Source organism: Bos mutus, chromosome 2 (genome assembly GCF_027580195.1).
Source record: "Bos mutus isolate GX-2022 chromosome 2, NWIPB_WYAK_1.1, whole genome shotgun sequence".
Classification (NCBI taxonomy): Eukaryota; Metazoa; Chordata; class Mammalia; order Artiodactyla; family Bovidae; genus Bos; species Bos mutus.
In genome coordinates, this window is record NC_091618.1 from 83,844,708 (window position 1) to 83,986,914 (window position 142,207).

The following is a 142,207-nucleotide window of genomic DNA, read 5'->3' on the forward strand; positions in this document are numbered from 1 at the left end:
TGGAGGTCTTTTGGCTCTTCTTTGTGTATATTTTTTGTATTTTTTCAGAAGTTGCAGTATGATTCTGTGTTTGATAATCTGGTGCAATAGGCATTGTTGTGGTGAGAATCTTGCCCATGATGGAAAGTAATGAGACCACATTTGTTCCTTTTTCACTTTTCATTTGGAAGATGTAAATGCAGGTGGTGTCTTGCTTCTTGGGTATTTTTCTCTCTGGCTCTGTTTCTTGAAGTAGTTATATAAGATTTGCATGTCAAATTTTCAATTTTATTCAAAGATTCTTCAGGCACATAACAGACACATATCTTGTCTTCCTGGAGTTTATTTTTGTTTAGGGAAGGACCCAACTGATAAGAAATGTAACACAGGTGTACCTGTGGCGGATTCATTTCAATATTTGGCAAAACTAATACAATATTGTAAAGTTTAAAAATAAAATAAAATTAAAAAAAAAGAAAACAAAAAAAATACATTAATGGATTAAATACTCAAATTTCTTAATTTTTTTTTTTTAATCTTAGATTGTGCATGGTGCTAACTCCTTGTTTGAGGAGAGAGAAACATCTCTCCATTTTCTGATTGCGTACATTTTTCCTTGCTTACTAATGTTTTTAATATATATTTTTCTTGTAATTTTTTTCTTTTCCTCAAAATTTGCTGTATGTATTTTCTCTTTACTTTTTAATATCTTCTCTGACACATACCATATAGTTACTTCCTGAACCATGAGCTCCTCACTTTTATTCAATACAGCTTTGTATCTACACATCATTGTAATTAAGGGAAAGAGATTTACGAATTCCAAATAGGGAAAGGAGTACGTCAAGGCTGTATATTGTCACCCTGCTTATTTAACTTATATACAGAGTACATCATGAGAAATGCTGGGCTGGATGAAGCACAAGCTCAAGTCAAGATTGTCAGGAGAAATATCAATAACCTCAGATATGCACAGGACACCACCCTTATGGCAGAAAGTGAAGAAGAACTAAAGAGCCTCTTGCTGAAAGTGAAAGAGGAGAGTGAAAAAGTCGGCTTAAAGCTCAACATTCAGAAAACTAGATCATGGCATCCAGTCCCATCACTTCATGGCAAATAGATGGGAAAACAGTGGAAACGGTGAGAGACTTTATTGTTTTGAGCTCCAAAATCACTGCAGATGGTGACTGCAGCCATGAAATTAAAAGACGCTTATTCCTTGGAAGGAAAGTTATGACCAACCTAGACTGCATATTAAAAAGCAGAGACATTACTTCACCAAAAAAGATCCATCTTGTCAAGGCTATGGTTTTTCCAGTAGTCATGTATGGATGTGAGAGCTGGACTCTAAAGAAAGCTGAGCACTGAAGAATTGATGCTTTTGAACTGTGGTGTTGGAGAAGACTCTTGAGAGTCCCTTGGACAGCAAGGAGATCCAACCAGTCCATCCTAAAGGAGATCAGACCTGAGTGGTCATTGGAAGGACTGATGCTGAAGCTGAAACTGCAATACTTTGGCCACCTGATGCGAAGAGCTGACTCATTTGAAAAGACCCTGATGCTGGGAAAGATTGAGGGCAGGAGGAGAAGGGGATGACAGAGGATGAGCTGGTTGGATGACATCACTGACTTGATGGACAGGAGTTTGAGTAAGCTGCGGGAGTTGGTGATGGACAGGGAGGCCTGGTGTGCTGCAGTCCATGGGGTCACAAAGAGCCGGACACGACTGAGTGACTGAACTGAACTGAACTATGTCATGGTAGGGCTTTTCAGGTGGCACAGTGGTAAAGAATCCACCTGCCAGTTCAGGGGACACGAGAGACATGAGTTAAATTCCTGGGTTTGGAGAATTCCCTGGAAAAGGAAATTGCAACCCACTCCAGTATACTTGCCTTGGAAGTCTCATGGACAGAAGAGCCTGTCAAGCTACAGACCATGGGGACACAGAATTGTACACAGCTGAGCATGCATGTACTATATCATGGCAAAACAAGGATCAGTTGGATTGGGCTGTCTAACAAAAATCTTTGAAGTCTTAGTGGCTTAAATAACAGTTTTATTCTCACTCACCATGTAGTCCACCACAGACACACAGAGGGGTTCTGGTCATTGTAGTTACTCAGGAACCCACATTGATGGAGCCACTGCCATCTTGAACATTTCTAGGCTAAACACAAGAAGAAGGAGAGGGCTCTCAGAGGTAGAGAAGTAGAAATTAAGCATTACATCCTATAAGTGAGACATCACATATTCATAAGATATCGGGCAGAACTAGAACTAGTCATATGTTTCTCTATAACCAATGGGGAGGAAGAAGTATAATCCTATCTTATGCCTAAAAGAGGTTGGATTGGAACTACAAGTACTATAGCAGGAAGCTTACCGGGCTACCTTTGATCTTAGCTTATGAGTGACAGATGGAGGGACAGGGAGGTTTGGCTTTGTTCAGCTGTTGTGAAGATGACTGGCATCTGACAATGTCTACACATAGCCAGTTAAGTTACATGGTACCATGGACTGTTTAATTTGGACTTCAAGTTCTTGGCCCCATTCTAGCTCAGTTTCAAGAGTAAACACAGGATGATGTAATGATGACAAGGCTTTGGAGCTAGAATCACGGATTTGAATCCTCAAATCTGTCTTATACTGTTAATATCTTCTTTGGAGAGTTATTTAACTCTCTGAATATTAGTTACTTCATCTCCAAAGTAAGGATGACTGCAACAATAGTACACAGGTTTATTATTCACACCTGTACCAACCTGGCTGAGATGTAAGCTCTATGATTGATTTTAAGCTAAAAGTCATTTCCATCCTAATGAACATCCAATATATGAAACATTTTTATAACTGGCATTGTTTTCAACTGTATGGTATAATTTTGTAACTTTTCCTGGGATTAAGACAACCATCACAGACTTGTATCTGTTGGTACTTCTCTGAGGGTCGTGAGGTTGGCATCTGTAGTGTCAGTTTTCATAATTCTCTCTACAATCATCCATCCATCCAATTAGTAAATATTTATCGAGTACTACTAATTCATGCCAAGGAATGAAACTTTCCTTTAAAGTTTCCTCTTATTGTTATTTTATTTTCTAACAGCAGAGGTTTTAACTTCAGTATTGATAATGATAATTGAAGACATATAGTTCCATTACAGTAGGACCTTTCTGATAACCAGTGTCATATTATATGATAGCACATTCTTGTTCACAGAATAATAATGTATTTGGAACAGTTTCTTAGGTGAACTAAACTGAGCCAGCAGAGTACATCATGAGAAATGCCAGCCAGGATGAAACACAAGCTGGAATCAAGATTGCCGGGAGAAATATCAATAACCTCAGATATGCAGATGCCATGACCCGGTCCCATCACTTCATGGCAAATAGATAGGGAAACAGTGGCTGACTTTATTTTTTTGGGCTCCAAAATCACTGCAGATGGTGACTGCAGCCATGAAATTAAAAGATGCTTACTCCTTGGAAGGAAAATTATGACCAACCTAGACTGCATACTAAAAAGCAGAGACATTACTTTACCAAAAAAGGTCCGTCTTGTCAAGGCTACGGTTTTTCCAGTAGTCATGTATGGATGTGAGAATTGGACTCTAAAGAAAGCTGAGCACCGAAGAATTGATGTCTTTGAAGTGTGGTATTGGAGAAGACTCTTGAGAGTCCCTTGGACAGCAAGGAGATCCAACCAGCCCATCCTAAAGGAGATCAGACCTAAGTGTTCATTGGAAGGACTGATGCTGAAGCTGAAACTGCAATACTTTGGCCACCTGATGCGAAGAGCTGACTCATTTGAAAAGACCCTAATGCTGGGAAAGATTGAAGGCAGGAGGAGAAGGGGACGACAGAGGATGAGCTGGTTGGATGGCATCACCAACTCAATGGAGATGAGTTTGAGTAGACTCCAGGAGTTGGTGATGGACAGGGAGGCCTGGTGTGCTGCAGTCCATGGGGTCATGAAGAGTCGGATATGACTGAATGACTGAACTGAACTGAAACTGAACAGAAAGCTAGCAAACATTCTAGCAAAGATGAAGTACTTATGATGCTAGTACCCCAGCTGACATCACCTGTAGAGAGAGGGTCTGAGCTGTTTAGCCCCATCACTAAATTTTTGGTGCTAAGTGTAGCTAAATGCCATTTCAAGAGATTAAACTTGAGGAATTTTAGGAATGTATGTTTCCTTTTATTCTAAATATTTGTGGATGGTTTGGTACAAATACAAAAAAAATTCTCTGCTGTATTTATTTATGATACTTCTCTGTTGGGAAACAATAATCTTTCTGCTTCTTAATCTAAATCGAACTGCAGTATACCAATAAAGCAAGTCACAACATACAAAGTAAATTTTCTCTGTATAAATAATTAACTCTTTAAGATTTATTGGCCTTTCTCTATTTCCCCCTTTCTCTGAGTGGTGTAATCCAAATAAAATGTTGCATTTATTCTCATCTGATAAAATATTCATAACAGAAACCACTACCTTTGAATTTGGATTAAGAAACTATGAAGACAACATGGTTATGAATACTTTGAGTACTACCTAAAGCCTATTAGCTGAAACCAACCATCTGTAGGAAATCATCTTTATTTTACCTTAATTTTTGATCCTTGGTTCTTGTTAAAACTTTCATTAACTTTGAACTACTACATAGTGATTTTGAAACAAAGAAAAGTGAGTTATCAATTGTATTTTCATCACGTATATGCTATGATTAGTGAACTAGGTCTTGGCTAGAAAATATTCTTGGATGACATGTGTGCTTTGGAAACAAAGAGGGCAATCAGGGAAGGATTCCCTCTGTCCCAGATGAGCAGTTTTTGCTGCTGTAGAAGTGAGATTTAGAATTGTGATTTTGATCTTTTATGGTAACTTGTTGCTCTGTGCCATGTGGAAAGGAAATGTATCTGTATCAGTCCTCGGTAAACTTGCTGTCATGTCCCTTAGTTTTTCATATGTCCTAGACAGTAGCTATGGCTTGGTTTTGTCTTTCATTTAGACTAGAGGATTTCAGCAAGACTAAAGGAATTCTGGCACTCAGCTAGGACTCTGAATTTACTGTGAGATGGGTTCTAGCATGAATATTCTAAAAACCCCAAATCCACAATGATGCACAGTATTGTCCTTAGAAGAGGTAGATCTGTGATACTCCTTTTACCTTAAGAAAATATTTAATCTGGATTATCAAATAAGCAATTTCTTGATGCTTTCTGGAATGTCACTTGAGAGTAGACAAATTAATCTTTGTGCCTTGGCTGGTTTTATAATAAATTCATCAGTTCAACCATGAAAACACCTTAGCCTCTGAGGAAAAGCCTCAGAGAAATCAGCCAACATCATCTGGTTTAGGAGTATCCAAATACCAGTGAAGGATCACTTACTTCCGTTTGGTGATAACATTTTCACTGGGTTGGGTCACACATAGGTTTTAGTGTAAGGCCGACAAATTATTTTTCTTGAGAATTTCATTTCCTTGAGATCATGCCCTTATTTTTTTAATGTAACAATGTGTTTTCTTTCATAAAAGAATGATGAGAATTAAAGGTAGAAAAATAAAGATTTAGCAATGTAGGTTTCTTAATTTTTGCTTAAAATAGGGTAGTTTTTAAAGTTTAAAAGTCTGGGAACCAGTGAACTGGACAACTTGAGACCTACAAGGGGCCTCTTTGTTCTAAATACAGTCAGACTACTCTCTTCTGATATTGGGGGTCGGCTGTCTTGGTGAGGTTTCATGTCATCACCTATCCTAACCTAGCCTAGCCAAACGGTACTAGATGGGCTAGAGTTCATATTTAGTGTTTTTAAAAAGCCAAGTTAAATTTGACTAGAACAGCAAGCCCGAAGAGGATCTGAACGGACAGGAACTGACATGGCCTTTGCAGTTGAAGTGTCAGCATTTGACTGCCTTGTTACGGAGTTAGACACATTTTAGTGTTAGTGTCAGGGTTTTGTGTAATTCTTATTTTATGACTGGATGAATCTGAGGTTTTCAAGATAATTTTCCTCCTGATATTAAAAAGTGACTGAGTATTATTGGATGTTGTTTCATTCTACTTAAATGATTGCACTCAGTGGTTAGACTTACTAAACCAACTCTAGAGAAAGATGTAAAACTCTATACATATGTATTTATTTTACATTTTTAATCATATGTCTAATGGGCTTCCCTGGTGGCTCAGATGGCAAAGAATCTTCAGGAGACCAGGTTTAATCCCTGGGTAGGGAAGGTCCCTGGGAGAAGGGAATAGCTACCCACTGGAATAGCTACTCTATGGACAGAGAAGCCTGGCAGGCTATAGTCCATGGGGTCACAAGGAGCTGGACACGACTGAACAGCTAACAAATTCAGTGAGGGAATTTTAGGAAATTTAGAGACAAGTGAGTAAGAAAATGAAAAAGCATTTACACTCTTATTCCCCAGAAATGACAGCTGTTAACATTTTGTTGTGCACCCTTTTGGTCTTTGTTCATATATTTATTAACTCAGGATCATATAGTATGTAACATTTTGCAATCTGTTTGATGGCAATGGCAACCGACTCCAGTACTCTTGCCTGGAAAATCCCATGGACAGAGGAGCCTGATAGGCTGCAGTCCATGGGGTCACAAAGAGTCGGACATGACTGAGCAACTTCACTTTCATGCATTGGAGAAGGAAATGGCAACCCACTCCAGTGTTCTTGCCTGGAGAATCCCAGAGACGGGGGAGTCTGGTGGGAGGCCATCTATGGGGTCACACAGAGTTGAACACGACTGAAGCGACTTAGCAGCAGCAGCAGCAGCAGCAGCAGCAGCAGTTCCAATATACAGAAACTATTTCATTTATAATTTACCAGTCTTCAGCAACTTGACTTTTAATGGCTATATAATATTCTATTTTATAATCTCATCTTGTTGGGTATTTAGTTTGTTTCCAATGTTTCTGACTCAGAGATAGTGGAACTTCCTGTATTGATATTGATTTTTATGTTTTTTTAGAATGACTTCCAAGAAGTAGAATTACTGGGTTAAACACTATAAATATTTTTAAGATCTGAATAGAGATTTAAAAATTTTATGAGAGGGGATAATAAAAATCAGGTTCTGTTTTGAGACATATAAGTCACAATACAGGGTTAAATGTCTAGCTGGCGAACATTTACATTGTCTACAGGAGATTCCAGGAGTTTGAGAAAGGCATAATGTAAGAAAGAATATAGAACTGAATTGTAATATCAGTGTGACAAAATAGGAATGTGGGAGACCAGAAAAATATTGACTAGCTGGTCTGGCGATCAGGTTGGAGAACGTTGACATAGTTGGTCACACTTGGTAGTAATATATATTTTAATGGGATTGAGAACTACACCAGAATCAATACTCCAACAAAGTGGACACAGGATACTAGTTAGTTATTGATTACCTAACATTAAGCTTATATATACTTAAGAATTTTTTTTTTTTTTTATCTGCCAACTTTGGTATTTCACACAAAATATAAACTACAGGTTTGTGGTATTGATGGTGGGGGCAGACAGTAACTCTGAGTTTAGTTGATAAAGAAGATTTTATTCAAAAGTTAACTGAAGATAAAAGTGGATGTCAGATGTGAAGTTTCATGTAATTTATATCTAATTCTGTTGTTTGATTTTAACGTGTAGGTTTTCTACCTACACCTTAACGGGTGAGATGCGGTAAGAGTACCCCATGCTGACTACGTATTACTCCATCCACTGCTCAGGGTGCAATCTGATCACACCTCGGGCTTTCTGAGCTGTAACCATGGCTTTCAATTAAATTACTAGACTGCCGTAAATCTGATTTGGGGCTGAATTTTATGTGCTAAAATACTAAACCACTAGTTACCAATCCCTAATGAAAATTCATCAAATAATCAAAGGGCAGTGCAAATACTTATATTTAACTAAAAGTAGAGAGAAATTAAGTAGAAATATATCTTTATGAGAAAATATGTAGAAACATAGCTCAAAAATTCACTCTGTTGTATTCAATCAACAAAGGGTAAAAATTATCATGTGTTTATTTTAAACACCTTTATTTGGGATATGTTTAAACTCCACAACTAAATATATAGCTTAACTGACTCACATTCCCATCAAATAGCATCTCCTCTTAAAGGTTTCCTGGAGCAAAAGAAATAAATAGCCACTCATTTCTCTATTCAGCCACAAGACCTCATGCATAATACTATCAGCTTTTCTCTTCTGGTTACTTGTTTCCAGGTGTTGCCTTCCAATTAGTCTGTGGACTTGGTGAGATCTGGCTCTAAGTCTGTTATCTCTGACTTTCAAGGTCCTGGTACAAATAGATACTAGGAACTTGCTTATTGAATCCATGTTACATACAGAGTTTGGCAATTTAGTAAACTACAAAAATTCAAATGCACTTGAATTACAAAAATATCCTGTGGTTAGCTATTCTTTCATTTCTTATCTATTCACAAAGATGGCAGGTATAATACTCCTCAAAATTTCAATAGCGTTCACTATAGTTTGCAGGTCCATGTCTAGGAATGAGGGAAGGAAAATGAATAGTACCATTAATAAATATTTATTGGAACCTTTCCATGGTACAGTACACTTCACTATTCCCTTAAGATACAAAAGTAAGAGGAATGTCCTTCAGGAATGAAACATGTAAAAGAAAAAAGTGTAGCATTTCTCAAATTGTGTTAAGGGCTTGCCCTATTTTATCCAACAGCCACAATAGTACCATCATATTTCTTCCAGGGTTTGGGGGCACAAAAAGACAGAGCCTGGGGATATCAAAGTCTTACTACCTTGTTCCAGAAGTGATACATGTCATAGTCACTAACAGCTCATTGGCCAAAAGTAGTCACATGGCTTCAACCAGACCGCAAAGAGAATAGTACATCTATGCATGTGGCAAAGAAGGACAAGTCTTGGAATTGGTTCAAAGACTAAAATTGAAAAAAATATTTTTTAATAAATTGAAAGTTAATTATAAAAGTAATAAATACTCATGTTAGAAAAGTAAAACAGTATGAAGGAATATAAAGTGATCAATGAAATCCTTCCCCTAATTCAATTGTCCTAGATATAGCCACTTTTAACAGTTTTGTGCACCATTTTGGAAATTTTAACTTATACATATATACATATACATTTTACTTTTTTTTTTTTTGTATGTTTATAAGCCATACTGTGGGCTTCCCTGGTGGCTCAGCAGTGAAGAATCCATCTGCCAATGCAGGAGACACAAGTTCGATCCCTAGGTCGGGAAGATCTCCTGGCAAAGGAAATGGCAACCCGCTCCAGTATTCTTGCCTGGAAAACTCCATGGACAGAGGAGCCTGGTGGGCTACAGTCAGTGGGACTGCAATGAGTCAGACATAACTTAGCAACTAAACAACAACAAAGCCATACTATAGATGATACCAAAAGACGATTATACCATAGATCATTGATAATTTGTGTGGAGAATTTTTTATTGAGATATTCTATTATGAGCACTTTTCTCTTTGAGCATATATGATTCTCTTTTTTTCTATTTTTACATCTAATGGTAGGATTTTCCATTTTTAAACCTTAAGTCATATGGAATATTTGTTTTAATGTTGACTGTAAGATGAGCTGTAATTAGAGGAGAAGATAGATGATGATATTTGATATTGGTCAAGTTTATTCTATGACCCAGGCTCTGTGATAAGCACTTGACAGATGACATGACCCTTATGGCAGAAAGTGAAGAAGAACTAAAGAGCCTCTTGATGAAAGTGAAAGAGGAGAGTGAAAAAGTTGGCTTAAAGCTAAACATTCAGAAAACTAAGATCATGGCATCCAGTCCCATCACTTCATGGCAAATAGATGGGGAAACAGTGAAAACAGTGAAAGACTTTATTTGTTGGGGGGGGGGGGGCTCCAAAATCACTGCAGATGGTTACTGAAGGCTTGAAATTAAAAGATGCTTGCTCCTTGGGAGAAAGTTATAACCAACCTAGACAGCTTATTAAAAAGCAGAGACATTACCTTGCCAACAAAGGTCTGTCTAGTCAAAGCTATGGTTTTTCCAGTAGTCATGTATGGATGTGAGAGTTGGACTGTGAAGATAGCTGAGCGCCGAAGAATTGATGCTTTTGAACTGTGGTGTTGGAGAAGATTCTTGAGAGTCCCTTGGACAGCAAGGAGATCCAACCAGTCCATCCTAAAGGAAATCAGTCCTGAATATTCATTGGAAGGACTGATGCTAAAGCTGAAACTCAACATCAGTTTGGCCACCTGATGCGAAGAACTGACTCATTTGAAAAGACCCTGATGCTGGGAAAGATTGAAGGCAGGAGGAGAAGGGGACAACAGAGGATGAGATGGTTGGATGGCATCAGTGACTCAATGAACACGAGTTTGAGTCAACTCTGGGAGTTGGTGATGGACAGGGAGGCCTGATGTGCTGCAGTCCATGAGGTTGCAAAGAGTCGGACACAATTGAGTGACTGAACTGAACTGATTCCTTTTAATCCTCACAACTTTAGGAGGGATGAAGTAGGTGTTATTATAAGCATTTCACAGTGAAGGAAACTGAGGCATAGTGAGGTTAAGAGACTTGTTTCAAATCACATAGCAAGGCAGTGACAGAACCACACTATGACTCAATTCTTCCTGGATCCAGAGCTTGTATCGTAACCCTGGGATAGAGTATCTCTTCAGGATATGAGACTTTAAATCTTGAGGTATATTTCAGAATTACTTTCTGAAATTTTAACACCATATTAAAGTCCCAGCAGTAGTGAAGAGTGCCTCTTTCCCACCCCTTCATCAACCCTGAGTTGGTTTAAACTTTTGCCATTTTGACATGTAACTACTCAGTTGGTTTGTGAGGACCTCCAGGACTGTGAGTCGAAACATAGAAACAAGAAAGATGCTAGACACTTCTTGGAAATGATACATTTTTTTGCAAGAATCTTTTGCATTCATACTGTCTGAAAGGATGGATTTGACAAGATGATTAACTGTGCATTTGCTACTCATTTGAAGCAAAGTTCATTTCCAATGTCAGCATCAATCCAACCCTCAACATTCATAGTTATGTTTTTGTTTGGAAGATTTAGGGCATGGAAGGAGAGGAAGCATTTTCTTGGTTTCTAAAGGATATTGATTATGAGAGCAGATATTAAAGGTAGTGGGTTGCACTGTGCTATGACTTGGTATTGAAAGTCATGTTATAGAGGTATCACCATGTTCTTTAGCTGTGTGTGTGTGTGTGTGTGTGTGTGTGTGTGTGTGTGTAGCGGGGGAGGGTTATGGAGGAAGGAAGATTCTAGAGAAGACCATGGAAAAAGTCCAAATCTGAGCACAACGTTTTATACAGAAATTATTTATTAAGCACCTACTACTATATGCCAGATCCTATGCTAAGCATGAGAAATACGAGAACCAAAAGACCGACTGTTCTTAGCCTCATAAAGTGTATAGTTTTCAGAAGAGATAAAAAAATTAAACTATACAACCAAATATCAGCTGAGTCAAGGGACCAATTAGTATATAAAACCATAAGAACTTATGAATAGTAAGGAAGGTTCTCCATGAGGAACTGATGTTTGAGTTAAAATCTGAATGATGATGAGTCATTAAACATTTTTCTTTTGAGAAAAGTTGATGGCAGATCAGATAGTGCTGGTAGCCTTATTATCATTGTCTGGCAAGAGACAATGGTGGCTGAGGTAGAGATGTTGTTTATTTGTGAGGATGGGAAGGAGACATGTTCAAGAAATATTGAATAGAGAAAGTCAGTATATCAATAGCTTATTGATAACTTTGAAATGAACGTAGGGGAAAGAGCATTGTCAAAAATGAATCCAGCTTCCTGGCTTGAATGCTTGGTGTATCTTTCTTAGCTATGGGAGTCACTGGAATAGGACTAAGTTTGGGGCCAGTGGTTTTGGACAGATGAGTTTAGTTTTGGACAGATGGAATTCTCAGTGCCTTTAAGACATCTTAAAGACAGGAATCTTATATTTCTTATTCACTGTTGTATCCGTGAAAGTGAAATTCGATTAGTCGTGTCCAATTCTTTGTGACCCCATGGACTATACAGTTCATGGAATTCTCCAGGCCAGAATACTGGAGCGGGTAGCCTTTCCCTTCTCCAGGGGATCTTCCCAACCTAGGGATCAAACCCAGGTCTCCTTCATTGCAGGTGGATTCTTTACCAATGAGCTATCAGGGACAGTTTATCTGTAGTGCTTAGAATATTATCCTGCATTTTGATAGGTACCAAGTAAATATCTTTTTGAGTAATTTTATGAAGACATATTTTTGATTATTTAAGTAATTTTACCTTTTTTAAAGGCATATTAATATTTTATTCATATAGGTTGTACACAATTCTTAGTGGCTCCTTTTTCATAATGCTTTATCTGTTTGTTGCCACAGATAACATCGAAATCAACAGGATTCACCCTCCTCATGATATTCTGTAGTCCGTTATTTTTTTCTATAAAAGAGCGTTATTTACTTTTTAAATTAATGTAAACTGCTACTCCATTTCATTCTCAGATTTTTCTAGTGGGTTTTTAGTCAATTTTCTAGGTTTTTTAATTATAAATTGCATTATTTGAAAATAAAGTAATTTTGCCTCTTTCAGTTCAGTTCAGTTCAGTCGCTCAGTCGTGTCTGACTCTTTGCGACCCCATGAATCGCAGCAGGCCAGGTCTCCCTGTCCATCACCAACTCCCTGAGTTCATTCAGTTCACGTCCATCGAGTCAGTGATGCCATCCAGCCATCTCATTCTCTGTTGTCCCCTTCTCCTCCTGCCCCCAATCCCTCCCAGCATCAGAGTCTTTTCCAATGAGTCAACTCTTCACATGAGGTGGCCAAAGTACTGGAGTTTCAGCTTTAGCATCATTCCTTCCAAAGAACACCCAGGGCTGATCTCCTTCAGAATGGACTGGTTGGATCTCCTTGCAGTCCAAGGGACTCTCAGGAATCTTCTCCAACACCACAGTTCAAAAACATCAATTCTTTGGCTCAGCTTTCTTCACAGTCTAACTCTCACATCTATACATGACCACTGGAAAAACTGTAGCCTTGACTAGACGGACCTTTGTTGGCAAAGTAATGTCTCTGCTTTTGAATATGCTATCTAGGTTGGTCATAACTTTCCTTCCAAGGAGTAAGCGTCTTTTAATTTCATGGCTACAGTCACCATCTGCAGTGATTTTGGAGCCCCAAAAAATAAAGTCTGACACTGTTTCCACTGTTTCCTCATCTATTTCCCATGAAGTGATGGGACCAGATGCCATGATCTTCGTTTTCTGAATGTTGAGCCTTAAGCCAACTTTTTCAGTCTCCTCTTTTACTTTCATCAAGAGGCTCTTTAGTTCCTCTTTACTTTCTGCCATAAGGGTGGTGTCATCTGCATATCTGAGGTTATTGATATTTCTCCTGGCAATCTTGATTCCAGCTTGTGCTTCTTCCAGCCCAGCGTTTCTCATGATGTACTCTGCATATAAGTTAAATAAGCAGGGTGACAATATACAGCCTTGATGTACTCCTTTTCCTATTTGGAATCAGTCTGTTGTTCCATGTCCAGTTCTAACTGTTGCTTCCTGACCTGTATACAGATTTCTCAAGAGACAGGTCAGGTGGTCTGGTATTCCCATCTCTTTCAGAATTTTCAGTTTATTGTGATCCACACAGTCAAAGGCTTTAAAGGCATAGTCAATAAAGCAGAAGTAGATGCTTTTCTGTAACTCTCTTGCTTTTTCAGTGATCCAGCGGATGTTGGCAATTTGATCTCTGGTTCCTCTGCCTTTTCTAAAACCAGCTTGAACATCAGGAAGTTCACGGTTCACATATTGCTGAAGCCTGGCTTGGAGAATTTTGAGCATTACTTTACTAGCGTGTGAGATGAATACAATTGTGCGGTAGTTTGAGCATTCTTTGGCATTGCCTTTCTTTGGGATTGGAATGAAAACACCTTTTCCAGTCCTGTGGCCACTGCTGAGTTTTCACACAGCAGTGTGAAATTTCTCACAAATTTCTCACAAATTTGCTGGCATATTGAGTGCAGCACTTTCATAGCATCATCTCTCAGGATTTGAAATAGCTCAACTGGAATTCCATGACCTCCACTAGCTTTGTTCGTAGTGATGCTTTCCAAGGCCCACTTGACTTCATATTCTAGGATGTCTGGCTCTAGGTGAGTGATCACACCATCATGATTATCTTGGTTGTGAAGATCTTTTTTGCAGAGTTCTTCTGTGTATTCTTGCCACCTCTTCTTAATATCTTCTGCTTCTGTTAGGTCCATACCATTTCTGTCCTTTATCGAGCCCATCTTTGCATGAAATGTTCCCTTGGTATCTCTAATTTTCTTGAAGAGATCCCTAGTCTTTCCCATTCTGTTGTTTTCCTCTATTTCTTTGCATTGATCAGTGAGGAAGGCTTTCTTATCTCTTCTTGCTGTTTGTTGGAACTCTGCATTCAGATGCTTATATCTTTGCCTATTTATTGCTTTTTAAAAATATCAATACCTTTAAACATGTATTAACTCATTTATTCCTTCTCATGATCTAAGTTCAAAAATTCTGATAAGCTCCTTCTCCTAAATTAGCCATTTTGTTATATTTTATTTGTTATTGGATTCTTCTAAAAAAGACAAGTTTTAAAACATTGTGTCTCTCAACATTTACAGTTGTGATACCTTTTAAGAAAGACCAAACATAAATGATAAGACTATAAATCCTGTAAGTGAAGCCAATGCCTGGAGGCATATTCATTCATCAATCCTTACTTGAATACCTGGTACATCCTGGGAACAATCCCACGTTCTCTAGTTTTTAACTACTGTAGTAAAAAAATAAAAGTAAAAGTCCCTGCCATGATAGAACTTATATTCTAGTGAGGGTTACTGATAATGATTAGGACAAATAGGGAGAACGTATTTTTTTAGATAGTGAAAGGTGCCAAGGATAAAGCTACAGTAAAGGAGGAAAATATAAGGTGTCGTGGAGGCATTGTGAAATTTTAAATAGAATGACTAGGGAAGGTCTCACTAAAAAGATCCAGTTTAGATAAGAAGAAAATGAGGGGCACATAATCTAGCCATATGAGGAGGTGGAATGCCAGGCGAGAGGGCACATTTAATGGGATGGCGGGACAGTCAGTGTCTGGTTCATTCTAGAAACAGTGCTGTGGCCAGTATGCTTGAAGCAGAGAGATGGGGGAGTCATCAGAGAGTTAAGAGGGGTAGTGGATATGGGAGGTGGAGTGGAGGCAGATAATACAGGGCCTTGTAGATCATAGCTAGGACTTTGGCTTTTCCTCTGAGTAATACAAAAAGTCAGAGGTGGGCTCAGATGGAAAGAATGAGAATGTGGCTTATGGTTAAGAGGGTCACTCTTCCTGCTGTGTTAAGAATGGACTGCTGGTGGGAGAGGAGATCTATTAAGACCTATTTCAACAATTCACACAAGAGGTAATGGTGGCTTGGGCCAAGGTGGTAGCAGTGGAGGTCGTGAGAAGTGGTTGAATTATGGACATATTTTGAAAGTGTAATCAATCGGATTTCCCAACTGACTTGATATGGAGTTTGAGACACACAGAGAAGTTGATGGTGCACCAAGGTCCTGGTTTGAATAACTAAGGATGAAATGCCCTTAACTGAGAAAGGTAGACAAGGTGAGGATTGATATTTTTATTTGGGAGGGATTTGGTTAATAGGAGCTCCATAGTGTTATTTAAGCAGTAGGATTTTAAGGATAGGCAGAAGGGTCTTATAGGGGTTTACCATTGAATTTCTTCTTCAGTTCTAACCCTTAAGGTTCCAACCATGGCAATCTACTGATGAGTGGGTGGCCTTCAGGCAATATCAGGCTGAAGAAAAGTAGGGAGAGAGGAAATAAGGCGAATTTCACACTGAGTATGAGAAAGGGAAGAGAACCTAACTGCTTGCTCCTGTGTTAAGAAATTTAACTACGTGTGCTTACCATGTAGTGTTTGCTACTAAGCACAAATTATGCAAATTACAAAATGCATTATTAGTCATAGACATACTCTTTAAAAAGACAAAGATTTATATGCCATTTGATTTATTTAACAAATACTTGCCAAGCATCTTATCTGCACCAGTTTCTGTGCCAGGATTTGGGGCTACAGAGAAGTATAAGATACTCTGAAGTAATGCTCAACCCGGAGGGCAGATATACATAAATAAACAATGAGAAGTATTATTACAGAGGATAGTTCCAATCTATGAGATAAAAGAACAGGGGATGATGAATTGTCAGGTGAGCTAGGCTCTGTATTTCTCCTTTGCTAATTAATTCTGGGATTCTGTTCTATTGGTATTCTTATTTTTCTTTATGAATCAGAAGTTTAACTATGAAAAGAGGTTTCAGGGTAATATATCATACGACTCTTTGTTGCCTGAGCTGCATTTCCTTCAGGACTTGCAAAATCTTGGGTCATGGGATTCCAACCTAGGATTAAAAAAAAAAGTCCAAAGTTTCTGTTCCTTGTTTGTAATTCTCCTAAACACGATTATCTAACTTCTTCTCCAAGTGCCATGACAAAGCAAAGTTTTTACAATAGGCTTACCTATGTGCAGCTTTAATGCATTGTTCATGGTCTTTATAACCAGGTGCTTGAAAAGAAGCAAGACTAGTGATATTCAGGAGTGAGAAGCTCAACTAGCATTATTGATCGTGGAGAATTGAAGATATCTGTATATGTTGTAATTTTGTTGTTCATTCCTTTGAAAGGGCTCTGTGAACACCATCATTCACTCCATGGAATAAGTGCTTATTTTTATAGAAATTTCCTTTTCTGTTTTTGGTGTATACACGTAATCCAGTGAGATTCAGTAGACATGACCGTTGGTAGTTGTAGGATGGTTACAACCTTCTCAGCTTCTGTAATAAGATATTACTTGAAAGAGACCATCCAGCTTTCTACCTTTAAATTTATACAGGTGTAGTGATAGCTTTGAATTTACAAAAAACAATGTGTGCAGTTGTCTTATGAGCCTAAGATGGTCTCACCTTTGAATTGTTTTCTTTTCAGAGTCTTTATTTCTATAGCCAAAGGACAGAGAAAATAAGGAAAAAATGGGGAAAATAAAATGATTAAGGGATTTGTTTATTTATCTGTATGACAATTGTTTTTTAAATGTCCAATGCACATGGGAATCATTTTGCCTGGTTAATTTGTGAGGACCAAGGATTGGGTTTATGCCTGGAGCAGGTTAGGAGGAGACTTCAGCCCACTGTGTGTTTAGGGAAGTGTGACTTTGCTTCAGTTCTCCACCACCCTTATGGAGCCCACACCCCTGCAACTACCAAGAATTATAGAAGTAGTGGCTTAATCTTCTTCCTATCCAAAGTCCTCTTCCCACCATATCCTCCTCAGGCAGCTAGTCTATAAGTTCTGCTATACTTTCTACTCAATCTACCTACCTTGGCCAGAATCACCTACTTAAGATAGTTTGTGATTACTTCTAATGAAATCATTTTGCACTGACAATACCTAAGCTTCTAGAAACATGAATAGGGCAGGAAAGTGCTAGATCAAGAAATCAGGTATTTAAAAATATGTAATAATATTCTTTTTTTCTGATTACTAGTGAACCTAGGGTATATTATAAACTAAACTGAGTCATGTTGCCCCTGGATTGTTTTTACAATAAATTTAATTTAAAATCTTCTACTTTTTATTTCCAATTTTAAATCTTAGGTGTATTCAGGGATGTATTCAGTATAGTTCAATAAACAATTATTAAGCCCTACTAGTGTCAGATACTGTGCTAAATGCTGAGTAACAAACATGACGGAGGCATGATACTGGCTCTTTAGGAGGTCATGCCCTGGTAGAGAACATTAATGTGTAATAAAACAAGAATCACAAAAGTCCCTATGCTTTAGACATCTACTTTGTGCCAGGCAGAGATATTTTTCATCCATTTAATCCTCACAACATGTATGCAAAGGATGTATTTATTTTCCATGTGTAACAGATGAGAAAACTGAGCTTCAGTGAGCTCTAGTCACTTGTTTCAGGTGACAGTAAATGGTAACTTACGGTTTAATATCTGAATTCACATTACATGACCTGTGTTCTTACAATTATGACACATTATTCTCTGGGATGAGAAAATCCACACTTTTAGAGCAATATGAAATGAGTTGATGTGCTCTCATTAATTAGCTCTCATTAATGTGCTGTCATTAATTAGAAATAAAATTTCTACAGAGTATTTTTATTGCATTTTGTTGTTTTAAGAGGAAAAAACAGAAATTAATTTGAATTGCTTCATTTTCTAGAGAAACTAAGATGTGAAGGTGAAATACTTAGCAAGCATGTAAGATTTACAGGGAAATCATATTCATCCACTACATTTAATTCCGTGGTATTTGCCACTGTTCAAAATGCTTTGTACCTCCTTTCTGAATGCATTTTAGGATTTATTTTTATTCCTCTTAAAGAGTTTATTTACTGATAAAAATAATTTTTATCAAAAATGAAGGCTTGAGCATTTTGTCAGTAGACCTGATTCTAGATAAACTTTGGATAATTGCAGAAACCAAATGCCCCTTTTTTTAAAGAGGACAGTTTTCCGCATTTGAAATTCAAAACAATATGAAAGAGGTTTTGATGGCAATTCCACAGTCATTTCTTAAGCAATCAATAGAATCCAAGTATTGGATTGTGTAGTTTTCCAAGGTTATTACTTGAAAGTGGACAATACTTACATATTGCTATGAGCTGTTATATTTTTAGTGAATGATTACTTTATAGTTTCATATCATCCAGGTAGATTCACAGCAATGAAGTGAAAAGTTAAAGAGTCCTACTTAACATGTGAATGTGCTTCCTTTACCTTCACCTCTCCCGGTCCTTTTCCATGAAGAGAACAGCCAGTCAGGACTTTGCAAGAGATCAAAATTTAGTAAGAAAGAAACAGGGAGGCAGCAAGAGCATGAACAGGAGAGGGAAAGAGAGAGAAATCATCAAAATGAGGAAGTGATTCCTCTAGTTATCAGAAACAGGAGCACAGTAACAATAGCTGAAATTCACCTCCCCATGGGGGAATGAATCATCAAAATAACCAGTGGAAAACAAGGTTGTGCAACCTTGACCAGCGTGTGTCACCGGCTGGTGGAATTTTTAGAAAGGCAGCAGTTTGGGTTCATCACTGCGGTTCATGATTGCACACACCTGTTTGGGGTATGGATTTTGCAACCCCCCAAAAAGGGGAAACTGAACTCACTGCTCCTCCCGAGCTGTGCAAAAAAGCAGAAAACCACAGCTGCTCGAGCAGTTAACAGATATCAGTAAAATACCCATGTTACATAATTAAGGATAACGTTCTTGAAGCATATGGGCCGGAGGTATTATACTCTCATTAAAACTTTAGGTAGGAAACAATTTAGCATATTCTCAGACATTTCTAGGATTGGATTCTATAATAAATGTTTGTAATTAGCCATGCTCTAAACATTTTATTAAATAATACATGAAGAAAATGGTTGATGAAATATAGACAGCTCTGCATTTTGTGTACAATGACATGGAGGCATCAAGAAAAGACATAAAAGATTTCTTCTCATTGGCTTGATAACTAGTCACTCTGGGCAGCTTAAGTAAGACTGGGTGAGGTTTCATTTGTCAGAGCAGCCTGTCTGTAATCTTAAAAAAGTAGGAATTAATGGCTCTTTTTTTTTTTTTCTTTTAAAATACATTATTTGTAGCCCAGTCTTCTTTGAATTGCTGGTCTTGAATAAAAAGAAGTGCTTCTGACCAGAGCAATGCAAAAATCTCCTGTACTTTATTCTAGCAAACAGAGATTGACTTGGTGGGAGATAATAGGGCTGGACAGAGCCAAAAAAAGAAAACCAAAAAAAAAAAAAACACCCTAAATCAACATTTGAAAACTTATACCTTGGCCAGCAGGTGCTAATATTTATAAGTTGGAGAGGAATAAGGGAGGGGAGTCTCCTGAGAATCACTAAGGCAGGTGTTGGGTCCCTGGGGAAGTGGTAGGAAACATGCCCTTGAGATGATATTTGTAGCAGGAAAGAGATTCTTTCAGTTCTGCAGTCCTGTTTGATATTCAAGCCAGGTGATTAATGGTGTCAACAATTCTTATCTAACTGGAAAAGTGTGTGATCTATGGAAATGAACTTAGAGGATCCTGGGAAGTCCTCAAGGGAAGAATGGCAACTTTCTGAAGTCATTAAGATCAGCTAGGTGTTTTGTTTTCTAATGCACACAAATAAGAAATCTGGTAACAGAATAAATATGAAATTTGGAGTGCCTTCTAGAACATACATGGTGAAACTAGGCAAGGTTGACATTGGTTTTACTAATTTGTCTGCTTAGTAGGTAAATGGGGTTGCCAGTCTGGCAGTTTGCACTGGCAATAAATCACCACTAGACATTTTATTTTAAAATTGGCACTGGCTTGAGGGAGGTAAAGGATTGTCAATTTGCTTTTATTTGAGGCCAGGCACAATCATAACAAACATAGGCCACCTGGAAACTTCAGCCCACATGCAGAAGTGTGGCTCATGTCTCTATGGCTATATATTTTGTTATGTTTGGAGAGTGGAGGGGTAAATCAGAGACTCAAGATCCTGACCAGAAAGATCCTGGCAGACTGGCACAGCCTGGAGACGTACCTTTTGGAAATCAGTTTGGTTCTAGAATGATGATGTAGGAAGGATAGAATAGATTTGATGTTGGACAGAAAATTTGGTGGTTTCCTCTTTTATTGGTGGTGGTGATTAGTGGGGACCAGCAGGGCGCATGCAGAGCAGACAACTAGTACATTCCAAAAATCACTCCATTATTAAGGAAGTGGGTTGTTCCCTATTTTTTCAGCCTTATCTTGCTTGGAAGTTCGCTTTTAAATTTGGTAGTGAATGGAGTAACAGTGTTGAGAAAAAAATATCCTGAATGAGAGCTCATGCAACCTCTATTCTCACGTGAGCAATGATAGATGTTCTTTCTATGAAAATTGCTGTAATTAAAAGACAACCAAGTGGAGAGGAGAAAAAGGTTACACTGGACCCTTGTAAACTACTCTAATGGAAATGGTGGAGGTGAATTCTCTTCCTTTCATTTGTTTCCTGATTCCCCAAATATTCATCAGGGCTTCAAAGCATCCCTGAACAAATTTTTTGATTTAAGTATATTTAAGGATTTGGCTAATACAAAAGTTAGTGTGTCAGGACAATTATATTAAAAATAAGCTGATTTACAAATTACTAGTCTTTCTTCTCTGTTTACATATGATATTTATCAGTCTTAACTGTGATGTATATTTTGTACCATGCACATTGTTAGAAAGGATCTGGTTAAGATAGAGATGTATTGACTTAACTTGGTCTCATGAATAATTCCATTTGTTTATTTGCTGGATATATCCAGTTTGCTGTTGATGCTGTAAATATTTGAATTGGATTCAACTTGTCCATCAGAGACTTTCCGCTGTCTCTCTTGGACATCATATATGTAATTTGATGACACTATCTCCTGGAAAGTACGAAAAATGTATACTTTGGTTTCTGCTTGGTAAAGTCATTCAAAGTGATACAAAATGTCAAGAGCAAAGAAGATAACCACTCCAATGATGTGAGGAAGCAATTGACAGTTTTCTTGGTATTTGGAACATGGGAGTACTTAGAGATTTGTGGCATTAATTACACATAAACAACTGAAGTATCAGATATCTGACCTGATAGGATTTTTCTTTGTTTCAAAGTATATAATATTAGACCCTTTACTAAATATTTACAAAAGTTCTGTTGTAAATGCAATGGGATCTGTGTTCCTTAGACCGCAATGTCTTACAAGCTGCCTGTTAATAAATGACAACATTCATAAAATGAAAAAGAAAAAGAAGAAAAATGAGAAATCCCCCAAAGCAGTCACTTTTATAAAAAGTCCCACATTTCTGCCAGTATTCAATGCCTGCATTAAATGTCACGCCAGTAAATCTTTGCTCAAATAGATCAAGATGCAGCAAATATAAGACCAAGTGTAGAAGGCTAAGTATATAAATACAATACTAAGAAATAAAGTGTCAACATTCCTTGGGTACCCTTCAAAATGATGCAGGTAATTAGCAGGTGTTTATATTTTTCGTTTTGACTTGCCCACAGGTATTCGTTTAACAGTATGTTTTGGAGACAGTCATGTAAAGATTTTCATTTTGGCAAGTGTCTCTAACATTTGTTTGGATTTAATATACACGTTAATTCAGAATGAAATATTCTGAACTAGATTTTTCTCATACATGAGGGCCCTAAAAACCTAATATGTGATTATTTACAGCATCCTGGATTTTCCAGCTATGCTGTTAATTTCAGAGCAGTTAAGCTTGTAGTCTTTACCTTAATTTTTTTCTCCTCCTGCTTGAGAGTTATTATGGGACATAAATCGTTTGTGTATATTTTGTGTGAAGATGGTATTAACTCACTTTGGGGAAATTGTAGTTCTAATCCTATTTTCATTATTTTGTTTTTAAAAACTTCCTTTCTTCATTCATCCTGAAGTTTTGAAGTGGGTAACATAGTTTTAAAAAATTAAGATATAAAGATATATTAGAGGTGAAAATAATTCAGCAAAAAATTATATATATTACATATATGTTAAAAGATATTCTCCATGAAAATAAAATGCCATTAACGTTCATTGAGTTCTCTAAACATAAAAGGGCACATGTGTGCACATGCATTTTCTCACTTGCTCATTCAATAACTAGCAAAAATAGTCTCTGCAGGAAAGAGCTGCAAGACTGGTGCCAGGTTCCCCAACATACCCAAGGATTTCTTTATTTAGAACCTCCCATGTGCTATTTTTTTAAATCTTTGGAATCTCAGGGATTTTCCCATCCCGCTACATGCTTGAGACGTTTCAGAGCATGGTAACCCCCTCCTGGAATCCTCTAACTCTTCTGTTTTATTTTTAAACTGTGGGCTGTATTAGTGTACAGGGAAGCGACAGTTCCTATGACAAAGGATAAGATTCCCAGTGTATATAGCAATACCTCTGAAGATCACTGTTGGGTAGAGAAGCAAATGCCATGAGTCATTAAGTCTTCTCTTAAGGGGCCCTTGAAAATCATGAGATTTTAAGTCTAGAGTTTTGGGGGAGGAGCCATGCATGGCAGTATCTACAGGACACTCGGTGTAATCCTTGAATGTTTATTAAGCAACAGTTGATCTGTGCCAAAAGCCTGAGATGTGATATATGTCTAGTCTTTTTGTTTTCAAATTTTATTAGGTATGGTGGACCTGAATTTTGGTAATGCATTTGCTTTCAACGCAAGTATGGAAAATTGGCTGTTTTGAGACCAGACTGTGAAAATCTCTGAAACAATTATTTTAGTATTGTCCCTTTGCATTATATGGGTGAAACTATTATATATATTTAAAAAGCATGTCATATTTGCATATGATGTTTCTGATATGAACACACGACCTCTTTTACAATAAAGCACAATGTGCAACTGCAGAAAACGCCTTTTCACTTATGAACGTCTGAGTCTGAGATTCACACAAACCACACTTTTGTTTGACTCCAAAATGTGGGTGCCAAATGAATCTACTGCACTAGGCTTATGAACACTACTGCAACTGTGCAGCTACTATTTCTCTACTGGGAGAATTGTTTCGGCAGATAAACCATCTGGCTTGAAACACAGCCCTCTTTGAAAATATTCCCCATTATGTTAGCTCTGAAACAATGTGTACAACTATGCTCCAGTGGAGGACATGTTAACAGAAATTCAATGTCAAACAATATCTGCTCTGTAATCTTTTGCTAAATGTAAAAAAGAGGTAATCAAAATGCAAGATTTTAATTCTTTAAAAAGTTGTTGTGAATGTGACATAAGATGAAGAAAATTCAGGAAAATATTTAATAAGGAACTATAATAGAGTGTTTAACATAGTGACTTTTTTCTTTAGGATCACCCACGGAAAATGAGACTTCTTGTGTTATAAGCATATGAAGATGGCATATTAATGCTTTGTGTTCATTCATTTTCTTTTTATTATTTTTCTGTTTTTACTATTTTCAAATATGAATTCATTATATATGGTGGGTAAATTGTCAGAAGCCAGTATTTATAGCTAGATATCCTGAGCTGTACTAGGGTGACTCAAATGTGACTTATCAGTCAGGAAAGCTATGGAAAAACTAAACAGATAATATTGGGTAGGGAAAATTAGTATGCAGTGGTAATAGGTAATATCTATAACCAGCTAGAGGAAGTTTGATGGAAGTTTTAAGAATCCAAGCCAACCGTGTTCCTGTTATGGAAGAAAGCTAAAGGGAAACAAGAAATTTTTAAAAGTGTATTATAGGTTCAATAATATTTAGGGTAGTATTTAAAAAGAAGGCTCGCGTGAAGTCATGAGAAAGTTTTAAAAAGTTAAACCATCTGAGTTTATGAGATCAGATAAATCTACAGTGGGTGTGTCTGGACCATTGGTGGGGGTGATTGCAGGAGCAGTCAGCATATGATTGAAATGAAGTGGGATTGAGCTACGTCCTAAGAATTACTACAATGTATGTGGAATGAGAGAAAGTGTTAGGGAACAGAGCTTACTGGTCAACTGATGGGAAAAATTGATGTCATATGATGATGATAATTCCTATAAGGTTATAAATAATGGTACCTTAGTAGGAAACATTGACTTTCCTCCCATTTCAGTACAAAATTCCCTTGTGCATTAAAGATATTTAGTTAGAATTATTTTAATTAAATGGATTGTAGCTCTGGTTACTTTGTCCTTCATCTAGCTTCTTCCTCCTTACACTGGCTTTAGCTATGCAAACAACTATGTCTCAACAGAAGTCTCAACTTTCAACTGAAAAAGAACCAGGCTGCTTATTTTTTCCTAGTAATTCTAAGAGGAGAAAACTAAAATCCATAGAGCCTAAGTTACTTTTTCTTCCTTATTTTATAATTGCATTGTACTGGATAACTAGGAACTTGTATTAATTAAAGGCTTCCTTACACATGCTCTTCTTCCAAGGTAATTTCTGAGCAAGGGTTTTCAATAAAGAGGTCTGGTGAAGCCACATGAATTGACCAAAGGACCCAGGAGGATCCTCAAGGATGCTGTTGGGCTGTTCTTAATAGGAAAACAGAGGTCTGTCTCTAAGTGGGAGGAAGTCTCTTTTGATGGTGCAGATGGTATTTTCTCACAGTCATCTTAGAAAATCTTAAACTACTACATGGGAGCCAATATCAGTGATCTACTGAGAACCAAGCTGAGGGAAATTTTTGGTCAAGTCTGATTCTACCATTGTTTCCTTGGTGAAGAGAAGGAATACGTAAGTTCCCTCTGTGAGCTGGGGAATATACTATCCAGTCCTGAAAGCAGTGGGATTTTCTCAGTCCATTCAGGGCCATTAGCTGAAGCAGGCACTCTATTAAATTATATTGTGTCTATGTTTATGACTAGAAGTGAACTCTGGATTATGTCTCTAACAGGAAAAGAACAATCAGCAAATTAATGTATTGGACTTCTATGAAGTCTTCTTTGGTAAAAGTTAATTATCACTCTAATACTATAAGGTCTGTAGGCCTGGGGAGAGCACTTAACACAGGAGCTTCTGTTTGCATTTTCCCAGTTTTTTTTCCCCTCATGAGAGACGAAGTCATATTGTCAGATGGTAAGGATGAACCTTCATTGGAGAGAAACTGAGGCAGTGTTAAACATTAACAGGTCACTTGGAGGGAGGAGGGTCTTTAATATTTCTTGGGCAGTTTTATAGATTATCTGTAGTGTCTGTGTATGTCTCCATGTGCTTGTATGTATAGTAAATTGTCAAGGGTCTGACAAATTTTAAAAGTTCCCCAGAGACATTTAGATATAGATATGAGATGCATTTTTAAAAGATAAAATTTAAGTAATTTTCATTGGAAAACAGAATATGACTAAAGATTAACAGAATTTGGGAGATAATTATTTGAGGGTATGTATATGAAATTGGACTTCTCTCTATTCTTGGTTAGCATTTTCAGTGGAGAATTTAAGAATTGAGAAGACAATTAATCCAAATGATCACAGTCCCCAGAATGGGATTCTGAGGAAATCTGAGAAATTCTTGTCCCCACGAGGCTCTATAAGGGCACAATGGTAAATGATGCTGCTGCTGCTAAGTCGCTTCAGTTGTGTCTGACTCTGTGTGACCCCATAGTCGGCAGCCCACCAGTCTCCCCCGTCCCTGGGATTCTCCAGGCAAGAACACTGGAGTGGGTTGCCATTTCCTTCTCCAATGCATGAAAGTGAAAAGTGAAAGTGAAGTTGCTCAGTCGTGTCCGACTCTCAGTGACCCCATGGACTGCAGCCCACCGGGCTCCTTCCTCCATCCATGGGATTTTCCAGGTGAGAGTACTGGAGTGGGGTGCCATTTCCTTCTCCAATGCATGAAAGTGAAAAGTGAAAGTGAAGTCGCTCAGTCTTGTCCGACTCTCAGCGACCCCATGGACTGCAGCCCACCAGGCTCCTTCCTCCATCCATGGGATTTTCCAGGTGAGAGTACTGGAGTGGGGTGCCATTGCCTTCTCCAATGCATGAAAATGAGAAGTGAAAGTGAAGTCGCTCAGTCATGTCCGACTCTCAGTGACCCCATGGACCTCAGCCTACCAGGCTCCTCCATCCATGGGGTTTTCCAGGTGAGAGTACTGGAGTGGGGTGCCATTGCCTTCTCTGATGGTGAATGATTTACCTCTTTGCTGCCATTTACAGTTTTTCAGGTAAACTGTGTCTTCAGGCCCTTCTAAACTTGACAAAGAAATTCAATGCAACAGTTCCAGGTACTTTATCTCCTTGTCCTAGGTGCAGAAACACAGCCCAGAACTTCAAAGCAGTCTTTATAATTTAATGGTCATCACCGTTTACTCCAGAGAATGAAGTAATAGTTGCGATTAAAAACAAACAAGAAGTGAAAACCAGCCCACTGACTGCACTGAGGTGGGCAAGTAGCCGTGCTCAGGGCAGGTAAAGTAGATTAATAACAGGCCACTCCTTAGAAGGTTTAAGCTCTTACTGTCAGAGGGTAATAATTAATGATCAAATGTTAATGGAGATACTAGGCTGTTGATGTCATTAATTCAGCTCAGTGGAGCCAGTTCTGCCCAGGACCTGCCACAGCTGTCACTGCATTTGCTTAATTATTCCAGTGCCTTCAGGCTCTTTTTCTTTCTTTACCCTCCCCCACCCCCACTAACTATAGGACATTATGTTTTCACTGATGCAGAATTATGAAGAGCATCCTGCTCCCTGGGCAGTGCCAACCCCAAAATATGTGAACACCCAAAGGCAACAAAGGAGACCCTAACTTTTTACTTAGATGAAAAGATGGAAAATGTTGAAGAAAGACCATCTTTAAATAGCCCGATTGTGCTGACATAATTTTATGGTTCTCTAAGGATTTGGATGTCGAAAGTGAACTCTGAGCTGAGTAAAATGTCAAAGTGCTCACCCTCTCCCACAATCAAACAAAGAGAATATAGAAAAAGTGGCGCAAGAGTGTTGGTAAAACATAATGCCGTACAATCATTCTTCCAAGAGGGAACCAGAAAGTTAACTTTGCTGGGCAAATTGAGGCAAGGAAAAACACGGTGAGGGAAATGCCACTGTGATTAAAATTCAGTTGTAGGAGTATATGAATTTGCCTGCTGTGCTTACAGAAACTTTTTGTATTTCTTTAGCTTTGTGTCTCTTTCATCTATTGCATTGCCTTAAATTTAAGGAAAAGCATTCTTTGTAAATATTGTTTGGGTCTTTCTCCCACTGGCCTGTTCTAATAATCACCACATTTTTCACTTTACTGTTTCCTAATTGGAATGGGGTGTTAATTTGGACTTTAAAAGACCCCACCTTACAAAATGTGTAATTGAGAAAAGCTAGTGCCTTGGCTTCTAGATATACTCTCCAGTTGAGATGGTGCTATGATACCAGACTAGGCCAATGTGTCTTATGCCTCAATGCTGGAATTCTGCTGGACTCTTCTCCCCACTGAAGCACTTTAAAAATGTGAGGCTCTACAATTTCAAATTTTTCTCTTGGCTGCACATGGTGATTTAAAATAATTGAAGCTCTTCAAATTTTTATATGCCCTCAAATTTAGAAGTGAACAGTTTTGCATGTGCAGTATAGTATGATTTAAAGTTTTTAGAGTCCCTCCAATTTACCGTTAAGAGTCTCAACTTGTGAGTGATAGGGGAGCCTGGGCTTTAACAGTTCACAGTGGTTTAAAATGATCACTATATTCAGATGATATAGAGGTGAATAGAATTCTGGGCACTTGTGTACATTTTTTAACTCATTGTTGAATTGACTTGTTTTTTTAGATTCAAAAGATATTAGGCCACCAGAAGAAGCATTTAAATAAACCACTGAAAATTTACCATAACACAATTTTACTTTCGTTGCCATGAGTCCACACTGATGACCTGAATATAATCATCATAAAGCCAAATGGCTAAATTTGGCATAGAAAAGAACTTATTTTTTTCCTAGCTCCCACACAAAAAAAATATATTCAGTAAAAACACCTGATACACCATGGTGACAACACATAGATTCCACAGTCTATCTTTAAAAATCATTCTGCTCTTTTTTAAACAACAGGGGCTTTTTGAACTATTGTATAAATTGCTACTTTTTTTTTTTAAATCTAAAGTGCATTAAATTGAGTTTTCATTACAATGCAATAATACTTATTTTTTATATTTTATTAAAATGTAGTTGATTTACAATGTTGTATTAATTTTTGCTTGTAGAAACTAACATAGCATTGTAAAGCAATTATATTCCAATAAAATAAAATAATTTCTACTGTACAGGAAAGTGACTCAGTTATATATATATTCTTTTTTCATATTCTTTTCCATTATGGTTTATCACAGGGTATTGAATATAGTTCCCTGTGCTATACAGTAGGGCCTCATTGTTTATCCATTCTGTATATTACTAGTTTGTTACTTCTAATAGATGGTCAATTTTGTTTTTTATTTAAATATCTCAAATAAAGTGTTTTTATTAAAGATTAATTTAGATATTCATATTATATTATCTCTAAGATAAAATATATGCATTCATTTTTAAACCCATTTGTTTGAATATTTGGATGGTGAACCAAATGCAAAGACACATAATTATGAAACACACAAAATGGAATCTTCAGATGGCTTGCTTGTCCACTTGATGGTCATTAAGCATTCCTTAGATCTTTTACCAAAGGATATTCTCTAAATGGGAACATTTAAACTTTTGTTGAATGCCCTGATGCCAAGATTCTAAGATGTAGGGTAGATTTATGGTTTAAAAGTTAATAATATATAAGAAGAAATCTAGTCATTAAGAAGTCAGCTAAAATTCTTAACATATTTTATTTGTACCTTTGAAAGCCACATGGATGCTCTTTTACTTGATTTAAATGAAAGTGACAAAGGTGAAATTCCAGCATATTTCTTAGTCACTTCTCTTCCTCAGCAAATGTTTTCCTTTTGATAAAAATTAGGATAAGTTGATTATGAATTTGATTTTTTAATGAAAACTTAGAGTTGGTGTTTGAAAGATCCTGAAAACTTCCTAATCTTATAAGCTAGCTTTATAAATCCCTATATTTTTATTACAGCAGAAATTTAACAGGATTAGAAATAGAAAATTCTAATAATAGTTAATATGTTGTATTTGGAATTTCTGTAACTCTTGGGATTTAGGTCCTGAACTATGTAAAGTCTTACATTTGGTATAGTAGTCAACTTTTGCCCTCAAATTTATTATTAGTTTCTAAAGTTTGAAAAATTTTCTTCTGTTTGTATATTTTTAGTCCCCACAGTTAGAGTGCTTGACTGAGCAACTGAGCGCGCGCGCGCGCACACACACACACACACACACACACACACACGCACACAGGTTACGGTGCTCTTTGGTTTTTAGATAGGCAGACAAAAGCTAAGGAAGTGTGTTCAATTATTTGTGGCTGTGCTAAATTAAAAATGTTTCAGTGGACTAGAGTTATGCTATTAAAGAATTGAATTAAACCTTATTTAGGTCATAGGTAAAGTGAGCAAAATTATATCAAATTAGCCTATGCTGAGCATGTATGAATGCCTAGAGATTGCCTAGTCCTAAAGCATAGCTAGGGCTTCCTTGGTGGCTCAGACCGTAAAGAACCTGCTGTAATGTGGGAGACCGGGGTTTAATCCCTGGGTCGGGATGATTCCCCTGAAGCATGAACCACCCACTCCAATATCTTGCCTGGGAGATCCCATGGACAGAGGAGCCTGGTCGAAAAGAGAGCCTGGGGTTGAAAAGAGTCAGATACGACTGAGTGACTAACACACAAAAAGCATAGCTATGCCAAAATAAAATTATTGCTTTTAGCTATACCAGTTTTGGAGTCTTTAGGAACTGGAAAGTTTATTTAGAAAAACTAAAAAGTGCTATTTGCACATAGACTCTCAATCTTTCAGTAAAACAGTTCAAATAAACATCTGATATGTACTGATACACCTTTTAAAATAAAGAGTGCTGTTATTCCATGTTTTAGTATTGTTTGCAGGGACAGCTGGTATTGTTTTGGAAACAGTAAGGATATTAGTTACCATTTAAAAAATAATTCAGAATATATAACACCTGGACTTGAGAGATTCGAAAGGAAATTTCTCAGGTTAAAACTCACTGACCTTTTCAATTACTTTGCATTTTTAGAGAAAGGTCAATTTAGTAAATACTTTCCTATTACATATAAAATCCTAGGAGAAAAAAAAGGATAATTTAAGAAATATAGCCATAAAAACCTGAAGAATGACATAAAGAATATGTATTTGCTTCATAGGTGTAATAGAACTTTTAAAGAAACTCTAAGGGAAATTATCAATAAATTTGACCTCATAAAATGAAAATAAAATATATTTCTATACATCAAAAATATGAGAATTGGGAATACAAACCACAAATAATGAACATTTCTACAGGTATCACAGATTAGAAAATATCTGCAATATAAAAACATTTCACCCAAATTTATGGAAAAAAAAATCTTCCATAGATATATAGGAAAGGGTAAAAAACAGTGAAAATAAATTATAAGTGGTTAACAAATTTATGAAAATGAAATGTGATGAAATAGATTATATTTAATATCAAATATAATAATAGGTTGAAAATAATACAGTTATAAAATTTCCTAATTCTGTACTGCAAACATAAAAGAAAAAGCCAATAATTCATTTAACAAATGCTTTTGAGTATCTACAAGGTACTAAAGCAGGTCTAGAGATACAGTGATGAATAAGACTTTGACAGTCCTCTCTGGAGAGGCTTGCAATCTTCAGTGGATTGAAAGTGAAAGTGAAAGTGAAGTTGCTCAGTTGTGTCCAACTCTTTGAGACCCCATGGACTGTAGCCTATCAGGCTCCTCCATCCATGGGATTTCCCAGGCAAGAGTACTGGAGTGGGCTGCCATTTCCTTCTCCAGGGGATCTTCCCAACCCAGGGATCGAACCCAGGTCTCCTGCATTGCAGACAGATGCTTTGCTATCTGAGCCACCAGGGAAGCCCTATGAGTGGATTTTAGGAATTAAATAGGCACATATAGGGTGGTGTGACAATCACTTTGCTGTCTAAAGAGCATGGACTTGGGAAACCAGAGAAAGCCTCTCAAGGGAGTGAAGTTGAGGCTCAAAAGTATAATGTCATTCTCCTTGCTTTGCTTTTTCTCAAAATCGTCATTCAAATCCTTCAGCAAACCTCTGATTTCTACTGTCAAAATACACTGAGATCTGACTACCCTCCTCCTTTTGTATCACTCTAGACCAAACTTCCTTCACCCGTTTCCTGAAATATTGTAATAGCTTCCCAATTGCTCTCCCTACTTCCACTCTTCTACATTGTGTTCTGTTTTCCTCCTGGTACTTCCAACCTGCACTACCCACACAACCCTGCAGAGTCTCACATATCATTTAGAGTAAGACCTAAAGCCCCTAAGGCATGCAGGCTTGGCTCAAATGGTGAAGCGTCTGTCTACAATGCGGAGACCTGTGTTCGATTCCTGGGTTGGGAAGATCCCCTGGAGAAGGAAATGGCAACCCACTCCAGTACTCTTGCCTAGAAAATCCCATGGACGGAGGAGCTTGGTGCAGGCTACTGTCCATGGGGTCGCAAAGGGTTGGTCATGACTGAGCGACTTCACTTTCTTTCTTTAAAGCCCCTAAGACCTTTTCATGATTTTCTCTTGGAGTCTGTCTGATCTTAACTCCTTTATCTTCCACTTTGCTGCCTGATTGTCAGCCCTTCCTTTCTTCTTTTCCACAAATATACTAAGTGTTCCATCAGCTCATGAGCTTTGCACTTATTGTTCTAGACATGTTTTCCTTTCAAATAAAAGTACAACTTTGCTTGCTTTCTCACTTCATTCAGAGTTCCACCCAAGAATCATATTATGAAGAATACTTCCTTGACCTCCTATTTAAGATGGCAGCCTCTACCTCATCTAGGCCTTTACCTTACTTAACTTCTCATCATTTATCACTTCTTGATATATTTCTTTTTTTATTGTTGGTGTCCTTATCAGAATGTAAGATTATTGACATCTTGGACTATATCAGTCAAGGCTCAAACAAAGAAGAAAAACATGTAGAACAGTATCTAGTTGTCTATCACCTATTTATACTTTCTGAGGCAGATTCTTTGCCATCTAAGCCACCAGGGAAGCCAGACTAACACCTGTCTATCTATCTCAAGGAATTGTGTCAGGTGATTGTGAGAGCTGTTTAAGAAAGTTTGAAATCCGTAATGCAGATCTTCATGAGGAAAAGATCATGGTCAGCATGAAACCCACAAGTCACAGTCACTTGCTGCCTATAGGAAGAAATATTTTGTTTTCTCTCAAGATTTATTGAGGTATAATTGACAAATAGTGTGTATATTTAAGATATATAGCATCATGATTTTCTATATCTATACAATATGAAATGGTAACTAGAGTCAGGGTAATTAATACATTCATCACTTCACCTAGTTACCATTTTTTTGTGTTGTGTGTGGTGAGAATACTTAAGATTTACTCTTTCAGCAAATTTCGAGTATCTAGTATATAGCACAGTTTTATTAACTATAGTCACCACTCTGTACATTAGGTCCCCAGAATCTTATAACTGAAAGTTAAATACCCTTTGATCAACACCTCCTCATTTCTTTCACTCAAGCCTTTGGCAAGTACCATTCTATTCTCTGCTACTGTGACTTTGTTAGATTCCATTTATAAGTGATCTTATACAATATTTGTCTTTGTGTGTCTGGCTTATTTCACTTAGCATAATGTCCTCTAGTTTCATCCATGTTGTCACAAATGGCAGGGCAAAGGACCAGAACGGACATTTTTTAAAAAAAAGACACAAATGGTCAACAGTTATATGAAAAGTTATGACATCACTAATCATCAGGGAAATGTTAATCAAAACCACAATGAGATGTCTCTTCATGCCTGATAGAAAGTTTGTTGTCAAATAGACAAGTTATCCAGTGCCATGGGATGTGGAGAAAAGGGAACACTTGTACACCATTAGTGGGAATGTAAATTGGTACAACCATTATGGAAAACAGATTTTTCAAAATATGTAGATTTCTTAAAATACTAAAAATAAAATTGTCATATGATATAGCATTCCCATGTCTAGGTATATATTTCAGGGAAATAAAATCACTATCTCAAAGAGATATCTGCACTTCTATGTCTATTGCTGTATTATTCACAATAGCCAAGATATGGAAATAACCTAAGTGTTTGTTGATGGATAAATGTATTAAAAATGAGAAAATATAAAATGGCCATAAAAAGAAGGAAATTCTGCTATTGGTGACAATAGGCCTTCTAATGAATTAAATCAGTGTACCTAGACTATCTGAGATATTTTCCCTTATTTGAGTTAATTGATTATGGATCTTACTTATATCTGAAAACTTCCTTTACATCAACAATGAAATTAGGGTTTGGTTAAATAACAGATAACTGTATCCTTGCCAAACTGACACATCAGTTGGAAAGATCTCATGGGGGAACAAACAGGGCAACAGATACAAAGGGAGTTTACATTCACTCAGAAGTTTTTCTCCATAGACCTTGGCTGGTTCCTCAGGAGAAAAATTGGGGGAGGGGAAGACAACTGGAGAGTCCTTCTCAATGGTTTAGGTGTGAAGGGTGATTGGCTGCTGTGGGGAGGGGGGGTGGTGGAGGGGAGGTCAGCAGGTATAAATCTGCTTTCCTGCACCCTTCTTTCCTGTGAAGAAAAAGCCTGGCTAGGAAGGAGGAGCAAATCCTCTCTTTTATGCACAAGTATTGCTTCAGGAAGAAAAGTAGAAACAAAACTTCTCTGTTCCTGGGAGGGACAGGGAACAATCTCTTAGGAATTGAGCAGAAACCTGTTGCTGTTGGAGAAAAGATACAGGAAAACCCCTCAGACCCCTGACCCCAAGGAGGGCTGTTGGAATTCAGATTGGGTCGAGAATCATATATTTAGACACCTTATATTTAGAGATATTTAAGTAGAGATCTGCTACTTCTGGGGGAGAGGAGAAAACTCCCATCCAAATATGGCTGTAATTACAAGGCAGAGTTTTGCTGCCATAGTTGGGAGGAGTAGAAATGCTGAGAAGACCTAGGCATGGAGAGCCTACCTATGACTATGACTGGTCCAGGACAAGAGAGAACTTCCCTGCCTTCTGCATAAATCTAATACTGAATAATAAGCAGCATCAATCCATTACTAAAGGAGAGATAGAGCATGGATGGAGAAGGCAATGGCAACCCACTCCAGTACTCTTGCCTGGGAAGTCCCATGGACGGAGGAGACTGGTGGGCTGCAGTCCATGGGGTTGCGAAGAGTTGGACATGACTGAGCGACTTGCCTTTCACTTTTCACCTTTATGCATTGGAGAAGGAAATGGCAGCCCACTCCAGTGTTCTTGCCTGGAGAATCCCAGGGACGGGGGAGCCTGGTGGGCTGCCGTCTATGGGGTCGCACAGAGTCAGACACGACTGAAGCGACTTAGCAGCAGCAGCAGCAGAGCATGGAGGCAGATCCCATGGGAGTGTGGGTTTTGTGCTATGCTGAAAGCTGATGGGAAAGCAAGAATACTGAGAAAAACCATTTGGCACTCTAGCCCTCACTCTGAACCCAAAGTGACATCAGTCTACTGCTAGAGGACTGTGAAAACTGACATATACTGGAATTCAGGTTAACTAGCAACAACAAAGCCCCAGATCTGCTCAGCTCCTGACTAGATTGGCTTATAATCCCATTCTAATCACTTCATAGCAGAAGAGAGATGCTCATTTCTAGGAATAAATACTATTTCCTTCAGTCTCTACTATTCTTCTACAAAATGTCTAATGTTTAATTATAAAAAATATAGGATATATATTAAAAGTAACAAGAATAGACAGCCCTCTGTCAAGAGATAAAGCAATTAGCAGAATGAGAATTAGATATGACAGAGGTGTTCAAACTATCAGAAAAGGATTAAAAAATAATGATTATTTGTATATTAGAAAACTAGTAGAAAATGTGAACAATGTGCAAGAACAGTTGGGAAATTTAGTAACATGGAAACTATAAGAAAAGGTCAAGTGGGAATGCTGAAATGAAAACATGGTACCAGAGATGAAGAGTTGAATTGATGGACCCATTGTTAGACTGGACACAGCCTTGGGAAGAGAGTTAGACACTGGACAACAGAAATTATCCAAGCTGAAAAATAAAGAGAAAAAAAATGAATGAGTAATAAACATAGTTGAACTTAAAATCTGCACAACACTGTGTCCTCTAATGTATGTATAATTCCAGAGGGAGGACACATAGAAAATTGGGCAGAAGATACATTTGAAGAGTAAACTGTCTGCGAATTCCCCCTCCCTTCAAAGAAGTAAGAGATTGAACCACAAATTTGAATACTCAAAGAATGTTAATGAAGATAAATACCAAAATACAACAAAACCAAACCTCACCTAGACATGTCAGAGTGAAAGTAATGAAAACCAAAGACAAAGAGAAAAACTTTAAAGAAGCTAGAGAAAAAAGAAACATTACATACAGAAGAAAAATAAGGATTATACCAGAATATTTATCAAGACTATGTAAGCCAAAACCCACTGATTTAACATCTTTAAATACTAAGGAAAAACAATTATTGACTCAGCATTCTATACTGAGAGTATGTATTTCAAAATAGAAGTGAACTAAAGATAAAACTCAGAGAATTTATTAACAATGTGCCAGCACTCAAGGAAATAAAGAGGAAGTTCTTAGATATTGTAAAACCAAATGGAGTCATTGAACAAGATGATAAAGACATATTCTAAGCTGAAAATAAATTTAATTCATTAAAAAAAATTGAAATTTCACAAAGTAGGTTCCAGGGCCACAGTGGAATTAAACTGTTAACCAGTAAGAGAATTCCCTAATGTTTTAAAATTAAACAATATTCTTCTAAAAAACTCAGGTATCAGAAAGGAAGCCACAAGGGAAATTAGAAGATAATTTAAGCTGAATGAAAATGAAAATAAAATGTATCAAAATTTACGAGACTGAGTCAAAGCAGTGATTAGAGGAAAATTTATAGCATTAAATTCTTTGATTAGAAACCAAAAACAGTTTCAAATCAAAAATATACACTTCACCTTAGAAAAGTAGTAAAGAAAGTGCCAGTCAAACCTGAACTAAGAAGAAGGAAGAAAAATAATAAGATAAGAAGAGAAAAACAATAGAAACAGCCAATAAACCTAAAAGCTGGTTTTCGGAAAAGATAAAATATATAAACCTCTAGGAAACTGATTAAAAAATTTAAAAAGATACGAACTACCAGTACTTGGAATGAGAGGACATCACTACAGAAAATTCAGACCTTAGGATGACAGTAAGAGAATATTATGAACAACTTTATGCCAATAAATTGATAACTTAGATGAAATGGGTAAATTCTCTAAAAAAACAGAAACTATCAAAATTTATTCCAGAATAAATAGATAGCCCTAGCACATCTATACCTATTAAAGAAATTCAATTCATTGTTAAAACAGTCCAAAAATAAAAATTCCAATACTTTATGGTTTCATAGGTGAAGCCTATTAAACATTTTTGGAAGAAATAATATTAATTTTATTACAAATTTTCAAGAAAATAGAAGAGGAGGAAAATTTCCCAAATGATTTTATGAGGCTAGCATTACCCTGATACTAATAATTGGAAAAAAAAAAAAAGAGCAAAACTACAGAATACATTTATTATTGAACATAGGCACACAAATCCTTAACAAAACTTAAAAATTAAACCCATCCATATATATAAAAGATAATAAATTGTGATCTGAGGGGAAGCAAGTTTAGTTCAATATTTGAAAATCAGTCAATGTAATTTACACAATATAATTTACAACATTGAAAGACAGATTGAAAGAAACTTAATGAGCATCTCAATAGATACAGAAAAAAAAATTTAACTATATTTAACATCCATGAAGGCTGAGCACTGAAGAACTGATGTTTTTGAACTGTGGTGTTGAAGACTCTTGAGAGTTCCTTGGACTGCAAGGACATCAAACCAGTCAATCCTAAAAGAAATCGATCCTGAATATTCATTGGAAGGACTGATACTGAAACTCCAATATTTTGGCCACCTCATGTGAAGAACTGGTTCATTGAGAAAGACCTTGATGCTGGGAAAGATTGAAAGCAGGAGGAGAAGGGGATGACAGAGGAAGAGAACAGCATCCATTCATGACAAAATTCTCAGGAATTTAGGAATAGAAGAAAACATCCTTAATCTCTTTAGAGAAATTTATTATAAAACTACAATTAATATAGTGCCTAATGAAGAAGAACTACAGAGGTTCTTGATGAAAGTGAAAGAGGAGAATGAAAAAGTTGGCTTAAAACTCAATGTTCAGAAAACTAAGATCATGGCATCTGGTCCCATCACTTCATGGCAAATAGATGGGGAAACAATGGAAACAGTGACAGACTTTATTTGTTTGGGCTCCAAAATCACTGCAGATGGTGACTACAGCTATGAAATTAAAAGACACTTGCTCCTTGTAAGAAAAGTTATGACCAACCTAGAGAGCATGTCAAAAAGCAGAGACATTACTTTGCCAACAAAGCTCTGTCTAGTCAAAGCTATGGTTTTTCCAGTAGTCATGAATGGATGTGAGAGTTGGACTATAAAGAAAGCTGAGCGCCAAAGAATTGATGCTTTTGAACTGTGGTGTTGGAAAAGACTCTTGAGAGTCCCTTGGACAGCAAGGAGATCCAACCAGTCTATCCTGAAGGAAATGGCTCCTGAATATTCTTTGGAAGGACTGATGGTGAAGCTGAAGCTCAGCATCAGTTTGGCTACCTGATGTGAAGAACTGACTTAATGGAAAAGCCCCTGATGCTGGGAAAGATTGAAGGCAGGAGGAGAAGGGGACAACAGAGGCTGAGATGGTTGGATGGCATCACCGACTCAATGAACATGAGTTTGAGTAAACTGCAGGAGTTGGTGATGGACAGGGAAGCCTGGCATGCTGCAGTCCATGGGGTTGCAGAGTCAGACACGACTTAGTGACTGAACTGAATTGAATGGTGGAAAGCTGAATTCTTTACCCCTAAGTTCTTGAACAAGTATAGAATGTCCATTCTCACCACTCCTATTAAAAATTCCTAGCCAGTGCAATAATGCAGTAAGAAATAAAAGGTATACTGATTAAACACAAAGAAATAAAACCATTCCCATCTGAAGACATAGTGTCCACATATTGCACTGCTGTTGTTATTGTTTTAGCCGCTAAGTCATGTCCAACTCTTTTGTGACCTCTTGCACCTTTATATAACCCACCAGGCTCCTCTGCCGTGGAATTTTTCAGGCAAGAATACTGGAGAGTGTTGCCATTTCCTCCTCCAGGGGATTTCATAACCCAGGGATCGAATCCGAGTCTCTTGCTTGGCAGGCAGATTCTTTACCACTGAGCCCTCTGGGAAGCCCAGTGTCCACACAGAAGGGCCCAAATAATCTACAAGAAAATTGTAAGAACTAATATGTGAGTTTAGCAAGGTCTCAGGATACAAAAATCTGCTGCATTTCCCTGCTTATGAAATTTGCAGGAAAAAGTTGGAAATCAAAATTTTAAAAAGCAAGTACCATTTTAAATAACATTGAGAAACATGAAACCCTTATGGATAAAACTGGAAAATCATTTGCATTATTTGCACACTGAAAATTAACAGCACAGTTGAAAAAATCAAAGACTCCAATAAGTGGGGTGCTCACAGATAGATTTAGCATGGCTAAAATGTCAGTTCTCCTCAATTTGATCTAGTGACTTAATGTGATTCTAACAAAAACCCTAGCAGGATTTTGTGTAGAGATTATCAGGTTGATTCTAAAATGTATATGGAGAAGCAGAGGTCCTAGAATAGTAAAAATAGCTTTGAAAAAGACAAAATGGATAACACTTCATTATTTAAAATCTATCTCTAATTCCACAGAAACTCACATGTACAGTTTTGGTGAAAGGTCAGACATATAGATCACTGGAACAGGTTGGAGACTCAAGAAATAGAGACATGGATGGCACGATAATTCAATAGAAGAAGGATAGTTTTTTCAATATGTGGTATTGAATACCCCATAAAGTGCTAGAAATTAATGTCAACCCATTGCTCATGCCATTTATAACAATTAAGTAGAAATATATATTAGATCTAAAGGCAGAACTTAAATCTATAAGATTTCTAGAAGAACACATAGGAAAACTATCTTTGTGGCCTTGGATGGGAAAAATATTTCTTAGACAATACACACACAAAAAAAATCATAAGAAAAAATGAATAATTGAGATTTCTTCAGAAAAACTTCTCTTGTTTATCATGTTAAGAAAAATTAAAAGATAAGTTCCCACCTGAGAAAAACATATTTACAAAATACATTCTTGGTAATGGAATTGGATTCAGAACTATTGTATAAAGTCTTGCTGCTAAGTTGCTTTAGTCACGTCTGACTCTGCGCGATCCCACAGACAGCAGCCCACCAGGCTCTCCCGTTCCTGGGATTCTCCAGGCAAGAACACTGGAGTGGGTTGCCATTTCCTTCTCCAATGCATGAAAGTGAAAAGTGAAAGTGAAGTCGCTCAGTGTGTCTGACTCTTAGCGACCCCATGGACTGCAGCCTACCAGGCTCCTCCATCCATGGGATTTTCCAGGCAAGAGTACTGGAGTGGGATGCCATTGTCTTCTCCGTATAAAGTCTTACAACTTAGTAATAAAACACTAACTAACCAATTTTTTAAAAAGGCAAATGAATTGAACACTTTATCAGAGAACTACAAATGGAAATAAACATATGAATTGATTTTCAGCATCATTAGCTATAGGGAAATGCAAAATAGAACCTCAGTGAGCTACTGCTACACACTGACTAAAAGGGCTAAAAGTAAAAACTAACAAAAAGTAACTAAGTGCTGAAAAGGATATGGAATAACTGCAACAGTCATGGGTTGCTGATGGGAATGCCAAATTGCACAGCTACTTTGGAAAACAGTTTTTTAAAAAACATTAATTAATTTATTTTAATTGGTGGATAATTACTGTACAATATTGTGGTGGTTTTTGCCATACATCGACATGAGTCAGCCATGGGTGCACATGTGTCCCCCCATTCTGAACCCTCCATACCACGTCCCTCCGCACCCCATCCCTCTGGGTTGTCCCAGAGCACCAGCTTTGAGTGCCCTACTTCATGCATCAAACTTCCACTGGTCATCTATTTTCAGTTCAGTTCAGTAGCTCAGTCATGTCTGACTCTTTGCAACCCCATGGACCACAGCACGTCAGACCTCCCTGTCCATCACCAACTCCTGAACTTTACCCAAACTCATGTCCATTGAGTTGGTGATGCCATCCAACTATCTCATTCTCTGTTGTCCCCTTCTCCTCCCTCCTTCAATCTTTCCCAGCATTAGGGTCTTTTCCAATGAGTCAGTTCTTCACATCAGGTGACCAAAATATTGGAGTTTCAGCTTCAGCAAAAGTCCTTCCAATGTACACTCAGAATTGATCTCCTTTAGGATGGACTGGTTATGGTAATATTCATATTTCAATGCTATTCTCTCATATCATCCCACCCTCACCTTCTTCCACACAGTCCAAAAGTCTGTTCTTTACAACTGTGTCTCTCTTGCTGTCTTGCCTATTGGGTCATCATTACCATCTTTCTAAGTTCCATATATATGTGTTAATATACTGTATTGGGGCTTCTCTTTCTGACTTATTTCACTTGTTTCACATAGGCTCCAGTTTCATCCACCTCATTAGAACTGACTCAAACGTGTTCTTTTTTATAGCTGAGTAATATGTCCATTCTAAAGGAGATCTGTCCTGGGTGTTCTTTGGAAGGAATGATGCTAAAGCTGAAACTCCAGTACTTTGGTCTCCTCATGTGAAGAGTTGACTCATTGGAAAAGACTCTAATGCTGGGAGGGATTGGGGCAGGAGGAGAAGGGGACGACAGAGGATGAAATGGCTGGATGGTATCACCGACTTGATGGATGTGAGTTTGAGTGAACTCTGGGAGTTGGTGATGGACAGGGAGGCCTGGCCTGCTGCAATTCATGGGGTTGCAGTCGGACTCGACTGAGCGACTGAACTGAACTGAACTGAACTGAATACTCCATTGTGTACATGTACCACAACTTCCTTATCCACTTGTCTGCCGGTGGACATCTCGGTTGCTTCCATGTCCTAGCTATTGTAATGAGTGCTGCAGTGAACATTGGGGTGCATGTGTCTCTTTCAGTTTTGGTTTCCTTGGTGTGTATGACCAGTAGTGGGATTGCTGGGTCATATGGCAGTTCTATTTCCAATATTTAAAGGAATCTTCACACTGTTCTCCATAGTGGCTATACCAGTTTGCATTCCCACCAACAGTGTAAGAGGGCTGCCTTTTCTCCACACCCTCTCCAGCATTTACTGTTTGTAGACTTTTTAATGGGAGCCATTCTGACCGGTGTGAGACGGTACCTCCTTGTGGTTTTGATTTGCATTTCTCTGATAATGAGTGATGTTGAGCATCTTTTCATGTATTTATTAGCCATCTGTATGTCTTCTTTGGAAAAATGTCTGTTTAGTTCTTTGGCCCACTTTTGACTGGGTTGTTCATTTTCTGGTATTGAGCTGCATAAGCTGCTTGTATATTTTGGAGATTAAATTAAACATATAGTTGTTATTTGACTTAGAAATCCCACTCAAGGCTTTTACCCAAGAGAAATGAAAACATATGTCTACACAAAGCTTTAGGTGAATATTTATAGTAGCTTTATTCATAGTCTCCAAAACTGCAAACAACAGTAACAACATTTTCTTAATGTCCATAAACTACTGAAAGTATAAACAAACTGTGATGTATTCAGACAATGAAGTATTACACAGCAAAAAAGGAACCAAGCACTTTTGCAGCAACCCAGATGAGTCTCATAAGCATTATGTTAAGAGAAAAAATCCAGATATAAAGACAAAGATACTATATTATTCAATTTACATGATATCCAGCAAGTAAAAACTACTGGGACAGATAACAGAGCAGTGGATACCTCGGGTTGGGACAGGTGAAGAGATTAATGATATAGGGCGCACAAGGAAATGTATGGAATAATGGAAACATTCTAGAATTTGATTCTGTTGATAGTTACATATCTGTAACATAAAAATAGGCACCTAAAAACCTGATGCTAAACATACAATTAAAAATATTAAAAACTACATGAAACTAAGTAATAGTTTAAGATATTGTCCTATACAGAATCACCTTTTTCTGCTATTTCTTGAAAGCAAGATGGGAATGAACTGCCAGCTTTTAAAATAAGAGGCACTTTTAAAACCTCTTTGTGATAGAGATGTTGAGTAAAGCTTCATCAAAATACTCTTTTTAAGAGAATATTATTTAAAGGTCTTGTCTAAGACTTTAAATTATTTATGATGAGAAACTTATTTGTGCTTGTAACAGTGGATAAAGGAAAATTTTTATAGTACAGGAACTAATTATATATTCTAAAATCAAGGCTTGTTTGCTGTGGCACATGGGAAAGTCAAACCTTCTATTCAAATTTTTGAAAGACATTGGTATTTGTTTCTGGAATACTAACAGACCAGATTGTTGGAAGAAACATCAGTAACTTCAGTTATGCAGATGACACCACCCTCATGGCAGAAAGCGAAGAGGAATTAAAGAGCCTCTTGATGAAGGTGAAAGAGGAGAGTGAAAAAGCTGACTTAAAACTCAACATTCAAAAAATGAAGATCATGGCATCTGGTACAATCACTTCATGGCAAATAGATGGGGAAACAATGGAAACAGTGACAGATTCTTTTTTCTTGGGCTCCAAAATCACTGCAGATGGTGACTGCAGCCATGAAATTAAAACACACTTGCTCCTTGAAAGAAAAGCTATGAGAAACCTATACAGTGTATTAAAAAGCAGAGACATTACGTTGCCAACAGAGTCCATCTAGTCAAAGTTATGGTTTTTTTCAGTAGTCATGTATGGATGTGAGAGTTGGACCATAAAGAAGGGTGAGCACCGAAGAATTGATGCTTTTGAACTGTGGTGTTGGAGAAGATTCCTGAGAGTCCCTTGGACAGCAAGGAGATCCAACCAGTCCATCCTAAAGGAAATCAGTCCTGAATGTTCATTGGAAGGACTGATGCTGAAGCTGAAGCTCCAATACTTTTGGCCACCTGATGTGAAGAGTTGACTCATCAGAAAAGACCCTGATGCTGGGAAAGATTGAAGGCAGGAGGAGAAGGGGACGACAGAGGATGAGATGGTTGGACAGCATCATTGACTCAATGAATGTGAGTTTGAGCAAGTTCCGGGAGCTGGTGAAGGACAGATTAGCCTGGTGCTGCAGTCCATGGGGTTGCAAAAAGTTGAATACAACTGAGCAACGAACAACGACGAACAATAACAACAGAGCAGAAGTTGTAGCTATGTTCATTTCAGGTAAAAGTTAACATTTGTACTCTTAGCTGTTGAAAACCTGTTCAACCTAAAAGGTGAGAGACAAGGGCTCTTCAATAACAAAGATGAGGCAAACTTGGCTTTTCTATGTTAGTATTAATATCTTTATATGGTCCATAGCCTATTTATATGAAAATAGCCTAGCTGCAGCAAAAATCAGCAGAATCTATTATCTTTATTTTTCTAAAAAGTGCACAAGACACTCAGTAACAATACCTGGAGTACTTGAAGCAAAAACTAATCAATATTAGAAATTTAGTTTTTTCATTTTTCAGTATCAAGATATCCTTGAAATTCCATCTGTTTGGTTCATCCTACCAAGCTCTTACTTGCTTTGCAGCCATTGGCTTGGAAAAAAGTAATGGCAAGAAGCAGAACAGATAATAACTTATATTTTTGCAAGTGATGATTAAAAGTATTCAGTTACCAAATGGGATCCCATAATTCAGTTCTTTCCACTGGAGTATATCTGTTAGGGTGAAGGAGTGGATCATTGAAGACATGTCTAGTCATGGTGGGAAATTACAAAAATTCCACATTTGCTTATCCTGTGGTCTTTTAATTGTAACATCCATTATTTATTTATTTCCAGGTGTTTTGTATGCATTCTCTCATTTATTTCTTATATTTATGTATGGTAGGTATTTTTGTGTCTATTTTACAGATGAAGAAATGAAAATTTTCAAGGGATTATGTGACTTTAATATTTTCATGGAGTTAATAAATAGTGAAGTACAGATTCAAACATGGTCCACAGTCTATGCTCTTCTCATTTTACCATGTGTGTATTTATCTGTTAGTCAACTCTGCTGGCCTTTGATGCTTTGGTGACCTTTCTTGCTCCATTAGCTTTGGTGATTGCCAGCACACCATCCTAGTTCTTAATCACCTTATGCTTGTAATTCGGCAATAAGATCCTGGTTCATTTTCGTTCTTCAAAGGACTCTTCAATTTGTTATATGTACGTGTACCTCTACACTTAGGATTCTAAAACATCCATTTCATCATGACATTTCTGAACTCAAATATGTAATTGCTCTCCTATTGTATTATGTCCTTTCTTTTCTACTTCGCTTTAGAGACCTTATATCACCTTCATGCATTTTATTCAGCCTTGTATTTCACGGTCCTCAGAAGCACACCTTACTCTGGTGAGGTGAATCTCTCTGTCCTCAGAAGTCATCTTGTGCTCTGATCTTTCACTCTTCATTCTGTGTCTACCTTCCTTTATACCTTTTAGCCTCTCTCACTGTATCCAACACTCCAGGCCTATTTCAAGTCTTGGCTCTTCCAGTATATTTGTCTTCTCCCACTTATACTCATCTTTTCCTTTAAGAATTCTGAATGTATTTGTTTTGGGAATGGATAACTAGTTGTTTCAAAGAATTTTAATGGTTTTAAATTAGGTAAATTGCCAAATTATAAATGAGACTTGTCATAAAGTAATTACTGTTGTAGAGACATATCTTCTGTCCTACAGGGTGTTTTTGAGGGGGATGAAAAATTTAATATACTAGTGTTTTTTCATCAATATCAGAATTATATATTCTGAGTCATTGGCTACTTTCTAAAATCAGTTTTTGATTAGTAAACTCCTTGGACCCTATACTTAGGAAAACAGTGCCTTTAGTAACTTGCATTTTGTAGAATGTGATTGACACAGAAGTAGGCAATAGTCTGTGGTCTTTTGTTACCTTTGTTTTTAAATCCCTTTAAACTATTTTCCAATGATTAAAGCCAGGGGCTGCAGGGCCCAGCGTGACAGCCTGCGCCCTAGGAGACCCAGACTAAGGAAGCAAGCCTTCTGGATGGTGCGGACTCCTTGAAGTATATCTGGATGATTGGGACCCCAGGCCCATCCTCACTGTCAGGTTTTGTCTGGAGTACCGAAGTATCCATATAATTGCCCTTTTTCCAGGAATAAGATACGCCATTGAAGAAGCTTAAGTCATTTCAAAAGGTTTGAAATGCTGTGGAGAAGGTGAAACACTGAACTTGGAAATTAGCTGAGTTTTAACTGTTATGGAGGCATGAGTGCAGCAGGATATGCATGGGACCTTTTGAAGGAGGTCACCATTATCTTCATTACCTCCACCATAGTTTGGCTTCAAGTCATATAACAGGGAGGGAATACAGCCCAGCCCATCAATAGAAAATTGGATTAAAGATTTACTGAGCAAGGCCCCACCCATCAGAACAAGACCCAGTTTCCCCCTCAGTCAGACTCTCCCATCAGGAAGCTTCCATAAGCCTCTTATTCTTCTCTAGCAGAAGGCAGACAGAATGAAAACCACAGTCACAGAAAACTAACCAATCTGATCACATGGACCACAGTCTTGTCTAACTCAATGAAACTATGAGCCATGGCATGTAGGACCGCCCAAGATGGACGGGTCATGGTGGAGAGTTCTGACAAAACGTTGTCCACTGGAGAAGAGAATGGCAAACCACTTCAGTAGTCTTGCCTTGAGAACCCCATGAACAGTATGAAAAGGCAAAAGGATAGGACACTGAAAGGTGAACTCCCCAGGTGAGTAAGTGCCCAATATACTGCTGGAGATCAGTGGAGAAATAACTCCAGAAAGAGTGAAGAGATGGAGCCAAAGCAAAAACAACACCTAGTTGTGGATGTGACTGGTGATGGAAATAAAGTCTGATGCTGTAAAGAGCAATATTGCATAGGAACCTGGAATGTTAGGTCCCTGAATCAAGGCAAATTGGAAGTGGTCAAACAGAAGATGGCAAGAGTGAATGTTGAATTTTAGGAATCAGCGAACTAAAATGGACTGAAATCGGTGAATTTAACTCAGATGACCATTTTATCTACTACATTTTATCTTCTAAGAATTCCTTAGAAAAAATGGAGTAGCCATTATAGTCAACAAAAGAGTCTGAAATGCAGTACTTGGGTGCAATCTCAAAAACGACAGAATGATCTCTGTTAGTTTCCAAGGCAAACCATTCAATATCACAGTAATCCAAGTCTATGCCCCAACCAGTAATGCTGAAGAAGCTGAATTTGAATGGTTCTATGGAGACCTACAAGACCTTCTGGAACTAACATCCAAAAAAGATGTCTTTTTCATTATAGGGGACTGGAAGGCAGAAGTAGGAAGTCAAGAGATACCTGGAATAACAGGCAAATTTGGCCATGGAATATGGAATGAAGCAGGGCAAATGCTAACAGAATTTTGCCAAGAGAACGCACTGGTCATAGCAAACACCCTCTTCCAACAACACAAGAGAAGACTGTACACATGGACATCACCAGATGGTCAATGCCGAAATCAGAAAGACTATATTCTTTGCAGCCAAAAATGGAGAAGCTGTATACAGTCAGCAAAAACAAGACCGTGAACTGACTGTGGCTCAGATCATGAACTCCTTATTGTCAAATTCAGACTTGAATTGAAGAAAGTAGAGAAAACCACTAGACCAGGTATAACGTAAATCAAATACCTTATGATTATACAGTAGGAGTGACAAATAGATTCAAGGGATTAGATCTGATAGACAGAATGCCTGATGAACTATGGACGGAGATTCTGACATTGTACAGGAAGCAGTGATCAAGACCATCCCCAAGAACAAAAAATGCAGAAAGGCAAAATGGTTGTCTCAGGAGGCCTTACAAATAGCTGAGAAAACAAAGACGCAAAAGGCAAAGGAGAAAAGAAAAGATATACCCATCTGAATGCAGAGTTCCAAAGAATAGCAAGGAGAGATAAGAAAGCCTTCCTCAGTGATCACTGCAAAGAAATAGAGGAAAACAATAGAATGGGAAAGACTAGAGATCTCTTGAAGAAAACTAGAGATACCAAGGGAACAGTTCACGTGAAGATGGGCTCAATAAAGGACAGAAATGGTAGGGACCTAACAGAAGCAGAAGATATTAAAAAGAGGTGGCAAGAATACACAGAAGAACTATACCAGAAAGATCTTCATGACCCAGATAACCACGATGGTGTGATCACTCACCTAAAGCCAGACATCTGAAATGCAAAGTCAAGTGGGCCTTAGGAAGCGTCACTACGAGCAAAGCTAGTGGAGGTGATGGAATGCCAGTTGAGCTATTTCAAATTCTGAAACATGATGCTGTGAAAGTGCTGCATTCAGTATGTCACCAAATTTGGAAAACTCAGCAGTGGCCACAGGACTGGAAAAGGTCAGTTTTCATTCCAATCCCAAAGAAAGGCAATGCCAGAGAATGTTCAAACTGCCCCACAATCACACATCTCACATGCTAGCAAAGTAATGCTCAAAATTCTTCAAGTGAGGCTTCAACAATATGTGAACCATGAGCTTCCATATGTTCAAACTGGATTTAAAAAAGGCAGAAGAACCAGAGATCAAATTGCCAACATCCACTGGATCATTGAAAAAGCAAGAGAGTTCCAGAAAAACATCTATTTCTGCTTTATTGACTATGCCAAAGCCTTTGACTGTGTGGATCACAACAAACTGTGGAAAATTCTTCAAGAGATGGGAATACCAAACCACCTGACTTGTATCTTGAGAAATCTGTAAGCAAGTCAAGAAGCAACTGTTAGAACTGGACATGGGACAACAGACTCGTTCCAAATCAGGAAAGGTGTACGTCAAGGCTGTATATTGTCACCCTGCTTATTTAACTTACAGGCAGAGTACATCATGAAAAATGCTAGGCTGGATGAAGCACAAGCTGGAGTCAAGATTGCCGGGAGAAATATCAATAACCTCAGATATGCAGATGACACCACCCTTATGGCAGAAAGTGAAGAAGAACTAAAGAACCTCTTGATGAAAGTGAAAGAGGAGAGTGAAAAAGCTGGCTTAAAACTCAACATTCAAAAAACTAAGATCATGGCATCCGGTCCCATCACTTCATGGCAAATAGATGGGGAAACAATGGAAACAGTGACAGACTTTATTTTTTTGGTTCCAAAATCACTGCAGATAGTGAATGCAGCTATGAAATTAAAAGATATTTGCTCCTTGGAAGAAAAGTTATGACCAACCTAGATAGCATATTAAAGAGCAGAGACATTACTTTGCCAACTAAGGTCTGTCTAGTCAAAGCTATGGTTTTTCCAGTGGTTGTGTATGGATGTTAGAGTTGGACTATAAACAAAGCTCAGCGCCGAAGAATTGATGCTTTTGAACTGTGGTGTTGGATAAGACTCTTGAGAGTCCCTTGGACAGCAAGGAGATCCAACCAGTCCATCCTAAAGGAAATCGGTCCTGAATATTCATTGGAAGTACTGATGTTGAAGTTGAAACTCCAATACTTTGGCAACCTGATGTGAAGAACTGACTCATTAGAAAAGATCCTGATGCTGGGAAAGATTGAAGGTGGGAAGAGAAGGGGATGACAAAGGATGAGCTGGCTGGATGGCATCACCGACTCTATAGACTTGAGTTTGAGTAAGCTCTGGGAGTTAGTGATGGACAGGAGGCCTGGTCTGCTGCAGTTCATGGGTTCACAAAGAGTCATACACGAGTGAGCGACTGACCTGAACTGTAAGCTTATTCTACCAGGACAGGTGCACTTACAATCATATGGACCTCTAAGGAAATAATTTTTTGATTATAAATCCAAAGTTCAAGTCATTTCTCACACTTATGTTTCTAAGAGCAAGTCAACTCATGAGAAAAATCCTATCATTATATTACACTGTTTTTTGCTGTATCTTTCTCCTGCTACCTGTCTATTCCCTGGATTTCTTATACTTAAGGAAACTATGAATGTGGTCCATGGCTGGCACTGAGGTTCTTTCTTGATAGAGGATAGTGCTGACACTAATGTATACCCACCAGACTCTAGTAATAAAAGGTTTACCAATTCAAATGGAAGGTGTGCCAGCACAACCACATTTTAAGCTCATTAAACATCTCCAGTTATTTTACGAAAGGACTTGTTTTCAATAAAACTCCAAATGCTTTCTATCCCAAGTATTTCCCTTCTTTAATTATTCTTAAAAGAAACAAAACTAATACAATTATGTAAAGTTTAAAAATAAAATAAAATTAGGAAAAAAAAAAAAGAAGTCAAGGAAATTTCATCCACATGTACTTGCTTTCAGTATTCTTATTGAGTCAACTATTATTTGTAAAAATGGATATAATATTGCCCCTTTCAAAAGCAGGGCCCCAGATATGATTTCAAAATATTTTTCTCCTGTTATTTAGGAACTTAATTTTTGTTCACTCTTACTTGTAACCTAAGGTTTAGGTTATAGTCAAAGCTAGCATTTTGAATTTCTCCTTCATCCTCTATATTATTTCCCTATGAAAATGCATGTAGTATACAGTTGGAAATATTTTCAGGTTAGGAATAGCCTTAAGTAACCCACTCCAACTTTACTCTTCCATGCAAAATTTACAAGGTCATTTGTAACTGGAGTAAACAGTGCTGCTTACATACTCCTTACTGCTCAGTACTTTCCCCTACATTAATTATTTGGAACCCTATGCCCAGTTAGGCCAATGTATTATATACAATACACCAGAAACAAATGGATGAATAATATATTATCATTCTAGACTTAGAACTTGAAAATGTTTTTATATTTAAACTGTTATACCATATCTATTACACAGTTATTGTGTGAAATACAAAAAGAAAGGTTTTTTACTATGAATACATTTGTTTTAAAATTATGTTTATATCATTTTAATATATTAAAGGAGAAAAAAATTTAGATGGTTCATGTACTTTCTAGATAAGGTTTAGATATCCACTTAAATTATTCTAGGTGGTTAAATAATGTGATCTCTTTCATCTTCTAAATAAATGATTGAAAATTCATTTTTATTTTCACATCATGTTAATATAACAAAGGGCTTGAAATTATACCTGTAGTAATTTTTGCATTTCAAAGTTGTGGAACCTGTGAAACTTGGTAAACAAAACCTTATTATTTAAGCACTGAACTATCCAGAAGACGACTCACAGCTAGTTAGGGTTCTGTAGGGGAATTTGCTACTTAAAACTTTTCCGGGGAAGAAAAGAGTCTCAAACCGTTTTGCGATGGATGAAAGAGCTGTATACTGACCTGATATTATGGAAAATTAGAGAATGTTTATTTATGCCAAATGTTATGGTGAGTTAGAAAAGGGATATATGATTTTACAGTTGCAGTTTGAATTCTATCTTCTCTGAGAAAGAACTCTGCATAAGGAGTTTTGTTGTACCTCAGATTTTCAAGATTTATTCTAAATATGTATGTACAAGCTATAACAACTTTGGTGGAATCATTATAATCTACTAGGTAAATGATATTATTTAAAATATTCAAGTTGTTCTTTAAAGGCAGATTCTAATAAGCCCCCAAAAAATAAGTGCAGTGAAATGGATCAATAACAATCAGTAATGTTTTGAGTACTTGATGAGTATTTGCATAATCTACATTTCAAAAAGTCCACGTATATGCAGCATCTTTAGAACATTTAGTCTATCATGCCATCTCCTTGTATTTCTTCCATTAAAAAACATCTGTTATAAAAGGAAATTAACAACTTTTAAATAAAACTTGTAGAGAAAAATCTCCAAAGCTGGGAAACTCAAAGTGAAGGCTAACACTTAATTCCTCACTTTTTCTGCTTATTTCTATGTGTCAGAGGGATCTCAGATCGGTATGGTATGAGCCATATGTGCTATAATAACGAGAGACAATGGGACAAGTTAAGGATGGAGTGTCAGCTTGGCGTCTCCCTCCTCAAGCTCCTTTCTCCCTAAGCACTTTTTAGGTGTATATGTATTGTGATTTTTGGTGCACTACAGTCTCAGTTGCCTTGGTCATAGTATCAGATGACTTATAATCTCTGTTGAGAAAATGAAATAAAGCTCAGTTGTCTGGAGTTACCATGTGATTGTATTACCTGGTTAAACATGTTCAGCTGAATTATTAATTTTATGTCTTGTTAAGTACTGGGTTCATGGCTGGAAGTGAAAATGCATGCAATGTAAAAATATGCTGGAAAACGGTTGTAAAACCATCATTAGGTCTCAGTATTGCATGACTTCTTGTGAGACAGAGTGACACGTTTCTTAAAACAGGATCAGCTGTCATTTTCACAGGTTTATCCAAATAGTTTATATCATAAATTACATATTCTAAAAAATTAGATGATAGAAGGGTCAAATAAGATAAATTTATATATACCAAATGCTGAGCAGATAGGGGCATGATGTACTTATCTGAGAAAAATTACTCAATATTATCATAGACTCTTGGTCCACTTTGAAGAATTCTTTTCTAACACTTAGTTTATAAACCATTGGGATTGATTTTATATTGAAAAGTCATGGCTTCAGTTTATCCCTCATGGCTCAGACAGTAAAGAATTTGCCTGCAATGCAGGAGACCTGGGTTTTGTCTCTGTGTTGGGAAGATCCTCTGGAGAAGAGATTGGCTATCCACTCTAGTTGCCTGGCAGGATCATGTACAGTCCATGGGGTTGCCAAGAGTCAGACACAACTGAGCAACTAACACTTCACTTGCAGTCAGCTTCACTGTATGTTTGTTATAACATGGAAAGGGATAAGAGGTCTATGAAGGTGACTATATAAGAAAGGAATAATTATTTGTTGTTATTGTTTTTTAATTTTTTTGGTACATTCCATGTTACCACAGTATGTTTTTCAGTTACAAGTTTAAAATTTAGTTTGGAATCAGTTCATTTCAGTTCAGTTGCTCAGTCGTGTCCGACTCTTTGCGACCCCATGAATCGCAGCATGCCAGGCCTCCCTGTCCATCACCAACTCCCAGAGTTCACTGAGACTCACGTCCATCGAGTCAGTGATGCCATCCAGCCATCTCATCCTCTGTCGTCCCCTTCTCCTCCTGCTCCCAATCCCTCCAAGCATCAGAGTCTTTTCCAATGAGTCAACTCTTCGCATGAGGTAATAACAAATATGAAAACATTTATTACAGACATGTAAAACAGAATCAGGTGAATAATAAATTCACTCTTCCTTTCCAGGAGATCTATTGTTAAAGTTGGTATAGTCCTACTTTCTATACTAGAAATAGAGTTTCTATTTTAATGTTGTAAAAAGTTCAATCCCCTCACCCTCCATTTTTAACTTAAAAAGTTGATCAGGTTTTAGAGAGAACACTCTAGCAAGGAAAAAAAAGTCAAACGTCAACTTACTAGTTAGCTTTCTGTACACATTACATTCTAAATAAATACTTCTGCAGTGTCAAAGAACAGAATTCCACTTACTGATGATGAACAACAATGTACTTAAATTATTGGAAATGTTTGTGAATAAGCCCATTTTTAAAGGTCAGCAATCCCCCCTAGGGCACTAAATATATGAAGTTCAGTATTATTGGATTGAAGAAGGAATTAGATATACTTTCTACCTCACAGATGAAAATAGAAAATACTTGAGAAGGTCATCAAATTTTAATGATAGTAACTGGATAAATCATCTTCATCTTTCTGAATTTCAGTTCCCTCATAAAAAGGAGAAAGAAATATTTACTTTTAAGGTTGTGATGAGGATTACACAGACACCTTATCCACGTGCCAAATAAAGTTCATTGAGTGTTAGCTATCACCACCATTATTATCATCATTATCATTGTCCCCACCTTCATTTTAACCATTATCAGTATTAGCCTCACTGTTTATGAATGTCCAGTTCTATGGTCACTTCAGGAGCTGTTCTTTGACTGTTCAATATTTTTAGGGAGTATCCATCTTCATTTAATGAGTTTCCAGAAATCATAAAATAATTTGTTCTACAAATATTGGCTTAACACCTAGGAATACCAGACCCTTCACTGCCCTCATGGAACTTATTGAATGTATATAAATATATATCTGATCATAATGCAGATCATTTCCATATTCTAACTGTACTGACAGGGAAGCCTGGCATGCTGAAGTCCATGGGGTTGCAAAGACGCCGACACGACTGAATGACTGGAAACAGCGACGATGATAACTGTACTAAATGCCACAAAGTACAGGCATAGGGGTGCTGTTACAAGAGCTTAATATGGAAAGTTTGGTCTAGTCAGGGAAGTCATGGAAGGCTTCTCCAAGGAAGTGACATTGAAACTGAGATCTGCAGGAAGAATTGACTGAGACAAGAGGGAAAGTATTCAGCAGGGGGCATATCATGTAAGGCAAGAAGAAACATAGTATGTTATTGGAACTGAAAAAAGGTGTGTGTGCCAGAAGCAGACAATAGGGGAAGGAGAGTGTAGGCAATGTGCTACTGAGGTGTGGAGAAGAAGCCAATAAAAGCCTTAGTGTCCAAGAGCATGGAAACCAGTGAGGTGTCTTATTCACTGAGTGATATAATCACCTTTAGTTATTTATTTACTTTTGTTACTCTGACTTTAGTGGGGTCTTACTTTGAATTGGGCAGGATTAGAAGTGGAAAGACCAGTTAATAAGACCATTTTGGTGGTTTGAACATGATGGTCAGTTCAGTCGTTCAGTCAGTTCAGTCGCTCAGTTGTGCCCAACTCTTTGCGACCCCGTGAATTGCAGCACACCAGGCCTCCCTGTCCATCACCAACTCCCGGAGTTCACTCAAACTCATGTCCATCGAGTTGGTGATGCCATCCAGCCATCTCATCCTCTGTCATCTCCTTCTCCTCCTGCCCCCAATCCCTGCCAGCATCAGAGTCTTTTCCAATGAGTCAACTCTTCGCATGAGGTGGCCAAAGTATTGGAGTTTCGGCTTTAGCATCAGTCCCTCCAATGAACACCCAGGACTGATCTCCTTTAGGATAGGCTGGTTTGATCTCCTTGCAGTCCAAGGGACTCTCACGAGTCTTCTCCAACACCACAGTTCAAAAGCATCAATTCTTCGGCACTCAGCTTTCTTCACAGTCCAACTCTCACATCCATACATGACCACTGGAAAAACCATAGCCTTGACTAGACAGACAATGGTAGATAGTGGCACCAGAAATGAACAGAAATAGATGACTTCTGTAGAAAATTAGAAGGAAATTTTATTGATATTTCTGATGGATTGATGATATGGGGAAGAATTGGTGAAGAAAGCTGTTAAAAATGGCTACCAGGTTTTTAACTTGCATAACTGGATCGCTGTTGTTCACATCAAGAAACATTGGGAGAAACCCAGATTTATTAATAGAATAGACAACCATTCTGATGAGATCAGTTCTGAACAACTTAAGTATGTGATTCTGTAAGAGAGCTGAGTGAGCATGACAAGGCAGTTGGTTATCTGGAATGGGAGGTCTAGTTTGAAGAGTTAAGTTTCTGATTTATCTACATAAAAATTACTTGAGTTTCAAAGATACTGTGTGGTAACAATGTGTACAGTGATAAGAGAGGGAGAAGAGAATGGGTCAGCAGATAGGAAGGATGAGAGTATTTTTTAAAAATTAATTTTTATTGGAGTATAGTTGCTTACAAGGTTGTTTTAGTTTCTGTTGTACCGCAAAGTGGATCAGCCATACATATACGTATATCCCCTCCCTTTTGGGCTTCCTTCCCATTCTGTTCAACACAGTGCATATATTTCTTGTGCTATATAGTATGTTCTCATTAATTATCTACTTTATACGTAGTATCAATAGTGTATATGTCAGCCCCAATCCCCTAGTTCTTCCCACCCTCCCTTCCCCCTTGATATCCATTTGTTCTCTGTGTCTATGTCTCTATTTCTGCTTTGCAAATAGGATCAGCTATATACCATTTTTCTAGATTCCACAAATATGCATTAATATATGATATTCATTTTTCTCTTTCTGACCTACTTCACTCTCTATGACACTTTCTAGTTTCATCCATGTCTCTACAAATAACACAATTTTGCTCCTTTTGATGGTTGAGTAATATTCCATTGTGTAGATGTGCCACTTTTCTTTATCCATTTTTTTGTTGATGGACATTTAGGTTGTTTCCATGTCCTGGCTACTGTAAATAGTGCTGCTATGAACATTGGTGTGCATGAATGTTTTTTTTTTTTTTTTTTCAATTTTATTTTATTTTTAAACTTTACATAATTGTATTAGTTTTGCCAAATATCAAAATGAATCCGCCACAGGTATACATGTGTTCCCCATCCCGAACCCTCCTCCCTCCTCCCTCCCCATACCATCCCTCTGGGCCGTCCCAGTGCACCAGCCCCAAGCATCCAGCATCGTGCATCGAACCTGGACTGGCAACTCGTTTCCTACATGATATTTTACATGTTTCATTGCCATTCTCCCAAATCTTCCCACCCTCTCCCTCTCCCACAGAGTCCATAAGACTGTTCTATACATCAGTGTCTCTTTTGCTGTCTCGCACACCGGGTTATTGTTACCATCTTTCTAAATTCCATATATGTGCGTTAGTATACTGTATTTATGTTTTTCCTTCTGGCTTACTTCACTCTGTATAATAGGCTCCAGTTTCATCCACCTCATTAGAACTGATTCAAATGTATTCTTTTTAATGGCTGAGTAATACTCCATTGTGTATATGTACCACAGCTTTCTTATCCATTCATCTGCTGATGGACATCTAGGTTGCTTCCATGTCTTGGCTATTATAAACAGTGCTGCGATGAACATTGGGGTACACGTGTCTCTTTCCCTTCTGGTTTCCTCAGTGTGTATGCCCAGCAGTGGGGTTGCTGGGTCATAAGGCAGTTCTATTTCCAGTTTTTTAAGGAATCTCCACACTGTTCTCCATAGTGGCTGTACTAGTTTGCATTCCCACCAACAGTGTAAGAGGGTTCCCTTTTCTCACACCCTCTCCAGCATTTATTATTTGTAGACTTTTGGATCGCAGCCATTCTGACTGGTGTGAAATGGTACCTCATAGTGGTTTTGATTTGCATTTCTCTGATAATGAGTGATGTTGAGCATCTTTTCATGTGTTTGTGAGCCATCTGTATGTCTTCTTTGGAGAAATGTCTATTTAGTTCTTTGGCCCATTTTTTGATTGGGTCGTTTATTTTTCTGGAGTTGAGCTGTAGGAGTTGCTTGTATATTTTTGAGATTAGTTGTTTGTCGGTTGCTTCATTTGCTATTATTTTCTCCCATTCTGAAGGCTGTCTTTTCACCTTGCTAATAGTTTCCTTTGATGTGCAGAAGCTTTTAAGGTTAATTAGGTCTCATTTCATGGATTGGAAGAATCAATATAGTGAAAATGAGTATACTACCCAAAGCAATTTATAGATTCAACGCAATCCCTATCAAGCTACCAACAGTATTCTTCACAGAGCTAGAACAAATAATTTCACAATTTGTATGGAAATACAAAAAACCTTGAATAGCCAAAGCGATCTTGAGAAAGAAGAATGGAACTGGAGGAATCAACCTACCTGACTTCAGGCTCTACTACAAAGCCACAGTTATCAAGACAGTATGGTACTGGCACAAAGACAGAAATATTGATCAATGGAATAAAATAGAAAGCCCAGAGATAAATCCACGCACATATGGACACCTTATCTTCGACAAAGGAGGCAAGAATATACAATGGATTAAAGACAATCTCTTTAACAAGTGGTGCTGGGAAATCTGGTCAACCACTTGTAAAAGAATGAAACTGGACCACTTTCTAACACCATACACAAAAATAAACTCAAAATGGATTAAAGATCTAAACGTAAGACCAGAAACTATAAAACTCCTAGAGGAGAACATAGGCAAAACACTCTCCGACATACATCACAGCAGGATCCTCTATGACCCACCTCCCAGAATATTGGAAATAAAAGCAAAAATAAACAAATGGGACCTAATTAACCTTAAAAGCATGAATGTTTTTGAATTATGATTTTCTCTGGGTATGTGCCCAGTAGTGAGATTGCTGGGTCGTATGGGAGTTCTCGGAGAAGGCAATGGCACCCCACTCCAGTACTCTTGCCTGGAAAATCCCATGGACGGAGGAGCCTGGTGGGCTGCAGTCCATGGGGTCGCTAAGAGTCGGACACGACTGAGCGACTTCACTTTCACTTTTCACTTTCATGCATTGGAGAAGGAAATGGCAACCCACTCCAGTGTTCTTGCCTGGAGACTCCCAGGGATGGGGGAGCCTGGTGGGCTGCCGTCTGTGCCATCTATGGGGTTGCACAGAGTCGGACACGACTGAAGTGACTTAGCATGGGAGTTCTATTTTTAGTTTTTTAGAGGAAACTCCATCCAGTTTTCCACTTAGAAAAAAAGAAATGGTCAGAGTAGAAGGGAAACCTTCTTGACATGTTATGGAAGCCAAGGGAAGTGAGTATTCCAAGAAGAGATTCAGAAAAAGTGGCCCATGTTTGTTTTTTAGAGGTTGAGGAAGATGAGGACTAAAAAGAATGTCAATTAAATCGATCAGTTTTATTCATGTTAATTAGATCTTTGTCATTGGTAACTTCAGTGGGAGGTGCTTCCACCCAGTGTGTGTGTGTGTGTCTGTGTGTGTCTGTTGCAGAAAAGGAGCTACAAATAGAGTAGGCTGGGCTGGTAGCTGGGAGGAGATAAGAAAAGAGAAGTAACTGTTTTATACAACTGTTCAGAGAAATTTGGGGCTGTTTTCAAGGTTTTATGGGTTTTTTCTTTATTCTAGAGATTTAAAAAAAATCTCAAAAATGAAATTTGATTAGCTTTTTCTCTCTTTCAAAAATTTCTGGTATGAAGACCACTGTGATAATTTGTCAGAGCTTTATTTTAAAAAAATCATCTCTGACAATACATATGGCTGTAGGATTGCCACTGAACTAATCATGTACAGACTGAAATTTTAATTTCTTCCTATTAATAACCAATCTCAATTCATGATTAGATCAACTATATTTTAGTGTAATTAACTATTCCATTTATGAATCCATTTAGTCATTTTTTAAATAGGGACATAAACTTTATGTCCTGGTGACTCATAGTACTAGCATGGAGGTCACAGACTAAGCCCAAGCTGATCACTTGGAACTGGTCAAATCAATTATTATTATTGGGCACTTACTTTTAGATACACCCAGTGGGTTTTTCTTACACTTTGGTGTAATTTTTATAGTATATTTTGAGAAAAAAAGGAAAGGAGAAAATAAGTGTAGAAACACCTGAAATGATCTAAGAATGCTACTTAAAATCCTGTAATTTTTAATATTTTGGGTTCTATAAAGTTGAGAGCTTCATATTTTGAGGTTCATAAAACATATTCCCCCTTATATAGAATCATTACTTTTCAAGAGAAAATTTACTTGAAAATATATCTCTTCCTTGACTAAATGGAAGCCCAGGTTAGATAAACAATTCAAGTTTCATGTTTAAAAGTAATTCCTTACTTCTGGGGCTATCAGGCCTATCAGGGGAATAAAATGCAACCACAACAAGGATTTGTAGCAGTTCAAAATTTCTGCGGTGTCCCGTGCAAACAGAATGGCAGTGTGTAAGCTTCTCTTAAGAGGAGAACCCATTTTTGGATTTGTTCTCCAGCTCCTTCCCTCTTTGGCAGCACAGAGATGTGATGCTGCAATTTCTAGCACTGTTAAATCAGCAGGGATATCTGCAGCTAATGGTTATGCCTTCTATTCTGCAGTTTGACTAAATGAATGGGCTGTACTGTCAGTTCTAATGACTTTGGAAAAGAGAGGCAGCCTACTGGTCCCCTCATGAAGCATTATGTTAGAGCTCATCATATGAAACAAATATCTTGATCCCCGCTTCAAACTAGGGCAGCTCATGCCTGCAAAATTCCATTGAGAGATGGAAGTGTCCCACATATTGTGGCAAATTTCCCGTAATGTCCTGCAAATTGCAACACAGTTCGTGGGAAAAGTAGGAGGGAAATGATCTTCCTGCATGGGGATAGCTCATGTGGGAAGGCTAATCCACAGGTTCCAGCAAGAATGGAGAAATACATCTGGTACGTTTTTGAAGCACATCATGGAATGGTTATTTTGTATATCAGTTTTACACGTTGGGGAAGTATTTGGAATGAATGCATTTCTAATAGATGACTCTCAACTCTGTGTTTATACATAGCACCTTTTTGCTATTAAGGTTTCTTTCCAAAAAAATGGTTGTAGCTGGGACAATACTTGCATATGGCTCTTTCTCCAAGCTGTGATTCTTAAAACAAATAGCATTGACATCACAAGTTGATGGCAAGCTAGTCCTAAATGCATCAGTTTTTAAAAGGGCGTTCCCCCAACAATTTAATTGGTGAAAATATTAGTATAAATTAAAACATGTGGGGAGACAGTATGTTTACACTTTCCTCCTAGGCAACAGGAGAATAAAATTTTAGTGAATAAACGAATTTCCTATTGTCCATTTTTACTGTCCTTCTATTTACTTCTCCTGTACAAGATGGAAATTAGATTTCTAATAGCAGTTTTATTCCTATGACTCTACAAAAAAACTTTGTCATTCCCCAAGTAGGATGAATGTGGTAAGTAACCATTTATCCTTTTTGTGCTTGTTCTTTATGAACAAGGGCAGCTGCTCTCCACTGAACACTTTTACCCTCCCAAGCTGAGTTTGACATAATTACTGCACTGGAGCTAAGATTCATAATCTGATTGCCAATGTCAGTGGAAATGAAGGCTTTCATGAAAAAACAAAACCTGCTAAGTATACTCAAGGCTCAGCATCAATCCCACTCATGAGTAATTAAAATACCAATTTATGATGCATGTGTCTTTTACTAGTAAATCTGGAAAACCTGTAGATTTTTTCTTTGGACATAAATGCTTGAAGAAGAATAAACTCTAAGGACAGTTGCACAGATGCAAATTTTGAATAAGGATTTAATTCTACAAATAATATTTTGAAGTGTTTGCTATGTGTAAGATAGGCTAACATAAACTGAAATAGTTTTTGTTTTTTTTTAACTCATATTTAAGATTTCCTTAGCCCTAAGTAGAAGGAATCTTGGTAACTTAAATTGGTTGAATTTTCTGTTGATTCTTTTTGCTTGTATCTGGGGATTTGGTTCAAGATTGATCCTTAGAGGAGGGAAGAAACTCTAATGCTCTGTGTACTTCTATGTCTTAGGGTCTGTGCCTGTAGCTCTATTTATTCCATTCATTAACCCTATGAGATAGGTATTGTTAACTTCTTTTACAGGTGAGTCTTATATACATGGAGTGACTTGTCTAAGACCACACAATCACTTAATAATAGAGTAAGAGTACACAGGAGAGCCTGGAAAAAGAGCTACAATGGCTGGGGAGGAAATTGTTTTATGACCTTGTCAAGTTGTATCAGTAGAAGTCTGTGTGACATATGTAAAAGTAGCTTCTAAGTCAAAGAAGAAAAATAGATGATTAGATTGGATCACCTTTATTTACATAGTTGCCTTTACCTATGTTTGGAGATTCTTTATGTTGGCTCAACCATCTGAGAATAATATAAATATGGTGGACTGAAGATTAGACTCAAAGATGGCCTAGTGTCAATGAGGAGGAAATGTTGGAGTTTCCCTGAAATGTTGTGGTGAAAGGCTTAGAGAAGTGTGAATGTTGGAATGAGTACATTATACAGAATCTGCTTACCTACCCACTCATCATGCTCTCTAGAAAAAGCCCCCTTCACCTGATCATTCAGCAATGCATTGACAAGGAAAACTCTAGCCTCTGCAGTGGCTATCCTCTGCAGGCTGGTGGTCATAGTAGGAGAGGCCATATTGGTACTAGACTTCCATTTTCAATGGAATAATGAGGCCACAGGGTAGTAGAAGCTGTGTGTCAGTGCTGAACTAGCAGAGACAAGATGAGTGCTGCATCGTGATAAGCTGCAAAGAGAAAGTGGCAGAGTATTTGACCCACAGGGACTTGTGGTAATGATTCATCTATCATGGAATGCCTAGAAATGAAATGGATGTACCGTTTACTGGATATGTGTTGCTTCTCTTATGTGCAAAAATTCTAGTGGGCAGAAATTTGACTCAGGTCACCAAGGTGAGCATGCAAGTTCTCATATCTAATTCTTAGACCTAATAAAGCTTGCAGATTTAGAACCACCAAGTTTGTAGTTATTTGTAACAGCAGCACTAGGAAACTTATACATGGCAAAGTACAAAGTTATAGAGAAAAATAGGTGAAAGATCTGCTGTGAAAGTTAACAGAAAAGTGAACCACCAATTAATTTCTCTGTTAATCAGTACAAGGACATGAATATAATTTAAAACAACCAAATCTCTATTTTTAAAGATGACGCTTGCATTGTTGTTGTTTAGTCGCTAAGTCATGTCCAACTCTTTTGCAATCCTATGGACTGTAGCCTGTCAGGCTCCTCTGTCCATGAGATTTCCCCGACAAGAATACTGGAGTGGGTTGTCATTTCCTTCTCCAGGGGATCTTCCTGACCCAGGGATTGAACCCATGTCTCTTGCATTGTTAGGAGGATTCTTTACCACTGAGTCACCAGGGAAAGCGTGAGTGATTATAATGAAGGATAGGGATCTGAGAGCTTCTGTATGGACACAACTCTGAAAGATGAAAAAAAAAAAGAAAAAACAATTTGAGGAAAGGCTGGGCCAATACCTGGAAAGTAGCGTGTCCCTCCAGAAGAAAGTATTTTCATTGCTTTTATTTCAGTTCTTCTGTCTTCCCAAAGGATTAGTTGAGTTCAATAATCCAAAACTGATTCTAAGAAGGGAACTGGAGAATCAGACCTAAGGCTGTCCCTGATCATATCTCTCTCATTTTACTTCTCACTCTGCATTCACAGTTACTTTTACTTTCTTTCTTTGGAAACTTTCTTCTTCTGATCAGGCAGATAGCCCTCAGGCTTTTGTCCTGGCCTAAGGCAATGGCATCCCACTCCAGTACTCTTGCCTGGAAAATCCCATGGATGGAGGAGCCTGGTAGGCTGCAGTCCATGGGGTCTCTAAGAGTCGGACACGACTGAGCGACTTCACTTTCACTTTTCACTTTCATGCATTGGAGAAGGAAATGGCAACCCACTCCAGTGTTCTTGCCTGGAGAATCCCAGGGACGGGGGAGCCTGGTGGGCTGCTGTCTATGGGGTTGCACAGAGTCGGACATGACTGAAGTGACTTAGCAGCAGCAGGAATACTGGGGCAGATGTCTTAAGTTTAGAGACAAATACTCTCACCTTTCCTTTCAGAAAAGATGGTCTCAAAACCAGCTCATATTGCAATCAGTGGTAAAATCTGAGATTTTAATGTGAGCTTAGAAGACATCGTAGGTCACTCAGTAGGCTTTAGTTTATTCCTCTGTTTAGCTTCTGAGAAAGGAGCTTCACATTTGTCCCACTCAGCCAACTAGAGTTCTGAATCTGCTTAGTCGCTGGGACCAAAGTCCAAGTGAATAATGAAGGTTAACTTGCCTTGTTCTGCCATTTTTATCTATACATATATTTCCATAGGGACACTGTGGGACTGAGAGGTGGCTGGGCCAAGACAAAATTTACATATTTCTTGGCTTCTATATTAACAGTATCCCTTAAAAGCCCTTCTCTCCACAACATCTAAAGTGATGTACAATATGAAAATTTTACTTCATCCTTGTTCAGTGTTTTGTTCCAGAGTACTGTAGATTTTACTCTGGTTTGCCCATTTTAAGAAGAACATAACAGAACAGGAAAAATGTATAGAGAAAAATGAAAAATGATACATGTTAAATTTACAAGCTGAGTCATTTATTCATAATAGTCTCATCAACATGAATAGTGCTATAGTAGGTTTACCATTTAATTTAAATATGCTTTTAAGATCAAAACAATTCATAATGAATAGAGATTTCTAATCTTTACATATATATATTTAAATTATATCATGAGCTGTAAATGTATAAACACAGAAACATTTTATATTTTTTTCATAATTGAGTTAAGATATTTCTTAAAGTTAATACTTTTACTCTCAGTGTATTTCAGTTCACTAAAAAAAAACTAAGGATATATTTTAAAATTATACATGTAATTCCCTCTCCTAAGGTTATATTATGCTTCATCCTTTGTTTTAATAACACCTGGGAATTCATTTCTTGAAAGCTTTTTGAAAGAAGGCTTTCTCTACCTTAGCTCCTAAAGTTTCCAGTATAAGCATTAAATTTTTGTCTTTTTAATTTAAAATTAAAAAAGAAAACAAAGTAGTGTTTCTATTCCACTTGATGACACAAATAATTCGATGAAGAATATAACTTCTACACATACATTTAGGGAATCTGACTTCCTCACAGTAGTCTCTTTCTCAGACAAAGAAAATAATATGTCATTTCTTAAAGAAGTTGTCTTCATTTCCCTCCAGTCAGATGTCTGAGATTAATATCTATCTATCTTCCCTCCCTCTCTCTTCTTCTATCCTTCTTGGTCTTCCCTTCCTCCATCCCTCCTTTTCTTTCTTTCCTGCCTTTCTGTCTCTCCCTTTTTTTTTTTTTTTTTTTGTCTGCATTGCAAGGCTTTTGGGATCAGGGATTGAGCACCTAGGCCCTCTGCAGTAGAAGTACCAGTCCTAACCCCTGGACTGCCAGGGGATTCCTAAATTCCTATTGCTTTCTTTCTTTAGTATTTTTTCCATAGACAGCCCTTTGATCTAAACTAATTGGGCATGCAATTTAAGTCACTTCAGTCGTGTTGCAATCTTTGTAACTCTATGGACTGTAGCCTGCCTGGCTCCTCTGTCCGTGGCATTCTCCAAACAAGAATACTAGAGCGGGTTGCGATGCCTTCCTCCAGGGTATCTTCACAACCCAGGGACTGAATCCATGTCTCTTAGGTCTCCTACATTGGCAGGCAGGTTCTTTACCACTAGCGCCACCTGGGAAACTCCAACTAACTGCTAGCAAGGTAATTTTTTTAAGCTTCACTTAAAAAAAGAGAAAAACTATTCATGGGTTCCAGATCTGAATAAGATGTACTAGACATACTTCAACCTGTCACTCACAATGAATACAGCTGTAAAACCTGAACAGAATATATAGAACAGCTATTTGAGGTTCTCACTATAATGTAAAGTACCGATGACCCATCAGTGAGTTTACCATATTTTTTCTCCTCTAGTATACCCTAGCCTGGATCCAAGTAGCCGAAGACATGGAAGTAAGCATCAGATTAAGAGAGAAAACGTGGGGTGAAGCCTTCCAGGTCAGGTTTCAAGAGAAAGAAAGAGGTATTGTGGTAGCAACAGTGGTGGCTGCAGGGCCCACAGGTGCTTCAAACCTTGAGGGATATGAACATTTGATACTTCGTTTTCTTTGTCATTCTCTGTCCTCCTGTTTCTTGATCTGAAATAACACAGGAAGTTGGTGTTAGAGTACTTACTGAATTCTGTGGAACTAAAAAGGGAGTCCCAGGGCATCAGAAAGTATCAAGAGGGATCATAAATATATAAAGATAGAGAAAACAATCCTATTAAATTATTTATGAACTTCTGGACTTACTTCAGCTGCATGTGCATGGATCTAATTTACAATATTCTTTGAGAATGGAACTAATTGGTGGGCAATTGCCCATGTCTTAGACTGGCCACTGGGTGGCAAACACACAAGACAGGTGGAAATAGCACTTCAAAGGCATGGGAAACTGGAATGTGTCTTGATACCACAAACCACAGATGGCTAGTCAGAACATGGGGCCTGAACCCAAGTGGGTTGACTGCCTGCTAAAGCAAAATATCAACATTTTCCATGAGATTTAAAGAAGACTTAGAGTCTCGTACGATAATGTTTAAAGTGTCTGGAAAATAATGGATAATTAATTGGCAAAAAAAAAAAAAAAATCCAGGAAAACCCAGTTCACATGAGAAAAGACAACGAACAGATAACAATGCTGAGATAATTAAGCCGTTGAATAATAATAAAACAGCTATTGTAAAAGTGCTCAAAGAAGTAAGAATGAACACTCTTTAACCAAATGTACAGAAAGTCTAAGCAAAACCCCAAAGATATTCAGTTCAGTTCAGTCACTCAGTCGTGTCAATTTGTGACCCCATGGACTGTAGCACGCCAGGCTTCCCTGTCCATCACCAACTCCTGGAGCTTGCTCAAACTCATGTCCATTGAGTCGACGATACCATCCAACTATCTCACTCTCTGTCGTTCCCTTCTCCTCCTGTCTTCAATCTTTCCCAGCATCAGGGTCTTTTCTAATGGGTCCATTCTTTGCATTAGGTGGCCAAAGTATTGGAGCTTCAGCGTCAGCATCAGTACTTCCAATGAATATTCAGGACTGGTCTCCTTTAGGATGGACTGGTTTGATCTCCTCACAGTCCAAGGGGCTCTCAAAAGTCTTCTCCAACACCACAGTTCAAAAGCATCGATTTTCTGGCACTCAGCTTTCTTTATGGTCCAACTGTCATATCCAGGGCTTCCCTTGTGGCTCAGCTGGGAAAGAATCCACCTGCAGTGTGGGAGACCTGGATTTGATCCCTGGGTTGGGAAGATACCCTCCAGAAGGGAAAGGCTACCCACTCCAGTATTCTGGCATGGAGAATTCCATGGACTGTATAGTCCATGGGGTCGCAAAGAGTCGGACATCACTGAGTGACTTTCACTTTCACTTTCTTTCACTTCATGTGTGATTACTGGAAAAACCATAGCTTTGACCAGATGAACCTTTGTTGGCAAAGTAATGTCTCTGCTTTTAATACGCTCTCTAGGTTTGTTGTAGCTTTTCTTCCAAGGAGCAAGCATGTTTTAATTTCATGGCTGCAATCACTATCTCCAGTGAATTTGGAGCCCAAGAAAATAAAGTCTTTCACTGTTTCCATTGTTTCTCCATCTATTTGCCATGAAGTGATCAGACTGGATGCCATGATCTTCATTTTTTTGAATGTTGAGCTTTCAACCAACTTTTTCACTCTCCTCTTTCACTTTCATCAACAGGCTCTTTAGTTCCTCTTCACTTTCTGCCATTAGGGTGGTGTCATCTGCATATGTGAGGTTACTGATGTTTCTTCTGCCAATCTTGATTCCAGCTTCTGCTTCAGGCAGCCTGGTATTTCACATGATATATTCTGCATATGAGTTAAATAAGCAGGGTTACATATACAGCCTTGACATACTCCTTTCCCAATTTGGAAACAATCTGTTGTTTCATGTCTGGTTCTAACTGTTGCTTCTTGACCTGCATACAGATTTCTCAGGAGGGAGGTAAGGTGTTCTGGTATTCCCATCTCTTTAAGAATTTTCCACAGTTTGTTGTGATCCACACAATCAAAAACTTTGGTGTAGTCAGTAAAGCAGAAGTAGATGTTTTTCTGGAATTCTCTTGCTTTTTCTATGATTCAGCGGATGTTGGCAGTTTGGTCTCTGGTTCCTCTGCCTTTTCTAAATCCAGTTTGAACATCTGGAAGTTCTCGGTTCATGTACTATTGATATTAATAATTACCAAATGGAAATTTTAGGATTAAAATTATAAGAGCCTAAACTCTGCAAAAAAAAAAAAAAATTAGCAAACAAAACAGAAACTCTTCAAATAAACAAACAAGGGAATAAAAGTCTTCATTATATGAGCTCAAGAGCTGATTGGAGATAAAAGAGGAAATAGTAAACTTGAGGTTAAATAAGTAGAAATTATGAAATCTAAGAGAAAAAGAAACAGGAAACAGAGCCTCAGGGCAGTAACAACATGTCTAGTATTTATGTTATAGGAATCCTAGAAAATGAGGAGAAATAATTTACTAGAGCAAAAAATCTTTGAAGAAATATTAGCTGAAAATTTCCCAAATATGCTGAAAGAAACTTAAAGATTCAATAAGCTCAGTAAGTCTAAAACAGGATAAACTCAAGGAAATTTAGACCAAGAAACACTAATCAAACTGTTAAGCACTAACAACAAACAAACAAAATATCTTAAAGGCAGCCAGAGAAAAACAATGTTTTTCTTACAGGAGATTCAAATAATTGCAGATTTCTCATCAGAAATCTTGGAGGTCAGAAAAAAGTATATGAACATTTTTGTAGGAAATGTTGAAATGCTGAAAGTGAAGAACTGTCAATCTAGAATTCTATATTGAAGGAAAAAAATGTAGTTCATGAATGAAAGTGAAATAACATTCTCATGTGAAGGAGAGCTAAGAACATTTGTGTCTAGAAGATCTGTGTCACAAGAATTGCCCAAGGAAGTTCTCAAACAGGAAGGGATTATACCAGAAAGCAACGTGGAATAGGTGCAATGAAAGAAGAGCAAAAAGAATTGTAAATATTTGAGGAAGCATAATAGATACATCTTTTCTCAAGTTCTTTAAAATATTGTTGAGAATTGAAAGCAAAAATATTATAACATCATCTGAAGGGATTCTTAATGAACATAGATGTAATATATAAAGCCATTAAAGCATAAAGGGGAGGGGTAAAGAAATCTGATATCTACATTACATTCCAAATGGTAAAATAGTCATTATAATTAAGCAGTTAAATATGTATTGTAAATCATAGAGCAACCACTAAAAGCAAACAAAATATACAAAGAGTAATTTATATCAATTGGAATAGAATACTAAAAATATTCAAATAATGCAAAAAAAGGGAGGAAAAGGACAAGAGAGAATCAACAACAGAGAGAAAAACAAAACAATATAATGGTAGAACCTAAATCTAAATATGCCAAAAATGATCAATAAATGAAACAGTTCAACTGCCAAAATTAAAAGACAGACTTTAGAGTGGACTAAAAATATGACTCAACTACATGCTTCTTACAAAAAGCTCATGTGAAATATGAGCTCATGTGAAATACTGGTAGGTGAAAAACTATCAGGATAGGAAAAAAACACATCATAAAAACACCGTCTTGTACCTCACATGGTGGAAGGGGCCAAGGAGGTCTGGGGAATCTCTTTCTTATGAGCTCCATCTTCATGACCTAAGAACCCCCCACAGGCCCCGTTTCCTAATATGTCATCTTTGGTGGTCAGGATTTCAACATATGAATTTTGGGGAGCCATAAACATTCAGTCCATAGCATTCCTAATATAATTATATTCACAACTCTATCTTTGCTCATTTCTATAATTTCAAACAACGTATTAAACCTTGTCACATCATTCATAGTCAGTATTTTTTAAGATGTGGCCTTTATTTTGTAAGATGTGGTGCTGTCCTTTTCATTTACTGCCCCTCAGTTTCTGCTGCCCCGATTCTATGTCAGTCATGCCCTTATTTAAAAGATGTTTAATTGTTTATTTATATTAGTGTGGGTTTATGGGTTCTTCCTTTGCTTAGTTATTAAATACTAATGTTATTTTGATGCTCAAATTTAGCTAATGAAAGAAAAGCCCCATGAGATGTTCTTTGATATATTCTCATCATTTTTTGAGAACTTCCAACTTCTGCCATGTTGAAATGTTTTAGGCTTATCTTGCACTTTTCCTGATGCAGCCTGGAATTTACCTTGAATTCTTGGACAATGATATTTGGAAATGAAGTTCATGGTACTAAATCTGCTCATTATCCCTTGTAGGTGTTATTGTTTCTAGGTTCTCTCAATAGTCACAGCTAGGGAATAGATGTATGATCTCCCTATAGATATATATACATGTGTACACATATGTGAGCTTCCCAGGGGGTGCTAGTGGTTAAGAACCCACCCACCAATGCAGGGGACATAAGAGACATGGGTTCTATCCCTGGGTTGGGAAGATCCCCTGAAGGAGGCCGTGGCAATTCACTCCAGTATTCTTGCCTGGAGAATCCCATGGACAGAGGAGCCTGTTGGGGTACAGTCCATGGGGTCAAAAAGAGTTGGACATAACTGAAGCAACCTAGTGCTCATGCATGCATGCACATAAAAGCACATACATTTATTTTAATATATATGTGTATCCATGTATATGTATGTTTATATAGAGATAAAGATATGTGTATACTCATTTACAATGTATATATTATAAAGGAAGCATCTTTGTAATATAAATGCATATATACATGTTTTTACATATATATTTAAAACTATGGCCATACTGATATCTACAATCCTAGTTCAACATTATAGATGTTATTGCACTTTTATATTTTTGTACTTTGTAGGATAGACTTTCTATTCTGTAACACATAACAGAAGTCTTCTGTCATTTGTACACATGTTGATTCTAAAAACTGAAAAACAATGAACACATTTTAGATTGTTATTGTAGCTTCATTATTCATTGCAGAGACACATAGTGCTTGTTAGGATCGCTTTTATTTCTTCACATTTACAGATCCAATGCAGTTATCTCTCTACTATTCAAAAGAGCATGTTTCCAGGGATAAATTAAACAAGTTTTCTCTTTAATACCCTCAACCAATTAACTTTATTAGATCTTCAGGTTCTCTCTTCATCAGTGATAACGCTGATTACCTGCCCAAATTCTCTCATCCTCAATTCCCTGTGAATAACCACTTTTTTTTTTTTTTGTCCATTGATCTCTCTGCTCCAGTAATTGGCCTGAGAGTACACATCAATGCTCCTCTGAATTAAATCCACTGTTTCTTGACCCTTTCAGGTTTTCTTTTTTCATTTGGTTAATATAAACACTACTGCTGCTGCTGCCAAGTCGCTTCAGTCGTGTCCGACTCTGTGCGATCCCATAGACAGCAGCCCACCAGGCTCCCCTGTCCCTGGGATTCTCCAGGCAAGAACACTGGAGTGGGTTGCCATTTCCTTCTCCAATGCATGAAAGTGAAAAGTGAAAGTGAAGTGGCTCAGTCCTGTCCGACCCTCAGCGACCCCATGGACTGCAGCCTTCCAGGCTCCTCCGTCCGTGGGATTTTCCAGGCAAGAGTACTGGAGTGGGGTGCCATTGCCTTCTCCGAATATAAACCCTAGAAGGGGCCTAAACCTTTTTTGAATGTTTGAATGTTGGTAAGATGTCTTTATTTTTTCCTATGATAAGTTGACTTTTTACGCATGGCTGTAAATGTTAGGTTAAAAATACTCTTCCATTGTCTTTTAGCATCTTGTAATCCAATAAGAAATCTAATACTAACCTGATCATTATTTCTATTAATAAGTGAATCTGTGAACATATTTAGGATCAGACCTTTATTCTTAGTGTTCTAACTTTTCATACTAGCAAGTCTAGGTGGGGTTCCCGTTTTATTTGCTCTGCTGGGCAACTGGCAGGCACTTTCAGCCTTACTCTTGACAGCTCTAAGGTTATATTTTCTATGGTTTCCTTCCTTCCCTCCTTTTCTTCTGTTCTTCCTCTGATCTCTATTAGTTAGATGTTGGAATTCCTGGTTAATCCTTTATATTTAAATGTTTTCCTCTCTTATATTAACTATGAAAGGATATCTTTTTTGGTTTGTTTTATGCATTCCTATACTTTTCTAAACATTTTATGTACTTTTTTATTTGAAAAAACATTAAAAATTATTTTGAAGAGCTCTAATTATTTACTTGTTCCTTTTTTATATCATTCTATCCCCTTAAAAAATTAAATCAAGACTCTCTTAGGCTATTAGTGTCTTAATACACACACCAAATAATTGCCCTTTTTCTCTCCAAAGAGATCATTCATTCTTTTTTGAGAAGATCTGTTTTTCTCTATTTGTATGTTTTGCCTGGGGGTTGAAAATGCCCATTTCTGAGAGTTCTGGGGAGGTACAGTTTTTTGGGAAAGAATCATCCTTCAATGCCCCTCCCTTCTGGCCTACTATCTTTTTCTCCTCCCTTCTCTCCATCCCACCTGTGGTGGGAGTTCAGACTTTTGGATTCTGCACTGCAGATTGCTTTTCTTCTAGACTGCATACCCTTTGTGCGTATTCTCAGGTTTGGCTGGCCATATGGCTTGTCACCTATTTTGCTTTTGCACGTACATATATATTGTATTTTGTTGTTATTTACATGTACATTTACCCCATTTCTTGACATCTGTTAAGTCACAATGTCTCACAACTGATGTTTTAGAACATATTAAATATCTATTACTTTTTTTTTAAAAGGGGGCCTCAGGTAAATAGGTAATTAACTCACATGTTCTGTACACTATCTTGAATCAAGTTCCTTTGGTTTTCATGTTTTAAATTTTCTAGCAAAGCAAGTAGCCATGTGGTCCCAAGTCACTCTGATTGGTGCTTTTGTCATGAATAAAGTCTAACATAGCATAGTCTGTTTAACACTTTTTATATCTTTGTTTATGAAGAAGTTGACTAAGAGATACTATAATAGAATCATTATAATATGTAGAAAGTGTTTGTGCAGATCATGAAAAGGAAAAGTTTAAATAACTAAATTGAAGGAAAAATTATTTTTATTCATTAGTATGATTACTGAAATTTATATTATTAAAAAGAAAAATTCTTGGGAAACTCCAATCTGAGACAGTTATGGGTAATAATTCCCTAGAGTTGCTATACTCTAGATCTAGATCTAAACCTAATTTCCTTTGTGAAATAAGTTTGAGAAACATGGTATGTATTTCTTTCCATGAGTAATAAAGGTCATTGGCATGTTAAAGACTAAAAAAATCCTATAATTGAGGCTCATTAATATTACTTAACCCAATTTATCCCAATTTTTTTGATTACAGATTTTTTTTTTTTTACAAAATTTGTAACCCCACAGTAGAATTCATATTTCAAGACACGTTTTTGGGTTATACTGGCCTAATGGAATAAATACAACTTGGTTTTTAGGCACGCTGCTGCTACTGCTAAGTTGCTTCAGTCGTGTCCGACTCTGTGTGACCCCATGGACTGCAGCTTACCAGGTCCTCCATCCATGGGATTTTTCCAGGCAAGAGGACTGGAGTGGGTTGCCATTGCCTTCTTTAGTCATGATTCTGGTATAAAATAATAGTAAGACTTTTATTGTCACTCCATATTTTGTTCCTGTCTCGTACTTTTTAAATTCTCTAGTCTCTAAATTCCAAGTCTAGAGATTCTCTTTGGAGAGTTTTTCATTTTTACTCATATCAGTCTTAAAGTTATTTCCAGAATTCTTTGTGTTCTTTCATAGTTAAAATAATTCTTCAGATTTTTCCACTGATTCATCAAACATTTCCATCTTATTTTGCATAAAGTGTACTATATTTTTGGAAGTATATAAATATACTAGTTACATGGAGTAAGTTAGTAAGCAGTATTTCTTTGGTCAATTTGTTGTTTTCTATTAAAAAAGAGAAAATGGTGAAACAACGCAGACAAGAGATACAATTATATGACTTTTGTCATTTCACTGTCTCTAGCAGAGAAAAGTGTTCATTTTGTTGCTTTTTATTTTCTGTAGAGGTATTAGGCCTTTGCCTCAAAGGTGTAATATCTGAATAATAAGATCTCTTTTGACTTATATCTGACCTCTGCATCCTACTCATTTTTTACTGAGAGTCAGCTAACTAGGCTGCCAGATATTGTGTCTCTTAGGAAATTTTTCCCCATCCTGCAGTAAACTTTCATAAGGAAAAGGCAAATAAAATCAAATTTTCTTGTGGAATGCTTAATACAAGTAACATATTATAGCACTTTTCCCCCAGAAATTTATCAGTTATTGATATAAACATATTATCCTGTCTTGATTTAAACTGTTAATTGTTCTCAATAGTTCTATTTCTTGTTGTTCAGTTGCTCAATTGTGTCTGACTCTGTGCAACCCCATGGACTGCAGCACACCAGGCTTCCCTGTCCTTCACCATCTCCTGAAGCTTGCTCAAACTCACGTTCATTGATTCGATGACGCCATCCAACCATCTCATCCTCTGTTGTCCCCTTCTCCTGCCTTCAATCTTTCCCAGAATCAGAATCTTTTCCAGTGAGCCAGCTCTTCACATCAGGTGGCCAAAACTATCGGAGCTTCAGTGTCAGCAACAGTCCTTCCAGTGAATGTTCAGAACTGATTTCCTTTAGGATTGACTGGTTTGATCTCCTCGAAGTTCAAGGGACTCTCTAGAGTCTTCTCCAAAACCACAGTTCAAAGGCAACAATTGTTTGGTCTTCAGCCTTTTTATTGTCTAGCTCTCACATCCATAAGTGGACTGGAAAAACCATAGCTCTGACTATACGGATCTTTGTAGGCAAAGTCATGTCTCTGCCTTTTAATACGCTGTCTAGGTTTGTCATTGCTTTATTTAGTTTAGGCTAACTAGTTTAGGCTGAAATCATTTTGACCAGACTTCCTTAAAGCAGAAAGAGGGAATACTTTCTTATCCTAAAAAGAACTACTTCTCACATAGCTTTAATTTTTTGTCTTCAAATGTGAATGATCAAAGTAATTAGTGATCTTAAATGCTTCAGTAGTTCATCATGTGATATTAAAAAGCAATAGGTCAGAATGTGACAGAATAACTTATTTGCCATTTAGTAGCAATATATTTGTGCTGTGGTTACATTGTTAAGCAAACTAAAACAAGCAAATCTTCATGCCAGGGTCTTAGTTAATGTCATCTTGTTTGGCTGAGAAAATCTGAAACATCTCTGAGAAGACATATTTTAAGAGAGCATTGGGACATGCATATTTTTAGAATGCTAATAAAGCCTATCACCCCTCTGGTTTTAGCTGCCAGAAATTATGATTCATAGTTCTTGATAGCAAAGAACAGAAAACATTGTAAAGGGAAAGAAATTCTAACAGATTGCTCAGGAATGATTTCTGAGTGTCAGTTAATCAAACATTTCTATTTCATTCCTTCAGAAAAATGTGCTCTTCTGTTTCGAAAAATGGATCTAGAAAAATCTTTATTTTTTCTTTCTAATAGCCCATGATTACTGATTAATTCCTAGTATTATTAAGAAAACTGGATCATGAAAGAATATGAAACATTTTAATTACCTATATTAACAAAAATGACACAGCTGAAAATTTGCCTGTGAAGAATGTTTCTAAAGAACAAAGGATGTGTGTTTAAAGATTCTGGAAAACTGTTACATTATTATATTGTATTATTTCAATTTTTATTATTATTATGAAGAAAAAGCCAATTAAAAAGTATTTTCAATAAATTTTTTGAACTTATTTTAGAATGTAAAATTTCAAAATATATGACAACATTCTCAGTTGTATTATGCTAGAAAGCTTTGGATTAATTTAGATTTAGGAATGGAAAAAGAACTACTAGCTATCATTATAATTGATAGTCAAAGTGTTCTGTATCAAATAACAGCTCTTGCAAAAGTCCTAAGTTATGCATTTGTGATAGTACATTTCTGATGCTACTGCTTCTTATTAATGATGATTTTACTTATGACATGGTTTTCTCAAATTCTAGTTAAGTGTACTATTATTTCTATTTACCTTAGAAGATTTCTACTCCTCTTTTTCTTATTACAGCACATTTAGAAATATAGAGAGATATAAAAAGAATTGTCATTAAGAGCCTGCACTGTGATGCTTATTTAGCTTTTGAATGGCCTTTTACACAAAAATAACTGTTCTATAGAAATTTTAAGGTATAAGAAAGCACCTCACTTATAAAGAAATCCCCTCTTATTCAACTGATCAGTCAGTATTTAAAAATGCATGTGTTGGATACTGCAGATAGAAGTGTGGAAAGCATTTGTGTTTTAATTAAAATTTTAGAGGAAAAATCATTCACATGAATTAATAGCAATATTTTTAACAGGTTGCATAAATGGTGACAAAATTTGCATCTTTGTATTCAAGAAGAGTATGGAGTTACTTGGTGAAGATCACTACATATGTTAAATCCTTTCAACATGTACTATAAATATTAAAAATCTGTGGCTATTAAATTACGTGAAAGCAAATGACTTGTGAGTAATCACAAATACCTGTTCTGCTCCCACTTATTACTTGTTTTCTAAAAGGTAGCATGGGAATGAAATGCAAACATAACATAAAAGAGTATGACTTCCTGTTAAATGATGCTTTATCATATAATGGAATAATACAGTCTAATTCAATACAGGACTAAACCAACATTTGAATTAAATGAGAATTCCTGAAGCCAGGAGCATCAGTACTCTAAAGTGTATCCTGTTTATATATCTCTCCAGAAGTTTCTGTTTTCTTTTTTAATTGCTCCTGTGGAACTGCAAAAAGTTACAAAGAGTTAGACTTGACTGAGCGACTGAGCACATGGCACGTGGAACAGCAAAGAACTTTAGATGTAAATAAATTTCACAAATCATGAGTCAAAAGAAGCAGGGACATAGAGTTAAAAAAAAAAAACCACCACCACAAACTTGTACAAAAACCATCTATGGTAATGAATGAAATGAAATGAAGTTTGGTTCTGTTAGAGTTTTGATTCTCAATCAAATATATCCTTGGTAATTCTCATCTTTTTTTTTTCCTTTGAGAGGATCCCTATCACCTCACCTGTTTGCTTTAAGACTCTTTTTTTTTCATCTGCGATCAATGAACAAGTAGTATGCTTCTTTCAATATATTGTCAAGGGGAAGAGCCACTGTCTGGTTCTTTGGACACATAGATATTTTGTTACTAAGAAGTGAGAGTGTAGCAGTCACAGGGTTACAGAATTTCAGAAAGGAAGTCCTAAGATGTTGCTTGGAATCCTAAGATGTTCTCTGATGAATCCCAGAACTCCAGGTCTCTCCAAGATCACTTAGTTCTAATGTTTTCACATACTAGTCTTCTAACTCCAATGGTATCTGAAGAAAGGGTTCCACTGTTTAGAAAAAGACTGAAGACCTCCAAGTACTGTCTGCCATTTCAGATGTGAAGAAATAATACTTGAAAGTTTAACTGACTAGGGAAGCATATTGAGATGCTCAAGGGTCTCACACTTTTCAAGATTACACAGAGTGGAAAGTGACTCTGGCAAACTCTTCAAGAATAAAACTCACATCTTCTGCAATTCTAAAACACTTCTTTTTCATTATCATGTTTGCTCCCTAACAGGGATTAAATTACTCCCCAGAACCCAGGGCAAATGAGTGGTATGACTGAGAAGGGACTTGCAAGCGTTTTGAATCTTCATTTTCATTCAGTGATATTTCTGGTAAGCTACAGTATGCCATATTCACAACTTCTGAGCTAGGGGAGGCAGGTAATCTTATTTGAGGGTGACAAGGGTCTTGTCTCCTTTAATAATTGATTCCCAAAATAAAAGATGTTAAGTATTGGGCACTTTCTCCCTTGTATTCCCTTTCTGCCTTGGGCTAGTGCAAGGCAGTGTACCTGGGAAGGCTTGTCTGCTTTTTAAACTTACAGTTTACCTTCTTTGAGCTGTCCTAAGGCTAGACTGGGGGGTGGCATGTGGATTGTGGGGAGTTTTAGCCAGCCTTTTGACCATAGATCTAAAACCTAGTTCTGTAATAAGCCTTATTGATCTCTGACTGGCTGTTTTTTGTTTTTACTTTTTGTGTCTTATTTTTCAATTGGTTCCAAATCCAGGAGAAAGAAAACAGTTATTTAACTCTCTAAAAACCCCAGATTAATATTATCCAAGCATGATGTAAAGGATTGGAATGATTCCTCAAAGAACTAGATAATACCAATACTTTCCTAATCTGTTCTTCAGATTTATGACATATTTCAGAGAACTCACACCTTAAGAAAAATAGTCTCTATCTATGTTCTTTCTGAAGGTGATTTTTTTTTTTTTTTTGGACTGGTTTCCCCAGAGTATCATTGTGTTTGGGTCTATCTAATGAAGACCTGAATGATGTTCCTTTACCCTTCCCTGGCTCAAGTCCAATACCTGTAAGTCATTTCTGCTACTGCTCCTTTTCTCACCCCTTCACTGAATGAATAACCAATTCCTGTCAATTTAATATTTGAAAGAACTTTGGAACCTGCCTATATCTCTGTATCATCTGCCTTTATCTGGTGCTAATCCATTATTATCTCTTTTTTTCCCTGTGGAGTTTATTTTCACTATGATAAGTTTCTAATTGGTCTTCCTGCTTACTGGGTCTCATAAATCCATTCCCCAGATAGCAGTGACAGTGATTAAATCATGTTAGTCTCTTGCTTAAATTTCTTCAGCAGTTTCCCATCATGCAGAGAATAAAGTCCAAGCCCCTTGACTGGCCCCTCAGGCCCTTTGTGCCCTGATGCCTGACCAAGTTCTCCCACTGCGTTTTGGCCCCTCTCTCTATCAATGTCTGCACTTCAGTCACTCTCGTCCCTGATGGCCTACACTCAGTTCCTTGAATGTGTTGAGTTTTTGATGCCTTAGATCCTTCTTATACCTCTCTTGTCTAGAAATCTGTTTTTCTCCTTCTTTTTCTCTGAGCTCTTACAGAGTTCAGCTTAATGGGGTCACTTACGAGGTCTTTCCTGAACACTCAGTCTGCAGTAAGTTCCCTGTTTATTCTGCTATTCTCTTTTATAATACTCTTATTGCATAGCACTCATCAACATCCTGTATGTGTTTACTTGTTTGCTTTTAACCTGAAGAAAGCTCATCTCAAAATACGCACTAAATAATTATGTATATATATATCTAATGTTTATACAGATATATCTAATTAACTTATGTATAGGTATATCTGGGCTTCCCCATTGGCTCAGTGGTAAAGAATCTGCCAGCAATGCAAGAGCCACAGGAGACTCTGGTTCCATTCCTGGGTCAGGAAATCTCCTGGAGGAGGATATGGCAACCCACTCCAGTATTCTTGCCTGGAGAGTCCCATGGACAGAGGAGCCTGGTGGCCTATAGACCATGGGGTCTCAAAGAGTCAGACATGACTAAAGCGACCAAGCATGCATGTACAGGTTTATCTAGAGTAAATATCTCATAGTAAAGGCTCATTCTCCTTGTCTGGAATACTGGTGACAGTCTTAGGCGTGAACAGAGCAGATGCAGGTTTAGATTGGGTCCTTTTCCTTGCTTGTCATCTTGGTGTGTGCCTCATCTGCTTCCAAGTCCCGCCCATCACCAATCAGAGATGAAGCCATCCACATCCATCACATCTTGTCCACACACAGCCAGAATCAGAGCTGCAGCAGCTACTGCTAGGAGCGCTCAGGCTTTTGGCTTCTGTTGTGTCAAGCTGAGTCGTTCAAACACAGGGATTTCTGTAATACATGTATTATGCCAGACGTTATGTTTTTGTTACTAAGGGTAAGAATTATACATTATTGAAAAAGTTAGAAGGGACACCCTCTACTAGTGCCTCCTGCAAAATTCCTGTTGCCTGTCAGTATTCATGAATTGCTGTAGGGGTTGTGGGGAGTTTTATGAAGTCTTTGATGACTTTGGATATGAAGGACACGTTTCTGGAAAGTTTTTTTTGTCAGTTGAAACCCTTTCCCTCTATGCATGGTTTAGTTCCTAACTGATGTCACTTTGGAAATAACATTTTCCTTACCTGAGCCTGCAAATTCAGGTTAGGAATTTTCACTGGTTTCTGGCCTTCATTGTTACTATATATATATTTTTTCATGTTCAAGAATCAATGTTCCAAATTAAGATAAACACTGCCTGGACATACAGAGGTTTGATATGGTCCAAAAGCTCATTTTGTTTTAGACAAGTGCTGAGGCTGGTGAAATGGGATATCATTTTGCTGTTGCTTAAAGCTAGCAATCTCCTTTGTAGAAAAGTGACAGTTTCTTAAGGATTCAACACCATTGTAGAGGCAATGTGAAACATATTAAAATGTGATGCTGATCCAAAAAAAAAAAAAACCGCCAAAAACCACGTTTGTCTAGGTTCTTTGACACGAGGAGAGAGGTGAACTTTATATTGTAGTGAAAATTCTCTCTTTGTAAAGCTGTATTAAAAGCTTATGTCAGTAAAAGTTTCAAAATGGGAAGGACAATGTTTGTGATCAACAATGTCTTTTCTCAAGATGTTTCTACAATGGGAGAGTCTTTGTGGAATTGAACACAGTCCAACCTGGTCCTCAGCCTCCCAGTCTTAAAAACTTGATTTCAATCACACACAAGGAGGGAATCCATTGCTCAGGGTGACTGATATGGGGTCAGAATGCCATCTTGTTAATTTAGAATGAGAAATGTAACTCACAGATCAGCCTTACAAGCAGACTTACTCACTTTGGATAGTCCTATCTGGGCACCTAATTTATTAATGGAAGTGTGGTTGGTGAGTCTACAAGTAGAAGGAGAAGGACAAGTAAGAAGAAGAGAAAAAAGCAGAGGAAGAGGAAGAAGAAAGTCAAATAATAAATAGATTTAGATTACTTCCACAATAGGAATGGAATTTTCAAGGTGTTTGGCTAAGTGTTTGCCTCTTCTAGACAGAGCTGGATTGCACTGCCAATATAAGCCTCTGTGACTTAGTTTTTAGTGTTTCGGGGGCTGACCAACTCAATTTTGAATACACATATTTTAAGATCTCTGTTCAAACTGTCAATTCAAGTACAACCAAATATTGTAGAGCTTGAAGTCATTTCTTCTTTAAGGTGGTTATATATGTCTTCTCTGGTACATTATATACAGATATTAAATTTTTCAAAATTAAATCTGGATTTCAAATATTAAAGCACTATGCTAAGAATACCATATGGATCAGCATTAAATAGTCATTTGTAGTCTAGCAGTTTAGCACTATTTCAGCCAATCACAGGAGGGAAGAATGTTGGAAATAAAACCTGAGAAATTAGATGAAGAGGAAGAGGGGTTAAAGATAAGGACTGTTATTAAAGGGCTGCTTCTTAGGTTCCATTTGGTTGAGGTACATTGATGCTCACTTGTCTGCTTCTTGCTTAGCCTAGACAGAAGAGATGGTCCTTGTTTGCTACAAATCTGTAAAGCAAGGCTGCTCTTTTTTCCCAGATAAAGTATCTTACTATAAGCTTTTGATTTGAATATTGGATGACAGATTTTTCAACTGTTTAATTATTTTTATTGATTATTTTTGTGTTTCAGCTAGCTAGCCCACATTAAATGCAAATATTGTTTTGCTGACAATCTTTGCCTGATTTGTTATTTTATTACCTGTACAGAGGCCCTGTTGGAGACTTCCTTTTAAGCACTTGGCTTCTTACTGTAAATTGTGTCCCTAACACTGGAGGAGAGAAAAATAACCTGCAAGATTTCCTTTCAGCATTAACCATTTGGAGGACCTTTTAGTTCTTGTAAATGATTTCACAGAATTTAAAGTCTGAGATCACTATGGATGTGGGGCATTGGAAAAATGGGGAAAATTCACATGGGTATTTGAACTGTCATTCCCTGAACTACATCTGTGGGTTTGAAGTCATTATTAAAAAGGATAGATGGAGAGTGAAAAAGTTGGCTTAAAGCTCAACATTCAGAAAACGAAGATCATGGCATCTGGTCCCATCACTTCATGGCAAATAGATGGGGAAGCACTGGAAACAGAGGCAGACTTTATTTTGGGGGGCTCCAAAATCACTGCAGATGGTGACTGCAGCCATGAAATTAGAAGGTGCTTACTCCTTGGAAGGAAAGTTATGACCAACCTAGACTGCATATTCAAAAGCAGAGACATTACTTTGCCAACAAAAGTCCATCTAGTCAAGGCTATGGTTTTTCCAGTAGTCATGAATGGATGTGAGAGTTGGACTATGAAGAAATCTGAGCACTGAAGAATTGATGCTTTTGAGCTGTGGTGTTGGAGAAGACTCTTAAGAGTCCCTTGGTCTTCAAGGAGATCCAACCAGTCCATCCTAAAGGAGATTAGTCCTGGGTGTTCATTGGAAGGACTGATGTTGACACTGAAACTTCAATACTTTGGCCACCTGATGTGAAGAGCTGACTCATTTGAAAAGACCCTGATGTTCGGAAAGATTGAAGGCAGGAAAGGCAATGATAGAGAATGGGATGGTTGGATGGCATCACTGACTCAGTGGATGTGAGTTTGAGTAAACTCCAGGAGTTGGTGATGGACAGGGAGGCCCATAGTGCTGCAGTCGCAAAGAGTTGGACATGACTGAGCAACTGAACTGAACTGAGAAACAAATTAAGAAAGAAATATTTATTAACAGAACCGATAAAGCTATGTTTGTTCTTTACCGAAGATCAAAGTACTGTTAAGAAAAAATGGAAATCAATTAAAGGTCAGACCATTTACAATTAACTTAAAAATCTATATTTTAAATCTGGAGAATGCTCAGTTGCAAGATGTTTTCAAAGTTTTATATTGAATCAGATGACTGTTTTTAGACTTTTGAAAAAAGAATATGCCTTCAAATCAACAATCTGAATGTTATGTTGTGAAGAAAATGAGATAATCAGGTAGTACTGTTCAGTTTGGTAATATGTATTTATCGTGTAATAGTAAATTTATCTCAAGCATGGCAGAACAGAGGCTCACATGATTATGGATTGTAGAATGTGGACAAGACAATCTGTATTCTCATTGTTCTGAATGTCATAATAAATGCTCTCATAAAATAAAAAAATCTTCCATTCTTTGGCTAAATATATAAAATCACACACTTTGGCTAATATATAAAATTGCAATTGTATATAAATATAAAAATTACACACAGTATATCATTTAATTCCCATACAATATGGAAAAATTTTGGTTTATAAGACTGACCGGCCCTGGATTCTTATTATGGGTTGAAGGTTGCTGCCTGAACTTTTGTTTAAAGGTAAACACACAAATAAATTTTGTTTTGGTTTTACTTTAAAAAAAAAAAAACAGAACAAAATAATAATAGAAAAAGAACCCTAGCATTACCTAGATGGCAGTCTTTAAGGGGAGTGACTCTTCTAATGATGCTAACTTTATTGTAAGTTCTGGTAGAACTGTGAGCTCTAAATTGGATGGAGAAATATTCCTTTCAGATTTGTCATGAATATGCTGGTTGCCCTTTAAACAGGCTGGACAGGAAGCTCTGTGCAGGTATCAAAGAGAAGGAAAGCAGACTTTTCCTGGAAACTAGGCAGGAGACTAAATGAAGCCCTCAGAACAGTGAATCTCAAATACTGGCCAATGGACTCAGGCTGATCTGTGATGACATTTTCACTGGATTGCAGTGAAATTAGGTCTTCAAGGGAAAAAAAACTTTTCATTAAATCTTTTCTTTATAAAAATTAGCCTTTACTGAGAGATTCTGTACTTCCTACTTTTTGGTGTTTATATAAGGATGTAATGATGACAGTGGATGTAATTTCATTCATTTTATATAGTATTTTTCCTTGATAAAATAAAAAAAATAATGGTAACTGCTTTTAATATTTTGGGGGATTTTTACTGATTCAAAAAATTTCAAAGACTAAGGAGGCCAGGATTAGGAGAATGTTAGCCTGCTAAATAACAGCTTCTTAGCTTTATTCTTGCTTAGCTTTTACAGTGACAGTTTGATCATTAAAACTGGTAACTCTGGTCTGATTTTATATGAGATTAGAAATCAGATACAGGGGCAGTGTTGAAGCTACTTAACATTACCCAAAGCTTAAGAATTTTTTGTAAAATTTGGCCAATATAATTATGGCCTAAATATTGTTAACAGAGGGCCACTGTCAGATTCTGAAAGTGTCTCATAAACAAATATTACATTTTATACTGGCACAGTTTGTTTGTTTGTACATTATTTATGCTTAACTCTGACAAGTGATAGAAACAAAGTAGATTTTGCACCTTTAGAAAACATGTTGCCCAGTTAACAAGAACGTTTTTGGTAGTTTATATACCAGAGCTAATCTCGGTTTCCATACCTTAAAAGCATACCTCTGAAGACTAAACCCTTCCATAATTTCAGTAGTTGTACACAAAGCACAAGCCCAAACTAGAGAGGTCTTCTAAAACTGTGTGAATGCACTTGGGAACTGTGGCATATATTAATACTACTTACTAATATGGACTCAAACATATTTATCAAAGCACTGAATATTCAGATGAAAGAGACTTTCGAGTTCCCGTAAGTCAGCATTACCCAAACTAACTTGTACTGCAAATTGCTAAACAATCTAAATTCTGTACCTTAGATTCCAGATATGGCACAGATAAGAAAAAAGAGGTTGTAAATGGGAGGACGTAAGCTTGAATAAAAATTTTGTATTATTATTCTGACTGAAACTCCATCTGCTTACCAAGACCGCTGTTTTTCTAGGAGTCTCATTTTATAAAGTGTTAAAAAATGTTTTATACTTCAATTATTTGATTCAACAATAGGTTATATTTAAAAATTTGTGTGTGCGTGTTCTCAGTCAGTCATTTCCGACTCTTTGCAACCCCATGAAGTGGTGCCAGCCTGGCTCCTCTGTCCATAGGATTCTCCCAGCAAGAATACTGGGGTGGGTTGCCACTTCTTCTTCCAGAGGGTCTTCCCAACCTGGGGATCAAACTCACATCTCTTGTATCTCCTGCATTGGCAGGAGGGTTCTTTACCATGAGCCACCTGGGAAGCCCCCAAATTTAATACCCATCTTTATTTTTAAAGGATTTTAGAGGTATATCATTGGAGAAGGAAATGGCAACCCACTCTAGTGTTCTTGCCTGGAGAATCCCAGGGGCGGGGGAGCCTGGTGGGCTGCCGTCTATGGGGTCGCACAGAGTCGGACATGACTGAAGTGACTTAGCAGCAGCAGTAGCTGAGGTATATCATATGTAATTACAATAAAGTCTTAAAAATTATTGAAAACAAAAAATTACTTCATTTTTTGGGGGTTTCATTTTGCTAAGGAGGATACACAGGAAACTGGTAATATAACTAAATATATATCTATTACATATGTCTTAATATATGTATATATATTACATACAACAATGGCTACACATTAGTGTCAACTGGGGAGTTTTAAACCATACTGGTGCCTGGGCCCACTTGGTATGGGTTTGGACTCAATAGTTTTTAAAGGTCTCTGGTGATTCTAGCAGCTTGGAGAAATATGTGTTCTGTCCTTAGGCAGGTGCTTCTGAAAAAGGTGACTACACAAAGAGATAGTTCTCTTACATATTATTTTTCCTTATAAAATTTATTTCCAAAGATTAAATTTAAGATGTTCATTAGTGTATTTCTATGGAAGAAAATGGAAAAAGGCATTTTTGGAGGGAATCTTGGTACTTAGTTTCTCCTACATCCTTACACTATCCTCTGCATATATTATCCATTTATTTATTTCCTTCCATCTCTTCTAGATTTATTTACTTCTTTCCATCTCTTTCACTTCCCACTACTGTTAACTCTCATCCAGAAAGAAGCTTATGTCTGCCATTCTGAGTGGGCTGTAATATCCTTGCATATATGTTAAATGCCTTAAAGCATGTTGAAATTCAATAAAGACCAGGAGACACAGGAATGATGCCAGGAGGATCTGTATTAAGTGGAGGAGAATCTTTCCTCAAGAGACTGGAGGTATTTCAGTATCAGATTTTATATATACATCTGTATACATTTGTGTCTATAGCATATTGCCAAATTCAGACTTAAATTGAAGAAAATAGGGAAAACCACTAGACCATTCAGGTATGACCTAAATCAAATCCCTTATGATTATACAGTGGAAGTGAGAAATAGATTTAAGGGCCTAAATCTGATAGATGGAGTGCCTGATGAACTATGGAATGAGGTTCGTGACATTGTAAAGGAGACAGGGATCAAGACCATCCCCATGGAAAAGAAATGCAAAAAAGCAAAATGGCTGTCTGGGGAGGCCTTACAAATAGCTGTGAAAAGAAGAGAAGCGAAAAGCAAAGGAGAAAAGGAAAGATATAAACATCTGAATGCAGAGTTCCAAAGAATAGTAAGAAGATATAAGAAAGCCTTCTTTAGCAATCAATGCAAAGAAATAGAAGAAAACAACAGAATGGGAAAGACTAGAGATCTCTTCAAGAAAATCAGAGATACCAAAGGAACATTTCATGCAAAGATGGGCTCGATAAAGGACAGAAATGGTATGGACCTAACAGAAGCAGAAGATATTAAAAAGAGAGGGGACGAATACACAGAAGAACTGTACAAAAAAAATCTTCACGACCCAGATAATCATGATGGTGTGATCACTGACCTAGAGCCAGACATCCTGGAATGTGAAGTCAAATGGGCCTTAGAAAGCATCACTACGAACAAAGCTAGTGGAGGTGATGGAATTCCAGTTGAGCTATTTCAAATCCTGAAAGATGATGCTGTGAAAGTGCTGCACTCAATATGCCAGCAAATTTGGAAAACTCAGCAGTGGCCACAGGACTGGGAAATGTCAGTTTTCATTCCAGTCCCAAAGGAAGGCAATGCCAAAGAATGCTCAAACTACCGCACAATTGTACTCATCTCACACGCTAGTAAAGTAATGCTCAAAATTCTCCAAGCCAGGCTTCAGCAATATGTGAACCGTGAACTTCCTGATGTTCAAGCTGGTTTTAGAAAAGGCAGAGGAACCAGAGATCAAATTGCCAACATCCACTGGATCATGGAAAAAGCAAGAGAGTTCCAGAAAAGCATCTATTTCTGCTTTATTGACTATGCCAAAGCCTTTGACTGTGTGGATCACAATAAACTGTGGGAAATTCTGAAAGAGATGAGAATACCAGACCACCTGATCTGCCTCTTGAGAAATTTGTATGCAGGTCAGGAAGCAACAGTTAGAATTGGACATGGAACAACAGACTGGTTCCAAATAGGAAAAGGAGTACGTCAAGGCTGTATATTGTCACCCTGCTTATTTAACTTATATGCAGAATACATCATGAGAAACACTGGACTGGAAGAAACACAAGCTGGAATCAAGATTGCCGGGAGAAATATCAATAACCTCAGATATGCAGATGACACCACCCTTATGGCAGAAAGTGAAGAGGAACTCAAAAGCCTCTTGATGAAAGTGAAAGAGGAGAGTGAAAAAGTTGGCTTAAAGCTCAACATTCAGAAAACGAAGATCATGGCATCCGGTCCCACCGCTTCATGGGAAATAGATGGGTAAACAGTGGAAACAGTGTCAGACTTTATTTTTGTGGGCTCCAAAATCACTGCAGATGGTGACTGCAGCCATGAAATTAAAAGACGCTTACTCCTTGGAAGGAAAGTTATGACCAACCTAGACAGCATATTGAAAAGCAGAGACATTACTTTGCCAACAAAGGTCCATCTAGTCAAGGCTATGGTTTTTCCTGTGGTCACGTATGGATGTGAGAATTGGACTGTGAAGAAGGCTGAGTGCCAAAGAATTGATGCTTTTGAACTGTGGTGTTGGAGAAGACTCTTGAGAGTCCCTTGGACTGCAAGGAGATCCAAACAGTCCATTCTGAAGGAGATCAGCCCTGGGATTTCTTTGGAAGGAATGATGCTGAAGCTGAAACTCCAGTATTTTGACCACCTCATGCAAAGAGTTGACTCACTGGAAAAGACTCTGATGCTGGGAGGGATTGGGGACAAGAGAAGAAGGGGACGACAGAGGATGAGATGGCTGGATGGCATCACTGACTCGATGGACATGAGTCTTAGTGAACTCCAGGAGTTGGTGTTGGACAGGGAGGTCTGGTGTGCTGTGATTCATGGGGTCGCAAAGAGTCGGACACGACTGAGCGACTGATCTGATCTGATCTATAGCATATACACATATATATGTGCTATATATGTTCTTTATGTGTATGGTATATGCTGTGTTGTGTTGCAGGGTGTGGGAAAGGATGGTGTGACAATGTATCTTTTTCTTTCACTGTATTGTGTCCTACTTAGGATCAGATATTTTGATTTATTGTTTTGTATCCTCAGCCTTGTCCAGTGGCTAGAATATTACAATACAATAATGTAATATGTGCTCATTTGTGTCCGATTCTTTGCGACTCCATGGACTATAGCCTGCCAGGGCTGTCTGTCCATGGGATTCTCCATGCAAGAATACTGGAATGGGTTGCCACTTCCTTCTCCAGGGGATCTTCCTAACTCAGGAATTAAACACCAGTCTCTTGAGTCTTCTGCATTGGCAGACAGGTTCCTTACCACTCTTGCCAATGTTAGTGTTCTGTAAGTGTCGGTGTAATGAATGCATGATAAAAAGAGAGAAGGAGGAGAGGAAGAAAGAAAGGAATAAGGATTAATTGAAGGTGACACTCAAAGTGACAGGACAGAGAATAAACAGTTGTGGTATTTTCAGCTGTACATAGGGAGGAGGTATGCTTGGTAGGTCAGGAAAGGGAGAAAGGGGAAGACTATTCAGCATAGCAACCCACTCCAGTACTCTTGCCTGGAAAATCCCATGGTTGGAGAAGCCTGAAAGGCTACCGTCCACGGGGTCGTGAAGAGTCAGACACGACTAAGCGACTTCACTTTCACTTTTCACTTTCATGCATTGGAGAAGGAAATGGCAACCCACTCCAGTGTTCTTGCCTGGAGAATTGCAGGGATGGGGTTGCACAGAGTTGGTCACGACTGAAGTGACTTAGCAGCAGCAGCATTCAGCAAAACCTAGCCCTTCTGGTCCCCAGGATCACTTCTCTCTTCAAAGGCATATACATATATAGGTATATGTACATATAAAGGGGCTTCCCAGGTGGTACTAGTGGTAAAGAACCTGCCTGCCATTGCAGGAGACATGAGAGACCTGGGTTTGATCCCTGGGTCAGGAAGAGCCCATGGAGGAGGGCACAGTAACCTACTCCAGTATTCTTGCTTGGAGAATCCCATGGAGAGAGGATCCTGGCAGACTAGTCTATAGGGTCACAAAAAGTTGGACACAACTGAAGTGACTTAGCACCCATGCAGGCAGTTTTCAATGACTGGGGGATTGTACTTCTGTATTTCTAAATGTCTTCCTCCTAAGATTGCTTAATAAAGTAGGATGGGAACTACTGGTTTGTAGGAAAAAAAGAAAAAAAAACTTTATGCAGTGATCTAAAGAGCAGTGAGATTTCAGAGGCTCCTTGGATTGCTGCTTCTAGAAATTTATAAGAATTCTGGGGCTGCACTGTGGGGAAGAAAAGGAAAATGAAAAGAACCATGTTTAAGTTAATTTTGAGTTGGACATGGGTCCCTTGTGGCTCAGTGGTAAACAATATGCCTGCAATGCAGGAGACCCGGGTTTGATCCCTAGATCTCCTGGAGAAGGGAATGGTTACCCACTCCAGTATTCTTGCCTGGAGAATCTCATGGACAGAAGAGCCTGGTGAGCTATAGGCCATGGGGTCACAAAGAGTAAGAGACATGACTGAGCTACTAACATGTTCTTACAGTGAATTTTTCCCTTGCTCACCTGTCCTTTTATGTTTTATTTTTTTCCCCTCCTTATTCTCATATGTCATAACATTATTTTGAGGCAATATTTAGTAAATGATAAAGTGAAAGAGAAGTCACTCAGTCGTGTCCAACTCTTTGCGACCCCATGGACTGTAGTTTACCAGAGTCCTCCATCCATGGGATTTTCCAGGCAAGAATACTGGAGTGGGTTGCCATTTCTTTCTCCAGGAGATCTTCCCAACCCAGGGATTGAACCTGGGTCTCCCTCATTGTAGGCAGATGCTTTACCCTCTGAGCCACCAGGGAAGTCCCAATAAATGATAAATGACAATAAAAATTTTAAAATGTGCTTCCCACCACCCCCCTACCCACGAGGCTGGTGGCAGAGTTTTAGAGTTATCTGTTTTTACATTCTTATGTTTTATTGTCATAACTTCATATTTTCAAAAATCTTTTAGTTTTATAAGTTGACTTCTATTTTTCTTTTGACAATAATTCAGTGTATGTGTGTGGGTGGGCATGGGTGTGTACACACATATATTTTTTTTATCTCCGAGTACTGTCAAATGTTCTTTCTGAAAAAGACATCATGTTTTCCTTCCATAAGATCATTAACATTTTGCATCGATGTTAAGAAATGTTTCCTCTCCACAATTAAGTTATTAAAAGTCACCTGTGCTGTTTGCTTTTTGACTGCCCTTCCAGGCCACCCTCTCTCAGGGTGGCTGGTCACAAAAGCTGTCTTCTGACTAGTCTCTATCAAAGACTGACAACAGTGGAGCAGTGGGTGGGAGGAGTGTTGGGTCAATTTATTTGTTCCCCCAAATTTCTCTCTGGTGAGTGGCTGCAGTTGGCTTTGGCCCTCCAGCAAAGCCCCTCTCCAGGGAGGGGTGCTTTGCACTCACCATCTCTGGGCTGTAGTAACCATCCTTCCTCTTGCCTTTTCAGGCCTCTGGGTGTACCATCTCACCACTGTTGCTGGCCCTGGTGCAAAGAGTAGTGTCCAACTCTGTGCAACCCCATGGACTATACAGTCCATGGAATTCTCCAGGCCAGAATACTGGAGTGGGTAGCCTTTTCCTTCTCCAGGGTGTCTTCCAACCCAGGGATCAAACCCAGGTCTCCCACATTGCGGGTGGATTTTTTTTACCAGCTGAGCCCCAAGGGTCCTCTTATTAACATTTTTGGTCCCCAGGCTTGAGTGTGTCATCTGCTTGGACTGTGACCCTGCCAAATACAGCACATCAGGGCATTTATCCTAGTCCCCCACTAAATGGTCAACGTGTGGAGAACTAAAAATCCTTTTTCATTCTTTTTGTGTCTGAGGGGAGAAATCTGTCTCCTGCTTTTGGTCTTTCACTTTTCCTTTTTCTCCAGGAAGGATTTTGAACTTTTAGCTCCTCTTCAACTTGCCCCAGTTGAGAGTGTTTAAATATCAACCTATTTCCAGGGACATGGAAAATATTAAGGAATGCATTCTCAGACTTATCCTGGTGTGGGCTTCATGCAATGGATTGAGATCTGAGGGTCCTGGCTTTGTCTTGAAGGCAGGCGCAAGTAAGTTGTTTCTGCTCTGCTGTGTGTTTTCTGAGATAGTAAGGGTATCTGAAATTCCTGAGGGAAGAGCCCATTTTTTTTAAATCAAGTCATTGAAAGCAGTTTCTTATCATTTATTAAATATTGCCTCAAAATAATAATTTTCATTTTTTTCTTTCTCAAATTTCCTGGGTGGCTCAGTGGTAGAAAAATTTGCCTGCAAAGCAGGAGATGCAAGTTTGATCCCTGGGTCGGGAAGATCCCCTAGAGAAGGAAATGGCAGCCCACTCCAGTATTCTTGCCTGGGAAATCCCATAGGCAGAGGAGCCTGGTGGGCTATAGTCCATGGGGTTGTAGAAGAGTCAGACACGGCTAAGCAACTAAAGAACACCACCTATGACTTTGAATAAGTTTGTGTGTACAATCCGGGTAAGTTGCTCAATGTTTTTTTTTTTTTCCTTTGTGAGCAGTTTGTATTGACTTTATCAATCTTTAAAAGAAGAAACACTTAATAAAATTAATTAAATATAAATTTTAAGATATTTCTTTAATGGAAATTAAATACTGCATTCATATATTGTATCTTCATTTTATTTGAAAACTTAAAATTATTTGTAGAGAAAGCATGGGAATAAATGCTACCTTTTAATCTATTGTGAGAGATATATAACACGTTGACAGATGAAAATAACTAGGGACTATTTTATAAACCTTCAATCATCAAATAAGTGACATGCTTGAGTCAATCAACTTAAGAGGTTACTGGTCCACTGATGAAACCATTTGAAGAAAATGTGCTGTTTGATGTTACAGAAGCCAAAAGCTGAATAAATATGTCATCTGTTTTTCATTTTAATTCACTATTTCAGAAGTATTTACTGTGTATTAAAAAATCTTTTTACTCTTTCAAATCTTTTGGACAACCTGGAGAAATTCAGACCAGTTTAACATGTATCTATAAAAGCACATTCGCAGCTGAGTTATCTTGTTTATATGTGATATTAATGGCATTATATATGAACTTTTTAATTTGTGTAAGAAAACTGTTATTTTACTATTTAGCTGCTGAGTTTTAAAAAGCATACATAAAATATAAAAGGCTTTTAGTTCAGGACAAAAATTAATTAATAACAGAAAGTTTTTAAAATTTTACTTCTATATTATAAATCAATCAAAAGTATTTCTCGTTTGGAACAAAAGTATCTGGGAGCATGTTACCTTTAAAAAATAAATATGTTTTGAAAGGACAAGCTCTATTTTAAGAGACTTATTTTGTGCAATTGTCCATGAGGAAGCACTGTTAAATTAAGAGATTCTCCTAATTCAATTCTCCCTCCAGTTCCTCTTCTTTCCTTGAAATTAACATCCAATTGCTGGTTTTTTCCCCTCATTTTAAACCTCTCTCTTGTTCACAAGTTGTTTTTTTTTTTAAAAGATCTCTCTCTTCTCTCCAGATGCTTTTCTCTCTTCTTTGCTCTCTGCCCTCTCACCCCAGCCCACTCCCTTTAGCCTGGATCCATCCAGTCCTACCTCTTGACAAAGCTAATTTCTTCTTCTCAGTTTGGCTACTAAATCTTACACTGAGCCCTAAACAGGCTACGTGCGATGCCTCTCGATATCCATAATGCATCTCCAAACACTCTAAATGCCACCACTCCTTAATTCACTGATTTTTAGCCAGAAGCAGGGAGGGAGGGAAATATCAGTGCCTTACTTGAAAGCTATTGTCTTCCACTGGTTTTCATTAAGGGGATGGGTGAATTAAATGTAATACTTCTCAGGTTTTCTTGAATTGGTTTCTGGAAGTGTGTGTCTTTACCCAGCCACATTCAGGCAGCAGAATGAAAAGTGGTGAGGGAAAGCGACAGGGGTGTTGAAAGTCTCTAAGTGGGAACCTATAATTTCTAGAAAGAAATAGTTCTGCAAACAGGAGATGTGATTACATAGGCTTAATTAACAGTTCAAAGTATTGGGGAGGACTTATCAAGGTAGGATGCATGCTTCTTGTTCTTTAATGAGTAAATGACCCCTTCCAGTGCATGAGCACACATCAGAAGCACATGGCGATGAAGAAGTGCTGTGGTGGGAGATCTGATCAAAGTTTCTCAAAACGGACTCCAAGTATTTGATGAAGATTAACATGGAGACGATTTACCAAACAAATACAGCATAAAGAGCCAAGAGACCTTCTAAGGGACTTCAAGGCTCCAGCTTGCCCACATAAAGAATATCATTCAACAGAAAGAAAACAAAGACAAGAATAAATATCTAAGAGCACTGGGTCTGTAGAACAACTGAACTGCCGATTGATGACTTTTCTGTTCTTTTTTTAATATATACATTAGAAGATGCTTTCAGTTTTTAAAAGCAAACAAAGCCATGAGTTTGACCTGGGTCCTAACTGTGTAACTCTCTTAAGTGTTCTAAAAGATGTCTGGACCAGAATTGGTTAATTAGCGCTTTGTGTTGCACTATGTTACATATGACCTAACCAGAGATAAAAAGGTTTAAAGGTCTCTTGTAACCCTGCAATGCCATTTGTAACACAAAAATAACCCCCTTTCATTACTAGCATGCCACTGTAGCACGCAGGTTATTTTTTCCCTTCACTGCAATAAGGGCAGCTTTCGCATCAGAAGAATTCTTGGCAAATTAATGCGCTACCTCTTGGGCTAATTAAATTAGAAAGGATCAAAAATACAGAGCGGCTTTTGTGGTGGACACAATGTCGTGCTTCATGCGTCTTGCTCAGAGAGGAATTTCTGCCATTTAGCCCCTTGCCTCTAGCAGTGTTCTGGACTCTCTAACACAGTCAAGTTCCTAATTTGCCTCAATGAGAGAGAATTATTAACTGATAATAAGAAAAGGAGCATTCACAGCTCCAGGCTGGGCTGTGTGGAAAAGGGTGATCTACCCAGCACCTGAAGCGCATGCAATTTTTATTAATTCCTGCCTAAAACAATGCATTCAGGAGTAAAATTGCTGTGCAGATGACAAAAACAATTACGCCTTTGATTCGTTTATTCTAAAAATGTGAACTACTTTAGTTCAAATATAACCAGATTAAACAACTAAAGCGGTCGCTCACCTCTCTTTAAATCCAGTTTGGATTGCAGCAAGCGTGTTTTATGTCGAGCATTTGCCACTGCCACTTAAACTGATTGTTCCTATTGAAATCACTGAGTGCACAAGTGATTTTGACAATAATTAATATTGTTCTCTCTATATTGTGGTCTTTTGTTTGAAGATGACACTGATGACGGTGTTGCTATCTTTATGGGCATTAATCCCAGAAAGAGAGATTCGGCAACCGTAGGCTTCAGCAATCAATCCTTGAATGACTGTGTGCTTCCTTAGACCTCGGTGTTTTGTTGCTGCTTGTAGAGTCTTTTGTTTGTAAGTCTGTCAGTTTGTTTCTCAGGTATCACGGAAGCTTTGATCAAAACAGATACCTCACTTCTACTTGCCAAAACTTAACTAACAGCCTGTTGCTTTCCTGGATATGATTTCACAACCGCCAGAGTTTGTTCAATTGGTATTTGTAGAGTTTCTTCTGCTGTTCTTTTGAAGATGACTTATGTTAGTGAATTTTTCTGTCTTCCAGGTTTCACACGTCTACAATCACAGAGCTTGGACTAGCCTACATATGTAACAATGTTAAACTGAGTGCATGTCTTTGTATATGAAGAAGGAACCTAAGTGTGTTTGTAAAAAAAAAAAAAATGATTGAAAGAAGTGTTGCCTGTTGTGCCAGAACCATACTTATTCTTATGTAAATCCTTGGCTTGGTTATAATTTTTGTTGATTCAAACCATTTGTCAAGATGAAAAAGTCTCATCATGCTATTGTGTGGTATGTGTGTGTTGTTCATTCTTGAGCTTCCTTCAGTTGTAACAGAAATTAGTGATTGTGCTTGGATATTCTTTTTGCATCTTTGACTTTTTAAAAGATTTTCATAGTATATATAAATGCAAAAGCAGATCTTGATCTGCTTCAATACTTCCATGGTGAATTGTTGTTTTTAAACTATGTTCAAAAATTCCTTTCCATGCTACTCTCTCAATTCCTCCCATCCTCTCATTCTCCCACTGGGTCCACAGTCTGTTCTCTGAGTCTGTGTCTTCCTTGCTGCCCTGCAAACAAGTTGGTCAGTACCATCTTTCTAGATTCCGTATTAGTTCAGTTCAGTCGCTCAGTCGTGTCCAACTCTTTGCGACCCCATGAATCGCATCACGCCAGGCCTCCCTGGTTCCAAATAGGAAAAGGAGTATGTCAAGGCTGTATATTGTCACCCTGCTCATTTAACTTATATGCAGAGTACATCATGAGAGACGCTGGGCTGGAAGAAGCACAAGCTGGAATCAAGATTGCCGGGAGATTCCATATACATGTGTAAAATAGATAGCCAGTGGGAGTTTGACCTGTGACACAGGGAGCTCAACCCAGTACTCTGTGACAACCTAGAGGAGTGGGATGGGGTTGGAGGTGGGAGGGACATTCAAGAGGGAGGGAACATATGGATACCTATGGCTGATTCTTGTTGATGTATGGTACTAACATAATATTAGGATGCAGGATATCCTAATATCCATAATAGGATAAAGCAATTATCCTCCAATAAAAAATTAAAAAAAAATCCCTTTCTTGTGTGTAGCCTGGATTCATCTACAGTTCACTGGTTAAAAATTCAAGAACCATTTGTGATCTTTGCAATATGTTAAACCAGTGATTTTTCTGAAATCCAGACAATATTCAAATGTCATTTTCAAATTTCCTGTTTCAATCCCCAAACATAATGAGCAACAAATTTGTTCTCTTTGAGTCTGTTACCTTGCCTCCCCCCCATCTTTCTTTGAGTGCTAGAAAATCTTTCTAAACTAGTATTACCCATTTTGATCTCATTACTACTCATATGACTGTGTACTAGTAGCCTTAGGAAATCAAACTTCTTTCACTTTAATTCATACTTCCTCTTTCAAGTACTACTGACAAAAGTTTTCTCGGATTATTTCATGTCATACTCATAACATCTTCCCTTCAATATAATTTAATTCACAAAATGAAAAGATTTGTGATTGTTACATGCTAAGAATCTTTGGTCTGGTCACTGTAATTTTCATGCATGATATTTTAATTACTTGATAATTTATATCATGTAGCATGTTTTCTTTTATTGCCCTTAGCATCTAGCTTGGCATACTCTAAATATTCAATGAATTCTTTTGTTTTGCCAAATGATTTCTTTTTATGGGTACCAGGAATCAGTTTTATCAATAGTGCTATATGTTTGTGTAAAAGAAAAGATGTATAGAGTCTTATCTTATGGAGCTATGAACTAGCTTCTAAAGTGAGAATACAAGGAGAAGATTGTGTTAGACAAAATTACCTTAAGAATTCTTTCTTAGGAAGCTGCCGTATTGGAGACCAATGGATTCTATTTCCTCAGTATGTCCAAAACAGCAAGGTTTTTCTCCAGTAATGGAATATATAACTTTTTTTGGTTTGAATATAAATAAATAAATGGCTAGCATTTAAGGTCCATATTTTAGAAAATAATGGTTTTCTGAGTCACCCTCAGAGCTGGAAGTTGTTTAATATATGAAAGACACATGAGAACTGAGATTGGCTAAAGGAAGAGAGGCCTCATGTCTCTTATTTCATGCTTATTCTGTAGAAACAGCTGGCAGGATTGCCTTGATACATAAATAAATCTTTCTTCATTTATTCATTTATATTTTTGGTCAAGTTATGTGTAGTTGTGATACCATTATTTCAATGTGCATTATAATGTGCCTCCATTGTGCAATTTCTCTCTTATTCCAGACAAAATGCTTCCTGATATACATTTTGAAGCTGTGTTCAGTGCAAGGACCTGGCTTGTAAAGGCAATCTTGAGGCTCTTCTTTGAATGTTAAATCTACTTTGCCCCATTTTGTCTTCATTATGACCAACTTAGTACAGTGGTCAAGGTGTAATTGATGTGTAATTCTTCATATGGAAAATATGTCACTCTTTCATTTCATTTTTAAATTTTTAATTGGAATATAGTTGCTTCACAATGTTGTGTTAGTTTCTTCTGTACAGCGAAGTGAATCAGCCACACACACACACACACACACACACATATATATGTATATGTAAGGTTTCCCTGGTCGCTCAGCCAGTGAAGAATCTGCTTACAATACAGGAGACCTGGATTTGATTCCTGGGTCAGAAAGATACCTTGGAGAAGGGAATGGCCAACCTAAGAATTCCCATCCAGTATTCTTTTCTGTATAATTCTATGGGCAGAGAAGCCTGATAGCTACAGTCCAAGGGGTCACAAGGAGTCTGACATGACTGAGCAATTAACACACACATACACACACACACACACACACATATACAGTCCCTATCTTTTGGATTTCCTTCCCATTTAGATCACCACAAAGCATCGAGTAGAGTTCCCTGTGCTTTACAGTTGGATCTCCTCAGTTGTCTAGTTTATATACATGAGAAATGCTGGACTGGATGAAGCACAAGCTGGAGTCAAGATTGCCAGGAGGAATATCAATAACCTCAGATATGCAGGTGACACCATCCTTATGGCAAAAAGCAAAGAAGAACTAAAGAGCCTCTTGATGAAAGTGAAAGAGGAGAGTGAAAAAGCTGGCTTAAAACTCAACATTCAGAAAACTAATATCATGGCATCTGGTCCCGTCACTTCATGGCAAATAGATGGGGAAACAGTGGAAATAGTGACAGACTTTATTTTTGGGGGGCTCCAAAATCACTGCAGATTGTGGCTGCAGCCTGAAATTAAAAGATGCTTGTTCCTTGAAAGAAAAGTTATGACCAACCTAGACAGCTTATTAAAAAGCAGAGACGTTACCTTGCCAACAAAAGTCTGTCTAGTCAAAGCTGTGGTTTTTCCAGTGGTCAGGTATGGATGTGAGTGTTGGACTATAAAGAAAGCTGAGCGCTGAAGAATTGATGCTTTTGAACTGTGGCATTGGAGAAGACTCCCGAGAGTCCCTTGGACTGCAAGGAGATCCAACCAGTCCTTCCTAAAGGAAATCAGTCCTGGATATTTGTTGGAAGGACTTATGCTGAAGCTGAAACACCAATACTTTGGCCACCTGATGTGAAGAACTGACTGAATGGAAAAAACTCTGAAGCTGGGAAAGATTGAAGGCAGGAGGAGAAGGGGATGACAAAGGATGAGATTGTTGGATGGCATCACCGACTCAATGGACATGAGTTTTAGTCAAATCTGGTAGTTGGTGATGGACAGGGAGGCCTAGTGTGCTGCAGTCCATGGGGTTACAAAGAGTTGGATACAACTGAGTGACTGAACTGAACTGAACATATGCCAATTCCGGTCTCTCCATCAATCCCATACCCTCCTTCCCCTACTTTGTATCTATACATTTGTTCTCTATATCTAGAAAAATGATGTAGATGAACTTATTTGCAAAGTAGAAATAAATATGTTACTCTTTTAAATCCCAGTGTTGTCAAAAAAGTGTAGTTTAGTGAGAAATATATCTGCAGGACCATAAAAATCATTAAGGAGATTTTCACTGTTTTCAAGGAGTCCTGTAGAATTTTCTTATTGTTCTGAGATAAACAAACAAACTGAACAAAACAAAACAGGTACGTGGTCAACTTCCTTGCTTCATGCTGAACTCTCCCAACGTTGTCATTAGTATTTGTCTTAACTCACAAAAAGCTAGCATCCTAAAAGTCTGGAAAAGCCTCAGGGAGGGAGAGATCACATATGCTTCCTAGGAGGCCTTATCTTTAGAAGAGAGATTTTAAGGTATGGATTTTCAGAATTATATGGCATTCTTTTCCTGAAGATTATTTTCACTGTTATGGGTCCCTAAGATGACACTGATTCTAATAAATAGATGGTCTCAGGACAAACTATTCTACTTTTTTTTTTTTTTAAATAAAAAGCTTTTTTAGCAAACATATTTTACAATGGCTCAAATTTATCTAAGTTTCTCTTCTTCACACAGTGATTGCTGGTGAAGCACACACACTTTTACCCATTAAACACTTTTCACAATGGAATGCACATTCTTTCATAAATTTTAACATTAGGTAGGTGGACTGCATAAAAGATGCCAGTTCTTCTCAAAATGACAGTTGTAACATTTTAAAATCTACAATCTAGTCTTGATCTTCTCTACTTTTAAGATTTTACTTTCCCTGGACATACATTGGACCCAGAGAAACAGAACATGCCTATTTTCTTTCTAATATGAGAGTGCTGTGTTTGAAAGTATCATCTGTATGTGCTTTATTTTTATTTCAACCATACGTGCTTTTATAAGTATTTGAAAAGAAAATATTTTAAAGATTTGAAATAGAAAGAAGGGAATATATGTGAGTTACAGCAGCCCCAGGGTAACAGTATCTCACACACTAATGATTCATATGGAGTTTATGTGTCTATTTATGCTGTCATTTATTTGGGGGAGGGGTTTCTAGAGAAAGAAAGCAGTGTACAGAATATTCCCAAATACCAGTGGTTTCTGAAGGAAAAAAAAAAAAAAAAGGACACCCTGAGCATTATCCTTATTTAATTAGGAGCAATCATTACATAATTATTCACATTAATTCAGTTTCTTATAACAGTCTTACACATATTGGCACTTCCTCTTTTTTTCCCCTTTGTTCTAAAAGAAAGGAGGCGTGTTCTGTATTATTTGAAGGGGAAAAAGGTTTATCTTCTGATGAAATTATATAAAAATATTCACATTTAGGGGCCTGGAGTCATGTGGTGTCTGATTTTATATATGATCTAGGACTTTTATACAATTATTCCACACTTAAATAAGTAACAGTATCTTTAAAAGAAGCCAGAAAACTTGAACTCAGATCTCTCTCATAAATGTAGGATTTAGAGTCTAGATTCTGACTTGGAGAAAATGAGTGCAACATCTAAGAGCTATGTGTGATGATAACAAAAGAGTAGTTATATGGGGACACTCTTAGTGAAGCCAGAACTCCTATAAATGACTGAAGGTTGTTAAGAATGGATGGAACATAATTAAGTCAGCACACCAACAAGATATTTTTACTTCTTTACAAATTACTTGTTCATGTAGATTACCCAGAAAATTAGCTTTCTGAAAGATGTTATAAAACAGTTGTTTCTATTTCTATATGTCTTAATAAAGTCCAGAAAACAGTTACACTAAGAAGCACATAGACTGATTTGCATCATCATCACAAACCTAAAAGAAAGGGCAGATGAGTCTGAAAAAATGTTCAGAAGTCATTCCCTTTTCTGTGGTGTGTGTGCATTGACATACCAGAAGGAGTGAAAGGAGCAAACATTAAGGAAATTAATTGAAAAATTATTAGTTCTTACCGTGCAGGGGCAAGAGTAAATTAAAGCAGATCCACATTGGAAAGTTTCCTTTCTACTTTTACCCACACATCCATTTCTTTGCCTTTTGCAGTTAACTAGAAAAGAAAGAGAAAACTATTTCCAGGTGTCTTCACTCAGTCTCTCAGCTTCAGAAATATCAGTGAATGACTTTATTACTGAAAGGGGGCAGAGAAAGAGGATATCATCTCTTCTGATCCTCTGTTACAAATATAGTACAAAATGGTGTAAAATAGTTCTATTGAGTTCCAGATTTGTGACTACAAAAAAAACTGAGTATTTCTTTTTCTCTTTGCTTGAAAATCAAGTCCACCCTGTCTCGACCACATAAATAGAACAATTTTCCTCTGTGAACTGCTTGATGAGGCTGTGGCCAGATTCATATAAATGTCATAAAAACAGAGTACAGAATGGATTATTTTATGATTAAGATCTGTATGGATCTTTGTATGAATGCGACGTGCTTTGGCAGGGTTCTGCCGCACGCACACTACTTTTAGTGTGTGTGGTGGAAAAAATGGCCTGCCACACTGTCACTTTAATGTCTTTCTGAAAAGGAATAAAAGTCACTGGGCTCTACCAGAGGCTACAGCGATCATACAAAGGTTGGTCTGCGAGCCAGTACAGTGTGTGTTCTATTTCCCATTGTGATAATAATGAGATTCAATAAAACGCCACACTATTTCTCAGCACTTTGTCATTAAATGCCATGTTGACATCCAGTAGTAATCACAAGGTAAAATTTTCCTGTTCTCTTATGTAAAAAGATTTATTTTTCTCACCGTGTATTTGATCGCATCAATGAGCTGATATCTTTCTGTATCTTACTCTTTCTCTCTTCTGTTCAGCTCTTTTAGGGGAGAGAGAGGCTTCATTCAGATTTAATTTTTTGAAACATCAGACAAGCTGCTATCAGCATGTGGATGCCAAGATGGCCCTTGAATAAAGAATTGTGGTTTAAGAATTTCAACCAAAGGATTAATGTATTAAAGTGAATAATAGCATCCAGGCAGTAGCAAAGATGATGATCAGAGCTGGTGAAAGAGAGATTATTGATCATCTGGCTCTATCAGTCACAAACAGGGAGGAGGAAAACAAAAGAGAGGGAAAGGAGATTAAAGAAAACGAAATATGGTTTAGTAATGCCAGTTGATTCTGCTGCTAATTATATATCCTTGGCAAGAAGCCTTTGGTTGTACAGTAACACTTCACTTATCTGGTGGTCTGATTTCCAGCAATCCTTACCACTCAGAACACAAGTGAGATCCTGGAACTGTACTTTACAAAGCTTTGACTGTGTAAAAGTAACTTTCTTTATTGGAGATGTTCAACTATCTCCTAGAAAGTTCATTGAATTGATTTTATATACACTTAATTTTAAATGGGTATACATTTAAGATTGCTTATTTAATATTTTTGGTTGTCTGGATATTTTAAGGCCACTTTAAGTTGTTACTCAGGTTTTCAAGGAGGTAAGTGGTAGGGAAAGTCCAGAAAAGTTTTGGGAAGGGGGAAGGATGCCCAAGTTAGCAGGCTGTAAAACACAAATAACCATTTTTTGAAAGACAACAGTAAGTACTGTAAGAGAGAAACTGCTAAACTATCGTGATCACTTACAAGAGGGAAAGATAGTTTAGAACTGTGGAACTCAGGGAAGTCTTCATGGAGATAGGTCACTGATACTGGTCCTGGTAGGACATCTAGGATTTGAAAATGTAGGAATTGGAGGATAGAGATTTGGGAAGGTGTGGAATAAAAAGAGGAAGGCAGAAATATTTAATAGAGTTGTTAATGAAGTGCTAAGACTAGCCCAATTTGGTTAAAGTATAAGATGAATCTATGTGAGTTGTAGAAAATGAGTTGAAATAATATGGACCAGGTATTTGGTATTGAATACCAAATTAAGGTACTGTGAATACAGAATAAGTTATTGTGAATAGCATCCAGGCAATAGCTAAAATGATGTTCTGAGTTGGTGAAAAAGAGGTTGTTGAAGGAAAACAAAAGAGATTTCATTGTAGGCAATTGGAACAACTTCAAGTGCTCAGTTAGGGGTAATAAGATGTCAGAGTTGTGCTGTAGGAGATGGTAGCAAGACTTTTGGCTTGTTTGACTCTATAAGTAGTGGTCTCGTTACCAAAGTGGGAAACACCAGAGGAAAAGCATATTGTAAGAGTGGAGACAGTGGTATATTTTGCATGGTGAATGCAATGTTTGAGCTTATGAACTGCCAGTAGATGGCTAGCCTGCTGTGGGAGATCATGATATGGGGAGACTGGAGAGAGATATGAAGACAAGTAAGCACAGGAAAAGGCAATTCAAAGGTAAAGATTATAGTTCAAACACTGGATGGGGTTATAAGGTATAGAAAGGTAAACAACGAAACAATCAGGAATATGGATAGATCTTTAGAATCCATATTAATGGGAGAAGAGTCATGGAGGAGTTTGAGAAGTGACAAAGGATATAGCAACGAGAAAAGAGGCCTATCATAGACTGTAGCATCGTGGAAAATGGAAAATGAAGCAGTGTAGAGGAAGAGCAAAAAGAATGTACATTGAGTATCAATGATAGATCAGATCTGAATGTACACAATATTATTTAGTCTTCCCAGGCAGACTGTTAGAGATATATTCTTACATTAATTGTACAAAGGAAGAAACTGATGTTCAGAAAGATAAGGTAGAATGACCAAGGTTACACAGCTGGCAAGCAGCCGAGCAGCAGTTTGTGCTCAGGTCTGTTCAGCTCAAAGTCCATGCTTTTTCACAGTTCAATGCTGCCAACAGGTTGAAGCACATGGAAAGGAGAAAGGGCTGTTTGATTTGTCAACCTTCAGCAGAGTCGTGAGAGTAGAAGTCATATTTTAAAGGACAAGAAATAAGTGGGTGACTATGTATAACTGGTCAGAAATGTGTATCAGTTCAGTTCGGTTCGGTTCAGTTGCTCAGTTGTGTCTGATTCTTTGCGACCCCATGATTTGCAGCCCACCAGGCCTCCCTGTCCATCACCAACTCCCGGAGTTGACTCAGACTCACGTCCATCGAGTCAGTGATGCCATCCAGCCATCTCATCCTCTGTCGTCCCCTTCTCCTCCTGCCCCCAATCCCTCCCAGTGCTCAGCTTTCTTTATAGTCCAACTCTCACATCCATACACAACCACTGAAAAAACCACAGCCTTGACTAGATGGACATTTGTTGGCAAAGTAATCTCTGCTTTTTAATATGCTGTCTAGGTTGGTCATAACTTTTCTTCCAAGGAGTAAGCATCTTTTAATTTCATGGCTGCAGTCACCATCTGCAGTGATTTTGGAGCCCCCCAAAATAAAGTCTGACACTGTTTCCACTGTGTACCCATCTATTTCCCATGAAGTGATGGGACCGGATGCCATGATCTTCGTTTTCTGAATGTTGAGCTTTAAGCCAACTTTTTCACTCTCCTCTTTCACTTTCATCAAGAGGCTTTTGAGTTCCTCTTCACTTTCTGCCATAAGGGTGGTGTCGTCTGAATATCTGAGGTTATTGATATTTCTTCCGGCAATCTTGATTCCAGCTTGTGTTTCTTCCAGTCCAGTGTTTCTCATGATGTACTCTGCATATAAGTTAAATAAGAAGGGTAACAATATACAGCCTTGACGTACACCTTTTCCTTTTTGGAACCAGTCTATTGTTCCATGTCCAGTTCTAACTGTTACTTCCTGACCTGCATACAGATTTCTCAAGAGGCAGGTCAGGTGGTCTGGTATTCCCATCTCTTTCAGAATTTTCCACAGTTTGTTGTGATCTACACATTCAAAGGCTTTGACATAATCAATAAAGCAGAAATAGATGTTTTTTTAGAACTCTCTTGCTTTTTGCATGATCCAGCGGATATTGGCAATTTGATCTCTGGTTCCTCTGCCTTTTCTAAAACCAGCTTGAACATCAGGAAGTTCACGGTTCACATATTGCTAAAGCCTGGCTTGGAGAATTTTGAGCATTACTATACTAGCATGTGAGATGAGTGCAATTGTGCGGTAGTTTGAGCATTCTTTGGCATTGCCCTTCTTTGGGATTGGAATGAAAACTGACCTTTTCCAGTCCTGTGGCCACTGCTGAGTTTTCCAAATTTGCTGGCATATTGAGTGCAGCACTTTCACAGCATCATCTTTCAGGATTTGAAATAGCTCAACTGGAATTCCATCACCTCCACTAGCTTTGTTCGTAGTGATGCTTTCTAAGGCCCACTTAACTTCACATTCCAGGATGTCTGCCTCTAGGTGAGTGATCACACCATCGTGATTATCTGGGTCGTGAAGATCTTTTTTGTACGGTTCTTCTGTGTATTACATACACACACACACACCATATATATATATATATATATATACATTATACATATATATATATTCCATTTAAAAATATTCTTTTCAATATACTTCATTATAGGATATTAAATATAGTCCTCTGTGCTATATAGTAAGACTTTGTTGTTTATCCAGCCTGTATATAATAGGTTATAACTGCTAATCTCAATCTCCCAGTCCATCACTCCCCTAGTCCCCTCCCCCTTGGCAATCATCAGTCTATTCTCTATGTGTGTTTCTGTTTCACAGATGTCATATTTTAGATTCCACATATAAGTGATATCATATGGTATTTGTCTTTCTCTTTCTGACTCACTTCGCTTAGTATGATGATCTCTAGTTGCATCTATGTTGCTATAAATAACATTATTTCATTCTTTTTTATGGCTGAGTAGTGCTCCACTCTATATGTACCACATCTTATTTATCCGTTCATTTGTTGACATTTAAGTGGTTTCCATGTCTTGGCTATTGTGAATAGTGCTGCTATGAAATTTGGGGTGTGGACATCTTTTTGAATTATTGTTTTGTTTGGCTATATGCCAGGAATTCAATTGCTGGTCCATATGGTAGTTCTATGTTTAGTTTTCTGAGGTACCTCCATACTATTTTCCACAGTGGCTGCACCAACTTACATTCCCACCAATAATGTAGTAATGTTCCCTTTTCTCCAAATCTTCTCAAGCATTTGCTATTTGTAGATTTTTATTTATTTATTTATTTTTAATTTTATTTTATTTTTAAACTTTACATAATTGTATTAGTTTTGCCAAATATCACCTCATTGTAGTCTTAATTTGCATCTGTCTAATACTTAGCAATGTTGAGCATCTTTTCATGTGCCTATTGACCATCTGTATGTCTTCTTTGGAACCATGTCTATTAAGGTCTTCTGACCTAAGTTGTCTTGAGAAAAAAAAGGGAATAATCTGATATTATCCATGAATATATTTAACAGAAGCCTTTGTTATGCATGTGCTATGGAAAAGAACTAGACCTAAGAATGTGAACTTAATGTTTTGTGTGTGATTAATATTATTTGTGAGGCAGACTACTTTGCCATCTTCGGCCACCTTTAGCTTTCTATGTGTAGAAGGCATAAACTCTGGGCAGTCAAGACCAAGGTGGAGAAAGGCTTTTTCATAACAGCTTATTTTCATACAAAAGACAAACAAACAGATCTATAGTTGTATAGAAAAAAATCCATTTTGTTTAGTCATTACTGTTCTAATTTTAAGGGATAAATACTTTTAGTACATTTAATAACTTAGATTATAAGAAAAGTTCTTGTAGAAAAGCAGTGTCTTCCTCATCTTTCTCACCTAAGAGAAAAAGTAACTTTTGTGTTCTTGTGATAGAATAACTTTGGTAGATTTTGTCATCTCTTTATATCATGTCTGTACAAAATTGTCAGAAATCTTGTCTTCATAGTGTTCTTTATAAGCTATTCTCCTTCCTAATTTTTCTTGTACTTTTCCCCATTCACCCATGCATTTATAGTTTATCTTAGTAGGATTCAGGCTATGGTCTATGATAATGTAGTCTCTCTCTCTCTTTCCCTCATTTTACTTTATTTTATTGATACATTATCATTTCTTATTAGCATCTCTACTTCTGGATAAAGAAAGATTAAATATTGTGTTTTGTTAGAGCAATACATGCTACTAGGGGTTGAAAAATGGAAAGATATGTGTGTAACAATGGTTTCACACCTGGTATTACTAAGAAAGTGAAAATGAAAGTCACTCAGTTGTGTCTGACTCTTTGCAACCACACAGACTATACAGTCCATGGAATTCTCCAGGCCAGAATACTGAGTGGGTAGCCTTTCCCTTCTCCAGGAGATGTTCCCAGCCCAGGAATTGAACCCAGGTCTCTTGCATAGCAGGTGGTTTCTTTACCAGCTGAGCCACCAGGGAAGCCAGTGTTACTAAGAAGGCACCTATAGAGAATGTTTTGTTTTTGACACATTAAATATTAAATAAATAATTTCTACTTCTCACTGGTAGCTCAATTCTAATAACAATGCAAAATATGTGAACAATTTATTTTTTAATCATACAATAATAGTCATGTAGTCTACAATACCAATAATCACAGGTTTGTCAACTTACTGGAAATGATAATGATAACTTTGTTTAAGGCTGCATTAAGGGGAGTAAGCGCTTGACCTGATGAGCCTCGTGTAGTTGTTCAACTCTTATTAGCACTGCTAAACTGTTAGGACTCTGTGAAGATTCATACATAGAATTGAGATTGAAAGCACCCACAAATCTGATGTTAAGAAAACTATCTGCTATTTTATAGGAAGTGTAACAGTATTTTTGTTAACCCAATATTTTATGAAGAATATAATTTTTGTCATTAACATCATTCTTTACCACCAAAAACACTTTAACAAAATCAACCAAGACTTTATAGATTTGCTTCCAGTCATATAGGAGAAGATTCAGAGGCCAACACTGACTTATAAAAGTAACAATAATCTAACAGTGAATCCCCAAAATAGCAATGACATTTTAATTTATTTTATGAAATTGTATGCTTTATAACCTTTGCTATTTCAGTCTCTGATAAGGTTAGACCCCCTTCACCCAGCCAAAATGACCCACAACCTACAAGTTATATCCCATATTTTGAAACTCACATAATGATTTTGACCTTTTTAAAAAAATGGAATCATACAACTGCAGTCCACTAACATCTTGGTGTTATAATGCTGTATTTCAACTCAGCAGAGTGCTATAGTAATCTGCAATCTTTACCATATGATAATTTTCTTTTTTTTCCCATTCCTTTCTTCTTGGTTTCAGTACTATTTATCTACATTTTCCCCCCTTGTTTTCTTTATAGTCTTCTCAAGTTATCTTCTTTCTACACTTCTTTTTTACTATTACTATTTCCCTTAACCTAGTGATTAAGGGAATAGTTTAGTGATATTAAGTTAATGCAATTATATTTTATAACACTCTATATTAAAGCCATGTAATCTCACTAAGTTAGGCAATTCTCAAGGTGTGGATTTAAGAGAATATTCATTAAAAAAATAAAATGCCTGCTATTATATTGGTGCTGATGCTTATTTTCCTAACTCCAATTATTTATAAATATCTGATGCTAGATGAAAGAAATATATTAAATAACAAATTTCTTCTCAGAAGTTTTCAGATTGGAACTCTAAGAAGCATTTCAGGACCATTCTAAGAGGCTCTAACCATAGAGTGTGGTGGCTGTATCAGATTGAAGCCCAAGGGCATGGCCACATCATTATGACAATAGTTTAAGTTGTTAAAAAGCTCAAGGACCAACAAGTGAGAAAGTAATTCTCCATCAAGATTGCCAGCTGTTTTTAAGTGTTTGGAGACCAAGATGAAGACCACAAGAATCAGTGGCAGATTGTCAAAGCAATGATGCAGAAGCCTACCATTACCATTACAAGCCACAAGAGGTACAACTGTGTTTCTTGTGATGATGGAAAGATTAGTATAATTAGTTTGTGGACATTTCTAGAATTTAAAAATATTTTTCTTAAGGAAAAGAATTATCTGAATACATAGCAAATGAAATAGTATCTATATTTGTGAGCTAAAACTGGGATAAAAATTATTTGCAAAGTTCTCTTGCTCGTTCAAACATTCTTAATTAGATTTGTGGATTTTATAGTAGAATTAGTAAAGGGCATACTGTGAAAAAGAAATTTAGGAGACAAAAGCTTTTGCTCCAAATGGTTTTACTTTGGAGCTGAATGTATATATGCATTTTTCTATTGGCGAAATTTAACAAGGCAGAAACATCTATCCGAATTCTTATTTAACTCAGTATCACTAATTTTTAGACAACTGCAAATTTGCCTGGAGTAACAGGCAAATTTGGCCTTGGAGTACAGAATGAAGTAGGGCAAAGGCTATTAGAGTTCTGCCAAGAGAATGCACTGGTAATAGCAAACACCCTCTTTTAGCAACACAAGAGAAGACTCTACACATGGATATCACCAGATGGTCAACCGAAATCAGATTGATTGTATTCTTTGTAGCCAAAGATGGAGAAGTTCTATACAGTCAGCAAAAACAAGACTGGAAGCTGACTGTGGCTCAGATCATGAACTCCTTATTGCCAAATTCAGACTGAAATTGAAGAAAATAGGGAAAACCACTACACCATTTAGGTATGACCTAAATCAAATCCCTTATGATTATACAGTGGAAGTGACAAATAGATTTAAGGGACTAGATCTGATAGAGTGCCTGATGAACTATGGATGGAGGTTCATGATATTGTACAGGAGACAGGGAGCAAGACCATCCCCAAGAAAAAGAAATGCAAAAAAACAAAATGGCTGTCTGAGGAGGCCTTACAAATAGCTGTAAAAAGAAGAGACGCGAAAAGCAAAGGAGGAGAGGAAAGATATACACATTTGAATGCAGAGTTCCAAAGAATAGCAAGGAGATATAAGAAAGCTTTCCTCAGTGATCAGTGCAAAGAAATGGAGGAAAACAATATAATGGGAAAAGCTAGAGATCTCTTCAAGAAAATTAGAGATACCAAGGGAAAATTTCATGCAAAGATAGGCTCAATAAAGGACAGAAATGGTATGGACCTAACAGAAGCAGAAGATATTAAGAAGAGGTGGCAAGAATACACAGAAAAACTGTACAAAAAAATCTTCATGACCCAGATAATAATGATGGTGTGATCACTCACCTAGAGCCAGACATCCTGGACTGTGAAGTCAAGTGGGCCTTAGGAAGCATCACTATGAACAAAGCTAGTGGAGGTAAAGGTATTCCAGTTGAGCTATTTCCAATCCTGAAAGATGATGCTGTGAAAGTGCTACACTCAATATGTCAGCAAATTTGGAAAACTCAGCAGTGGCCACAGGACTGGAAAAGGTCAGTTTTCATTCCAGTCTCTAAGAAAGGCAATGCCAAAGAATGCTCAAACTACTGCACAATTGCACTCATCTCACACACTAGTAAAGTAATGCTCAAAATTCTCCAAGTCTCACAGTCAACAATACATGAACTGTGAACTTCCAGATGTTCAAGCTGGTTTTAGAAAAGGCAGAGGAGCCAAAGATCAAATTTCCAACATCTGCTGGATCATCAAAAAAGCAAAAGACTTCCAGACAAACGTCTATTTCTGCTTTATTGACTATGCCAAAGCCTTTGACTGTGTGAATCACAATAAACTGTGGAAAATTCTGAAAGAGATGGGAATACCAGACCACCTGACTTGCCTCTTGAGAAACCTGTATGCAGGTCAGGAAGCAACAGTTAGAACTGGACATGGAACAACACACTGGTTCCAAATAGGAAAAGGAGTAGGTCAAGGCTGTATTTTGTCACCCTACTTATTTAACTTATATGCCGAGTACATCATGAGAAATGCTGGGCTGGATGAAGTACAAGCTGGAATCAAGATTGCCGGGAGAAATATCAATAACCTCAGATATGCAGATGACACCACCCTTATGGCAGAAAGTGAAGAAGAATTAAAGAGCCTCTTGATGAAAGTGAAAGAGGAGAGTGAAAAAGTTGGCTTAAAGCTCAACATTCAGAAAACGAAGATCATGGCATCTGGTCCCATCACTTCATGGCAAATAGATGGAGAAACAGTGGAAACTATGGCAGACTTTATTTTTTTGGGATCCAAAATCACTGCAGATGGTGACTGCAGCTATGAAATTAAAAGATGCTTATTCCTTGGAAGAAAAGTTATGACCAACCTAGACAGCATATTAAAAAACAGAGACGTTACTTTGCCAACAAATGTCCGTCTAGTCAAGGCTATGGTTTTTCCAGTCATGTATGGATGTGAGAGTTGGACTATAAAGAAAGCTGAGTGCTGAAGAATGGATGCTTTTGAACTGTGGTGTTGGAGAAGACCCTTGAGAGTCCTTGAACTGCAAGGAGATCCAACCAGTCCATACTAAAGGAAATCAGTCCTGGCTGTTCATTGGAAGGACTGATGTTGAAGCTGAAACTCCAATATTTTGGTCGCCTGATGCGAAGAGCTGACTCATTTGAAAAGACCCTGATGCTGGGAAAAGTTGAAGTCGGGAGGAGAAGGGGATGACAGAGGATGAAATGGTTGGATGGCATCACCGACTCAACAGACATGAGTTTGAGTAAACTCTGGGAGTTGGTGATGTACAGGGAGGCCTGGTGTGCTGCAGTCCATGGGGTCACAGAGTCGGAGACGACTGAGCGACTGAACTGAACTGACTCACTGGTCAAGACGGCTATCACTAAAAAGTCTAAATAATAATTGCAGGAGTGCATGTAGAGAAAAGGAAAACCTCCTACATTGTTGATGCAAATGCAAATTGGTACAGCCACTATAGAGTATAAGTGAAGTGAAGTGAAGTCACTCAGTCGTGTCCAACTCTTTGAGACCCCATGGACAGTAGCTTACCAGGCTCCGCCGTCCATGGGATTTTCCAGGCAAGAATTCTGGAGTGGGCTGCCATTTCCTTCTCGAGGGGATCTTCCTAACCCAGGGATCGAACCCAGAGAATAGTATGGAGGTTCCTTAAAAAACTAAAACTAGAATTAATATATGGTCCTACAATCCCATTCCTGTAATTTGAAAATATACATGCACCCCAAATTTCATAGCAGCACTATTTGTAATAGCCAAGACATGAAAGCAACATAAATGTCCATCAACAGATAAATGGATAAAGATTTGGTATATAATGGAATAGTACTCAGACATAAAAATAATGAAATAATGCTATTTGCAGCAACATGGGTGAACCTAGAGATTATCATATTAAGTGAAGTCAGACAGAGAAATACAAATATCATTACATTACTTTTTTGTGGAATCTGAAAAGTGATACAAATGAACTTATTTAAAAAACATAGAAAGACATAGAATATAAATTTATGGTTATCAAAGATGATAGAAGGGAAGGCAAGAAAGATAAATTATGAGTTTAGGATTAACATATATACATTACTATATATATAAAATAGGTAAATAACAAAGACCTACTGTATTGTAGAAGGAACAATACTCAGTATCTTAGTCTATAATGGAAAAGAATCTGAAAAAGACTATATATATTCTTTGAATCCCTTTCCTGTATACTTGAAACTAATACAATATTATAAATTAACTATACCTCAATTTGATATTTGGCAAAACTAATACAATTATGTAAAGTTTAAAAATAAAATAAAATTAGAAAAAAAAATTTAGAAAATATTCTTGTTCTAAATCTACCTCCATTTAAGGCAGTTGAAGATTATGGCAGTAATCTGATACTTGAACTATATGCAAATCTGTCTGACCCTAGAATAGATATGTTATTTCTGGAAGAGAGATATATCACTTTTATTCATCTTACTTTTAGTATCTTTCAATGAATTAGTCTCTTTTTATTAAATTGCAAAGCTTTTACTTTCGAAATGACAAGTAGAATCCTGGTTTAAGGTGGATGGCTATTAAAATAACCCTTGCCTAAGCAGCAGAATTATACATATTGTTCCCCACCATATGCTCCTAAAATAGTCTTTCTAGACTCTATTAGAAGATTTGGAGAATGCTTCCAACAGAGATATTGTACATAAAGCAGTAGTTAGGAATATAGGCTTTGGAGTTGGACAGAAATGTGTTCAAATACTAGCTCTTACATACATCAATAATGCAACCTTAGAAAAAAAAAGTCGAGTCATCTTTTTCATATAAAATGTGAATAGCATTATCTAATACCTACAATTGTTGAGAGGATTCCATAAAATAATGCCTACTAATTTCTTAACACACAAGATGACATTTAATAAGGATTTGAGAAGAATTCTGGGGAATGAGTATCCTGGCAGGCTACCGTCCATGGGGTTGCACACCACTGAGCTACTAACACTTTCATAAGAAATAATAACTAGTAGAATTGTTGTTAGGTCTTAAGTTAGTCTGATTCCCTGTGACTCACAAAGTTTCTTTTTTTTGTTTCAAACAAAGATTACCATTTAGTGAGGTTGAGACAATCTGGAATACCCCTATTTAAAGTGGTTGGTTGAATTTACCATGAAAGGTTAGCCATACCAGGCCCAAGTTGTCTGCTATTATGTGATGTTAGACAACTATCCATCCATTCATACTGAGTCATTCTGTTTTCCTAAGATATGGTCCTCTTTTAGATTGTTACATAGGCTGTGTGTGGTCAGAGTTTACTATATTTTGGTGGTCAGTGTTTACTGTATTTGGGGAAGCATTTTGTTCTTGAGGGAAACACATACTGGTCTAAGAATGGCATTGAACAAAGACGAGAGTTAGATGTTTTCACTTGGGACTCGCAGGATCATCTTATCTGCAGACTCCTTATCTAATAGATGATATAGCTGAGGAACAGAGGAATAAAATACTTTAGTAAAATGGGTGGCAGAAAGTGAAGAGGAACTAAAAAGCCTCTTGATGAAAGTGAAAGAGGAGAGTGAAAAAGTTGGCTTAAAGCTGAACATTCAGAAAACGAAGATCATGGCATCCGGTCCCATCACTTCATGGGAAATAGATGGGGAAACAGTGGAAACAGTGTCAGACTTTATTTTTCTGGGCTCCAATATCACTACAGATGGTGACTGCAGCCATGAAATTAAAAGACGCTTACTCTTTGGAAGGAAAGTTATGACCAACCTAGATAGCATATTGAAAAGCAGAGACATTACTTTGCCAACAAAGGTCCGTCTAGTCAAGGCTATGGTTTTTCCTGTGGTCATGTATGGATGTGAGAGTTGGACTGTGAAGAAGGCTGAGCGCCGAAGAATTGATGCTTTTGAACTGTGGTGTTGGAGAAGACTCTTGAGAGTCCTTTGGACTGCAAGGAGATCCAAGCAGTCCATTCTGAAAGAGATCAGCCCTGGGATTTCTTTGGAAGGAATGATGCTAAAGCTGAAACTCCAGTACTTTGGCCACCTCATGAGAAGAGTTGACTCACTGGAAAAGACTCTGATGCTGGGAGGGATTGGGGGCAGGAGGAGAAGGGGACGACAGAGGATGAGATGGCTGGATGGCATCACTGACTTGATGGATGTGAGTCTGAGTGAACTCTGGGAGTTGGTGATGGACAGGGAGGCCTGGCATGCTGTAATTCATGGGGTCACAAAGAGTCGGACATGACTGAGTGACTGATCTGATCTGATCTAATAGCTGGAATCCAGGACACTTGACTTTTGGTCCTATAGTACAACTACTTCTCTTTACAATTCTTGTTTACTTGAGGACTGCTTGAAACTGAAAATGAATTATATTGAATACTCTTTCCAAAAGACAAATGGTGTAGTCTTGTTTGAGACACTTGAGATAACATTCAGTTATTAGAAAGGAGTGTTTGATTTTATAAATTTTCATCAAAAGATTTAATGCTTAGTAATGAAAGGATCTTTTTCAAGGCTGTAATGCTGCTATCTGGGTTATGCCTGATTTGTTTTTCTCATTCTGGGTCTTTTCCAATGAGTTGTTTCTTTGCATCAGGTGGCCACAGTACTGGAGCTTCAGCTTCAGCATCAGTCCTTCCAATGAATATTCAGGACTGATTTCCTTTAGGATGGACTGGTTGGATCTCCTTGCAGTCCAAGGGACTCTCAAGTGTCTTCTCCAACACCGCAGTTCAAAAGCATCACTTTTTCAGTGCTCAGCCTTCTTTATACAACTCTCACATCCATACGTGACTACTAGAAAATGTGCTGAACAGTATTGTGTAAAACCAAGCTACTGAAATCACAGATGATTTAAGTTGGATTAACATCTTAACCTATATTTTTAGTCACTTGCTGGGGGCATGAGTTATTTTGCCCATCTTAACAACTTACTATGTTATCAGGAGCTATGAAAATATAATGGGAAATTTTCTTAAGGTTGTAGAAAAATTGAGACAAGTTATTTTAGTCTTATTGAATTTATGTTAATTTTTGAGTGCTTATGTATTTTGTAGGGAAGGTTTCTATTATTTCAGATAAGTTGTGATATTTAGAATGAGTTTTCAGTGCCATGTAGGTTTCCTATGGCACTTTGCATCCTATAATAATATGTATCCCACTTCATGACCAAAAAGTCCACATAAAAGCCCTATAAGTCACATGAGAAACTATCGTGAGCAGTCTCACACTAGCCAGGGTATTATTCACAATACTAAGTATTGTGACTTGAGGCCTTTTAAGACCTTTCTACTTTCAGGAAAAGGCATTGCAATAATTGTGATCAACACTTCAAATATAAATTCCTTTAAAATAATCTTCATAATAACTTAATAAGGTAGACCTTATGCTCAACTTATAGAGAAAGGAAATTGAGGCATGGAAAGGTTAACCAAATCAGGAATCATCCCAGGTTAGTCTGATGCCAGAGCCCGGTCTTGATCAAGGCACTAGATTCTTTGTGTTACAGGTGTCAAGCCTTAACTTCTGCATTTTAAAATCCTCATATTTCATAGGCTACTTTTATTCTTTCATTCTTCATTTGGCTTTCTTGAATTAGCAGACTAATTTATTACTTTTGAACTCAGTTCTTACGTTATTGCTCTTAGGACACTCAAGAATCTTGGATTAGAGTTACCTTTACTTGTGGTGCTTTTTTGTTTGTTTGTAATTTTAGTTGGATTGAAGGAAAATATTGATCATTTTCCTGATCAATTTACGCTTGAGGAGTCAGCATGATAAAGTAGCAAGAACAGAGATATTAGATTAAGATCAAAGTAGATTCAGTCCAAGATCCAGGTGCTTATAGCATCATCACTTCAGATGAATTTTAGAGTCTGACTGAGTCTTCTTTTCCTAGAATACAGGATTTCTATAGATTTAGTGAAGGAATATATAAGTAAAAATATAAAATATAAATGATCTGGAAGATTAGTTTCATTTCTACTTGGTTGGTTTTTAGAAATTGTGTAATTTTTTCTTATTGTTTTAAAATATTATCTCCTTTATTATTTAACATTTAATACTCATTCTAACTCTAGATGCATAATCTATATTGTGATATGTTTAAATTAGGGACTTTGAGTTTCTGAGGATGTTAGTAGTGTAAGTTGCACTAGAACCACGCCCAGTATGACAAAAAATTTTGCTGTTCACAGAATATACAAGGGTTATTCCACATTCCCTTCCCTTTTATAAGTCAGCCAGTCCCATCTGATTCCTTTCTGGCCAAAAAGCTGGGAGGGGAAGTGAAAAGATAAAAAAGCATCTATGAACTGATGTGTAGATTCTTCAGCTCTCTCTTTCTCTGATGCAATAACCTGCTATGGAATGTTCCTGTTGACATTATTACAGGATAGAAATATTCTAAATCCCTGTGACATCGCTCAGAATCTACTAGACCCATAAAGGACTTAGCATGAACAGTCACTAAATCTTTATGAGTTATGCTGAGATTCTGGGGTATGTTTCTTATTGCAGCATAGCCTAAGCTAACCTGACATACATACAGCCTTTGGAGGAGCCTGTTTCTTTTACGTAGTAAGGATACAGGCAACTAGAAAATATTAAGAGGAGTTGCAATAGATTACCTAAGTAATCCAAGTAGACAAGTAATAGGATAAGTCATTATTGCTAGTAACCAACTCTGTGATTCTATGTAGACAGAAAATTCTATTTTCCCCCTAACGTTTAAAAGCAAGTATTTTGTCACTGAGTATTTTCCTATATGGATTAGAGATTGATTCAGACCATCCTATGCTTGATAAAAAAACTCTTCAATAATAAAAGAAAAGAACCTCAAGTACTTGTGTTATTCCAAGTCAGGTCATTGCTTTGTATGTTCACATCTCTTATATTGTCAAAAATAAATACTTTGAGGCAAGAGTAGAAACTCAAAAGTAGAACTGTATGCTACTAAAGATTGTCTACAAAGACAATTGAATTTACCAAAAAATAAAAATTCCTGAAAGTTTCACAATTCAGTTATTTCACTTACCATTATGACAAAATCAGATCAATGACACAGCAACCCAATTAACATCATAGCAATTTTCCTAAAATTGGTTAGATAACTTATGTGACTACTCTGTCCAGTAGGTCAGATGCCTAGTGGAATGCTTTAAGCCTTCAGATTTACTTACTTATTCACCAAAATATTTGTTTGAATTTGATAGTGTGGAAACATAAAAATTTTGATTTCATGTTCTGTATGATTTGATTTAGAATTTGTGGTTGATAAATGGATGGTATTTATATATGGGATTCTTACTGATTATGTTACCTTGATGAAGTTTTTTGTTTTAATTGGAGAGCCAAAATGACATTTCACATTATTCTCTAATTACACATTCTATGCCTAAAGGTTCAATTATTGCTGTTTTGTTAGTGATGATATGATAAATGAGCAGGATAATGGCAGAGTAGTGTGCACCAGCATGACAGTTGGTCTGGAAGTCAGGAGTCCCAGAGTTTGCTCTTGGCTTTCTTACAACACATTTGTTACCCCGGTGACCTTGGTCACTAACTGTTCTGGGATTTATTTTGCCTACCTGTAGAGTGAAGATATATCTCTCCCCCATCCTTAACTTTACAGAGTCAGTGTGAGGTTTGGATTAGCTGACACATGTGAAAATGGCTTAACGTCATAGAAATGTTATATTTACATTTAACTTGTGGGTAGATATATAAATATATATTTATTTCAAAAGTTGATTCTCTTGGGTCTTTGTCTTCCAACTTAGAACACTAAATCTGTTCTGCAGTCTCGTCATGCGGCCATTTCCTGACCTTTCACCCCACCCCCAAATCTTGACCAGATGCCCCTTATCTGTGCTCCAGAGGACCCTCTGCATAACTTCGTTACAACATTTACTGCATTACTCTGGCAGGACATCTCTGTTTGTCTCCTCCACCAGACAGTGAACTTCTTGAAAGCTGTGGCAGTACAGCTGTTATTTGTGTATCTCCCATTCCCAGCATAATGCTTGGCACTTTGTCGAGGCTCCTAAATGTTTAGCAATCTGATCATAAAGCTTGGAGATACTATGATGACTACTATATTTTTAAACAAATATTCTCATTGAAAAATATGATTCCACTTGGCTGGTTGACAATTTACAATGACTATGACTTTGCAATTTTTAATTGGAAGCCTTTTAATTTCTTAATTAGCTTTATACAATTTATGTTACATCTAGTAGATGGCAATAGAGAGTAATTATTTTTTTTCTGCTTCTAATATTACTAGGAATATTTTTTGCCAAACACAAAAATTTTTTGCAACTTTTTCCTTTTTAAGTTCTACTGAGCAGTTTATGGAATTGGCAACCTGCCAAATGGTGATCCATTTTCTCAAAAACATCGTTTGAGACCATGCCAACCAGGCACACTGAGCTTATCTACTGCATCATAGAACAGTCACATAATTCGTGCAAAATTATGTTTGACATTAAATTATAAACCCTTAGTGTAATAATAAAAAAATAAATAACCCTAAAAGCAAATTAAAAATATGTTTCACTGGAGCACGTTATTAGCCCACTGGAAACTTGATCTGTAGTAGTCAATCCATGGGCATGCTTCCATTTCTAGAGGGGTTTGAAGTTTCTCTCTGTGCACAGAAAAATCCCTAATTCATGAAAGGAAAATTAGCTAATAAAATAATTTTTTCCTCCTGAACTGCTCTGTTGATGAAAACATGTCCACTGCAATCATAGAAATGAGTGACTTTTCAAATAAAGTAGTTTGTGTTGCCATAAACATAAGGATGGTAAGGCCATTGCTGTTCTTTGCCAAAGGAAAGGGTAACCAGCTGTGTCTGGGTTTTTTTTTTTTTTTTTTTTTCTTTACTGCAGTATTCACATAAATAGCCTCTTCTTGGGACTGAAGTACCCCAAATGAGATCCCATCAGAAGGAATTTGGGTTCCTTCAGAGTTTGTGCATTCTAAAGCCTTGCTCATTAGTTTTGAAAAAGAAATCTTAAAGTGATGGAAGAAATATTTTCATTTGAGTACACCTAGAATTTCAACCATTGTAATTGTTTTTATGTCTCAGTTTGTTTCCTTAGTTGTCTGACAGGGTGCTAATTATAGAACTTAGATGGTAGTGGTGTCTCAATGTTCATTCTTAGGTTTTTATATACAAATCCAGGGGTTTATCACCAGTTAGAGCAATTCAATGCAGTCTAGGCTGCCCTAATGCTGAGATTAAATTATTATGTAGGTACCTTCCATGATGAACCTCAAAAACAACCATGCAATAACATCAAAGTTTACCTCCAACTTTTATTTATGAGGTTTAATTTAATTGGTTTTCATATAATATTTATTCTTGCTTACTTGTAGATATAAATTAATACTTTTTACAGTTATATATTTTTGCATCTATATAAATGTTTATGAAAGGTAACTTGTATTCCTTTATAAAAACATCAAAAAAGCATATGTTTTCTTTAATATAATGAGAAATGAAGCCCACGAATCAGACAGACTGCATCTGTAGGGAAGATAGAAGACTACATTTTACCCAAGATGACATTTTAAAATGACTGCCAGGTAACCTGCAAAATTGTAATGTGTTCTGCTGCCAAATTTGTCTTAGCACTGGGAATTAATTTTCCAACATGTTTTGGAAGTAAGAGGTGAATTAATTATTTCAGGCACTATGATATCACTGGAAGTCTGAAGTTAGACAGCAATTCACATGAACATGGAACCAGTAAAATAATTGGACTTTGTTCCTTTATCGTTCAAGGGCTTTTTTACATGACAACACAATATTCTCACCGCTCCAAGGAATACCTTTGGCACTTCTACAATTCTAATTTCTTTCCATGCTTGCTAGTTCATTGTTGATTCTTGGAACCCAAGCAGGATAGTGGGGGATGGAGCAGAGCCTGGTGTCTGTCTGGCTTCCTCAAGCATGCCCCAGTTCCCTTGTTAGGTTAGGGAGTATTTGCAAATTTTCCAGAGAGAGTAATTGCTCTTCCTAGCAAGGAATGCAAAGCTTTGCGAAGAATTTCAACAGGATTCATGACTCTGAAGGATCTGAAGGTGAACTCAGGCTAGCTCACTAGGCACTGCGATTGATCACGCACAGTCTTGGAGAAGCTGCACAGTTAGGCCTGTGGTGGAGGTCAACATTGGACCAGGAGCAGGAGAGAGAATCAGGTGGTGTAAGTCTTACCAACAGACAAGTGTGGAATGCTGTCAAGTAACACGTTTGCCCTTGATATTAGAGATCCAAAAGACTACTTCAGCAGGGAAAATAAGTCCCAGGCCTATAGAAAGGAATGGAATGACAGTAGCGTGATGTCTCTACAAACAGTTAATTTTCTTCTTTCTATCAGTTTTCTAGCATACACTGACTTTTTAAAAAAAATTTCTTTCATTTTTCAGAACAGAACTAGATTAGTAGGCATATTTTATTATTTGTTTGTTGATCTTATAGTATTTGTTAGGAGGTTCACATTCAGTCAGAGCTTTTTTTCTTTCCATAATAATAAGTGTAAAAGGAACCTCAGCTGGTAAGGCGAAGGGCATTTTAAAAAGTAGTAGCTTTAATAGCGCAGAGGGCTTTTCTGGTGCAACTGCTTTCCTCAGCTCCAAGTCTACTCGGTCAAAGCCTCAGTGGTTATGACTTTGCAGCACTTATATCTAATAGCGCAGAGGGTTTTTCTGGTGCAACTGCTCTCCTCAGCTCCAAGTCTGCTCGGTCAAAGCTCAGTGGTTATGACTTTGCAGCACTTATATTTGGCCTTGGAGTTCCAGGTTGGACATCTCTCCTCTGGCCAAATTTTACTACCATGTGATAAAATAAAATCCAATGTACTTAAAACTCTTTCTAATGACGACTCCCAAAATATTTTTAAGTTATTCTGTGGCTCTCCCTTTCTCCTCTCCGTATTTTAATGAGTTTTGGAGGAAAAACAACAACAACAACAAACATTTAGACCATGTCTATATGGCATTAAGATAATGATGGGGACATAAAAAATTCAGATCAACAGTCATGTCAGATATGAAAGGAGATAACCAAGGCTTTCTTTTCTTTTTTTTTTTTCTCTCTCCTGCTGAATTGATCAGGTTAACCAGGTGTTTGCCTCAGAATTAAGGAAATTACAGCTGCTTTCATTAAAGAAAATAATATCACTTATACACCAGTTTCCATCTCCTTTTTTCTTCAGCCTTGCCCATTTGCTTATTTTAGTCTTGCATACGGACCACAGTTTTTCCTTAAAGAAAACAGCCAACTCCAAATTGCCAACTCCAGTATTTTCTTTTTTTGAAGATTGCTTTTTATAAACTGGGAAATTGACATTTTTCAATATGAAATGAAATTTATGATGAAAGTACATATTTTAGACCCTTTCTTAGCTGATACAAGAAGTAAACCTTATATGTTTATATATATATAATATATATATATATATTATATATGTATATATACACATACTCAAAGAAGTCTATCAGCAGCAAATTTCCTGTTTTTTAATACCATATTTGACTATTTGACTATATGGTTATTCTGTGGTAGGCCTTCCTCTCTATTTAAAAAAAAATAAAAAATAGGGCAATATCATGGCTAAATCAGGTAAAACTATTTTAGCTGAATTACTGTGTTGAGATGAAAAAAATTTTAAATGATTCACTTAACTTTTTCAATGAGAAGTGATATGAGCTCTTCTTCAGGCATTTTGCATGCAGCTATTTGAAGTTGCACTGATTTTGTATCAGATAAAGAAAATTACACATATCTTCCCAAACCAACACACACAGCACAGCACACTGGCTGTGTCTCTTGCTAGCATATGGTATTCATCATTAGCAGTAGCGGCAGCAGTCACCTCCTTTAGTTGACTGGTGGAAAATAGAGCTCCAACTCAAATCTCTGTCTGCTCGCCATAGGTTTTTCCAGTTAAATTGGTACCGCAATCTGTATGGTTTCATCACTCCATTGGCAGTTTAATATAAACATCTGTTTCCAGTCTTTTATATCCTATCTGAGATTTATTCAGTCCCTCTGAGTTATCTGTCCTTTTCTGCTACCCTATTTATTCCCCTTGACTTCTAAATGATTGTATTTTCCAATATTTCCTTGATCTTTTGCTCAGATGTATGCATCATTAAATATATTTAATTATCTCTTTTTTTCTTCTGGAGCCTGAACTGTTTGTTTATAATCAGTCCTCTCCTGATGCATTAGGAAGCTCTTTACCCTCACAGTGCAATTTTCCTTGGAAATAAAGTAACATGATTCCAGGTTGCAATGATTAAGGTTATTATTTCATTGTGATTGGCATTAAGATCAAACTGTGAAGGATTTTATTCAAGTTAAATGAGTTTGTCTTTTCTCCACCATATTTTGCATTTATCCTTTTACAATGCAAGTATTTAAGGTCCTGGTGCTCAGAATTCATATTATTTTGCTCTCTCTTCTATTAAATTTATAATGTTCTAAAGTAAGGGCATTTCCTGCAAGGTAATAATCTGTGGTAGAAGCAGAGACCCTGAATCAAAGACAGTAGAGTCTTTTAATTTGACTATTGGTTAAATGTCAGGAAATGTCCGGCCCAGAGGTCATTATTAAGTCAAATAGAAAGCTTTTATTTTCCTATCTTCTTTTTATTTGGGGAGATTTTCATAAAGATTGATGCTAAATCACTAACTACAGGGAAATGGTGGAATTCTGTAAACAATTGGCAAACAGAACTTTGTTCTTATTGTCCCATTAAGCTTAATATGAGGTGTTAAATTTAATGAAATGTGGTGAGTGAAGTGTTATTTTCCTATTGGTTACTGTAACAGTCATTAACAAGTAGGACACGACTAGTACTGAAAATAGAATACTGTATCCATGACAACACAGAGTTCAGCTTTTCCATTTTCAGCAAATGGGACAGCAATTACTTAATATTTTCTTGATTTATTAATTTCTTTATAAGTGGGAGTAACAAGAAGACTCTTAAACTGGGCAGTTAATAGTCCAAATTAGCTAACATTTTTAGTGACATCATTTATATAATCACTTAGTCATTTATTCATTCCAATAAACATTTGTTGAGTTTCTACTATGGTAGACACTAAGCATACAGAAATGAGTGAGACACAGTTTCTATCCACAGGTTGTTTATGATCTAATTAGGGCAGTGGTTCTCAGATGAAGGTCTCTGGACAAGCAACATTGACACCACTGGGAACTTGTGAGGAATGCAGATTTTCTAGGCCTTTCCTAGACCTACTGAATCATGCACAGTGGGGTGAGACCCAGTGATCTGTGTGTTAACAAGCCCTCCAGGTGCTTCTCCCTAAAGCTTGAGAACCACAAGTTGCATGAAGAAATTAAAAACCTTTAAATTAATATTATCTTTTTTATATTCAAAATGATTATAAAATTATAGGATACTTCCATTTCAGAGAGCTATAATTCCATAGAACTTCAGAGATTCTATAAATATTTATCCTTTAGGTTTATGGCCAAGAAGTGTTGACCGTAAACTAATTTCACATGATTGATTAAAAATACTAACAACAACAACAAAACCCAATAAGTATCTCACAAATCCCATGGATTTTGCTACATCTCTTTGGTGATCCTATTGTTTCAAGAATATTAAAAGACTACATTTTAAGATAGAATCATGCATTATAAGATTCATGCATTGGAAGGTACATAGGAAGATGCATAGGAAGAGTCACTATCATTTATAATAAAATCTTCAATTTACCATAAAGTGAGACAAATAAATGCCCAGCCCATTTGTGGATTTAAATCTTGGAAAAAATCACTTAACCTTTCCATTTATTTCTTCTTGTGCAGAATGAGGGTGGAAGTAGAACTTGTGAATTACAATACTCTGCCAGATCTTCTCCAATCTGAATATTTTATGATTCTATCTTTAGAAGTCTCTGTTAATATGTGTCCCATGTACACATATGCACTAGCCAATTTTTCTCTATATATTCTCTCTATTCCTTATTAAGTCTTGATCCTCACTACAATTGTAACTTAAATTTCTGTATAACCGTGGTCTTGAATCTTTGCCCACTCAGAGCTGTATGTGTGTTCTCCCAAGCCTTCACTCTACACCCAGAACTGCTTTTTCTTGAACACACACAAGATACCTCACCCTTTCACTCTTAGGAGTCCATCTGTTCTGTGAAGCACTCCAGTGAAAATAACACCTACCACTTTGTGCTGTTAAACACATCTTTTACCACCCTTCATCCTGTAGATCTTGAGTATATTACTTAAGATGAGCACTTTTCTTCCTTCTTTGCTTTTAATTATAACTGGTGACATGCTTTATAAACTCACAAAGATAATATTACTTTCATCCCATGTATTGGGTAGAACCATTTATAACAATGTGACAGCTGTATAAAGTGGGTTTCATTGCAGGTAGGGTAATAGATTAGCTCCGTGGTTTTGCATACTGTCAAGCTATTTGTGGTACAAGTGTGGGTCCTGTGGGTCCTGTTATCTTTTTTATCTGCTGTAGTTGAAAACTGTAGCTCTACAATCATCAGCTATTTCAAGATGATGATGGTGTTATAATCAGTATTGTGGAGCCAGAGTGACATAGTGTAAAAGCATTATTCAAACTTTCAGACCTGGGTTCAAATACTATCACCAGTACTCATTTGCTGTGTGATCCTAAACAAATTAAATGACCTTTCTGAATCTATTTTCTCAAATGCAAAGTTATGAAAATAATCCACATTTTAGGTTTACCATGAGGGTTAAGTGAAGTCATATGTAAAAGAACCTATCACAGGGCCTAACACTAGCCTGTTCAACATATGCATATGTCTGTGATCCAAACCTCTACCAATAAAAAACTCTCTACTTATCTCTCCATGTGAATTTTACCTCAAGCCCTTGTATTAACATGCTGAAAAATGGACTTATTCCACCCGCCTCCCACAACCTACTACTACTGTATTCTGACCCTGAACAAATTGTGTTGCTACTCAGACATTGTCCCAAAGCAGACTCCCTTCTCTTTCACTCCGCACATCCAACCAAGTGCTAAAAGCAAATGGTTTTCAACTCTCACTTTCATCCCTACCATCCCTTAACATTAATTCCTTAATTAAGACTCAAAATACCTTCCTTGGATAACAGTCGTTTCAGTCGTGTCCAACTCTGTGTGACCCCATGGACTGCAGCCTACCAGGCTTCTCTGTCCCTGGGATTCTCCAGGCAAGAACACTGGAGTGGGTTGCCATTTCCTTCTCCAATGCATGAAAGTGGAAAGTGAAAGTGAAGTCGCTCAGTCGTGCCTGACTCTTAGCGACCCCATGGACTGCAGCCTACCAGGCTCCTCCATCCATGGGATTTTCCAGGCAACAGTACTGGAGTGGGGTGCCATTGCCTTCTCCCTGGATAACAGTACTGTCTCTAAATCAGACCTCAACTCTCCATCTATGGTGTTGCAATTCATACTCTTTACACTGCTGCCAGGGAGATCTTTTAAAACAAAGATTTTAAACATGTTATTCTCTTGTTTAACATCATTCAGTATTCTCTATAACTTTTTGGATAAAATTCAAAGTTGAGCATGACACACAAAGCTCCCTCTAGTTTGAAAAGCAAGTATCCTCCATCCACTGAGACCCCTCTCATTATTGCTACCCATGTCTCTACAGTCACCTCAAATAGGAAATTTTTGTCTCTTTTTGATTCTCCTCAGGCAAGGATTTGGTAGCAGGGAGTTTATTTGGTGGCTATATAAGGAAGCAGAAATGAGGGAGGAGGAATAGAGTGATGGGGTGTTTTTTCAGGGTATGTCAGTGAAGTCCTATACTGAGCGATAGAGATTCATTCCTGGAAACCTCTGAGAAGCCTGTCATACTATCTGAATTGTCAGAAGAGCAGGCAGCTGAGTCATTCTTCTACCATGTCTTGCTTCCCCCTCCCCTGGTTGAAGGATATCTTTGGGTATAACACCCCAACCCTTTCAGGCTGCATTTGTTCAGAAGCTAAATGACTTTGAGAACTCGAGAAAAGACCCTTAAGTGTGAAGTGTTGGAGTGGGATGTCACCTCTGAGTTTGCACAGAACTGCGTATTACAGCTGTAGCTGACATCACAGAAAGGCCATTGAGCAACAAAGAGATGGCTCCATCATGCTACGGTTTTCCACCTTCACAGAAGTGTGTCCATGTGCTTAAATGTCTTCATTCCCTCCTCTTCTCCACATCATATAATTAACACATACTGAGATCCGAAGTTGTAGTTCCAGAATTGGCTCTGCCAGGATCCCAAGTATTATCTCTCTCTCTCGGATCACAAGAATTATCTGGAAATCTTTCTTCTCAGCATCCGTAGTATTCAGAGTGGTGCTGTACCATGCCACACATCACAATCAATGGCACTTCTGTCTCTAGGATAGAAGCATCTTGAGGGTGAGAAATGTATCTTACTTGTCCTTGCTTCTAATTACAGTACAATACCTGAATATTTTAGAGCTTGAATCAGTATTTGTTGAATGAATGGAAGCATGAATGATTAAACAAAAATGAATTCCCCAAACTAATCTTCATAAAACATAATTACTTATCATATCATTTCTCATCAAAAGTCATCCCTAATGGTACCTTGCTGACACATAATGACTAAATTCTCTAACTTGGCTTTCCCAAACTGTTTTTCTAGCCTGATTTCCCATTATGCCCATTTAATAATTTTGGACTTCAGATACAGTGCTCATTCACTGTCCTGTAGAAGTATTCTAGATCTCTTTCCTCATGCCTCTGGGATTCTATCTATTTTTAAATGTGCATCTTACTCTTACACATATTTTGAGGACAGTTTAAACCCTGTTTTTCTAAAAGAAAAAAATAACACATTTTTTGACAATTAGCATATAGTGGTCATTTTCTCTTCTCTGAATTCTTACATTTCTGTTTGTCCAGTGATTACTAATAACAATGCCATATATATGTCGCCTGCATGGACTATATCTCTTCAATTAGACTCCAGGGTTCTCAAAGTCAGATTCCATTTCTTGAATTTAGTTTGGAAAGATATTGTAATTCTTGGTATCTAATTTAGTATTAAAGAGCCTCTTAATGAAAGTGAAAGAGGAGAGTGAAAAAGTTGGCTTAAAGCTGAACATTCAGAAAACGAAGATCATGGCATCCGGTCCCATCACTTCATGGCAAATAGATGGGGAAATAGTGGAAACGGTGTCAGACTTTATTTTTCTGGGCTCCAAAATCACTGCAGATGGTGACTGCAGCCATGAAATTAAAAGACGCTTACTCCTTGGAAGGAAAGTTACGACCAACCTAGACCGCATATTGAAAAGCAGAGACATTCATTACTTTGTCAACAAAGGTCCATCTAGTCAAGGCTATGGTTTTTCCAGTAGTCATGTATGGATGTGAGAATTGGACTATGAAGAAAGCTGAGCACCGAAGAATTGATGCTTTTGAACTGTGGTGTTGGAGAAGACTCTTGAGAGTCCCTTGGACTGTAAGGAGATCCAACCAGTCCATCCTAAAGGAGATCAATCCTGGGTGTTCATTGGAAGGACTGATGTTGAAGCTGAAACTTCAATACTTTGGCCACCTGATACAAAGAGCTGACTCACTGGAAAATACCTTGATGCTGGGAAAGGTTAAGGGCAGGAGGAGAAGGGGACGACAGAGGATGAGATGGTTGGATGGCATCACCAACTCAATGGACATCAGTTTGGATTAACTCCGGGAATTGGTGTTGGGCAGGGAGGCCTGGCGTGCTGCGGTTCACGGGGTCGCAAAGAGTCGGACACGACTGAGTGACTAAACTGAACTGAACTGAATCCCGTACCTAGAATGGGTTCTGGTATGTATATTGCAAGCTTAATACTATTTCTTTATGGATACACAGACTATTCAGACATATACTGACAAATCAGTCATTTCAAATGTACCCATGACTCTGGCTAGTGAAATTAGAAATGAATTCTACTAAAAACAAGTCTTGAGCTTACTGATGAGGCAAAGCAGATAGAAATTTGCTTAAAACTTTAGCTGGTCGGGGAAGCTTCCACACATGCCCTGGGCAACTAAAGCCCGTGCGCCACAACTACGGAGCCTATGCTTAGAGCCCATTGGCCACAGCTGCTGGAGCCTGCACATCTAGAGCCTGTGCTCTGCAACTAGAGAGGCCGCCACAGTGAGAAGCAGATGTCCTGCGATGACCAGTAGCCCCTCCACGCCACAACTGGAGGAAGCCCACGTGCAGCAGTGAAGACCAGCACAGCCACACACAAGCAAACGATTTTTAAAAACAACCAGAGAATACAAGTTCATCTTTGATGAAAGTTTAAAGCAGTATTGAAATTTATCTTAACAAATTTATTTAGGTTAATGTTTTAATGAGGGATTGTGAGATGTAGTTAAATGATTTTAAAATAAAGCCAGTTATATGGCTATTGCATTTTATGAATTATTAATATTTAAAAGATAAGAACTTTTAATTTTGAAAGAACTGAAAACAATTAGATGGAATTTTTTCTTTTTTGTAGAGGAAAACTGGGAGACTAGGGGTTAAACATTGGTACAGATTTGTACTGTAATTAATACATTTGTATACTCTCAATTTTTTATTACTACTGTCTGTTATATAATTTAATGTAAAATACTAAAATGTTAAAAAAAAAATCTTCCTTAATTTTCATCCTTTCAAGAAATGGAAGCACAGATATGGATGTGACGAGAGTGGCACTTCAGCTTTTTACTCTTTGTATTATTTAATATTGGACCATTTATAAAATATGGAAATTAAACATTTTAAATAGACATTGGTTTAATCAATCAATAGATCTGAACTAGGAGACTAGGATGAATGATAGAAAAATCATTTGTTCATATTTAAGGAGTTGAACAGACTGACCTTTGTTTAAATTATATTTTATAAGCTTTAATTAATATAATTCTGACTTTTCAGCACAACATTGTTTTCAGGTAAATTCTGTGGGGTTACTTGTTTTTCTTTTTTTAAAACATGATCAACTTAAGCAGAAGATTCGCTTATTGTATGGGAGAAAAGGAAAGGATTAAAAAATATTCTTCCTTCCCCCACAAGGCTATCTTTCCATTAATTCTTCCAACATTAATACAATGTTGCTGACTATGTTATGTTGTTACTAGGTTGTGTTAAATCAAGAGAATAATTGGACATTAAGATTCAACTCTGAATACATTAATTAGATGATTTCTTTATTTCTGTCTTAAGTTACTAATGATTTCCTCTCCATAACTAGGAAAACTCTGAAGAATTCATTAGCCTTTTGGGATTCTATAGCTACTTTAAGATGATTTTGGGGAGATGTCCTCTTTCTGGTACCAGTAGACTCTCTATTAAGTTCCAAAAATTAAAATTTCAAAAAGAAAGGGTACTATTTAGATTCAAAATGCACACCCTTCAGGGGGTTATTTCTTTTCAGATGGAATATGTTCCACAACAATGGTACCTATGGAGAGACATAAGCACCCCATGAATACTAATATGCTCATCAAGATGATCACTGAAAAGCCACAGTTTTTTCTAAATGCGGAAAGTCTGTAAATATCTCCTCTACATGTGGAAGACGTGGGCCATGGTTTTCGGAGGTTTTGTGCCTTGCTGCACTGGAAACTCGTTGTGATCAGATTCTTGTTCTTATTCACCTTTGTGTTCCTAGTACCTTGTCTAGTACAGGAGGTGCTGAATAATAATAAATATATAAATAAATATATATATATTTAAATATATAATATATATTATATATATATAAATATAAATAAATAAATATCTGTTATCAGCTGATTAATAAAATCACTTAATCTTTTTGAATCTTTAGTGTATTAAACCAGAAATTATGTCAAAACTTTTCCTGTTTTAATATTCTATGAATTTTAAGCCGGCATCCTTCTGTAGATAGTAAAAACTTTTCAAAAAGGTTTTTCAGTAAAAACTTTGCAAAGAATTTATTCTATCATAATATTATAAACTGCTAAATGTAATGATATTTCCTTTAAGTAAAATCTCACTTTAAAATTATTTAAAAAATTAATCAGATACTTTACCTGGGTCTTCAATATCAATGTATACATAGTGAAACTCATTAAATCCTAATTCCATTGAACAAAAGATAGGGTGATGATCTGAAGTGGTACCAACATGGAGTTCAGAGCTGGGAAAAGAACTCCGAAGACAAACTCAGCCCCGATCACCATTACCCTCCTTGGGCCAGTCCATCTGTGATGATTTTTTCTACTACAGTTGGCCCATGTACCTTGGTGCATCTTCTACTTAACACAGTGAATATTGTCACAGAAGTCATCAGTATAAATTGAATTTTTGTAAATTAGATCACAGCATTCAATAGAGTTACTGAACTTTAGCACCTGCTGTGGGTAGAACCAGATCTTGACCTCACACGTTTATAAACCAGTGAAAGAAACATGAGCACACGGATGATGATACTGTGAGACGTGGTGCTGTTGAGAGAGCAAAAGATGCATCACTCCTAGGACTAACAAGGAAAGTTCTGGGAAGCCATGCCTTGGGACCCAGCAATAAAAAAAAAAGCAGGTTGCAAATGGTCTTCAAAACTCTTTTTTTTTTTTTCCCAAATAACAAGCTCTGGAATTTACATGTAGTAAGTTTGAGTTTTCTATGCATTTTTTTTTCTGTAAAACAAGTTTCCCCAAAGAGCTAAAAGTCAAATGACTCAAACAGAATGGGAATTTTTTACAGCTTCCACTTACTGCCTATTATCCATTTAGAATTGCTTATGCTTCTAAAAGCTGCCAAATATGCTTTCACTTTCTACATAATCATTATAGGTAAAGACAGATAAATGGGTTTCTTTCAGTGTTTTCTTTGAATTGACAAGCAGGATCACTCCGTGTCAAGGAGATGTAGTGCTGCTTTTCTGTTAATAGTAAGCTGTAATATTACAGGTATTGTAGTGACTGGTTAAATAGAAATAATTATATTAATTTGACAATAATGAATTCAGTTCAGTTCAGTTGCTCGGTTGTGTCTGACTCTCTGCAACCCTATGGACTGCAGCACCCAGGTTTCCCTGTCCAACACCAACACCTGGAGCTTACTCAAACTCATGTCCATCGAGTCGGTGATGCCATCCAACCATCTCATCCTCTGTCGTCTCCTTCTCCTCCTGCCTTCAATCTTTCCCAGCATCAGGATCTTTTCCAGGGAGTCAGTTCTTCGCACCAGGTGACCAAAGTATTAGAGTTTCAGCTTCAGTGTCAGTCCTAATGAACACCCAGGACTGTTCTCCTTTAGGATGGACTGGTTGGATCTCTCGTAGTCCAAGGGACTCTCAAGAGTCTTTTCCAACACCACAGTTCAAAAGCATCAATTCTTCTGTACTCAGCATTCTGTATAGTCCAACTCTCACATCCGTACATGATTACTGGAAAAACCATAGCTTTGACTAGACAGACCTTTGTTGGCAAAGTAATAATGTCTTTGACAAGAATATTCCTCCATAATTTTATTTTACCTGTTCAGTTCAGGTAATGAAAGTAACATGCTAAAATAACTCAAAACAAGTTTAGATTTGCTACTGGATGAATTTTGTTTTTGAGTATTTTTGACCACACATTGTATTCTAAGCACTCTGTAGAGACCTGGAGATGGTAATGAGGACAAAAACTAATTAAGTTCCTGCACTAAAAATAAAATTTAAAGTCTGTTAGGAAAGACATAGATCAATTCAATAATCACACAATAAATGTGGAAAATAATAAAAGCAATAGAGTCATGAAATACAATTTAATGGTTTTGGGGGTGGGTGGGTGTATATGTGGGTGAGTGTTGTCCTGTGATTATATTTGCATTTTTAAATACTCTATCTTCAATGTAATTGGTATTGCCAACAGCAGATGTAAGGAGAACAGTTAGAAAGTCCAGAAAAAAAATGACCATGTTAGTTTAATGTAATACTAGTGATGATGAGAGAAGTAGACAGATGAGCAATTATTACTTCTGTAATGGATTTAAGGCAATTTAAGCCTTAATATTTATCAAATGTCTATAATGTGTCAAGGGCTTCCCTGGTGGCTCAGCTGGAAAAGAATCTGCTTGCAGTGCAAGAGACCCCGATTCGATTCCTGGGTCAGGAAGTTCTCTTGGAGAAGGGATAGGCTACCAACTCCAGTATTCTTGGGCTTCCCTTGTAACTCAGATGGTAAAGAAACTGCTTGCAATGCAGGAGACCTGGGTTCAATCCCTGGGTTGGGAAGATCGAGGGCATGGCAACCCACCCCAGTGCTTTTGCCTGGAGAGTCCCCATGAGGAGAGGAGCCTAGTGGGCTACAGTCCATGGGGTCCCAAAGAGTTAGACATGCCTGAGCAACTAGGTGCAAGCACATAATGTGTCAAATGCTCCTTTACCTGCTAGGGACACAAACACAAATATGTTAAAAAAAAAAAAACTCTTCCCTCGAGAAGCTCCAGGTTCACCATGACATTTCCGAGTATGATCAACTATACATTCATCAAATATCTGTGTGTGTGTGTATGCTCAGTCATGTTGGACTCTCTGTAACCCCATGGGCTGTAGTCTGCCAGGGTTCTATCTCCATGGGGATTCTCCAGGCAAGAATACTGGAGTGGGTTGCCATTTCCTACTCCAGGGGATCTTCCCAACTCAGGGATCAAACCCATGTCTCTTGTGTCTCCTGTATTAGCAGAGGGATTCTTTACCACTGTGCCACCTCAGAAGCCCTATAAAGTAGCTAATGTCAGATAATTCATGTTTTTGTTTGGTTGCCCAGTCATGTCCGACTCTTTGTAACCCACGGACCTCCCTGTTTCTCACCATCTCTGAAGTTTGCCAGAGTACATATCCATTGCATCAGTAATGCCATCGTGCCATCTCATCCTCTGACCCCCTCTTCTTCTGCTCTCAGTCTTTTCCAGCATCAGGAACTCTTCCAGTGAGTCGGCTCTTTGCATCATGTGACCAAAATGCTGGAACTTCAGCTTCAGCATCAGTCCTTCCAACGAGTATTCAGGGTTGATTTCCCTTAAGATTGACTGGTTTGATCTCCTTTCTGTCCAAGGGACTCTCAGAAGTCTTCTCCAGCACCACAGTTGGAAGGCATTAACTCTTTGGCACTCTGCCTTCTTACAGTCCAGCTCTCACAACCATATATGACCACTGGGAAGACCATAGCCTTGACTATACGGACCTTTGTCTGAAGAATAAAGTTTCTGCTTTTCAACACACTGTCTAGGTTTGTCATAGCTTTCTTGCCAAGAAGCGATCGCCTTCTGATTTCATGGCTGCAGTCACCATCCGCAGTGATTTTAGAGCCCAAGAAGAGGAAATCTGTCACTATTTCCACATTTTCCCCTTCTATTTGCCATGAAGTAATGGACACGGTTGCCATGATCTTAGTTTTTTTAATATTTAGTTTTAAGCCAGCTCTTTCAATCTCCTCCCTTACCCTCATCAAGATGTTCTTTAGTTCCTCTTTGCTTTCTGCTGTTAGAGTGGTATTATCTGCATACCTGAGGTTGTTGATGTTTCTCCCGCCTATCTTGATTCCAGCTTGTAACTCATCCAGCCTGGCATTTCTCATGATGGCATTTCAACATATAGGTTAAACAAACAGGGTGGCAGCAGACAGCCATGACTTACTCCTTTCTTAATCTTGAACCAGTCATCTGTTCCATACAGGCTTCTAATGGTTGCTTCTTGACCCGCATACAGGTTTCTCAAGAGACAGGTAAGATGGCCTGGTATTCTCATCTCTTTAAGAGTTTTCCACAGTTTGTTATGAACCACACAGTCAAAGGCTTTAGCGTAGTCAGTGAAACAGGTAGATTTTTTTTGGAATTCCCTTGCTTTCTCTATGATCCAACGAATGTGGGCAATCTGATCTCTGGTTCCTCTGCCTTTTCTAAACCCAGCTTGGACATCTGGAAGTACTTGATTTGCATAATGCTGAAGCCTAGCCTGCAAGATTTTAAGCATAACCATGCTAGTATGGGAGATGAGTGCAACTGTCCGATGGTTAGTACATTCTTTAGTACTACCCTTCTTGGGAATTGGGATGAGGATTCACCTTTTCCGGTCCTACGGCCACTGCTGGGTCTTCCAGATTTGCTTACATATTCAATACAACACCCTGATGGCAACATCTTTTAGGGTTTTTAATGGCTCCACTGGAATTCCATCTCATCCACTAGCTTTAGAAGTGGATCCACTAGAAGTGCTTCCTAAGGCCCATTTGATTTCACATTCCAGAATGTCTGGCTCTGGGTGGCTGACCACACCATCGTAGTAACCCAGTTCATTAAGACCTTTCTTGTATAATTCTTCCATGTATTCTTTCCATCTCTTCTTGATCTCTTCACTGTCTACTAGGTCTCTACCATTTCTGTCCTTTATTGTGCCCATCTTCGGGTGAAATGTTCCCTTTGTATTTCCAGTTTTCCTGAAGAGCTCTCTAGTCTTTGCCATTCTGTTTTTTCTTCTAGTTTCATGCACTGTTCATTGAAGAAGGCCGTATTGCCTCTCCTTGCTATTCTTTGAAACTCTGCATTTAGTTGTATATACCTTTCCCTTTCTCCCTTGCTTTTTGCTTCTCTTCTTTCTTCAGCTATTTATAAAGCCTCCTCAGATAACCACTTTGCCTTCTTGCTTTTCTTTTTCATTGGGATGGTTTTGTTTACTGCCTTCTATACATTATTGTGGATCTCCATCCATAGTTCTTCAGGCACCCTGTTTGCTAGATCTAATCCCTTGAATGTATTTGTTACCTCCACTGCATATTCATATGGGGTTTGATTTAAATAGTAACTGGCTATCCTAGCGGTTTTCCCTGCTTTCTTTAGTTTAAGCCTGAATTTTGCTTTGAGAAGCTGATGATCTGAGCCACAGTCAGCTCTAAGTCTTGTTTTTGCTGACTGTATACAGTTTCTCCATCTTTGGCTACAAAGAATGTAATTAATTTGATTTCTGTATTGACCATTTCATGATGTCCATATGTAAAGTCATCTCTTGTGTTGTTGGAAAAGGGTGTTTGCTATGACCAGTGCATTCTCTTGGTAGAATTCAGTTAGCCTTTGCCCTGCTTCATTTTGTTCTCCAAAGTCAAACTTTTGACTTCCTGCTTTTGCATTCCAATCCCCAGTGATGAATAGAAAATCTGTTTTCTGGTTTTAGTTCTAGGAGGTCTTCTAGGTCTTCATAGAACTGATGGAGTTCAGCTTCTTCGGCATCAGGGATAGGAGCACAGACTTAAATTATTGTGTTATTGAATGGCTTGCCTTGGAAGAGAATCAAGATCATCCTGTCATTTTTGAGGTTACACCCAAGTACTGCATTTCAGACTCTTGTTGATTATGAGGGCTTCTCCATTTTGTCTATGGGATTTTTGCCCACAGTAGTAGATATAATGGTCATCTGAATTAAATTCGCCCATTCATGTACATTTTAGCTTACTGATTCCTAAGATGTCGATGTTTATTCTTACCATCTCCTCCTTGACTGCCTCCGATTTACCTTGATTTATGGACCTAACATTCAGGTTCCTATGCAATACTGTTCTTTGCAGCATTGGGTTTTACTTTCATCACCAGACACATCCAAAACCACGCGTCATTTCTCCTTTGGTCCAGCTGCTTCATTCTTCCTGAGGCTATTTGCAGTTCTCTTTGGCTCTTCTCCAGTAGCATATTGGCCACCTTCCAACCTGGGGACTCATCTTTTGGTTTCACATCTCTTTGTCCTTTTGTACAGTTCATAAGGTGCTCATGGTAAGTGTACTGGGGTGGTTTGCCGTTCCATCCTCCAGTGGATCGTGTGTTTTCAGAACTCTCTGCTATGACCTGTCCGTCTCAGGTGGCCCTACACAGCATGGCTTATAGCTTCATTTAGTTACAAAGCCCCTTTGCCATGACAAGGCAGTAATCTGTGAAGGGGAGATAGTTCATATTCACCATCATTAAATTTTGCTGCATATTATTTAACTTTCACTCGGGGATTCTTTAAGAATCAACAGAAATAATGCATTTGGAAACACTTTCAAAGTATAAATATAAGATGTTCATTTTCCTCTTTATAGCTTTCTTATAATATCTAGCTTAAGCTAATATTTAAATAAATTTTTGTTTCCTAAGTACACACAGAAACTGCACATTATATAACAAAATACCATAGACAAGGTGGCTGATGGCTTTGTAAATAGACATTTCTCATAGGCATGGAGGCTGGGAAGCCCAAGGTCAAGATAATAGCAGGTTCTCTTCCTAATGAGGTGAGGAAGCAGGCTCTTCCTGGTTTGCAGACTGCCATTTTCTTGCTATGTGTCACATGCAGAGAGAGACTTCTGGTTTTCCTTAATCCCATTATAGGGGCTGTACTCCCATGACTTCATCTAGACCTAATTCTCTCTCATCACTTTGGGAGTTAAGATTTTAACATATGAATTTTGGGGAAAAACACAAACATTTGGTCTACAATGGCACCCCACTCCAGTACTCTTGCCTGGAAAATCCCATGGACGGAGGAGCCTGGTGGGCTGCAGTCCATGGGATCGTGAAGAGTCAGACACCACTGAGTGACTTCACTTTCACTTTTCACTCTCATGCATTGGAGAAAGAAATGGCAACCCACTCCAGTGTTCTTGCCTGGAGAATCCCAGGGACAGAAGAGCCTGGTAGCCTGCCATCTCTGGGGTCGCACAGAGTCAGACACAACTGAAGCGACTTAGCAGCAGCAGCAGCAAGAAGTCTCTAGAGTATGCTAACCAGTGACAAAATAATTTACACTAAAATATGTGCCTGGTAACAAAGGAGGTGACAGACAAATGTTGGGATTACTGAGTTTCTTCCAGTGGTAGTATCACTGCAGTGCCTGCACTTTCCAAAGTAGAAGTAAAATTAGGCTTCTCTAGTGGCTCTAGTGGTAAAGAATCTGCCTGCAATGCAGGAGACCTGGGTTCAATCCCCAGGTTGGGAAGAAACCCTAGAGAAGGAAATGGCAACCCACTCCAGTACTCTTGCCTGGAGAATTCCATGGACAGAGGAGCATGGCAGGCTGTAGTCCATGGGATTGTAAAGAATCGGACACAACTGTGCGATGAACTTTCACTTTCAAAATTAGAGTTGATGTTATTTCACACATTTGAATTCAGGGTTTTTCAGACCATTAACTTTTTATTTCCTAACTTTTCATTATATACAATTTTAACATGAACAAAAGTAGAGAGAATAATAATGATAATGATTCCTTATTTCCATTACCATCTTCAACAATTATTAACATTTTAGCAATCTGATTCCACCTATTCCTCACTTTATTTTTGCTTTTTAGCTGGAGTTGTTCAGTCTCTAAGATGTGTTTGTTTGCAATCCTATGAACTATCCTTAATATCCTAGAGTTTGCTCAAACTCATGTCCATTGAGTCGATGATACCATCCAATCATCTCATCCTGTCATCCGCTTCTCTTGCCCTCAATGTTTCCCAGCATCAGGGTCTTTTCCAATGAGTTAGTTCTTTGCATTAGGTGGCCAAAGTATAGGAGGTTCAGCATCAGTCCTCCAATGAATATTCAGTGTTGATTTCCTTCATGATTGACTGGTTTGATCTCCTTGTTGTCCAAGCTGTTTAGTTGGAGTATTTTTAAACAATTCCAGACAAAATATCATGATTTCACTGATGAATACTTTAGTATAAATTTCATTTTGTAAGGTATTTTTTAAACATAACCACTTCACTTTGATAATCAACCTAACAAAATTAACAAATATTTCTTAATATCATCCAATACTGTATTCAAATTCCCCCATTTATTTTCAAGATAATTTTTTTGTTGTTGTTGGTTTACTCAAATCTGGATTCAACAGAGTTCACATAAATACTCTACTTGGTGGTCACGTAGGTCTCTCTATCTGCAAAAGGCTTCTTTCTTCCTCTCTTCCTCTCCTTTGTTCTTCTTCCCCCACTTCCTTCTATCCTTTATTTTCAGGTGTTCTATTTGCTTGAAATACCAATCATCCATCCTGGGAAAATTGGACATCCCTTGAGTCAACAGCGATCTTGTTCCTCTATCTCCTGTATTTCCTATAAATAGATAATTCGATATAGGTTTCATCAACAACTTAGCTAAAGCTCTTCTGAAAGCATGGCTTGCAAAGAAGGACCCCAGTGCCAGTGCCAGTAGTTTATTTGGAAAGTGACTCCAGAAGACAGAACAGAGGAGTAGCGAGAGTGGGCCAGGAAGAACAAGACCATTTAAGGTTGTGTTACCAAGGTGACAACTGTAGACAGCAGAGCTCTGTTCAGTGGGGACCTCTGGGGAGTTTAGAAAGCACCTCTCAAGCTCACCACTGGCTTCCCTTTCCCCTTGGTTGAAGGTTTCCGTGGAAGCTGGTGCTTGCACACAGTGAACTGGAACCATTCCCCAGACCTGCAGCTGAGATCGGAGGTGGGCAGAGGGCTGGGATGTGAGCACCAGAGGCATTTGCTACAACTAGTTTCATTCTAGAACATTTCACATGTGATTCAGTGTATGCTTTTTGTGTGAGACATGTAATGACCAGGTGCCCTGTTTGAAATGATTCTAAACTTGAAAAGTCATGTCAACTTTTTAAAGTTCTTTCAATAATCTTTCAATAATGATTTTCCATTCATTGATGATCATTGCCTGTATCCATCATTACTTTCAGGGTTGCAAGCTGGTGATTTTTCTAATTCCATTGTTCTTGCTCTATTCACTTGTTGGAATTTTTCTAAAAGATAAACTTTCTTTTACTAACCATTTAGTTACCTCAAAGCAACTAAAGACATAAATTCTTGATACTTTCTCCTCCACCCCTTTTACAAATTAATTTACAGTGTAATGAGTTTGTGCTCTGACAACCTCTAAGGTAATCTATTGAATCTTTTTTTCTTCCCTTAAAACAGTAGGGAAGCATTTCCATGCTATTAAAAAATGGTGGGATGGGGATAGGTTTTTGGTTGTTTCACATCATTAACAAGTTATCAGGCTCTCAGGCTTAGTAAAGGGAACAGAGGCATAATAGGATGAATGGATAACTCAGCAGTAGGCAGACGACAAGGAAGGCAAGATAACTCTTGATTGTAGCACAAGATGAGTCAAGGAAGTAAGGCAAGCAATGGTCTTAGTGTGGGCAGAACTCACAAAGTTGCTTGCATAAATTAAGAAGTTTGAAACTCCAGATTTCTGTTGCTGAAGTGCATTTTAGAGCTCTTGGTTCTCAAAATAGAAACCTGGATCTTTTCAGTCCCGTTTTCCTAAAATGTTTTGTAAAGGAATGCTAAAAGACTATGAGTACCGGTCAAATTAAACTGTAAGCCAATTTATCTCACAGCTAAGTAGGGTCAACAACTCACTGAAGTTTGCCTGTAATTTTCCCCATTTCAGCACAGAAAGTTCATCACAGAAACTCCCTCAAAAAAAAAAAAAAAACAACACAGAAACTCCCTCAAGTCCTAGGCAAACCTGAATTGTTGGTCACTTCAGTTAAAATGAACCTTTTTAGTGAAAAGATGTTTATAAACTATGATCAGTTTTGAGGAGTATATATGCCATTTCCTTAGTCTGCTGGCTGATCCTGCTATTTTTCCCTTTCAGAAATTCTCCTTTGTGACTGCCAGCATGTGTTTATAAGGAACTAAGAAGGAAAGGCTATGTTCTCTATTCAAGGAACAGAGAAAGTGAGGTCACCAGGCCGCATGGGGATCAAAACATTGCTGTTAGCATCACTAACACCTGTTTTAAGTTAATCTGAAAATGAAGGCTGGGAATAATGATTCTGCATAATCGTTTTTGTATTAGTTGTATTTTGCTGGGAAAATTAATCTTTTGAAAAAGTATTTTCTTGTAGACTTGAAACTGAGTTGACAGCATTACTAAAGACATATTACTCAGTTATTATACCATGTTATATATTTGTGAAATCTATTTTCCTATGCACATCTTTGTACTATGTCCTGATAAATATCTTATAATATTTTGGTATAACTAAGTGGCTCTAATTGACTAGAGGCAATTATTATGACATATAATACTTTTTGCTTCACCATCTGAATACCTGTCTATGGGATAAAGTATCCTTCTATGACCTAGCTCTCTTATATCTTACCTGGTTACCATATTTATGTGTGTCTTTGTCCTAATCTGATATGCTGCAACCAGACAGATGTATCACTTCCATCCATTAAAATTAGCCAACTATTGGGATTTTATTGCCTTCAGATCCAGCATATTCACAGATGGGATAAAAAGAATGATTCAGCTGCTTCTCAGAATCCCTACCTTATTGGCAAGATTTTTCAACTGTGGCTCTGACTAGGAAAATTTTAGCAAAAGCAATGTGGGAAACATGTAGGAAATTTTTAGTGCCCAATATGCAGATGATTGGAATCCAAGGTATAATTTAAAAAGGAAGATAATTAACAGTCACATGGGTTACTTCAGTTTTTATTTTGCAGACAACTTTGGGCACACTGACTCATGAAAACAGAGCCTGGGAACAACACAAATGATATTTTTGAACATCAGCCAACATATCAGTAATTTGTTCCAGAGAATGAAGAGCTATTGTTGCTTTAGCCTGAATCTTCACATTATTTGTATTCTATTTCTGATGGTACAAATATAAATAATGCCTTAAAAAAAGACTTTAGTTTTGGATTTGGTTGAAGTAGATTTTGGATTCTTAGGGAACCATGGGAAAACCAGCACACCTGTCTAAATTTAGGTTTCCTCATCTTTGAGTGATAGAGATGACTGCTCAGCCAGCATCACAGACTCTTTATCAGGATCAAATGAGATAATGTAGAAAAGATGGATGGATTATAAGGTAATAATCAACCAAATGTCAGTTATAATTATAGAGCTACTATTTCTAGGCTTTGAGGGACACTTTCTATTTGTTGGGGCTTCTCTGGTGGCTCAGAAGGTAAAGAATTTGCCTGCAATGCAGGAGACCCAGGTTCAATCCCTGAGTGGGGAAGATTCCCTGGAGAAGAGAATGGCTACCCACTCCAGTATCCTTGCCTGGAGATTTCCACGGGCAGAGGAACCTGGTGGGCTACAGTCCATGGGGTTGCAAAGAGTCAGACACGACTGAGCAACTCTTTCACTTTCACTTCTATTTGTTGATATATTTTTCATAAAAATCATGTCAAATTAAAAAAAATACTCGAGCACATTATGTAATGCTTGGCGCAAGGTAGAGAGTCATTAAATCTATTCTTTTTTAATTTATTGGATTATATCTCCATGTGTATTTCTTTCTAGAAAGAAAATAATATGGAATTATATCATATATCTGGACTTTGGATGCTGGTTGGGGTTTTAAAATATTCTATCTACAGATATTGTCTTCCTTTGTACTGAACTATTTTAGGAGAGGAAACAGACTGTGTATTCCTAATAATATAATTTTTATTGCACAAAATATCACTGAGTTACTGTCTACTGTTTTAAACATTTCTCAAGGAAAAACTTTCATCCTGGACTAAACTAAATGTCTAAATAGATCGATTCTTACTCTGAAGTACTGAAATAACATTTTAATGCCACTTCCAAAACATAAATTTTGCTGTAGTTTTTGAAAGGTGAATAAAATCTTTGAAGCTAAAAATAAAGGAGAGACTATGACAATTATTTTACTACCAAAATACAGACACACACACTCCATTTGTTACTTTCTAATTTAAATAATGTAGTGGCTACTGAGAGACATCAACAATATTTTTGTCAGGTTCTACTATGCGCAGATGACAATTATCAGACATTTTGGGTTGTATAGGGCCTTTGGGTAGATTTCTTTAATTTTGTCCTAAGTGCTTCCAATCGTGTTTGCTTTCTTTAGGTTTTACTGCATCACAGGGAAACAGATTTCTTTCTCCTGTGACAAAGAGAGAACCCAGGAAGGGGCAAGTTTTTTCCCCCTCACAGGTGATGGAGTTTGTATAAAGAATGCAGTGGATAATAGCTGGCTTGTCTTCTGAACAGATGGTGATGGTCTTGTTGCTAGGATAAGGCCTCAAGAATTTAGTTTTTAATTCCACATTATTTGCCTCAGTGCCATGAATATCCCTAGGTTTCCCAAGGCAAAAAAAAAGAGAAAAAAAAAAAAAAAACAAACAAACTCACCCAGGAAGAGTGACACAGAGAGAGAGATGAGGGGACAGAGCAAAGATTGGAGCCAGGTCAATAGAGACTTTGGGGAAAATGCCTGCTCAGCTGTCTGCAGTTACCTGAGTCTGAAAGGCAGGCAGGAAGAAAGATTGGTTTGGCAGAAGAACTAGATCTTTTGATGCCTCTGATACCACAGAGAAAAATACCCATTTCTTCCTATTAGAAGTCTGTTGACTTTCCTAATTAAGATAAACATGTTTCTGAAGGAGTTAGCTCTTACAGAATGACATTTACAAAAACAGCTATATATACACACGGGAATGTTTGCCAAGAATTTGGGCCAATGGTGGTCTAGGAAGCATTTTACAGAAATATTTTTAAATAGTCGCCATATCTAAAAGTGAGCGACTTTCATTCCCTCCACTCAATTAAATATCTAATTTCAACTCTAGGAGATAATAACTGAGGTGTTCTTTTTTTTATGTATATAAATGAACAGTTAGAAAACTGTTAAACACATAGCCCTGAAGCATGAAAAATATATTCGTTTAGCAGCTTCATTCTTCTATCGCTAATTTATTTCAGAGAATTTCCTCTAGTGTAATTTTCAATAAAATGCTGTTATTTTGAGGTCTTCTTTATTGAATACAAGAGTGATGTATATGATTATAGGCCAATAGTCTAAAAGACTTGAGCATTCAGCTACGAGTGAGGGTGTGTCTGTGTGTTAGAACAAGATTACCTGCCAGGGCTGTTGGATCACATGCTTGAATTAGTCACTTCCATCAAATCCTCCATTATGTTGCATGTCCTCCCCTCACCACACACACACACGCACACACGCACACATGCACACACACACTGTAACTGACATTACTCGCTTGTCTCAGAACTCTCTGGATGCAACTTTAATCATTCAGTAATTGACCATATAATTTTTATGACTAATGTGACTGGTGGCATTGTGCACAAGTCTTTCACTTAACTTGTCTCACTGTCAAATGCTAATGTGTGTTTGCTGAGTCTCTACACTCT

The 142,207-nt window shown here is 37.5% G+C and overlaps 1 long non-coding RNA gene across 3 annotated transcripts; it reads left to right on the forward strand.

The window, feature by feature from the left end:
• Positions 1 to 13,813: 13,813 nt before the first annotated feature.
• On the forward strand, positions 13,814 to 94,852 carry LOC138990217 (uncharacterized). Of its 3 annotated transcripts, XR_011466337.1 has the most exons (4): positions 13,814 to 14,151; positions 89,802 to 90,818; positions 92,426 to 92,670; positions 93,994 to 94,852. It is a non-coding gene; the product is annotated as an uncharacterized lncRNA (long non-coding RNA). The 3 variants fall into 3 exon arrangements; XR_011466335.1 differs by having other exon boundaries at positions 92,426 to 94,852; XR_011466336.1 differs by lacking the exon at positions 92,426 to 92,670.
• Positions 94,853 to 142,207: the final 47,355 nt, after the last annotated feature.